The 144,179-nt window shown below is 39.9% G+C and overlaps 1 protein-coding gene across 2 annotated transcripts; it reads left to right on the top strand.

Annotated features, from left to right (window-relative positions):
- Positions 1-73,933: 73,933 nt before the first annotated feature.
- On the top strand, positions 73,934-127,681 carry BMP5 (bone morphogenetic protein 5; the record flags this gene model as incomplete). Of its 2 annotated transcripts, XM_081998088.1 has the most annotated exons (7): positions 73,934-74,730; positions 97,649-97,841; positions 103,632-103,780; positions 113,968-114,165; positions 121,864-121,940; positions 123,776-123,886; positions 127,532-127,681. In XM_081998088.1, the coding sequence occupies exons 1-7, from the start codon at positions 74,247-74,249 to the stop codon at positions 127,679-127,681; spliced, it is 1,362 nt and encodes a 453-aa protein (XP_081854214.1). In that variant the 5' UTR covers positions 73,934-74,246. The 2 variants fall into 2 exon arrangements, with proteins under 2 accessions (XP_081854214.1, XP_081854215.1); XM_081998089.1 differs by lacking the exon at positions 123,776-123,886.
- Between the last annotated feature and the right edge of the window lie 16,498 nt (positions 127,682-144,179).

The following is a 144,179-nucleotide window of genomic DNA, read 5'->3' as shown; positions in this document are numbered from 1 at the left end:
GGCCATTCTCCCCGGCTGCCGTGTAGAGCACATTTTTAACATCTTGTCCTGCCCGGCCTGGCCCGACGGCTACGGCATGAACTATCTCCTGTTTGATTTGTTCGAAGGCTTGTCGTTGCTCAGGGCCCCATTTAAAATTGTTCTTCTTCCGGGTCACTTGATAAAGAGGGCTTACAATCAGACTGTAATTTGGAATATGCATTCTCCAGAAACCCACAACACCCAGAAATGCTTGTGTTTCTTTTTTGCTAGTTGGTGGAGACATAGCTGTTATTTTGTTGATCACATCCGTTGGGATCTGTCGATGTCCATCTTGCCATTTTATTCCTAAAAACTGGATCTCTTGTGTAGGTCCCTTGACTTTACTTTGTTTTATAGCAAAACCAGCTTTCAGAAGGACTTGAATTATTTTCTTCCCTTTCTCAAAAACTTCTTCTGCTGTGTTGCCCCATACGATGATGTCATCAATGTATTGCAGATGCTCTGGAGCTTCACCCTGTTCCAGTGCAGTTTGTATCAGCCCATGGCAAATGGTAGGGCTGTGTTTCCACCCCTGGGGAAGTCGATTCCAGGTGTATTGGACACCCCTCCAAGTGAAAGCAAACTGTGGCCTGCACTCTGCCGCCAAAGGGATTGAGAAAAACGCGTTAGCAATATCAATGGTGGCGTACCACTTGGCTGCCTTTGACTCCAGTTCATATTGAAGTTCTAGCATGTCTGGCACGGCAGCGCTCAATGGCGGCGTGACTTCATTCAGGCCACGATAGTCTACTGTCAGTCTCCACTCTCCATTAGACTTTCGCACTGGCCATATGGGGCTGTTGAAGGGTGAGCGAGTCTTGCTGATCACTCCTTGGCTCTCCAGCCGACGAATCAGCTCATGGATGGGGATCAGGGAGTCTCTGTTGGTGCGATATTGCCGCCGGTGCACTGTTGTGGTAGCGATCGGCACCTGTTGTTCTTTGACCCTGAGCAACCCCACCACAGAAGGGTCCTCTGAGAGACCAGGCAAGGTGGACAGCTGTTTAATTTCTTCCGTCTCCAAGGCAGCTATAGCAAAAGCCCACCGGTACCCTTTTGGGTCCTTGAAATACCCTCTCCTGAGATAGTCTATGCCCAGGATGCACGGAGCCTCTGGGCCAGTCACAATGGGGTGCTTCTGCCACTCATTCCCAGTTAGGCTCACTTCGGCCTCCAGCACAGTCAGCTGTTGGGATCCCCCTGTCACTCCAGAAATACATATGGGTTCTGCCCCTATATGGCTTGATGGCATCAGGGTACATTGTGCACCAGTATCCACTAAAGCCTTATATTCCTGTGGGTCTGATGTGCCAGGCCATCTAATCCACACAGTCCAATAAACTCGGTTGTCCCTCTCCTCCGCCTGGCTGGAGGCAGGGCCCCTCTAACCCTGCTCATAGTACTCGTTACCCACTTCTTGTAAATAGGAATCAGAAGTCCCCTCAAGAGGATCAGAGGTGAGATCAGCTCTTCTATTCTTTCTGGGGAACTGCCCACTGGAAAGTGGAGCGACGATTTTTCTGGAGGAACATGAACGCCCTTTTGTAATTGTTTTCCCTTGCAGCTCACGTACTCGTGCCTCTAGGGTCGAGGTAGGTTTTCCATCCCACCTCCTCATGTCCTCTCCGTAGTCACGCAATTGAAACCACAGGGTGGCTCGCGGTGTGTATCCTCTATATCCTCTCTCTTGAACAGAAGAGCGCTTACTCCTAATGGCTGAGACACTGGTCCGTACGGGTGGAGGGTAGGGCATATCCTCTTTGAATTGCCGGAACTCCCGGGACAGATTCTCTACAGCAGAGACGCAGGCCCGTAGGGACGAAGAGAGACTTTCTTCGTATTGCCGGAGTTGGCCAGCCAATTCATCCACCGTTGGTCTCTCTCCGTCCTTCCAGGCCATTACTGCTAATGAGTTGGCATATGATGATGGTGCATTCCGTACAAACTTCCGCCACATAGGTCGCGTGCAATTGACTTCATCTGGATCTTTGGATGATTGTCCATTGTCCAAGTCACCATAAATCACTTCCAGCACCGCTAGCTCCCTCAGGTACTGGATACCTTTCTCCATGGTGGTCCACTTGCCTGGGTGACATAGAACATCTTCCTTGAAGGGGTACCTTTCCTTCACACCCGACAGGAGTCGTCTCCAGAGGCTGAGGACTCGTGCACCTTTTCCAATTGCTTTGTCAATGCCCCCTTCCCTAGAAAGGGATCCCAGCTGCTTGGCTTCCCTACCCTCTAATTCCTAATACTGGCCCCATTATCCCAGCATCGGAGCAGCCAGGTGACAATGTGCTCACCTGGACGACGGCTGAAATCCTTTCGCATATCTCGCAGTTCACTCAGTGATAGAGATCGGGTAGTTACCGTCTCTTTTATGAGTTCTTCCTCTTCCTCCTCTTCAAGCGATGACTCGCTCTCTTCCCTCTTCCGTGCTTGTGATGGCCCTGCTTCAGAGCACTCTGCCTCCTCACTCTCTTCCTCTGGCTCCTTCTTAGCAGAATCTTCCTCCTCCCTTACTAAACGAGCTGACTTCCGCTTCCAAGATTTCTTCTTTTGTACAGGGGCAACTGATACCGGGATGGGCTGGTTCTCTGGTTCAGCTGCAACAGTCTGAGTAGCTACAGTGCCTGTTGCAGGGGTTGGAGTAGTCACAGTGCCTGTTGCAGGGGTTGGAGTAGTCACAGTGCCTGCCACATTGCCATCAGACCCAGAGAGCCCCTCTCCCCTTTGCATAGTGTTAAATAGGGTTCGGTAGGCATGGGCCAGGCCCCAGCACATGGCAATGATTTGTGTCTCCTTGGAGCTGCCAGGCTGACAGCATACTTCTTCCAGATATTCTGCTAGTTTATCAGGATTCTGCACTTGTTCGGGAGAGAAGTTCCAAAACACCGGAGGTGCCCACCGCCCCAGGCATTTGCCCATGCTGTTCCACACACCCTGCCATTCATAACTATCCCGCCTTGGGGCAGATCTCCGGGTGATATTCTTAAATCGCTTGCCAACCTTAGACAAAACCGAAACAATGTTCCTCAGAAGTAGCAATAGAGGTATTATAACTACCCAAGGGTGTTCAAAATACGGAAAAATTACTGTGATGAAGGAGGAAACGTTATGATAGAGGGTAGCAAAGGTATCATTCTGCATTTCCTCCATAGAAAGCCTTTCAGAGGCAGAAGTATAATTGCTAATCGTCTCCACAAGACTGTAGCCAAAATACAGTAACGGCTTTAGTACAGAGCTCAGATGATACCACATTAAGCTCAAGGTCAGTGCTCTAAAAACAAAACTCGCAGGCGAGTACAGCAGCCCGCAGAGACCAACACCGATCCTTAACATGTACAGCAAAGACGAGAGCATGATGCAAATCAAATAAACTGATATTGTGACCTGCAACCGTTATTATCTCAAGCCTCGTGCCCCACGTTGGGCGCCAAAAAGGACTGTCGTGGTTTAGCCCCAGCCGGCAACTAAGCACCACGCAGCCGCTCGCTCACTCTCCCTCCCACAGTGGGGCGGGGGAGAGAATTAGGAAAAACCTTGTGGGTTGAGATAAACACAGTTTAATAGGACAGAAAGAAAGAAGGAAACAACAATGATAATACCAACAAAGGAATGTACAAGAACAAGTGATGCCCAATACAGCAATTGCTCACCACCCCGTGATCGACAGCCCGTCCCCGAGCAGCGATTTCCGCCCCCCCGGCCAACTCCAGTTTATGTACTGGGCATGACGTCGTATGGTAGGGAATATCTCTTTGGCCAGCCTGGGTCAGCTGTCCCGGCTGTGTCCCCTCCCAGCTCCCCGTGCATCCCCAGCCTGCTCGCTGGCAGGCCAGCACAAGAAGCTGGACTGTCCTTGACTGCTCAGCAACAACCCAAAACATCAGCACATTATCGACAGTTCCTCATCCCAAATCCAAAACACGGTCTCACACTAGCTGCTGTGAAGAAAACCAGCTCTATCCTGGCTGAAACCAGGACAGACAGATACAGCTGAGACATCACATTTTGCATGAAAAGATATTTTTCTTTCAAAATATCAGTTTAGACAGTACAGCTAAGTCCCAGGTCCTTTTCTAATGAAAAAAAATCCAACAAAAAAACCAAACCAAACCAAACAAACAAAAAACCACCACCCACAAAAAAACCCCGAACAAACTCACAAACAAACCCCAAACCTAAAATGCTGAACTTTTGGTCAATATAGGGATATTATCAATCAGTAACAGAGGAATAAATAATTCTGGAAATTAAAGAAATATTTCCAAATGCTTCCACCTTTTACAGGTACAATAACTGTAACCCAGAAGAGGAGGAGCTGATCTCATATAGTCATATGTTAACTGTTAGTGTAAACCTTTATTTTTTTAATTTTTTTTTCCCAGATTTAATTTTAAAACAACAGCTAGGACACAATTATTCAAACTTTTCTGAGGAAAGAGCAGTCACTGTCATATTCCTAGTGAATCAAATCACATGGATCTCAGCAACAGTATTTCAGTGGTGAAGAAAACAGCTACAAATTCATCAGACTTCAGTGAGGTCCAGACAAGGCTTCTGAAACAAGTATTGAAATTGAGGAACACAAAAGAAACAATTAATTTTAGGAATGACTTCACCTTCAGCCACCTTTTACTTCTTACCATATTTACATACCAATTTAAAAAAAAAAACCCTAACATTTGATGATTTGTATGATACAACTAAAAATCAAAAAGGTTAGAAACAGCAGGTTAGAAATACATTGTCTGCTTGGAAGCACTGTTTTTTGTGTTTTGTGAAGAATTTTGTTCATAAGTTACTGAAATCTGCCTTTGACAAGTTACTTGAAACTAAAGGAATGAATTTGCTTTACTACAACATTTCTAAAACAAAGGAAAACATCCCAATGCAGCTAAAAGTACAACATTTTGATGCTACCTTTTTTAATTTCTCATTCTGCCTTAGGCTTAATCTTACAGGCCAGTAGTCATAGCAAAAAAAAATGGGATGGATAAGAGAAAGTGTAATTAGTGATTTAGATCTCTGAAGGAGCTGCAAAGTTGTTTGATGACATTCCTAGATAAAGCTAGGAACAACTGTCTAGTGAGCAATTTTCCATGCAACAGAGAGGCCTTTCCTCTTCTCCCAGCAGTGGTCATGACCTAGCTGATTGTGAGAGAAATACCTTTATGATCTAAAACCATGAAATTCTGCTTAAAAATATGTTCAGTCAAGAGACTTTGGTACCATGAGAAGCACTTGTACACATTGCCTGAAACTGGTATTTGATGAGATGGACATCATCTTTGTCTCTTCTTTACTGTGCTCAAGGTAGTGAATGAATAGGTCAGCTTCAACTCTACTAAAAGTTCACCCTTTTGTGAATATTCAGTGAATTATGTACTTTACCATGAAATTCATTTCTCAAACTGTTTAAGATCGTTGAAGTTCAGTCCTGCACGGAAGTCAAAGGCAGTATCTTCTGTTTGTGCTTTGTCCGAGTGTTCATTTCATTCAGCAAACAGATGCAGCTCATTAAAGTGCAAACATTTCTGAGCAGTTCAGCAATTTTCATTCAGCTCTAAGGAGTATATATGCAGTGCTAGTATGCATGATAAGGTTCTCTTTGTAATATCTTTCTCATTTGAAAGCTCATTTAACACACGGTGGCATCCAAATCAATGTATGCAAAGTCATGTTGGCTGAAAGACAGTAGTTTACCATTCCATGTTTACCCATATTTTGTGCCCATTAAATAAAATTAGGGAGAAACTATAGGTTGTTTATCACTGAGTGTATTCTTTCATATTAACAGATAACCTAGAATTTGGAGAGGAAAAGGGTATGCTAATAGCTATTCAGAAAAAGCAGAGTTTCAAGTGTTCCCAGAGCTAAAGCTGAAGAAATACTGCAGCTGTAGTTCCCATTATTAGAAAATGTGTCTGTTCAGTAAGGAAAGGGTAAATTTCAGGTCTGAAGGGATTCTTGCCTTTCTGAATTATTTTGCTAGTTTTCTAACTGATTTTTCTTCAAGTTAGGGGGGGATGTAAATCTATAATCAAATATTTCCTAAATATTTGGAATAAGAATGAATCTTTCCATGCTATGAGTAAATGTGTAAGCCTCAGTCTTTAATGAATTAATTAATGAATCCAAGAAGTGAAAGTTATCTCGAGTCACTTACCACGCCACTCTGAAAGTGCATATAGTTGCTGAGGGAGCTGACATGAAGGGGCTTAAGGGGTGGAAGAGAATTGAGCCAGATCCAGTATAGCCAGTGGCCTCTAGAGTTGGCTTCAGGAGCCCTGGGTCAGGTACTTGGATTTCCTGAAGTAGTAAATAGCTGTTGAGAGTGAGCTGAGGGGGAAAGGTTTAAGGGAACAGCCATGAATTCTGCCCTGGAGGCACCTCTCAGTGCTGACGGGGGGACCGAAGCATCTGTCCTGTTAGCCACATCTGAAGTTAGGCACGTGAAGATTTTCTCTTGATACATACCAAGATGATAGTAATTTCCTTCCCCTACTAAGAAGACTAGTTTTGAAAGCACTCATCCAAAATATAGGTTACAATATTTGTTTCCTGCCCAAACCGAAGGGTTTGATTGGGCTGCAAGAAGGAGCAGGAGGGGGAGAATTATTGTACAGCCCAGGGTACGGGGCTCCTACCCAGAAGCTGTGTGTGGGAAAATGGAATCTTACTCCTGCTCCCAAAGAAGTTTACACGTTTGAATGCTTGTTGCCGACAGAAACAGGTTTTTAAAAGAGACCCGACTGCAGTACTTGCAGTTAAATGTCAGATCACTGTGTTGTGCTCCCACCCTGGTGCAGATGTTTAAAAGTGGCATGAGTTAAAGAAAGAGCAATAGAACTCCTGGGTAATCTTTAAGCTGGTGCTTTGGCTGGGAAGTCGAGTGACTTCAAGCCAAGAGCGTTGAAATTCCTTCCTAATTCCTAGATGTTTCCCCTAGTGCCTGGGCCACGACAGACGCTGCTGCAGACTTGCAGATGGCCGGCTGCACTTCGGAGGAGACTGTAAGTTGGCAGACCTAGCTGCACTCGGGGCAGGATTTCTGCAGAAGACACCCTAGCCCGGGAACCCTGCCTGGCTGAGAAATAAGCCTTGTGCTGAGTTTCTCCACCTTGCTGGTGTCAGTGCTCCCAGCACATCTTCTGCCACGACCGCCCTGCATCCTGCAGCCGGTCGAGTCCTTCCTGCTGAGCCCGCCACCTTCATGCCCCCTCCCACACAGCCAGAATTCGAACTGACGGCACATGCAGTCAAGGGGGGAAGTTTCTGCCCCACTTCTGGGGCAGAGTGGGGAGCTCTGAGAGTGTGGTACCCCCCCAGGGGCAGCTGAGATGTTTGGAGGTGGCTGGGCCAGGCACAGACCCCGTCGCGGGGCCAGTAAGGCCATTTTGTGCCAAAAACTTCTTCTTGATATGCCCACGGATGGACGGTGAATATCAGGGCTTGAATTCAGACCAACTTCACATTTGCTTTTCAGAAGTAGTATGACTGCTGCCTAAATGCTTTAGTAACTTCAACAGGGAAGGTGCAGCAGCGTTGAGGCTGAGCTGCTCGCGGCGTCAGAAGCAGGGAAGCGAGATTCCAGGATCACGGGTTTCAGCTGAAGCATTCAATTAGTTGTTTTGTGGGTTTGGACAGTTCTAAATTACACATAAAAGACAAAAACCTCTGCCCTGAGGTTTATAATTGTCCTCCTACAAAATTCCTCCTGACTATGATTCCATCCTGAAGGACTATTTTGTTATGTTTCCTTTGGTTCACAACCTGGTATGTTTTTTCATTCCTGAAAAATCAAACAAAGCTTTCGGAGAAAAAAGATACAAAAGAAAAGGAGGGAGGAGGGAACAAACAAGGCAGATAAATGCATTACAATCAAACAAATAAAATGCATATGTGTATACAAATGGGAGATACTAAAAAACGGCACCCAGAAGGCCCAAAGTCTTACTCTCTGCTTCAGCCAAAACTTTTGTTAAATAACATAGTGCAAAAAACTAGCTGAGAAGTTACATAGATAAATACTTTAAAATTTAATTATGAGACACAATCTACATGAAATGAAAAGCAGTTGGGTTTAGCAGTTGGAGGAGGTTGTTATTTGCTCCCCTCCTTTTTTTTTCTTCTTTTTTTGGCAAAAGGAGAGATGTATGACAATGAAACACATCGTTTCTGTGATGCAAACTGCAAAGAGTGTTGTACTTGTGTCCAATTTCTCACTCAGCTGTTTCATTCCCTCATCCAGCTTCCAAATTTTCTCCAAACCGGATATGGATTCTTCACTGAACTTACCTTTTCTAAAATCTGTGAGACAAACTGCTCAACTTTTCCATATCCTTCATTATTTTCTAGATCGTTACCACATCCTTCCTCAGATATCTCTTTTTCAGTTCCTAATCTACTTAGTGGTCTTTTGTAAGGTGTCTTTCCATATCATCCTCATTGGCTCCTTCCCTGAGCCTTTTCTAGTTGTATAATATCCTGAAAAGCATGATGTCATGGCATGATGCAGTGTTTTATGTTTTTTATATTATGCTTACTGTCTTCTGATATGTTTTCTTCTTTTATTTTAGTAATTCCAAATCTTTGGCTTTTGATTGTGGCTGAGCTTTGAGTTATGTTTTCATAAATATATTCAAAATAACTATAAGGTCTTTGAGAAGTATTAAGAAATTCAGACATATCTTCCTGTATCTGTGCTTTGGAATTTTTCCCCCTCTGCATACGTAGTTTTTCACTTACAGGATAATGGCTTTCGTCTTCAGGCAATTTAAGTGCCTGGTAACTCCTAGTGAAAATTTTTTATTGCTCTATTCAGCCAGGTTTAGATTTGATGATCCTAAGTACACCTGTGTCGGCTGTGAACTCGGCAACATTTGTGAACTCATTATTTATTCTCTTTTCCACATAACTTATGAAAATGTGGAGCAGCAAGAAACACCTGCGGGCAGATTCTTCCCACCTCATTGTATTTATTTATTTCTGCCTAGCTTTCTGTCTTTTAACCAATTATTAATCTCCTAGAAGACTCTTTCTCTCAGTGCATGATAATTTCTTCACCTTAGCAAGGGATGTTGCTGAGAGGCTTTGAAAAATCAGGCATGCTACATTCCAATGATCATTCTTATTTGCATTCTTAATAATGATTTTTGGTTATCTTGCTCTGGTTTTACATTTACAATTTTAGTATTTTTCCCTCTGGCTGGATCTTGATTTAGTTACTTAAACTGTTTTCTTACTTTAAATATTTTTAGTTTCTCCTTTTCTGCTATTTATCTATACTTATCTTTTTTCATTCTTATCTAAAATCCTAACTTGCTGTTTAAAATGTTTCCATCATGCCTGCAAATATTTTCGGCCATTTATTTTATTTTCTTAATGAGTCCTCCTGTTTAACTGTTCACCTCGATAAAGTTAAATTAGAAGGAGATCTGGGGGAAGAGGAGAAGGATTTTTCCATTCTACAAGGATGCTGAATATACGCTGTGCTTGTTACATTTTTCTGTAGCTGCATTTTGATTTTTGTCCTATTAATTACTCAGGAAATGCCATAGTTACTTGCTATGGATTTTCTGCCTAGATTTTGGCAGTCACGTAGTCATATCTTGTTTTGCTTGAAATTTAATATGTTTCCTATTTATTTCGTCCCAAAAACATGCTTTAAATTACATAAACTTGTTGAAAGCATGAAAATAGTAAAAAAGATTTTCTCCATGGAGTACTTTGAGACTTCTGTGTTACACAGTCCACACGTACTATAAACTATTAATGTTATCATCCAAGTCAAATGCATTGTGAATGTGTCAGAGAACATCTTTAAAAAATACACCCTTAATATTTCTTCTCTATTTCAATGGGGAGCATAAAATACCTTAAATGATATATTTAAGGCATGTCAATTTTATCTCTAAATATAAAAAGTTTTCTCTGTGCTTTGAAGATATGCCTAATAATATCCTGATGCAGAGGAAAAAGGGAAATATAGTAAGATACAAGAAATATAAAGTATTTTCAATGACTGGAAAATTGAAGAAATCCCACTGAAAGCAGGAACAGGCATGTTTCTATGCTCTAAAAAGGGGCATAAGTGTGAGGCATAAGTGTGCAGGTGTAAAATCAGAAAAGTGAAGATTCAAGCAGACAAAATTATCAAGAGACAAAAAAGAAAATTTAGATTAATAGAAGGTTTGGCTAAAACTAAACATTTTACTACAATTCTTATTATCATTAATATTTATAAGAACATGGGACACGAAAGGAGAAAAGTCACTTAGTGAATATTTAGATAAATTAAAATAACATGGTTTAAGAGTATAAAGTTTACTTAGAGAACAAGATGAAGCAATTTCTGAATAATTTTGTTTTTCTTGAGGAACTCATGGAGGGCTAGGGAGTCCTTGAGAACTGGCAAAAGGCAAAGAAATTACATTTAACATAGAAGGAAAAGTAGTTTTGAGTGGGGCCTATTTGCTGAGAAAATCATAAATTGATAAAAATGCAAATCATTGCTTGTGAATAAAATGTCTCCTCAAACAAATTTAATATCCTTCCTTGATAGAGCAGGTAGTCTAATGGACAAAGGAAAACAGTATTTATGATACAACTTGTCTTATGTAGACTTTTGGTCTGCCCTACATTGGACTGTCATGAACAAATTATTAGGAAGTATGGCTGACTCTGAGGTGGATACAAAACTGTATGGAGATCTATAGCCAAAAAAATGTTTCTGGTAGCTGGCTTTTAAGGTGACATATCAGTGAGGTGAAACCAGCCTTCCCTGGGGCTAGTGCCCTTCTAAATTTTCATTTGTGACCTGTACGTGGCACTGGAAGAGCCAGCCAGCTGGCAGAGGTTAAAGAAAACATGACTGTGATTCAAAATTACATTGCTAAATTACAGAAATAGTCTGAAATTAATACAATGAGTGATGACGTGGTAACTTCATGGTCACCCTAACAAGAATTGCTTTCTAGCTTCTCATCCTTCACTCACTTCTGCCTGTTTTAAGAATCCAATATGAAAACAGTCATTCTCTTCTGTATCCAAAAATTGCTCATTACACTTTGATTAATTTCTCCTCTGTGTGAAATTCATCTGACCATATCTAGACATAAACATTGCAGACATTTGTGTCTAAACTTCTAATCAATAGTCAGGAGCGATAAATAGGCTGTGATTTTTCTCATCTTAAAATAAATGTCCAAATTAGGCTAGATTAAATCCTTTCTAAAAGTGCCTGTTTTCATCCATTTGAATACTAAGGATTACTGTGTTGGAAGTAGCATCTACACTGGAGGTATATTAAAAATAGGCAAGATGAATCCTTCTCTCTGGCTGAATCTGTGCTAGAAAGCAAAGCACTGCCAGCGAATGTTTTTGTGTCAGTGAATTGCTGGAAAACTCCTTGGCATGGCAACTGATGTTCTCTGAAATAATTTCCAGGTACAGTTCAGAACTGAAAACACTCCAGAGGCATTTTTTACTAAGCTGTGTGCATGCAGACACCATGTTTTAGACGCTTAGAGTTCATCAGATTAGACATGACAAAATCCATACCAGTTAATCTCACTACCTGAGAAAGTCACTAACTCATTTGCCTGGGAAAGTTGATAACTTATCGATTTACTAGTACAGAAGTGTTCGTTTGTCCTTTCTACTTTAGAGCTTCCATTAGTACCAGCTCTCGTGCCGTGGATATTTACACTAGTTGTCCACACAAATACTTTTGTCCACTTGTTACTGTTTTGAGTATCTATAGACAACCACTCTTGTCCTTACCAGGAGTGTGGTTGCTATTTCCCTCTACCCTAAATCCTACATGAATATATAGCCGTGACTTCCAGGTAACACCTAAATCATCTTCCTACTGTATTTTAGTTCTGAACAAGTGAAATCTTTGTGAAACCTATATCTAATAAATCTCTGTTATTCTAATCAGGTAATAATTTTGATGATATAAAGGCTTCCAGATTTTGCTAGCATTCTGCTTTAGGATGAAGCCGTGTAAGGTATTCAGCAACTTGGCAAGTGACCTTTCTTTTTTTCATGGTTCCTGTATCACCTTAATCAATAGCCCTCAATGACTGTAATTTCTTCAAGAGTTTCAGATGATTGTATCTAAAAAGTCTCTTTCCTTTCTTTTTGGGTGTCACACCATCTCTATGCAGCAGTGTCTTTGCAGCATAGAGAAGGAAGCCAAAGTGCTGCCAGAATAGGTACGCACATAGGCAGGGTATATTTTCTCTTCCCTCTGCTGACTGCTTTTATTTTATCCTTCTATCCCTGAAAGCATGTGTATACATCATATTATCCAAAAGAGGTCAGTCATTGTCTAGCTTTTTCATACATATGAGGTCTGAGGAGAATATAATCTGAGCCTCTAGATGTAGTGATTTCTGATCTGCTCACTTTTAGTCCCAGAGGAATCATCAGTGCATATGTGGGTTAGTAATGTGGTAGAGTAGTCTGTGATTCAGATGAGCCCTGGCAGATTGAATGGCATTGAATCCGGCTCGTGGCTGGTTACAAACGGTGTTCCTCAGGGCTCGGTTCTGGGGCCGGTCTTGCTCAATATCTTTATTGATGATCTGGATGAGGGGATCGAGTGCTCCCTCAGTAAGTTTGCAGATGACACCAAGTTGGGTGGGAGTGTTGATCTGCTGGAGGGTAGGAGGGCTCTGCAGAGGGATCTGGACAGGCTGGTTCGATGGGCCAAGGTCAACTGTATGAGGTTTAATAAGGCCAAGTGCCGGGTCCTGCACTTGGGTCACAACAACCCCATGCAACGCTACAGGCTTGGGGAGGAGTGGCTAGAGAGCTGCCCAGTGGAAAGGTGCGGGAGAAGGATGGACTTCACAACTCTATGAGAGTTATATTCCGAAGCCCTTTATTGTCTTGTCTGACTCCAATATATATCATAATCTTTGTTTAGTCACTGCGCACACACTCATGATTGGTTACAGCTTGTTACACACACTATTGCAATTGACTATATACAAAATATCATGCGCTGTCCACGCGCCTGTCACACAGTCAGGATTCGCTGCTTGCAGGTGTTCCTGTTTTCCTTGCTTCTTCTTAGTTGTTTTCCACAGCTCCTTCTCCTCAAGGCCGAGCCATGCAGATATCCAGCTCTTTACCAGCTTGTCAATGCCACAGCTCCTTCTCCTTAAGGTCGAGCCGTGCAGATCAACACCACAGCTCCTTCTCCTTAAGGTCAAGCCGTGCAGGGTGATCCCAACATCTCCCCCTTTTTGTTTATCTATAAAAAAACCCTGATGGATCATTTGCAACCCAAGGACTGTGAGGAAGATGGACCCTCTGTACATTCTTGTATCGTCCTGTGCCATGAACTCAGCCCAGCAGTGAGTAGGTGCCAGCTTATGTGGGCGTCCCCACGGAGACAACGATGGCCTTGCCATACACCGATCCCCCTGCTCTTCGGGAAATCCCGGTATTTATACATTTGCCAAGGAACGAGTTTCGACACACGTGGCCAGCGAGTGTCGGAACACGCCTCGGTTGTCACCTTTCAACACAGGGAACCTATGGCGCATGGACCCCCTGGCCAGGCGTGCTGAACGCGCCACAGCCATCCTGTCTACTGGTTCGTAGGCTTTGTTCACACGGCATCTTACCATAATCCAGCAGTCACATATCAACTATGCTTAAATTAATAGCAGAATATTACAAGGCAAACAATTCTAGTTGTACTACTCCTAGCGATAGAAGCTATAAAGCTATGAAAATCAATATGATATCTTACCAAAGGATTTGTAGTTATAGAGCGGTTTGCCTTAAAAGCTTTCCATGTTCCTCTCATGATTTCAGTGTGATTTACCCAGACATTTTCTTTTGGCTGAGGCGGCATCCAGATTGCCATGACACCTGATAGTGTCAAGATGAGTCCGATGATGACGATGGTGACTGTTTCACCCATGGTTTTACCCATTTTGCGGGTACCCAACAAGTTCCAGAATCTGTAATGACACAAGCATAGCCTCATCCCCAGGTTAGCAGTTGAAAAGGTCCTTCCCACATATTCTTTTCCAAATTTTTAACTTTTACTTGCACATTTTGTGTTAACTCAAACAGACTTCCTGTCATTCCTTTTACATGTTTCTCCTTCTGCTAGATGCAAATAATTTAACACATATAAGGCTTTATTCAAACGTTCTTCAGGTGGTGTGGTAGCCTCTCCCCCTTTTTGTTTTTGCAATAAACACTTCAGGGAATGATTCATTCGTTCAACAATTGCTTATCCAGTTGGGGAATGCGGTATTCCAGTAACATGCGTCACTCCCCATTGAGCAAAAAAACTTTGGGTTGACTGGGCTACATAACAAGGACCATTATCGGTTTTAATTTGTAGGGGTATACCATGGGCTGCGAATGCAGCTCGCAAATGCTTTTGTGCATGCCTACTAGTTTCTCCTGTTTGTGCAGTGGCCCAAACTACTGCAGAATAGCAATCAATTGAAACATGAACATATTTAAATCTTCCAAAGTCAGCAACATGTGTCACATCCATCTGCCATAGTTGTAGCAAATGCAATCCTCGGGGACTAACTGTAATTGCGATTCCTGGGCCTATTTGTTGACAATCAGCACAAGTCTGTATAATAGCTCTAGCGTCACCTGCACTTAGATTAAATTGTCTCGCTAAAACTTTGGCAGATTGATGGAAAAAGGCATGAGAGGCTTGTGCTTGACCTAAACGGTCTGGGGCAGATCCAGCCCATACTGCGGCAGTCAGCCGATCAGCTCTTGCATTTCCTTCCACCAATTCCCCTGGAAGGTTGGTAAGGCTGCGTATATGCATAATGTAATAAGGATGTCGTCTTTTCTGCAATAAAAACCAAAGCGTTCTAAATTGTTGATATAGCTGTTCCTGCTGTACCTGTCTGAGGATTGAACCTTCCAATCTTTGGAGTACTCCAACTACATATAAAGAATCAGTAATTATATTCACAGGTTCTTCAGACCATAATTTAAAGGCTTCAATTACTGCCTGTAGTTCTACCTTTTGAACTGATCCTGGCACGACAAGTACCCGTTCTTTCCATTCTCCGTGCTCTCGCCATGCTATTGCTGCCTTGCCTGTTTTCCCACCACCATCCATAAATACTGTAGCACCTTGAACTGGATATTGACTACACTTTGATTTTTCTTCTACTTCATGGTTTTGTTTGTTTTGTTTTGTTTTGTTTTGTTTTTTCTTAAAGGTAAACATTTTGTGTGATGGATAATTAATCTGAATGTCACCTTCAAATCCTGCTAATGCAGTTTGGAAGGGAACGGAGTGCTGCAAAGCCCAAGTCAAATATTCTTATTGTAATGGTATTAAAATCGTTTTCGGGTCCTTTGCTGATATATCAATAATTCTGTTGCGCCCTTTCATAATCAAATTTGCAAAACACTCTACTTTCGTGGTGATGGTTTTTCTGTGCTGCTGAGGCAAAAAGACCCACTCTAAAATTCTCAATGGGTCCGCTTTTGATTCTAGCTTTGTTATCCACTGTATTATAAGCGCATAGGGATGTCGCTCATGATTGACTACTGCCAAAGTGATCCCTATCGAGGGGTCTATCCTAGAACTAAATGCTTGAGTTACCTTTTCAGAAATGTTTGCTACTGCTTCCTGGGCTTCCTTGGTCAATTGCCGAGAAGAGTTTAACCTGCTATCCCCTCGCAAGAGCTGAACCAAGGGCTCCATATCTTGGTTTGTGATCCCACAAATAGGTCGAATCCAGTTAACATCTCCTACCAATTTTTGTACATCATTTAATGTTTTAATCCAAATTCTTAATTCAACCTTCTGGGGGATTACCGATGTTTCGGTGATCATCCACCCCAAGTACCTCCAAGGCGCTTCAGCTTGTATTTTTTCTGGCACCACTTGCAGCCCACTTTGTCTTAAAAGATCAACAAGCTCCCCGATCATTTCTTCGGGATTTAATTGATCACCGGCCAACAATATGTCATCCATATAATGATAGATGAGATATTGAGGCCACCTTTTTCTGATTGGCTGTAAAGCCCAATTTACATAAATTTGACACATCGTGGGTGAATTTTTCATGCCTTGTGGCAATACTGTCCAATGATATCTTTGCATGGGTTGCGCCTTGTTTGTACTTGGGACTGAGAATGCAAAATGTTTGGCATCGTCTTTATGCAGAGGGATTGTAAAAAAGCAATCTTTGAGATCTATAATCAAAAGCTTCCAATACTTCGGTATCATACAGGGAGATGGTAGCCCTGGTTGCAAGGCTCCCATGTCCACTATACCTTATTGACTTCTCACAAGTCATGTAATAGTCTCCATTTTCCACTTTTCTTTGGAATCACAAAAACAGGTGTGTTCCAAGGACTAGTGGTTGGCACAATATGGCCTTTTTCATCAATGACTCCAGGGAGAACAAAAAGCCCCTGCTTTGTTGCTGAAGATCATCCTAATAACAAAGCACTCAATCCATATCCTAATGGTCCATTCACGTTAGTCGGGACATCATAAATCGCCATGTCCCATAAGGTAACTTCTACTGTTGTTTCCACGTCCATTCCGGCGCTCCCTCTGGTTCGGGCGCTAAGGCTTGCCAAGCAGCCTGGTGGTGCTTCCCCATTTGTGTCATCACGCGGGGTGCCTTCGTGCTCGGTCGCCCGTTTCCCAATTTCATACCATCCCGATGATACTTTGAACAGCATTCTGAGGCTTGATGACCAAATTTTTGACATCGACTACATGATGCTCCTGCTGGGCCTATTCCTTGCTGAAAGGGTCCTTGTTGGAAGGATTTATGACCTGTCTCAATCTGCCTAGGTCCTTTCCTTGTGGCCTTGCACTGAGCTCTAAAATGGCCTGTTTTTCCACAATTAAAACATTTTTTCTTCCCTTTTCCATTTATAAATGGCTTAATTGCTGCTGCAACGGCACTTGCGAGTGTTTCTGCCTGATGTGTGGCAGAGCCTACTCTGTTGCAGGCTTCTACCGTTTGTACTAATGTTGCTTCTTTTGGCAAAGTTAACAAAATTCTTTTACAATCTACATTGGCATTTTCTACCGCTACATTCAACAACACTGCTAGTTTTGCGTCTTCATTGGTATACACTTTATTCAAAGCGTCTCTCAGACTATCAACAAAAGACACATATGGTTCATCTCTCCCTTGTCTAATATGAGTGTAAGATGGTTGCCTCTTTCCCTCCTCAGGGACTGTTCGCAACGCATTCAACGCTAGTCGCCCAACTAATTGCAAGGCCTCTAAAGGCAGCCGAGCTTCCAATCTAACATCCACAAATGGTCCCTGGCCTGTCATTTGTTCCATAGTAATGTTCTGAAGTGGATCACCGTCTTGACGTTCCAGGTTTTTCAGGGCTTCTTGCATACAGAGTTTATACCATCTGTCCGCCCACAATAACCTTTGGGTTGGTGTCAACAACATATCTATCATCTGCCGACAGTCCCATGGTGTAAGAACCATTCCCGTGAATATGTTATCTAATAGAGCTTGCGTGAAAGGTGATTGCAAGCCATAATTTTGTACTGCCTTCCGCACTTTTTTAATCAAGTCCCAATGAAAGGGGTCCCAGCGATTGGGCCCGTGAGGCTGTACACTAACAGGAAATGCCATCAGTAACTCCACTTCCTCGTCTTTCATTGCTTCTAAAAAAACGTCTTTACACCGCTCCCTAGGGTTGCTTTTCATTCTAGGCTCTTGCCTCCCTATAGTCTCTACAACAGGCTCTTCTCCTTCGTCGCTGCTATCAGGCAACGGGGGCCCTAAAGGTGGCAGGGGCTCGGCTGAGGGCTTCAAAGCTATGGCTTTCGATCGGTTAAGTCTGCGTGGTTTCGGGGGTGGTGAAGCCCGCCCCATCAATCTTTCACACGGGCACACAGGGGAACATTGAGTACATTGTTCTGGGCAGCTTTGTCCCATCTTGCCCTCACATATATCATCGTAGATCTGTTTCTCTGACTTATCTAATGCAGCCAGTTCACCCAGTGCATCTGGCACCTCAGGCGGTGCAGTCGGAGTCGCTGAAGGTCCTGGACCCTCTGACTCGGTTAAGAAGGGATTGGTTGAAGGCAGTTTAACAGCCTCCTCCGTACCAGCTGCAGCTTTTCTCTCTGCTTTCAAGGTTTTTAATGTGATTAATATCAATTCCCATGCCGTCGCTAACTCTGCGGCGGTTTTATCTCCATTCTCAATATGCTCCCGTAACACTTTTCCTATCTCCTCCCACGTCTCTGCCTTAAACGCCACAGACGGATCATGGGGGTACCCTTTCTTTCGGCACCAAATTAGAAGCCTTTTAAGTGTATATTCATCATATTTCAGTCCTCTCTTAGCATGTGCAGCAGGAGTCTGACTATCGCCCCTTCTTCACGCGATGTGTTCTGCCCCATGCCGCCCCGGTTGCTCACCTCACCTCGCTGGGTGCTTCTCCGTTGCAACGTATTCCTTTTTCTTTTTCCTTGCGTCAGTCCCGCTGACTGCAATTCTTCCAACCGGGCTTCTCCCGCGGCATCCTCTGCGCTCGACCTGTGTTCAACGATGAGATCCCAGAGATCGTATCACGTCGGGGTCACCAGTTGCGGGAGAAGGATGGACTTCACAACTCTATGAGAGTTATATTCCGAAGCCGTTTATTGTCTTGTCTGACCCCAATATATATCATAATTTTCGCTTAGTCACTGCGCACACACTCATGATTGGTTACAGCTTGTTACACACACTATTGCAATTGGCTATATACAAAATATCATGCGCTGTCCACGCGCCTGTCACACAGTCCGGATTCGCTGCTTGCAGGTGTTCCTGTTTTCTTTGCTTCTTAGTTGTTTTCCACAGCTCCTTCTCCTCAAGGCCGAGCCATGCAGATATCCAGCTCTTTACCAGCTTGTCAATGCCACAGCTCCTTCTCCTTAAGGTCGAGCCGTGCAGATCAACACCACAGCTCCTTCTCCTTAAGGTCAAGCCGTGCAGGGTGATCCCAACAGTGGAAAGGGACCTGGGGGTGCTGGTTGACAGCCGGCTGAACATGAGCCGACAGTGTGCCCAGGTGGCCAAGAAGGCCAACAGTGTCCTGGCCTGTGTGGCTGGCAGGAGTAGGGCAGTGATTGTGCCCCTGTACTCGGCACTGGTGAGGCCGCACCTTGAATCCTGTGTTCAGTTTTGGGCCCCTCACTACAAGAAGGACATTGAGGTGCTGGAGCGTGTCCAGAGAAGGGCAATGAAGCTGGTGAGGGGTCTGGAGCACAAGTCTTCTGAGGAGCGGCTGAGGGAACTGGGGTTGTTCAATCTGGAGAAGAGGAGGCTGAGGGAAGACATTATTGCTCTCTACAGCTACCTGGAAAGGGGTTGTGGCGAGGTGGGTGTTGGTCTCTTCTCCCAAGTAGCTAGCGATAAGATGAGAGGAAATGGCCTCAAGTTGCACCAGGGGAGGATTAGACTAGATATTAGGAAAAATTTCTTCACTGAGAGGGTGGTCAAGCATTGGAACAGGCTGCCCAGGGAAGTGGTGGAGTCACCACCACTTGAAGTGTTTAAAAAATGTGTGGACATGGCACTTCAGGACATGTTTTAGTGGGCATGGTGTTGTTGGGTTAACGGTTGGACTTGATGATCTTGAACGTCTTTTCCAACCTTAATGATTCTGTGATTTTCTGTAGTGGATTTGGGGCCCTTTGCAGTGGCACTTTCTGGTACTTCAGAAGTCAGCAGAACCATTCTTCCAGCTTCCTCAGCACTGAGTTCCAGAAGCACTGCTCTTTGAAATGTATAAGCACCACTACAAAGAAGAAGCAGAGTCCTTAGGGCACTTTGTTTTTTTTTTTTAAATCAGTAGGGTAGATTCCTTCCTGGTCACCAAGAGAGCAATTGGTTATTGGCCTTGGCTGTTGCCTGCTGGGGCTAAGCAAGCAGCGGTTCCTGCATGAGGAGCAGCTGTATTGCATCTCTCCTGGTGGAGTTGCTTCAGATTCCCTAGATAACCTAGAGCCTTCCCACTTTCAGATCTTTTTCTGCTTCAACAAAAATATATTTCTCATGTTTTGGATTGCCCACATCCTTCTCAAGCTTTCCTGCTGTTCTTGAGAGGGTCTACTAACAGTGACTCTTCTAATGGACTTTTAAATTTTCTTTTCCTTCCTGACTTCCAGTGCATGTAAGACCCAGCCTTTAAAAAATCCTGATCAGTATGTGTTTATAATTATTGGAATCCATGTTTGCACAGAGCTTTCACAGAAGCAGTGGAAGACCAGCCAAGGAGATGCTTGCAATGAAACATTGAGGCTGCATCATTTGTGTCCTTGCATATTACTGTGATCTTTTTTCCTGTTCCGTAATTCTGACAGGAAACTCTGCTGGAGCTACCTCTTCACTTTTTTCTATGGTTTTCTTGAGGTGGTCACAGAGAGGGAGATGTTCACTGGAGCCTACAGTATGTTCCTACAAGATAGTGATTATGGAAATGCTTACAAATAAGTGGTTATAAATGGATGTCTCCTTGGGAGTTTTAGTAAATGTTAGTAGCCAGGATGTCTTTGCAGGGCAGAGGAACACAGAATAATTTAGATTAGAAAGGACCTCTGGAAGTCATCTGGTCTCTCTGCTCAAAGAAGGGCCAACTTTGAAGTTAAATCCAACTTTGAAGTTAGGTCAAGTTGCTGATCCATAAGATCAGCAGTTTTATTAGGCGCCCTTAGTTATGGACAATGGTTCCTATTTCATCTGATGACAGAAACTATTATTTTCTATTAATCTTCTGTACCCAAAAAGTATATTTTTATAGACATTTTATAGATTCCTGTCATTTGATGAAGAGGCTGCAATAGTGCATGATGTAGAATGAATCAGAAACCAAAGCAGAAAAGATGCCAAGGAGCAACAGGCAAGGGTAGGAACCGAAAAACTGAGTTATTGATGTAAAACTACTCATCACCAGTGTGCAAACCAAGGCAGAAGCAATCAAGATGACAGATTGGGAAAGCTTCCCTTTATTGACCTTTTGAATTGTTGCAGGGCACAGTTCCTTCACACGAATCTAATTTTCTAGCTGTGTATTCTTGAGGAAGGGGAGAGAAGAGGAAAACAGGAAGGGCTAGACTGAGCGTAGCCCTGGGCAAGTAATAAATAAACTAGAAGGGCTCCGTAAACACCACACATTCCTGTACAAAGTGTGCATCAAAACAGCCTTGGGGCTTGCTACAACATCTGTATTTTGTGGACTTGGACAAACTCATTTGCAGCATGCTTATGTTTGATGCTGGTTGAATCAGTTATGCTTTTTGTTGCATTGAATTCTGTACAGTTATTTCCCTTCTACTTTAGCTGTGCTATTGTCAGATCATAGAATCATAGAATCTTTGAGTTGGAAGAGACCTTTTAAAGGTCATCTAGTCCAACCCCCTGCAATGAGCAGGGACGTCTGCAACTAGATCAGGTTTCTCGGAGCCCCGTCCAACCTGACCTTGAACGTTTCCAGGTATAAAGCATCTACCACCTCTCTGGGCAACCTCTGCCAGTGTTTCACCACCCTCATTGTAAAACATTTCTTCCTTCTATCTAGGCTGAATCTACCCTCTTTTAGTTTAAAACCATTGACCCATGTCCTATTGCAACAGGCCCTGCTAAAAAGTCTGTCCCCATCTTTCTTATAGGCCCCCTTTAAGTACTGGCAGGTTGCAATAAGGTCTCCCTGGAGCCTTCTCTTCTCCAGGCTGAACAACCCCAACTCTCAGCCTTTCTTCATAGGAGTGATCAGGACATCAAATGAAAATATAGTGGGTACTCAGATCTATTTCTGAAACTAATAGCTGCTGTTGTCCAAAGCAATAGCTAATATCCTAATAGTAAAACAATTTACTGGTGACACGGCAGCAAAAAGCTTTGGTTTTCTTTTGTTATCTTTAATTATTAATTAAAGTAAATCTTAAATAATTTGCAAGAATTTATATCATAGTGTAGTTCCATCATAGAATATTCCAAATGAAGCAACATGACAATGTTGTAAGACTATCAAAATGAAAAGGTGATCTCAGAACACCATTACAGTCATCCAAGTCCTCAGAACTTGTATAGAACCTTACTCATCAGAACTGGTTATTAGCTATTTCACAGAAGATTGTTTTCTTGTAATGTATATTTATGAAATGTAGCAAATCTGTGCTACTTTTTTGCTTCCTTTTTTCTTCTTAATTGTTCTAATATGTTGAGGGTAAAACAAACTAGAAATTTTAGCATATGTTCTTCTAAGCACTTAAAATTGCCAGGAACCATCTAATTTCTAGCCAAATTATTTGCATGGTTTGCTGAGTTGGAAAAAAGTACATGTAGCTGACACAAAATTAAGCAGCTCCTGTGTGCAGCTGATCTTTGAGGATTCTTACTTGAAAACTCTGAGCTAATAGAACTACCACATGTCTTGGCTACCAAAATGCATCTTGTTACTTGTTACTTGGTCATTGCCTATGGAAACTTACTTTTCTGCCTAATGTTAAAACATGGCACTTCTTTCTGTAAACATGGTAAGGAGAACTGGAAATTTCCTTGCTAAGACACATTATTGTAGACTTGGGCCATTTTTTAACATGATGTGCTCTAAGTTCACGTATACTCTCTTTCTTAAACATGTAATTATAAATATACTGCTTTGCAGTTGAAACAATCCCTACAATAATAGCAATTTGCAGCAAAGTTTGTTCCTTCAATTTTTTGGTGGTCTCCAACAGGCTTCAGTATTTCATAAATGTCATCATGATCTTTGAGGAAAACTTGATTTTAAAGAAATGATGATATGATCCAGAATGATATAGAAAAACTCACCAAATCCTTACTGCTGGAATGAAAAATATGTATAATATTTTCCAAAGCTGATTATGTGGAATTAGGCAGAGAAATACACAGGTCATTCAAAATGTGCCTTACTCAGGCTGCTTTCAAGAAGCACAAAAGCTTTTTCGTCTTGAATTCTTAACCAATAGTAAAACTGTAACCAAGAGGAAAACTGGAACTCCACTCTTCTAGTCATGGTGCTCCAGGGAACATCTGATCATTACTGTGCACCTTGTATTGCCTTTTATACAATTCGATTTAAGATTCTACCAGGTCAAAATGACAATCACTCAGTATTTACTTTTCATTCATATAAACAACGAGGAGAAAAGAACATAAGTAATGCCATATTGAATCATCTCTCCACTGTGCCTATTATTTTATGCCTTGGAGTGACCAGTAGCAGACACTTAATATAAATTTGATAGAAATAGAGTATGCTTAACTGGCTCACTTCCCTCAAATGAGTTCTTCGTTCATGACAATCAGAGGTTGTAAGCATTCCCTGAACTGTGGGACTCATCTGGACTGTCATGCTATGTAGCCTCTGACAGATCTATTCTCCATGAGAAATTTTTTAATGCCTTTTGGAACCTTTTGGACTTTTGACCTCCACAACATCCTGTGATAATGAGTTCCACAATTTAATTTTGCATGAGATTTAATTATGTGTGAAAAATTACTTCCTTTGTTTCAAACTTTCTGCCTGGTAAATAAATTGGGTACTCCCTGATTATTATACTAAGAAAAACAGTGAATAGTGCTTCTCTATTCAATATCTCCACATATTTCATGTTTTTATAAACGTCTAGCATATCTCCCTTTTTTTATCTCTGTCCAAACTGAAAAGACTATGTCATCTCGTCTTGCATTAAAATGACTTCATATCTTTGCTCAGCTTTGTTCAAAGATGTGCAAATATACCTAATGATGGAAAAGTGAAGGTGATGATGCTGTTTATGATAATAACTCACACGAAAATGACTATGACTCCATTCCTTTTCCAAATTATTGGGACTTCTGATTACTGGCTATTTTAAAGTGAGTCTCTGCTTGTACATATACTTTTCTCAACATATCCCTAACCAGGCAATTTGCATGACTAGTGCATGACTTTAATTTCAAAGATTCTGGTTAAATTTCCACTATGGAATTACTCTGTCACCTCTAATTTCCTCTCTTCATCCTAAAATTGTTGTTACGATTTTTTTTTAATCTAAGAATTTAAAAATGCCATTTAATTGCTAGGTGTTCTAGACATTGCCTGACCGAGTCACTACTAAAGCCACACTATATCTTCATGACCTGCTTACGTATTAGTCGGTTAGTCATGCAAGTACCTGATTAATAGAAATCATGCCAACAGAAAATGAGATTTCTACATCCAGCCGCTTTGTGTCACACAACAAAGACGTCTGAGTCACCTGATTTGCAGCAGGCAGCTGCTTTGGGCATCGCTGTCAGTCACAGGCACGTGCAGAAGTTGTGCGAACTGGCGGAACCAGAACTTCTATTAAAAATGCTGTACACAGAGAAATAACTCAGATCCCAGATGTGCTGTGTTTTCTTGTTATTTCCAAACACGGCACTTTCATTTGTAACCAAAATAATCAAAAAAGCAATAAGCCCTACTTTTATCATATGAATGCTTTGGGTCTGTTTTGATTAATCATTATTTTTATTATAATATTCAACAATTCTTTTCCATTAACATTTTTCAAGTGTGTACAAGTTACAATCTGTGTAAGAAAGCAAGTGGGGGCGGGCAGTCACTGTCTCGGTGACATTAAAATGCACTGACACCTTGTCAATGTGAACCTCTCTGGGCTTTGGCTTTTGTTATATTTTCAGTCCAGGTTCCCTAGGTTTTGCCAATATTTTGGTGATTCTTGGTCATGTTCCATCAAGTTGGGGCCAAGTTTTAAGTACTCTGGAAACTGGACTTGGTTCAAACCTTAGAATAATTTGTAGTTTGGGGCAACTTTGATTCAGCCAGAATTTCATGGAGTTGTATGTGTTTTATTTCTGGTTTTAAATCCTGTATGAATGGATCTATGTAACTGGAATCTGAAGTTGATGAATACATATGCTTATAAAAAAAAAATGAAAAAAATGCTTAGCTTAACTAAAAGTACCAACTGTTTTTGCCTATTTCTGTGAAGCAGAGTGAGATGGGTAATTTTCTTCCATTCTACATCATAAAATTAACAAGGTTCAGGGATCCATTGCAATATAATAGTTTTCTTGCAAAGTGAGATCATGGTCTAATAGGATCTCACAGTGATCTAAAATTGTTCTGTGCCTATAGGGGCAAACATATGTATTGTACACCTACCCTGTCAGTACGAATGTCTCCATGATCCTCCTACATTATCTAGAAATAATGTAGCACACATGTTACAAAACATCTGAGATCTATTTTGGAGTGGAACATGTAGTTCTCTCACACACAACATTTGGAATGGTTTACCTCTTGCATGTTAAAACGTTTCTCCCTCAGAGGGAGGTTACATAGACCAGCAAAAGACAATTTGACTGAAGGCTTGCATGTGAGGGAGGGTGTGCAATTGCAGAAGTCCACAATATTGTCACCTATGGGTATGTTGCTGGGTGAGTTCTCACTGGAGGTTTCCAACTCAGCCTGCAAACAGCTCCCACCCAAACTGTACGTTAGATGACTTTGCCTCAACTGGACCCTCAGTAAATAACTGAAGATTTCTTGTGGGTTCATTTAAAACATATTGTAATTGTTGAAGGCGTTACCTGATCTGCTGTTTTATGTGAAAAAATAAGAGACTACAGGGGTAAAATTTAGTACTTGGCCAGGTAAGCTCAGCAATGAGAGAAATTATCTATTCTGTAGGACGTAGTTTACAAAATCACCCCCGCTGAAATTATCCTTCGGGTTCAGCACTAATATGCTGGAAAGTACAGGTGGCTGGTACTTTTCTCTGGCATGTGTCTCAGGAATGTCAGTATTAAATTAATGACACTTTTATTGAGATTACCTATTTATGATAATGTTACTTACTTAAACCTTACTCTGACATTTGTTTTTTGTAATTCAGCATTTGATTATCTTAAATGCATTATCTATTCCAAAATGAAGAATACTCCTCGCCTCTGCTTCCAAGACCATGCAATGACTTTTGCACATCCCAAATGGTACTAGATGCCTATGTGAGGACAAGTGAATCAAACCATTTGTATTACTGAAAAGAATGAAAATGTTTTCCTTTATTTCAGAGAAATGTCTTATTTGAGAAATAGGATCACATAAAACATGTTTACTTTTCGACTTCTATATTTTATTCACGTCTTCATCTATACTCTTAACATAAACCCCTGGAAAATAATTAAACTGCTATCCTTCAAATGCTTATCAAGAGGAAGCCTTCAACTCACAGTGTACGTGCAGTTGTCACAAACCTTATTGCCTTATCCAAAGTCAGTGGTGTATAGCTATTGCTATTTCCTAATCAGAGGGACATTTGGGAAGAAGAGCTGTGGGAAACTGATGGGAGCTCATCTGGAGTCCTAGGAAATCTGCCCTAGCGTTACTACCTAGTCAGTTCAGTTGATATATTTGGTCCCCAGACATATCAAAGCAGTTGGAAAGACTCCAGTAGACTCCAATGGGCTTACATCAGGCAATTATGTGATTGCTGGAGGACTGGAAATTGATGGGTTTTTACTTTAAGTAGAAGTTCTTTTGAAATCAATGTAAAATGATACAGGAGTATCTTAGCAGATATTCATCTTAGTGGCATATGTGTGGCTTCCCCTAAGTACTGCCATTGATGAATATTGAGTGAATGGACTCGAGGTTTAATCAAATACTTCCTTCTGAGTTGGGCAGGGATGTAAGCTTTGCAGTGCAGAAGTGCGAGGGAGCTGGTACCGGCACAAGACCACAGCTGTATGCCTTGTGCAGACACAGTGATACACTCACTGATCTTTCCAAGAGCTGGAATGGCTATTTTCCTAAAATAGTTTTGGTATTGCATCTCCATTAAAAGGGTTTCCTTTGTATTGATAAATTGATTGTCTGACATAGACAATTGCAGATGTAATTTTCATTACTTTGCAAAAAAAAAAAAAATTTAAAATTGACTATCTATCTCAAACAAGTCTTAGCATTCTGTATTCCCTGAATGCCAGGTTCGTGTCCAGATTCCTCACCTCTCTGTGTCTGAAGCTATGAATTCACAGAATCACAGAAAATGTTGGAAAGGACCTTCAAGATCATCAAGTCCAACCATTAACCCAACGCCACCATGTCCCCTAAACCATGTCCTGAAGTGCCACATCCACATGTTTTTGGACACTACAGGATGTGTACAGGCTTCCGTGTGGCCTGTTGGGAATAGCTCAAAACATGTAAATGATATGTTAGGAACAATTACCCACTCTTCATTTTCCCCAGAGTGTTCTGAGCTTTCACACTTAAACATTTGAACTGCCTTATTGAACTCAGTGAAGCTACAAGCAAAAGCTTTAGGATTGAGCCATTTGTAGTAAGTTTGGTCTTCAGGGTTTTCTCGTTGATTTATTTCTGTTTATAATGTACTGTAAGTTGGGCAGTATATAAAACACTTCTGATGTAATATTAAAAGATGAAATTGTGGTTTCAGACTATTACTGGCTAGAAATTTTCAGATTCAAAAATAAATATACCAAAGTCAGAGTCAATCCAAAAAGCAATCCCATAGGCATGTTTGTTTTCTGGCCAAGCATTGTAGTCTTCCCATACTGATGCTTTGTATTCAGGTTTAGAATTTCCCCAATGGGCAATAACTTCTAACAAAACAAATTTTTATTTCTATCTTTTATAGACTCTCTAGCTCTCTCAGGAATGCCATGAAGATGTTTTGCTGAATAAAAGGTTGTCATGCACCAGCAATGACTTTTTCAAATGGTTTTGTCTGTATTGTTGTGCCATATATACTGTCCAACACATAAAGAGTTAATACAATTTCGTATCATGTGTGCTGACTATAAGGAATCAGTGTTGACATTTATGGATGCTTATTTCTATAAGGAAGTACTTCAGTTATTGCCTTTGTCTCCTATTAGTTTCCTTTCCTTTTTGCCAAGAGGCATGTTTTTTTCAAATGAATCACTAATTTTTTTTCCAACACTATTATTTTGTTTAGCTGAATTTTGAGGCCCTCTTAATAATCTGGAAGGAAATCTTGGCAAGAAACAAAACAGATCTTGAATTAGTTATCTGAGTCCATTTTTACACTCCTTTAAAAAGACCAAGGAAACATTTCAAAGGAGTTCAAAGAGAGGGAGTAGAACATTTGGTGCAGATGTGACTTTATGGCATGAGACTGGAAATGAATGGTACATTTTGACTATCAAATGTAAACAACTTTGTTTCTTATTGTTTTTAAGAGTGGTTTTTCTCCTTGCTTTATTTCATGGCATGTATTGATTGCATTTCAGCAGCTGGACTGACCCTGGATTTCGGATTATTTAGCGGTTTTTATGTGACCTTAAAACTGCGTTGAGTGCTAAGTTTTCATTATATGCTTCACCACAGTTTTCATTCAGTTCAAATTGTTTAAATAGGTTATGCAGTATTTATAAATTATAATAGCACATAGCTCTGTGAACAGAGTTGCAAGCAGTTGGTTCTCATATATTTGTTTCTTGGGTAGGTATTTAATAAAACCGAGCTGATGCTGCAACTTTGAGGCATTAACAAAATCTGTCTGCTAATATGCTGATTTCCACGAACTTCATGAGCTCTTTGCCAAATTTGGTTAACTTTTGGTTACCTTGAGATCAAAAGTTTGTGGGTAGGACTGACAGTATACCATATAAGACTGATTTTATTTTCTTTTTTTATAAGTATCCACACAAAAGAATAACACACCAGTACTGAGCCTTATCTTGCTGTTATATGTCGCTTCCTCTCTCCTCAGCTTTTGGCAAACAATGGCTTAGGGATTTCCTGCGCTAGAGGCAGCATCTGGACCATCATATTTTAACAATCACTGGTGGACCCTTGCTCCATGAATTTGTCTAGTCTCTTCTTTAACTGTGTTTATGCTTTTGGCCTTAACAACATCCTGTGGCAATGAGTTCCAAAATGTAATTACGTGTTGTGTGAAAAAGTACTTCCTTTTGTTGGTTCTTAAATGCTTGTTATGGGCAAAGTGCATTCTCTGCTGAGTGATAACACTGATTTCTTTGCTGCACTGGGAAGCAATCACACCCTGGACAATAGGTGTTTCCAGCAGTAGGCCAATGCGATTATGTGTGGACATCAGTGAGAAGAGTGACAGGTGACAAAAGAAGTTTGTAGTGGCCCCAATTTTATTTGACTTTGATCTGTCATGAGACTGTATGTAAGAACATTATACCCTTAAATAGGAACTGCACTACTTGGTCGTTTATTGATGGTGTTTATCAAAGTGGACAAGTGTTTATTGTAGGCTCTTCCTCTTCCCTTACTTTGCAAATGAACTGAAATATAAACTATAATTTACCATACATGGTTAGATGCAAGTTTCCATTGCTCTGTGTTTAACAATGTACAGTTAATATATTCTGCACTAAACATGTTGTTGTCTGACCCACATGTTGTACTTAATGTGTCACAGACTTCAGGGTTATTTTTTTCTGGCCAAGAGCACAAAACTAGCAGCTGTGTCACGTGATGTCATTATCAAACTATGCCCCTGAGCATCAGGATCAATACTTTTGTTACTAAAGATGTTTTATTTAGTAATAAAATATTTACCAGATGTGCTGATTTAATTGGGATTGCTAATTGCTTAGAACTTAAGCTTTTTACTTATTTACTTATGCAGCAAAATAAGGATATACGGAACTGTAACCCAATATTAATAAACAAATCAGTGCCTGAAAAGGTAGGAAAAATTTTGATCAGCTAGATCCTCTTATTCGTATCAGCAATGTCCCAGAAGAAAACTGGAACAAATAGAGGGGTTGTGGGATTTGGGTTTTTTTCTGTACTACAGTGAGTTAATTTTGAATTATATAAAGTTGTTTGTTGTTTGAGCTTACATTTGGAGGGCAATCCTGCACATTTTTAAGAAGATTCAAGAACTAATGTGATTGTAGAAGTAGATGAAGGTCACTCTTTTCACCTGGGTTTTGAAGACTAGAATGAAATTGTTATAGAGACATACCTCACTGCAGTATAATGTGATCTTCTCTTTCACTTTTCATTAAATTGAACATTTATTTAACAATTAATAATGACAGAAGGTGACCTAGAGAGCACCTTATTCTACTTGTGAAGGAAAACGAAATACTGCCTTACGTGGTGGTGCCAAAGAACATCATAAAATCGCTAACTAGTTGTGGCGGATCAATACGTTTTTTCTGTCTTAAACATTTCACGGTTCCAAGGAACCCACACCTTTATTGGTACAACAGCTCGAACATGTCTTGTTATGGAGTGGACTCCAAAGAAGAACAAGATACTGGTTCCTGCAGAGCAGAGATACGGTGCTGGCGCAGCGAGAAGAGGCACTAAAGCCTGCAGATGTGCCATTGCCTGTTGCATATGCATGAAGTTTCTTGGAATCAGACAGAGATTGTGAGACTCGGACCGCATAAAAATGACACCATCAGAAGTGAAAAGGGGGACCTCCACCACCAAGGAACATCAAGAGGACCAACGAGATGCCGCTGGATCCACGGGTGGTAATATCTTCTTTGCTGCCTCTCTCTCCCTCTCTCCCCACCCCCCCTCTCTCTTTGTCGAAGTGTAAATGACATGTTGCACGGGACTTGTTTGTTTAGTTGAATTGTTTAGTTAGAGCAGTTGCTGTTGAGTCATTTATGTAACCTCATGCCTTGCATTTTGTATTATTAAATTGTTAAATTGGTTGGCTGGTGTCGTTCCGCCTTAATTCAGTCCAGGGGGATCACAAACTTGGTCGTTGGTCCCACAGGGAAGGAGGTCGTCCTGAATGACTCCTTTCGGGCCGTGACATTTTAATTGGTGTCATGGACAGGATCCTCTTGTGAAACTGAACCAACCAGAAGGGACCAGGGCCCTTAGCGCAGCCCCTTCCTTGGGAAGTGTCTGACAGTAGAGAAAGAGAACAGAGGATCTTGTTGTAAAGATCCACACTGGGTGTGTGAACCCACAGTGGGCCAAATACTTTGGAGTACTCCTTTTGCATTGTGTGACAGTTGTTGTCGGGATCGACTTGAGGATCTGACGATGGATAATTCCCTCCTTGAGAAACTGAAGGGCTATAAAGCCCTACCCTCCCTTCCTGGCATGGCGTGGGCTCAGAAGAATTGGCATGACTCGCAGGCAGTGGTTGACTGGATCACTCTTGGCAAAGGAAAGAAAACTGCGACTGGGGAAAGGAAAGGCAACAGTCTGTGCTGTGTCGGGGGCAGCACTAATTGCTGCTCAAGAGGAAAAGCCAGCAGACAAAGAGACAATTGAGTCCTTGCAAGAACAGATAAGAAACTTGCAAAGCCAGCTGACTGCTGAGCGTAGCAGTGCTCAGCGGCTTCACACCATTTTGTCAGATTTACTAGACAGAGAGAGAATCTTATGGACTGAATTGCAAGAAAATGGACAGGTGTTTGGCGACAGGAGAGAAACGGGCTAACGTTCTCCCACCGGACTTGAAGAACCAGACTGTTGGGATGCCACAGCTCCATGGTGGTAGCTATTGCAACTAATTCTTCCTCCCTCCCTCCCTCCCTCCCTCCCTCCCTCCCTCCCTCCCTCCCTCCCTTCCTCCCTCCCTCCCTCCCTCCCTTCCTTCCTTCCTTCCTTCCTTCCTTCCTTCCTTCCTTCCTTCCTTCCTTCCTTCCTTCCTTCCTTCCTTCCTTCCTTCCTTCCTTCCTTCCTTCCTTCCTTCCTTCCTTCCTTCCTTCCTTCCTTCCTTCCTTCCTTCCTTCCTTCCTTCCTTCCTTCCTTCCTTCCTTCCTTCCTTCCTTCCTTCCTTCCTTCCTTCCTTCCTTCCTTCCTTCCTTCCTTCCTTCCTTCCTTCCTTCCTTCCTTCCTTCCTTCCTTCCTTCCTTCCTTCCTTCCTTCCTTCCTTCCTTCCTTCCTTCCTTCCTTCTCTTCTTTTGCTTCAAAGGAGACTAATAGTTTTCTTGTTGGTAAAACACTCAGCAACAGTGTCAGTTGTTTACAGCCTGGCTTGCACCAGGGGCTCTAGAACTGTGCTTACACATCTTCTCCTTTAAAACACAGTGGTCACAGGAATCAGGATAGATGGACTACAACTCACAATGTCGTACACTATAGAATCACAGAATCATAGAATCTTTGGGTTGAAAGGGACCTTTCAAAAGTTATCTAGTCCAACCCCCCTGTAATGAGCTGGGACATCTTCCACTAGGTCAAGTTGCTCAGAGCCTCATGCAACCTGACCTGGAACGTCTACAGGCACGGGGCATCTACCACCCCTCTGGGCAACCTGTGCCAGTGTTTCACCCCCTCATTGTGAAAAATTGCTTCCTTGTATCTAGTGTAAATCTACCCTCTTTTAGTTTAAAACAAACTCTTTTTGGGAATACTACCAAAAAGTTTGTCCCCATCTTCCTTATAAGCCCTCTTTAAGGATTGAAAGGCTACAATAGGGTCTCCCCGGAGCCTTCTCTTCTCCAGGCTGAACAACCCCAACTCTCTCAGCCTGTCCTCACAGCAGAGATGTTCCAGTCATCTGATCATTTTGGTGGCCCTCCTCTGGACCCGCTCCAACAGCGCCACGTCTTTCCTGTGCTGGCAGCTCCAGAGCTGGATGCAGGACTCCAGGTGGGGTCTCACCAGAGCAGAGTAGAGGGGCAGAATCCCCTCCCTCGACCTGCTGAACGTGCTTCTTTGGATGCAGCCCTGGATGTGGTTGCCCTTCTGGGCCGCGAGTGCACATTGCCGGCTCATGTCCAGCTTTTCATCCACCAGTAGCCCCAAGTCCTTCTCGACAGGGCTGCTCTTGATACCTTCATCCCCCAGCCTATACTGTTACCAGGGGTTGCCCTGACCCAGGTGCAGGACCCTGTACTTGGCCCTGTTGAACCTCATGGGGTTCACATAGGCTCATTCCTTGAGCTTGTCCAGGTCCCTCTGGATGGCATCCTGTCCCTCAGGTATGTCAACCACACCACTCAGCTTGGTGTCATCTGCAAACTTGCTGAGGCTGCATTTGATCCCACTGTTTATGTCACTGATGAAGATATGAAAGAGTACTGGTCCCTGTAGGACACCACTCATCACTCTCCATCTGGACATAGACCCGTTGACCACCACCCTCTGGATGTGACCATCCAACCAATTCCTCATCCACCCAACATCCATCCATCAAATCCATATTTCTCCAATTTAGAGAGAAGGATGTTGTGGGGGATTGTGTCAAAGGCCTTACAGAAGTCCAGATAGACATTGGTAGCTCTTTCCTTGTCCACTGACGTGATCACTCCATCATAAAAGGTCTCTAGATTGGTCAGGCAGGACTCGCCCTTGGTGAAGCCATGCTGGCTGTCTTTACTTACCTCCCTGACCTCCATGTGCCCTAGCATAGCTTCTAGGAGCGTCTGTTCTATGATCTTCCCAGGCACAGAGGTGAGACTGACAGGTCAGTAGTTCCCAGGGTCCTCCTTGCTACCTTTTTTTAAAATGGGTGCAATGTTACCCATTTTCCAGTCTCCAGTGGAAGAGGAGACTCTCTCAGACTTCACCTGACTGCCAGGACTTTTCAAATATCATGGAGAGTGGCTTGGCAACTCCATCAGCCAATTCCCTCAGGACTCCAGGATGCACCTCATCAGGTCCCATAGACTTGTACATGTTCAGGTTCCTCAGGTGGTCTCAAACCTGATCTTCTCTTACAGTGGGAGGGACTTTACCAGTCTGCCAATCTTGCTCGTCAAGGGGGTTCATCTTCTTTGACCTTCCTTTTCTGGCTGACATACCTTTAGAAGTCATTATTCTTTTCATCCCTTGTCAAGTTTAGCTCCAGCTGCACCTTGGCCCTCCTGACTTCATCCCTACACAACTGGGCAGCATCCCTGTACTCATCTCAGGATACCTGCCCCTGCTTCCACTGCCTGTGCATTTCCTTCTTGTCCTTTAGTTTAACCAGCAGGTCTCCACTCAGCCATGCCGGCCTCTTGCCTTCCTTTCCTGATTTCTGACACCTGGGGATCGAGAGCTCTTGTGCTTTTTGGGAAGAATCCTTAAAGATCTGCCAGCTCTGTTCTGCTCCCTTGTCCCTGAGGGCAGTTTCCCAGGGTGCGGGAGAAGGATGGACTTCACAACTCTATGAGAGTTATATTCCGAAGCCGTTTATTGTCTTGTCTGACCCCAATATATATCATAATTTTCGCTTAGTCACTGCGCACACACTCATGATTGGTTACAGCTTGTTGCAATTGGCTATATACAAAATATCACGCGCTGTCCACGCGCCCCTCACACAGTCAGGATTGTTGCTTGCAGGTGTTCCTGTTTTCCTCGCTTCTTCTTAGTTGTTTATCACAGCTCCTTCTCCTCAAGGCTGAGCCGTGCAGATATCCAGCTGTTTACCAGCTTCTCAGTGCCATAGCTCCTTCTCCTTAAGGTCGAGCCATGCAGATCAACGCCACAGCTCCTTCTCCTTAAGGTCGAGCCGTGCAGGGTGATCCCAACATCTCCCCCTTTTTGTTTATCTAAAACCAAAACCTGATGGATCATTTGCAACCTAAGGACTGTGAGGAAGATGGACCATCTGTACATGCTTGTATTGTGCTGTGCCGTGAACTCAGCCCAGCAGTCGGTAGGTGCCAGCTTTACGTGGGCGTCCCCACGGAGGCAACGATGGCCTTGCCATACACCGATCCCCCTGCTCTTCGGGAAATCCCGGTATTTATACATTTGCCAAGGAACGAGTTTCGACACACGTGGCCAGCGAGTGTCGGAACACGCCTCGGTTGTCACCTTTCAACACAGGGAACCTATGGCGCATGGACCCCCTGGCCAGACGTGCTGCACGCGCCACAGCCATCCCGTCTATTGGTTCGTAGGTTTTGTTCACACGGCATCTTACTATAATCCAGCAGTCACATATCAACTATGCTTAAATTAATAGCAGAATGTTACAAGGCAAACAATTCTAGCTGTACTACTCCTAGCGATAGAAGCTACTTCTAGTGATGGAAAAAGTGCTTGTATAAAGCTATGAAAACCAGTATTATATCTTACCAAAGGATTTGTAGTTATAGAGCGGTTTGCCCTAAAAGCTTTCCATGTTCCTCTCATGATACTGCTAATTTCAGTGTGATTTACCCAGACATTTTCTTTTGGCTGAGGTGGCATCCAGATTGCCATGACACCTGATAGTGTCAAGATGTGTCCGATGATGACGATGGTGACTGTTTCACCCATGGTTTTACCCATTTTGCGGGTACCCAACGAGTTCCAGAATCTGCAATGACACAAGCATAACCTCGTCCCCAGGTTAGCAGTTGAAAAGGTCCTTCCCACATATTCTTTTCCAAATTTTTAACTTTTACTTGCACATTTTGTGTTAACTCAAACAGACTTCCTGTCATTCCTTTTACATGTTTCTCCTTCTGCTAGACGGAAATAATTTAACACATATAAGGCTTTATTCAAATGTTCTTGGGGTGGTATGGTAGCCTCTCCCCCTTTTTGTTTTTGCAATAAACACTTCAGGAAATGATTCATTCGTTCAACAATAGCTTGTCCAGTTGGGGAATGCGGTATTCCAGTAACATGCGTCACTCCCCATTGAGCAAAAAAACTTTGGGTTGACTGGGCTACATAACAAGGACCATTATCAGTTTTAATTTGTAGGGGTATACCATGGGCTGTGAATGCAGCTCGCAAATGCTTTTGTGCATGCCTACTAGTTTCTCCTGTTTGTGCAGTGGCCCAAACTACTGCAGAATAGCAATCAATTGAAACATGAACATATTTAAATCTTCCAAAGTCAGCAACATGTGTCACATCCATCTGCCATAGTTGTAGCAAATGCAGTCCTCGGGGACTAACTGTAATTGCGATTCCTGGGCCTATTTGTTGACAATCAGCACAAGTCTGTGTAATAGCTCTAGCGTCACCTGCACTTAGATTAAATTGTCTCGCTAAAACTTTGGCAGATTGATGGAAAAAGGCATGAGAGGCTTGTGCTTGACCTAAACGGTCCAGAGCAGGTTCAGCCCATACTGCGGCAGTCAGCCGATCAGCTCTTGCATTTCCTTCCACCAATTCCCCTGGAAGGTTGGTAAGGCTGCGTATATGCATAACGTAATAAGGATGTCGTCTTTTCTGCAATAAAACCCAAAGCGTTCTAAATTGTTGATATAGCTGTTCCTGCTGTACCTGTCTGAGGATTGAACCTTCCAATCTTTGGAGTACTCCAACTACATATAAAGAATCAGTAATTATATTCACAGGTTCTTCAGACCATAATTTAAAGGCTTCAATTACTGCCTGTAGTTCTACCTTTTGAACTGATCCTGGCACAAGTACCCGTTCTTTCCATTCTCCGTGCTCTCGCCATGCTATTGCTGCCTTGCCTGTTTTCCCACCACCATCCATAAATACTGTAGCACCTTGAACTGGATATTGACTACACTTTGATTTTTCTTCTACTTCATGTTTGGGTTGTTTTTTGGGGTTTTTTTTGGGAGTTTTTTTGTTTTTTTTAAAGGTAAACATTTTGTGTGATGGATAATTAATCTAAATGTCACCCTCAAATCCTGCTAATGCAGTTTGGAAGGGAACCGAGTGCTGCAAAGCCCAAGTCAAATATTCTTGTTGTAATGGTATTAAAATTGTTTTCAGGTCCTTTGCCGACATATCAATAATTCTGTTGCGCCCTTTCATAATCAAATTTGCAAAACACTCTACTTTCATGGTGATGGTTTTTCTGTGCTACTGAGGTAAAAAGACCCACTCTAAAATTCTCAATGGGTCCGCTTTTGATTCCAGCTTTGTTATCTACTGTATTATAAGCGCATAGGGATGTCGCTCATGATTGACTACTGCCAAAGTGATCCCTATCGAGGGGTCTATCCTAGAACTAAATGCTTGAGTTACCTTTTCAGAAATGTTTGCTACTGCTTCCTGGGCTTCCTTGGTCAATTGCTGAGGAGAGTTTAACCTGCTATCCCCTTGCAAGAGCTGAACCAAGGGCTCCATATCTTGGTTTGTGATCCCACAAATAGGTCGAATCCAGTTAACATCTCCTACCAATTTTTGTACATCATTTAATGTTTTAATCCAAATTCTTAATTCAACCTTCTGGGGGATTACCGACGTTTCAGTGATCATCCACCCCAAGTACCTCCAAGGCGCTTCAGCTTGTATCTTTTCTGGCGCCACTTGCAGCCCACTTTGTCTTAAAAGCTCAACGAGCTCCCTGATCATTTCTTCCGGATTTAATTGATCACCGGCCAACAATATGTCATCCATATAATGATAGATGAGATATTGAGGCCACCTTTTTCTGATTGGCTGTAAAGCCCAATTTACATAAATTTGACACATCGTGGGCGAATTTTTCATGCCTTGTGGCAATACTGTCCAATGATATCTTTGCATGGGTTGCGCCTTGTTTGTACTTGGGACTGAGAATGCAAAATGTTTGGCATCATCTTCATGCAGAGGGATTGTAAAAAAGCAATCTTTGAGATCTATGATCAAAAGCTTCCAATACTTCAGTATCATACAGGGAGATGGTAGCCCTGGTTGCAAGGCTCCCATGTCCACTATACCTTATTGACTTCTCACAAGTCATGTAATAGTCTCCATTTTCCACTTTTCTTTGGAATCACAAAAACAGGTGTTTTCCAAGGACTAGTGGTTGGCACAATATGGCCTTTTTGGTCAATGACTCCAGGGAGAACAAAAAGTCCCTACTTTGTTGCTGAAGATCGTCCTAATAACAAAGCACTCAATCCATATCCTAATGGTCTATTTGCGTTAGTCGGGACATCATAAACCGACATGTCCCATAAGGTAACTTTTACTGTTGTTTCCACGTCCATTCCGGCGCTCCCTCTGGTTTGGGCGCTAAGGCTTGCCAAGCAGCCTGGTGGTGCTTCCCCATTTGTGTCGTCGTGTGGGTTGCCTTCGTGCTCGGTCGCCCGTTTCCCAATTTCATACCATCCCGATGATACTTTGAACAACATTCTGAGGCTTGATGACCAAATTTTTGACATCGACCACATGGTGCTCCTGCTGGGCCTATTCCTTGCTGAAAGGGTCCTTGTTGGAAGGATTTATGACCTGTCTCAATCTGCCTAGGTCCTTTCCTTGTGGCCCTGCACTGAGCTCTAAAATGGCCTGTTTTTCCACAATTAAAACATTTTTTCTCCCCTTTTCCATTTATAAATGGCTTAATTGCTGCTGCAAAGGCACTTGCGAGTGTTTCTGCCTGATGTGTGGCAGAGCCTACTCTGTTGCAGGCTTCTACCATTTGTACTAACGTTGCTTCTTTTGGCAAAGTTAACAAAATTCTTTTACAATCTACATTGGCATTTTCTACTGCTAAATTCAACAACACTGCTAGTTTTGCCTCTTCATTGGTATACACTTTATTCAAAGTGTCTCTCAGACGATGAACAAAAGACACATATGGTTCATCTCTCCCTTGTCTAATTTGAGTGTAAGATGGTTGCCTCTTTCCCTCCTCAGGGACTGTTCGCAACGCATTCAATGCTAGTCGCCCAACTAATTGCAAGGCTTCTAAGGGCAGCTGAGCTTGCAATCTAACATCCACAAACAGTCCCTGGCCTGTCATTTGTTCCATAGTAATGTTCTGGAGTGGATCGCCGTCTTGACGCTCCAGGTTTCTCAGGGCTTCTTGCATACAGAGTTTATACCATCTGTCTGCCCACAATAACCTTTGGGTTGGTGTCAACAACATATCTATCATCTGCCGACAATCCCATGGTGTAAGAATCATTCCCGTGAATATGTTATCTAATAGAGCTTGTGTGAAAGGTGATTGCAAGCCATAATTTTGTACTGCCTTCCGCACTTTCTTAATCAAGTCCCAGTGAAATGGGTCCCAGTGATTGGGCCCGTGAGGCTGTACACTAACAGGAAATGCCATCGGTAACTCTGTTTCCTCGTCTTTCATCGCTCCTAAAAAAACGTCTTTCCACCGCTCTCTAGGGTCGCCTTTCATTCTAGGCTCTTGCCTCCCTATAGTCTCTACAACAGGCTCTTCTCCTTCGTCGCTGCTATCAGGCAACGGGGGCCCTAAAGGTGGCAGGGGCTCGGCTGAGGGCTTCAAAACTACGGCTTTCGATCGGTTAAGTCTGCGTGGTTTCGGGGGTGGTGAAGCCCGCCCCATCAATCTTTCACACGGGCACACAGAGGAACATTGAGTACATTGTTCTGGGCAGCTTTGTCCCATCTTGCCCTCACATATATCATCGTAGATCTGTTTCTCTGACTTATCTAATGCAGCCAGTTCACCCAGTGCATCTGGCACCTCAGGCGGTGCAGTCGGAGTCGCTGAAGGTCCCGGACCCTCTGACTCGGTTAAGAAGGGATTGGTTGAAAGCAGTTTAACAGCCTCCTCCACATCAGCTGCAGCTTTTCTCTCTGCCTTTAAGGCTTTTAATGTGGTTAATATCAACTTCCACGCCGTCACTAACTCTGCGGCAGTTTTCTCAATACGCTCCCATAACATTTTTCCTATCTCCTCCCACGTCTCTGCCCTAAACGCCACAGACGGATCGGGGGGGTACCCTTTCTTTCGGCTCCAAATTAGAAGCCTTCTAAGTGCATATTCATCATATTTCAGTCCTCTCTTAGAGAGCATATGCAGCAGGAGTCTGACTATCGCCCCTTCTTCACGCGATGTGTTCTGCCCCATGCCGCCCCGGTTGCTCACCTCACCTCGCTGGGTGCTTCTCCGTTGCAACGTATTCCTTTTTCTTTTTCCTTGCGTCAGTCCCGCTGACTGCAATTCTTCCAACCGGGCTTCTCCTGCGGCGTCCTCTGCGCTCGACCGGTGTTCAACGATGAGATCCCAGAGATCGTATCACGTCGGGGTCACCAGTTGCGGGAGAAGGATGGACTTCACAACTCTATGAGAGTTATATTCCAAAGCCGTTTATTGTCTTGTCTGACCCCAATATATATCATAATTTTCGCTTAGTCACTGCGCACACACTCATGATTGGTTACAGCTTGTTACACACACTATTGCAATTGGCTATATACAAAATATCACGCGCTGTCCACGCGCCCCTCACACAGTCAGGATTGTTGCTTGCAGGTGTTCCTGTTTTCCTCGCTTCTTCTTAGTTGTTTATCAAGCTCCTTCTCCTCAAGGCCGAGCCGTGCAGATATCCAGCTGTTTACCAGCTTCTCAGTGCCACAGCTCCTTCTCCTTAAGGTCGAGCCATGCAGGGTGATCCCAACACCAGGGGGTCCTATTGACAATCCTATCCCTGAAGAGCTGGAAGTTTGCTTTCCTAAAATTCAGGGTGCTGACTTTACTCTTTGCCTGCCCCATATCCCTCAGGACTGAGAACTCCACCAGTGCATGATCACTGCAGCCCAGGCTGCCTCCAGTCTTGACATCACCAATTAGCTCCCTTACTTTGGTGACCAATAGGTCCAGTATGGAAGGCCCTCTGGTAGGGCTGGGTATTACCTGGCATAGGAAGTTATCCTCCATGCACTCCAGGAGCCTCTGGCATTGCCTACAGCTCCCTGTGCTACTTTTCCAGCAGATGTCGGGGTGGTTGAAGTCCCCCACCTGAACAAGAGCCTGGGAGCATAATGCTCCCTCTAGCTGGAGTAAGAAGCCTTCATCAATAGACTCCCCTTGATCAGGTGGCCTGTAGTAGGTACCAACCACAATATTCCCTTTCTTACCTCAGTCCCTGATTCTTACCCATAAGCTTTTGGCCTGCTCATGGCTGTTCTTCAGAGACAGCTCTTCACACTCTATTTCTTGACATAGAGGGCAATGCCTCCTCTCTTCCTTCCTCGCCTGTCCCTACTGAACAGCCTGTAGCTGTTGATAGCCACCCTCCAGTCGTGGGATTTGTCCCACCAAGTTTCAGTAATGACAACCAGGTCATAGCTTTCTAGCAACACATTGACTTCCAACTCCAAAGTTGGAAGTCCTCAAATCCTCTTACAGTCCTCAAATAATTTCCTAAAACTTACTGGGAAAGTAACAGGTTTTTTTAGTGTTAAATATCTCACATCATCTTTCTTGAGTATCTGATTTCTGAAATAAATAAAACGTTGCTACTTAGTTAGGAAATGTTTGATCTAAATGGAAATTGCTGAGTACCATTTTCCAGAATTGGCACTGCACACATAGGTATATTCATTTACCTCGTGGTAAACAATTTTACCCTAGTATTAAAATAATGTATTTTAATAATACAATGTTTTTTCTTTTTGCAGATTGTATCTGATCAACATAAGCTGAAGTAAATTGCAGATGATGGTAATTTCTTTGGTAAAAACTAATTACCTAATTACCATCTAGTATAACATGAAGATATGGGCAGGTTTTAAAGGGGCAGGTTCTATCTCTTCTACAGAGTCTCCATTTGGGAGGAGAAGGGGTACAAAAGGTCCATATCCTCAAGAGTGACTAATAACTTTTCATAACCAATTTCAGATTCTTAAAAGGGTGGAACTTGCAGTGGAAGAGTGGGTAACTACACAAAAATTTTGAAAATCAGGTTACTTTATGATGCTCTGCATTGGTTATTCACCAATGGAGGTTACCTGAACCATGACCCATTTTAATAATGGGAGCCCACAAGTTTATTTACCAGAGTATTTTGCTATTTTTGTCAAAGCCTACTCACTGAGAAGAGCTAAATAGAGGAGGCCTGAGAATAAAGAGTGAAATTCAAAAAGGAGAAACACTACAGCAAGTATAAACTTGTCAACCTTAGCTTTCTGAATTTTATTCAGAAATTTCTTCAGTTATTCCCCAGTACTTTTAAAATAGATGGACAAACTATTAAAAAATCCTCATGCAATTAAAATGTGACCCTATCTCTGCAGGCACAACTCAGCTTGCTTAGAATTGGCTTGGGTACCAGTAATAGCCTTAGCCACAGCGGTGATGGCAGTATGGATCAGGTGCCAACATTTTTAAGCAGGTTCCCAGGTAAGTTTTGCTGTCTCATTTAGGCTCTCTCTCTTTATGGTTGGACTGTAATAAGGACCTGAGTGGGTTAGGGTAAGACTTGGGAATGTCCCACCTATAGCTGCAAAGGTCGGCATAATGAAAATATACTGTGTTATACAATATTTTTATCTCAATATACCTGTAGTGTTGACAATGCTTTTTAGGGCTATGTGAAAAAATTTATCAGGTCATAAGTGTTGCAAAATGGCAGAAAAATATCTTTGGTTTGGACTCTGGCTCTTTTATGTAAGTGGTTACATTTTATTTTGGACTGCTACAACTATGTAAGGATAGAGTTAGAGCTGGGTTAAAAATAGTCACAGCTTTTATTTCTTTGACCTAGACTCTTTGTATATCCTTCACAATCATTGGAATTGCACTGAATTTGCACACAATGTTTACTGCATGTACCTTATTTTTTCAATTTCTGTTAATAGATGTTTATTTCCCTGTTTGGAAAATAACCTAGATGAGGAGTGAATAGTACAATGCGTATTGTCCCATTAAAATAAAATCTATGAACAATTGAACTTGTTATTTTGTGAAAACAGAAACTGGACTCCCCTTGAGACTTGGTAGAGTTCTGATTGCACTTCTAAAGACAAAAATGTATCCAAAATCCCTTAAAAATATTGCAGCATAGAGGGAATAGTATGCATAACTGACACTTTAAAATATTTAACTTTTAAATAAAAATCAAGAAATTGCTGTATTAGGAAGAGCAGGGAGGGTGAATAACATGGAGATTTTATTGGAAAATATTTGTAACTGTTCAGGACAGGCTTAAAACTTCTAGCCATAATGGATAACATATGTATACATTAGCTGAAAACAATATGTAGTTTCCACTGTCCAGGCACATAGAATTAATTTCTTAAATGCATTTTTAGGCCAATAATTGTAAGACATAATTCCTCATACCAGTGAAACCCAAAGTTATTTGTTTATTGACTGAAATAAACAGGAAAAATCAGCACTTGTGTTAGAAAAACTGAGATGGCATCCCATATGACTAACTTTCTGAGCCCAATTTTTTAATAATTGAGAGTGATGTTTTGAGAGAGAAACAGTAAGAAAAGGATATTGTATTTGTTAATATATGCTAAAAATGGAGGAAAATGAACATGCTTTTGAAAACACAAGGTTTTCTTGGGGGTTGGGTTTGTGGGGTTTTTTTGTTTGTTTTTAAATAGTGCATGTCTGTGCATAGCTTTTCATTTTAAAGGTATGTGGTTTGGTTCTTTTGTAACCTGTTGCTCCTACAAATGTGTTGCGACTTGAACGAGGTGCATCGTGACTTTAGCAATAGCTACTGGATCTTAGTCCTGGAATGGACTAGTTCTGAAAGAAAGAGGAGTTTAAAGACATAATCAATCCTGACTTAGATTAGTCTCAAAATTATTACATTTGAAGGGTACCTGATATATTGTGCAAGGTACCTTGTCATAGCAGATTTTTTTGAGTACTATTTTATTTGTTGGAGGGTAGTTTCACATGACCTAGAACTATTTCACGCAGAGATAGAAAGAACTGCTGGGGTCCCACCCATGCAGTCTGTTGCATCATCCCTAGACTGAATGGTACTCTGTCAACACACGAAGTCACGTTAGGAGCAACATAGCTTGTAAACAGTGTGGACAGCCTGGAGAACAAAACCCCACCACAGAATGGGGAGTGACCCAAAACGGGCAGTGTACACTTCTCTCTATGTACATCTGCGGGGAGGTCAGCCACTGAATCAAAACCATCAGTTACTCATATAGCCTGTCCTTTATATATTTTAGATATTCTCAAACAAAGTGCTAATAGGCAAGCACGTCTGTTGCTGGTGAGATTTTAATTTTCTGAACTTTTCTGGGGGGTTGGTCATTGTATGATCTTCCAGGTGAGTTAAAGGTTCACAGTTCCCTGCAGTGGATTTAACTACAGGAAATTTGCCTCCCCACCCCTATAGTCATGACTATCTACTTTTGGGTTGTATGTGTTTCTCAGGAGTTTTGGAGAAGTCTACACTTTTGGATATAAGAACAAGCTGCAAATCCATGACAAACAGGGCTGTGGTCTAGCTGGGTGTAATTGGTAAAAGATGGTAAAAGACAGGAACCTAAAATGGCACTGAAACAGAGCTGTTCTGATAAGCAGGATTAATACTGGCTTCCAACTGGGTGACCACAATGAGGCCTTTGGAAGAGATGGTCAGGAACTTCCCCATCCATCGCTGTAGAAAGCTGAGATCTGACCAAGACCCTAGAAGAGAGCTTGGATCCACACTGGAGTATCTCATGGCACGTAAGTCCCTGCTACTGGGAGACAAAGATCACAGGAACTGAAAGGAATGTTTGTGTCTGGAGATGGTGAAACTTCAGTTGCTGGAATAAGCATTTATTTGGATTTCTCTCCATGGGGAATGGTGTAGTTCTCATTACTATGTTTGAAGACTCATTTCAGTTTTCTTCCCCATTAGAAGAACAAGGCTAGCAGCAATTCACTACATGGAGAGGAAGGCATTTCTGTGAGAAACAGTTTTAATTACTATAGTGTCATGTTAAATACTTATATGATTTTTAGGTTTAAGCCTTTATTTCTAGGATTGTAAAACGCACAATCACCCTGCAGAGCTTGTGCCAGTGTGGCTTACTTGTTAGGTTTTTCTTCTTAGCAGTGACATAGCTAAGAAATACATTCAAGATTATTTTCTTTATTTTTACATAAAAGGAGATTTTAGTGTTTCACATATGCCTTGACCTCTTCTTCTGTTGAACGTTGCCAGGCACCTTTGACAACATTTTAGGGATAACAAGGTTTAGTACAAGGTTGAATGTTGTCAGACGAACCCCTGCAGACTTGTTGAGCTGCAGCTGAACATGAGTGCTGTTTTATTACATCTTTTTGTTTTGAGCGTCCTTTTTCATTGCAGTGTTTTAGAAATTCTCAGATAAAAAAATGTCTACAATACAACTGCTCATATAAATCTGAAATTTCAACTTAAACAATTGGAGTATATAATACTAAAAATTGCCCTTTGAAAAAGGAAGTGGAAATTCTACCCTGTTAAAAAGAATATCTCTGCTGAGAGTTTTGGGTGGAGAGTCACATCTGCTCATCAGAGCAATTGGATCAATGTCTTCTGGGTTGGCCTCATTTCCAATGGCAGATTAATCAATACAGTCTTGTAGATAAACTACTTGGAAATAACCAGCAATGATCTAACGATCTCCATGAAACAGTTCATTCAGCAATTTTTAAGAATACATTGCCATCTGGTGTACAAAATTTTGAATTTCTTTGTCTTTACTATTTAAAATCTAACGTCCTTCAGCAGAAAATCTTCCATTATTTGAAACCAACTTCCTGGAATCAACCTATTGACCACAATGAACTAAAATCTATTGTACCTTTCAATGCAAGTGTGTTGTAGAAGTTTTCTGAACCTTTGTGAGTTCCTGCAATGGAAAGAATACATTTAAATTGTTATAGATATTAGTTACATTTAGTGGCTTTTGGTTCCCTGTGTGACTGAAATATCTCTCTTGTTTTATCTCTAAGCTAAGAAAGGAAAGTGAACATAATCCTACAAAAATAAATTGTGTTTATATAAGTAAGACAGCCACTGCACTGAGGTGTAGTATGCAAAGGGAATTTTAAAAATAGAGGAGCAGACCTTCATCCCAGATTTTATAAACTTTAGGGGATGTTTCACTGGTTTAAATTAAGTAAAAGTTTGATTCCTAATGTCTACTTTGATTAAATTGCATCAGTGTCCAAAAAAAGTGTGGTAGACAGCAGATTTTGAATAGTTACTTTCATTTGGTCTGATAATAAGCAACTCTGAGTTTGTATTAGTTCTTCAGAATATGTCTTCAGCTATTCCGTAAGTGTTGATCAATGGTGATCGTGGTATTTTAAAAGTTAGTAAAACTGGCACCTAATATTTCATTTGTCACAGGGTAGGCATCATATAATCGTTTTCCTGCAAAAAATACAGGCAATCTGGAAGGGGAAAAAAAAAAGATGGCTTGCATAAATGGATACATTTTTCTGAAGTGTAAATAAAAATCTGAAGTGTCTTAAAAACAAAGAAATAACTACACCCCCTCCAGCAACCCAGTCTACACCCCACCCCTAATTACATCTAGAGAAATGGAGCAGTCCTTATTTCAAACTTAATTATGGCGTTGCTTCTGAATTTCTATGTAAATAATTTTTTAAATTATTCCGATTCAGTTTTTAAAAGTTGCCTTTTTTCAAGAAATAATGTCTAGTTTGGGTAAATTTTAGGTAAACTAATCAAGTGACTTTCTGACCATGGCAGTATAGCTGCTGCTCTGTGCCTCTACAGTGTCTAGTACAATTGGGTCCAACCCTCCTCAGTCATGAAGGACTGCCATGCTAATGAACATGTTTAATACTAATCTTATCTTGGGTTTCTGAGGACCTCTTTTTCTCTTCTCATGGAATCTGAGGAACAAACACATGAGGTTACTGGGTCAGGCTCTAGTCCTTCTAACAATGAACTTTGATTTGTTTAATTCCTCTGTCAGGATTTGTTTGGCTTTACGTAATCACTTCCAGGCTTATCTGTGATAACTTAATGGCTTACTTTTGTTGCGACCTTTTGGTAAGGTTGTATATAAAAAAAAATGCACTGATTGCTTAAGAGGATGTGGGCAGTATTAGAAAAGACATTTGTTTGATTAAATGATAATTAGAAAGAGAATGTAATTAAAAATACAGTTACGACCAGCTCTTGCTCAGTATGACTCTTGTGGAGCTTAAAGGTCAGTGTATGCTATTGCTTAGAGTGGTTATTACTATTTATTACATGTATGCCAGAGCAAGCACTGCAGAAATAAAAAGCTACAAAATAGTTCTTGCGGACGCTTTACGAAAAATTATTGTCTAAAGTAAACTTCTAGTGAATTGTGTTTTAAAGCTCTTCCCATTTCTCATCCTGAAGTTGCTCGCTGCAGGCGGGTTGAAACTTGCAGTAGAAAGCTGAACCTTAACATGACAGTAATTTTCAACACAGGGAAATGTTTTGGCATATGCTACAGAAAGCTAGAGTTGCTTTCATTTTTCCACATTCTGTTTTGGGATAATTAATACCTCAAGGGAAGCTAGTCCCTGCTGTGTGTGAGGATATAAAGATATGGTTGCACAAGTATGGAATACAGTGAGTGCGTGCACCTCCTAACAAAAGAAGGAAGACGCCCGAGATCCCCATCTCACTATGACAGCTTTATCTTATTCCTATTAAACGATGCTTTGCTGGTGTGTCAGGAAAATAAGGAAAAAAACATGCTAGAAATTAGAGGTTGTTTAACTATAAGGGTAAGTAAGAAAAAGCTGAAGCTGTCTGTTTAGGCAAAAGAATCAAGAAAAAAAGTCACTCTTAAGATCAAGTATAGACCTTTATTTCGGCTTCCTCATCAGGATGACTTGCAACATTATCTCTAATTCTATGATCACATGATAATTCTTACATAGGACAGCAATCTGTGTTTTTCCAATATATCCATGCAATCAGAGCAAGATAATCAACCTGATTAATTTTGTTTTCTCACTGAACTGCCTTTTCATCTGGGACAGAGGCTAAGGCTGGAAGCCATGGAGTCTAGATTTCTCTTTCCACCCTTTTCTTGTTGGTCAATTTTAATAGGTTAAAAGTCTTATCTTAAGAATCTTTGCAACGTATCAGACATGGTTGCAACACCTACAACAATGGTCTCAGAGGCATAAAAAAATGAAATTATATGTCCATCTGGAATCTTGTTGCATAAATTGAAAAAAACCTTCCAGATCTTGGAATCAAGGAGTTGCGTTTATTCTTTTCAGTGTTATTCTTTTGTTGTTGCTGCTGTTGTTAATTTGTTTATATTTGTATATTTTCTTCCTACATAGTTTTCAGAGGAAAAATGTTTTTAATCTACTCTCTTCATTATGTTATCTGTGGGTAGTGCTTATTTGTGCTTCTCTGTCAACTACCTCTTGCAAGGTAGTTCAGTTCGGTTGTGTTTGGATTTTCAACCAAACAAAAGTCTTAACGAGTGTGATAATATTAAAAAGAAAAGAATAGTAATTTTTCTGCAGGCTTAATGCTAAACTTGGATTTCCTTTTGTGTTCTGCTAGTAGAGTAAGCTGTAAATTCATCTTGGTCTGTATTTTTAAAGAACTTTAATATTGCAGTGCTGTTCCTAATCTGCTGTGCTTGTGCCAGATCTAGATCTCTCCTCATCTATATTTCTTCTTCTGGAGTTAAAATCCTAATTCAGGCCAGCTGCTTAGGTAGCTAATGTCTAGTTTTTTTCAGCCAGTGGAAAATAGCAAATAGTAGTAAACATTCACTGTGGATGTGGAATATCGGCAGTTGAGTCTCTGCTCTAAATCAAGCATGAGCTGTACCAGCTGTAGCAGGTATTCACACACCAGATGAATCTCCCAAATATTTCTGTGCTGACCTTTAGCTGTAAGTATGCTCTGAACAAGCCTGTTTGAGCTCCACTAACAAATTGGGTGTTTTCTATAACGTTACATCTGTAAATGACAGTAACTGTAAATTGCTTGAGAAGCTCCTTAGTGGAAACTGTACCTTCCTGTGTGACTCAAGAGGACGGCAGCTTTGAGACCTAAGCTAATGCGGCTTTGCCTGTCTCTTCCTTTCTCTCCTGCTTGTTTTTTGTGAGGAGAAATATATGATGTGAAGTTCAGATATAAATATAGAACTACTTGTTTCATCTCTTCTTTCCATTTGGCATGCAGGACAGTTGGCTAATCCTCATCTGAACGTTAGCTTTCGTTGCTAACCAAAGCCATCTTCTGGTGTGCCTCCAGTGAACCTGCTTGTCCCCAGCCCTACCTGGCCACCTGAGACAGGAGGGAACAGCTGTCGTATATACAGGGACATAAAGATAAAAGTTCAGAAATGGGCGTTTCAGGTGTTTTTCTTACCTCTGTTTCAGAATTAGAGAGAGTTCAGAAGATGCCACAGAGGAGAGGGCTGGATACTGCTTTCATATCCAAGACAGGATATTTTATCACCCAGTAGAAATTAGTTCAGCGAGTGTATTTAATTTTGTTGTTGTTGGTTTTAGATTTGTTTTTCTAGATTTAGTGTAAATACTTAGACGGTTGTGTCACTTGGAAAAAAGGTGGGTTTGAGCCAGACAGGAACAGTAAATAAATATTTCCCTGATGCTTTTATTTATTAGGAAACCAAACAATGCAACAATAATGCATAGTTAACCTTACCCTAGTAATAATTTTGGTTTTCTGTAATAAATAATTTTCCAGTGTAGGATGTATGTTTTCCTTTATTGATACTTTCAATATCATAAAAAAAAAAAAACTAATTAAAACTTAGATTGATATTAATCAGTTCCTCTAGACCCCAAGCTACACTGTGTGTAGGTGAGGGGAGTGAGTGGGCTGTGAGGGGGCTGCAGGGTGGCATCTCTGAGGAGAAGCCGGGGCTGCCCTGTGCCAGATACAGGCAGCTCCAGCTGGCTCCAACTGACCCGCTGAAGTCAGTGACCTCTGTTTTAGGGAACCAAGGAAAGAACAGAGGAAACCGCAAGGTCAGAGGAGTAGGAGGTGCTCCATGGCAGAGCAGGCACGCCCCCACAGGGACTGCAGCTCATGGAGGATGCATCCTGGAGCACAGGAAAACTGAGGGAAGGAGCAGCAGAGAGGAACCACTATACTGTCCCCCACCCCCTGTGCCACCCATCACCTCACCAAAAGGATTGAGTGTGACCAGTGGCAACAACAAGGAGGGAGGAAAAGTGACTGGAGGGAAGGAGTGGAGACCAGATGTGGGGGAAGAGAGGTGCCTGAAGTGAAGTTGAGCCTGGAAAAGGAGGAGGGGTATTTTTCCCCCCCCAAAGTGCTTTGATGTTTGTCTTTTTTGCTTTCCAATACCTGGATCAGTAATTAAATGGTTATTTGAATAGACAATAAATTAAGTTCCCCAGGTTGAGCCTGTTTTGCCCATGACAGTGCTTGGTAATTGATCTCCCTGTCTTCATCTCAACCCCTGAGCTTTCTCACTCCTGTTCGTCCTATTTTCTCCCTGGTCCCACTTTTGGGGGCACAGAATGAGCGAGCAGCTGTGTGGGAGCTTAGCGGACAGCTGGGGCCAACCCACCACACAAACCCTTTCCTAATGGCTGCTACCATGACACCAGGGTCTCTTACACCTTGAACCTGAAGGTTAATCCCTGTGGCCAGAATTTGGCTCAGTTCTGAGGTCAGTGAGGGGTTTCAGAGGAATAACACCTTCCCAGTCAGTGGCATAATGAGGATAAAATGCCCAATTTGGATACGAATCATCATATTTGGATGTAGATCAGAATGAGCTCTTCACTGCTAAATTCAGGGCTCCTGGATCTAGCGCTGGCCCTTCTCTGTGCACAGTCTTTGTGGATTTAAGTTGCAATTTCCTTTATTGCTTGACTGTGGGAATGTGAAGGAACATTGCACAAACTCTCTTGGATTCCTGTCATTTTCCTCAACAGAAGCACCCAGCACAGCTTTCGAAGGTATACTTCAAGGACAGGATTGTGACTGTGTCTGTAAATACAATAAGATATTGCATCTTAGGACTGACAGTTCTGGGTTTTTTTGTGCACAGTATAAAATTCCTTTGAAGCCCAGCTAAGAGGAAAAATAATAATCAACTATGGTAATTTTATGGTGTAATTTGGTTTTATTTGGACTAAATGTGGTACGATTCTCATCTCATTGTATACTGAGGTAAATATTTTTTAAGTTGTCCATCCTAAATCTAATAACCTACAAGTAACTGGGAGGATATTTGAAAGCACTGCACCATTATTTGGAAGAGGTTTTAACCAGTATATAGGTACACTGTCTTTTAGCCCTTTGCATTTTGACAGCAAACCATCTCGGGCTTTTCCTTGAAACTGAAACTATTACTGTGGCTTCCTCCTTCATATCGCCTGATACTGTGGCACTTTGGTCTTTGATATGTACCTCATATGCTTTAACTATACCTTGAAATACTTCAAGAGATAAAGTTATGGTATTAAACACATCCAATGTTTAAAGCATTCATTCGTAGAATCCAATACAATGAAACATTTTCTGGAGAAATACTTACATTGAAGAAGATTTCAGAAATTAACCTGGTTTGTTGCTAGTTGCATAACAATTACAATTGCTTTTCCAATCAGTGCAAGCATTTTTTTTTCATCTTCAGCTTCTCAGAGCAGCGGGAAGAACCTTGCCTGAAGACAGCCATGAGGCACTTCGCCCACTAGATGGCAGAAGATACTTTGGACCAGGCTATTCAGCAGTTTATACCAAAATTACAATTCCCGGATTTAAATACTGGGGTTTGCCCACAACAGCAGAGATTATAGTTATTAAAAGTATATCTGGTCATACATCGTCTGGATTCCTTTGAGTAGATAGGCCTACTCTCTCTGCAAATAAATGTTACAATTAAATCACAAATTGTTTGGTTACAAAATTATCTTGTACTTATGCAGCATTGAAATCATACATGGGTTATAGAAATTTCTATATGGCATATAAATACACAGAAAAATCTACTTATCCAAACGACGCTGCAAAGGTGCAATGAAACTGATGCAAATGTTACCGTTATAAAGTTTCCATTATGTGTATCAAGTTTTGAGACTGTATATATAATATATGTATTTCAAGTGCTTTATATTATGTAGCATATTGAGTTGCTGTATGGTGAGCTTTTTACCCAATAGTAGTTTTTACTAAGGTTTTCACGGATGTTCAGTTTAACATGGTTTTGGCACTGTGACAAAGCAATAATCCTTGTTTTGCCAGCTCTTCCTAGAGCATCTGCAGTTCCTGCAGCTGGAATCTTCACTGAATAATGCAGCAAGTATGCACTGCACATATGCGTAGAAATCCCTCTCTCTAGCATACATGCATGTATGTAAATATGTATCTATACTTTGACTTATTCTTCCCTAAGTGCTTCTCTGAGCATCAGGCAAATGCTGCAGTTACTAATGCCACTGTTTACTGTGAATGAATTCCATATAAGTCTGGCTCCAATAATATCTGCAGCCTGGAAACTCTGAAAAACCCAGCTACCTCTCAGGTTGGGGGTGATAGAATATATTCTGAAACATTCAGTGGAAAGTAAAAGGATGTCAAAGAGCTTAACTCCAGCAAAACTTACCCTATTGTTTTATATTTGCATAAACATGAAATCCTGAGTATTTGTAGGAAGTTTACAAATAGAGGAACACTTGGACCTCAGTTAGTTTGCTTTAATTAGCTGATACTTAGTTAACTTGTCCTTGTGACTTAAAATATTTCCTAGATATTATGTAAACTGTATATTAATGAGACCAATAGAATCACCCATACTTTTAATATTGCCAGTTCTAACCCCCTTTTTTCAGGCCTTATGATTTTCTGAACTGTAACACTTCTTCAGGGTAGTATTTTATGTCCTGGCTGTGCCTCAGGCTGAACTTTTTGGAAATTTCTGGCCGAGAAGGTTCAGACATTTCCAAGAAAGCCTAGGGAAAATGAGTTAGTTATTCCATGTTAAAAAAAAAAAAAAAAAGGGGTAATTTGGTTTTATTTGGACTAAATGTGGTACGATTCTCATCTCATTGTATACTGAGGTAAATATTTTTTAAGTTGTCCATCCTAAATCTAATAACCTACAAGTAACTGGGAGGATATTTGAAAGCACTGCACCATTATTTGGAAGAGGTTTTAACCAGTATATAGGTACACTGTCTTTTAGCCCTTTGCATTTTGACAGCAAACCATCTCGGGCTTTTCCTTGAAACTGAAACTATTACTTCTAGACAAGAAACTGAAACTATTACTACTAGACAAGAGTCTTTGAATGACTCTTGCTGTCTGGTGCTCTGAACTTAGGATTTGAAGTTATGCTGAGGAGGGATGGGTGAGAAAAGGCAATTTAGAGTCAGAATATGACCTTTGCTACTCATGGGAAAATCTCTTACAGGCTTCTGCAAAGTCCCTCCTCGCACGTAGGCGAGACAATCCCCCTTGGTTTTCGTGGCGAACGTCCCCAGAGAGCATACGCGCGCATCGAGCGGGCACGCGGCATCCCCGCGGCGCGGATGAGAACCCTGCCCTCCGCCACCGCTCCCGCGTGCCCAGCTTGGCCTGCGTAACGTTTCGCAGGCGACCGAGCACAGGCCAGCGCGCGGGGCTGGGGCCGGAGGCAGGGAGAGGAGCGGGCTGGATTCATGGCTCCCCACGTCAGGTGTCTGTGTCAGCCGCTGTGCGCTGCTCCCTGCACAGGCTTCCTTAGGCACGGCACGTATCGCCTCTGTTACACGCTTAAGATGGGCTGCTGCCCATGCGTGGGGTCACCTGGCTCAGAGATACATATATATATAGAGAGAGAGATTTCTTATCTGGGTGAATCTGATGTAGCAGCTCCGGTGAGGGAATAGGATATGCGGTTCTGGCGAAGGAAAGGGGCTGGCTGGGCATGAAGGAGGTGCATGTTCTCAGCATAAATTGGTTTCAGGTACTTTGTTTTGCTTGACAGAGGAGGCTTTCTGGCAGTACCCGAAGGCACCTCTGTGCTCCTGGCATCAGGCGCTGTCCCCAGCGTAGCTCCCGCAGCTTGGTGAAAATCCTGTCCCCCAGCTCCTGAAAACAGCACTTCGCCTGGCACGCTTGGAGCGTGCCAGTCCACCTGGAATAAGAACGTGCTGCTCCTTAAGAACTCCTAAACTACCACAAATGTTTAAGAATGGAAGAAGTCCCTTTTGTTCTGTTAAGGTAAAGGATTAAAGATTCATTTGAATGAAAGGAAACAGTTACCGAAAGACAGGACAGTAATAATGCTGCTGGAATTTAACGAAGCTGGTTCCTCTCCAGCTTGTCGTGAGCCTTAGGAAGGAGAATGTGTTGTTGCAAGAATTGTCTCATGCAGAATGAAGCCTGAGAAAACTACCCTAACACTACCCCAAAAATTCTAAATTCTTACCTCACATAAAGGAGAACAAAACACAAATGATTTTTCAAAGAACACTCTTCTCTCTGTTGTGTAGTTTGAGGAAGTCCATTGTATTACTTTAGTGAAACGATGTGTTGATACAAGCAAATTACTTTTTAACTTATTAGAGCTCACCCTTTATTTTGGATATTTGGGGTTTTTTATGCTCACCTTTCTTCATCCTTTTATTTGGCAGAAATTATAAACATTGTCAAACTTGTTTCCTTTGTTTTAACTGTTGTATCTTCTCTTTTGTAGAAGCAATATGTTTTCTGTTAAATATTTCTTAAGTGAGCTCAACCTTGCCTTCTCAGCTAGCATTTTCAGATCTACTGTTTCACAAATCATGTATCTCAAGAAATCATTATTATATCAATATCTTAATAACACTGTAGAAATCAACTTGTCCTCAACAGTTCATAGAGACCAGTTAGTCTAAATAAACATATTTTCCTCCAAAATTGGAAGAAGATTCTCTGGACAGTATAGTGCTTCTCTCTACACTGTTTTTGGGAACTAAAGAGTAGTTCCTTAGAATAGTATCACAGTCTAGAAATAGCCTTTCTTGTATATGAAAAGTTGTTTTTATATATATATACACACATACATAAAAAAAAAAATTTCACTGAAATGATCAGAGATCTGATTTTTTTTCTACTTTTCTATTGCTAAACATAAACCAGAGGAAAAGTGTTAGACAAAGAGAAGTGTTAATAGTTCCTTCTGTGAAATAGCTTCTTCTGATGACATTTCCAACTGATCTGAGACCTGTTGGAATTCTGGGCAGGTTAGGGTAGCTGGTAATGTTGCTTTGTGGTTGTGGTTCTAAGCAGGTTTTAATGCTCTCGCTGATATCATATAAATATTCCAAGAAGACTTACCCTTGAAACCAGTTACAAAATCAACTATGTCATTTGAGGGTATATTTGGGTCTATATTCCCTTTGTTGTTGCTATAAAAGATAACACAGCACTCCTTTAAATATACGTTTCCTGTCTCCCATAAAAATTTTGGCTCTTGGTTTGCTTTCATGTTAACAGAAGATATTAGTTCCAAATGACATGAAGAAACAAAGAAGCTCAGCAAATTAAGGTGCCTTGAAAAATATGTCAAATAAATCCATATAAAGGATTGTTTGGTCTTGATAGCAAAACAAAACAAACAAAAACAACATCCCATGTCTGTTAAAATTTCAGTATGGTGCTGGGATGGAGGTCAGAGCTTCCTCGATATGAAAAGGAATCCTGTTACGAGGATAAGTAATCAACCACCTGGGAGAATATAAAACTAAAATGAGAGGTGTCCACGGAGACGCAGCAGTGCTGCCAAGTTAAAGATTTAAATCCAAATAAAATATTACAGTAGTCTCAGGTGATAGCATCCATAGAACTTTGGACCTCATTAGGGGAATTGAAAAGCTTAGAGCTGTTTCCAGTAATAACACTCAATTTAGTTGGTTAAATTAAAGCCAAACTAATCTCCTTTCCATGAAGTGTTTGAGCAAGTTGTAGAAAACTCCCCCATCAGTTTTCTTGTAAGAGAGAGAGAAGTCTCATATAAACAGCACTGCAAGACTGAACTCAAACTCTTTGTGCCAACCTGGCACTTCCCATTTACCCTTTGGTGTGGTCATATCTCTTCACCTATTAAACAAATCTAAGACCTCACTGTTTCATCCTTCATAAGATCTTATAAAATCAAACTTCTGGAGAGTATTTGGGTTCAAAAGTGTCAGTTTTACTCTCGTAAAGAAAGTGGTGAGTTCATGATTTCAACAGAAGCTGATGGAATTTGGTTTGAAGGAGCTGGAGTAGAGTTTTCCTTTTCATGTGGCATCCTTGGTGTTTTCTCATGTAGTCCTCAACCACCTATAAAGATTCTTAGGAAACATTTAACTAGCCAGCATTAAAATGAAGAGATGACTTTAAAGGAACTATGGAAGTAAGAAACAAAACATGTTCCATACATTAGAAATCACTATTAAACTGAAAATGAACCAAACTAAGCAAAAGCTATACTACTCCTGTGATTCTGTGATTCTTCATACTTCAAGGAATACTGAATAAGAAAATGACTCTGTACAGTATATGTAAATATCCTTCACCAAAGTCTTTTCTATGAACCATGCTTACAACTTGTCAGTCAAATTATAAAATTATAAAATTTATTAAAATTATAAATTCCAGTGTTTATTGGTGATTAAACATAATCAGTGTCCATCTCAGTCTTGGTCTAGCTGGCCGTAAACAGTACTATTTCCTCTTACCCTTCGTAGTTTTCCATGATACTTCTGAAACAAATGTCAGTTGTACAGCAAATTTGTTTTCCAATTTTCCCTGGCATTTTTGAATACCTGTATAGCCAGACTGAATAAATAGTCTGTTTAGAGAATTTTACCAAGAATTTTAATCTAACTAAAATTAGAGTGCTACAGCAAATGTGAGCTTGATATCATAATAAAGTTGTGGACATCATGAAGGCAAAATTACCTTGTTTTGTATACAGAGTTTTAGTAAATGCATGGAAATAAATCTTGAAAAATACGACATGTCTGTTGGCCTTTTTTGTTATTTACTGTGTCCTGCAACTTATCCTAGATCCAATGAAGTACTTAAGAGGAATTGGCCTCAGTGAATTTCAGCATGTGTTTAAAAGTTAGCATATGCTGGAGGCTTTGTGGAACTGGACATCTTGCTTGTGTCTTGTGATTTATCATGCTTTTATTATGCTTTCTAAGTTTCTCATACTTGTCACCTTTGTTTTCACAACTTAGATAATTTCTTACTTGAAAAATTCTCTTCGCTCTTGATAAGTAGTGTAAAATTTAACTTTTCAAAGCAAAAAATGTCCCCTTGAAGCTGTGTACAGCAGGAACAAGAAACACAGGATGAGAAGATCAATCAGAAGTGTTGATTCAACAGGACCAAACTCAAGAAACTGCTTTCTTATCTTCTGAGATAAGGAGGCATTTTACTATAAACCATCTTGTTCCTTCAGTGTGCTGCCACCATCATGTAGAAAAACTTCCAGTATGGCCCATTCAAAGCTTATTTGGAAATGTGCTAAATGTGCTCAGGGATGAGGACAGAGTTCCACAGTCAGAAATGAAGACATTGCACCATTAGGGATCCAGACCCCCACAGGACTATTCTTGGGCAAGTTATGGCTGCTTTCCATAGGAGGGATGGAAGACGACATGCACATAGCATGGGTGCTTCAGACTGATCTGTCCAACTTTTTGTTGCTCTGCAGGTGGCCACAGGATCCACAGGCCATGAAGTTTAGCTGGGCTATGTTGTTAGTGAGGGAAAAACTGTTGTCTTTAGGTTGCGAAACTTCAGCTTGATATCTCAATCTTGCAGGTGTGGTCATGTAGTCACTGAACGGACTGCGGTGATTTCTAAAAAAAAAAATATTTCTGTCTCTGCCTGTGCTCATAAGTGGGCAACTGAACTGTGGGATTGCGCTGTGTGGGTTGGACTTAGCAGCCTGGGGTGTGAGCGGAGCAGAAAGGTTCACTCCCATGCCATGGGTGTTTCCTTGCTGACCTACCCAGGCAGAGCATGATCGAGACATTGCCATTAATACCCAAAGTCTTGAATAATCTACATGTGTTTCTAAAACATATTATTATAAATGCCTTAATAGCTTGAAAAGGTGTAGAGAAAAAAAATAAACACCCTTATTTAAAAATAAAATAACAAAAAACGATGCTAAAAAGTTCAAAGGTTAAGCTGATATTCCATGTCAGATACACCCTATTATGTGCAATAGTTGAGGCCATTTAAAGTACCTTGTGTTAAAGTAATCTACATTAGATAATACAGCCTTAAAGACATATCGATGCTCACTTCACACTGATTTCTTGATTTAGTGGCATGCTGTTTAGCCAGCATTCTCTTCCTTTCCATGCCTTTTCTGTTCTCTGTATTAAACCTTCTTTTTGTTTTTTACAAAGTCCACCGATACACAAAGTGAAGTATCATGAGGTAACTGAATCAATTAATTTTTCTAAAATGCCATTGATCAAAGTCTTCTTCAACACTCATTCTAGATAATAAACATTACAACTAAGCTGTATTAATTCAAAAATTTCCTTACAGAGAGCTCAAGCTAGTAATTCTTGTTCAGAAAAAGTCCAGTGGAAGCTGTGTTGTTGAAAGGAATGCACACGTGGACCCTAAATAATCACATTATAATATGATTTCATTTTATTCAGTGCTCCTGAAATTGCTAATTGAAGAAATTGGATTATAGGAACAAATCATGTACTTACTGAATACAACACATTTGTGAAACTATTTTCTCATTTATGCTTTATTCCTATTGTATAGAGAGTCTAGAGAGTTTTGTTGGTTTTTTTGTTTGTTTTTTTTTAATAACCATGTATAGCTCTCTTAAACTGTAAGAGTCTCTTTGGAATATAAGCCTGTTTATTTTATTGTGCTCTGTTTAGTTATTCTAAAAAAAAGTTACAGACACATAATTGTAGCCATCTGTTGTGTTTTAAGTCCAATCTAGCCCAAAAGTCAAAAAAGTCATGGCAACAACTTATAAAAACAATGGCAATAATATGAACTCACTATGGTTACTGGTGAACCTTTATTTCTCCCCTCAAATGAAGTAAGTTTCCTCAGAGAATTATTTTGTTTGATTTATTTCTTTATTAAATTTGCCCACAGTATGACCAGCTTCTCTATCAAGATTGTCATATAGCTGTCTCCTTGATAGTAAATCTGTGTTTCTCAAAAAAAGTGAGTTCTGTTATTATACAAAACCAAGCTCTAAGGGAAACCCGAGTGCTTGCCATATATTACTCTAGCATAAACCAGCAAGCAGGATTAAGATTGTTTAAGAAAATTTATTAGTGGGCCTGAATAATATTTATCATATAATATATTTAACCCGTGCTCTGACAGATTTAAAATTCATTATTTATAGATTTTAGATATTTGATGTATGTGGTTTAATAATTCACTGAGATATTTAGTTAAGTAGTTTCTTCAACGAATTTCACCAAAATGTCAGTGGCTTTTATGAGAGATTGTTAATTTTCAGTATTATCCTGTCTTCTAGACATATCCAGTTTGTATGTGTACCACAATTATTTTAACTGAGAACGATGCATTGCATATACATAGATACTTAGACTGTGAGCAATAAATGGCACATGTGTTGAAAATGACCTCTAGATGTATTGGATAAAGTCAGACAGATGGATGCTTTCTGCTACTGCAGGTTGTTGGCATGGTATATTAGATTAGTTCCCTTTTCTCTGTATTTATGGAAAAACCATGATAGAAATCCGTGCACAACTGTTTCTACGTGGTCATTCACGCACCTACCTCCTGTTAAACAGAAAAGCTGAAGAGTGTTTGGGGAGCAGTGCCGTCCTTCTAGGAGCATTACGAGCACAATGTCCTAGTGACTTGTAACTCCTTGAGAAAGGTGAGGGTGCCCAAGGCATGAAATGTACCCTGGCTAGACACATTTCTCTCTTCTGACTATGAAAATCCTAGCCTTTCAATGATCATTATTGGGAGCCTGGTGCAGTGCTTGCCATTAGGCAGGATGGGTATGACCCCAGGCCACGTCCAGAGAGATGGTGATCCAATGACAGAAGCCACGTTTCCTCCAGGTGATCGAGCAGTGGCCATTGCCGTCTGTCCCACAAAGTTTCCTCATAATCCCCAACAGGGAACCGGGTTGTTTCTGTCGAACCAAATCGGGTGCTGCAACCGTGAAGTGAAGAGGAAATCGGAGAAGAGATCAGTTTCCAGTCATTTAAGCCACATCTCTGGGAAATAAGAGGAGATGTAAGCCATGGGCAATGTTTGTAGATTGTTTTATTTGGCTAGTAGTAATAGAAATAAAACGTCAGGTATTTCACATGGCTGTAAATGGGAGGTGAAATAAGAAATGTAAATGATGGTGTATGTGCAAACTTCATTCACAGGTATAAACATCATGTAAAAGGCAACTGCTATTTTTTCTCTTCTCATTTAATGAGTTAATTAAGACTCTGTGTGGGTGTCTTTGCTTTTAGTCTTGATTCTTTTGATAAATGTGTCTACTGAGCATGAGAGTGAATGCACTCTCATTAGCATCTGCCTCATACTACCATTAAAAGCGGTGGTGGGGACTTGCTTTTACAAGTTATTGCTAACTTTCTTTTTTTCATGGGTGTACAAAAAATGTCAGTTTGTAACCTAAAGGTGACGTATTTACAGAGTGATAGTAACTGCAAAGCTTTGTGCCAAAGGATCAACTCTGATTTTTTTTTTTCCTGAGAAACGTACACTGCACAGTTATTTACACCGTCAGACTTTCCCCGTGTTTTCTTGAGTTACAATGAAACACTTTCTGTACAATGTCATCTTCTCATTCAGGAGTCCTTGAAGTCCCTCCCCTTTTTCACTCCTACTTTTGCTTTTATCAGACTTCTGATTTGAAGTAATTCTATTTATCATTATTTCTTGTTTCTGGATGCAGTTGTGCAACTGGACCTGTCTGTAGCCATTGTATTTTAAGTCTTAATGCCTGAAGTTATCTGGTTTGATACATTCCTTTCATTACCTTTCATCAAACAACGCAGTAACTAAATCAACTTATTTTATATCACCCATAAAAAACACTCATTTCTTTACTACTTTATTGTACAAATCCTTTTCAGGCTTTTTGTATTATTTCATGAGAAGCAGGTCAATGTGTAAAAGTGGGGTATGCCCGTGGTTCAGAAGGCGTGTGGCTGCAAAAAAGAAGCTGTGCCAAACTGGAGTCTGATCAGTAGCGCTGTTGGTAACCTCACGTGGTCATCACCCACACGCAGCTGGGACCGCGTTACGCAACTGCAAGAGTTTCTGATTTTTTGAATGCTGTGTCATTCCGCAGCAAGTAAGACAAATAGCTTTAGAAAAAGGAAAGACCTCAGGACATTCTCATTACACAGCTCAGGAAGCTGAAATACTGATGAGAACAATTTAAATGCAAGTGGGATTGTTTGGGATGACTTAAAAACAAGGTTATTTTAAAAAAAAAATTAGTACTCCTGAAGATCAGAGACTTAAGTTTCTAATCAGTGATCTCATTAGTTAAGCAGGTGCTTGTACAAACCATTTGAAAAGCATTAGCAGGATGGAAATATGACAGTTGTGTGTTGCAGTGTTTGCAATTTTGGTTCGCTCTAAACCTCTCTCCCCCATTTAATCTCTTGCTCTGGTTAATATTCATCTGGGCTAATGGTGCAAACATTCTGGGTGTGATGCAACAAGGCTTAAAGGGTGTTCATAATTTGAAGTATTTGAGTCATCCTTTTAACTGATAAGCACATGATTAAGTGCTCTGCTGGAATGAGGCCAGAGTACACTTTTCTGCTGGCTAGAATGAGTTTGCTCGCGCGCTGTGACACACACCTCTAAATCTGACTCCATCCCTGCGCATGATGGAGTTGGTACATCGTGGACTGGATGCTTACCACATTAAACAGCCAGATAGTGTTCAAATCATCCTCCAGTGCTGCACAAAAAAAGCGATAGGAATCGTGATCTGCGAGTGAATAGAGAAACCAGGCCAATTTCCACAGTTTGCATGAAGGGAAAATCTCCCACTGACTTAATTAGGTGCACTGCCTGACTAAAGCCTGCATGATTTGGCCAACATTTCCTATCATTCCAGTGTTATGACAGAAGTCACCAGAACAATTCCAGCTGAGAAGCAGTCATGCTCCACACTTCATTCGGAGAACAAATGGAGGATGACTGCAGAACCTGCGCACGGATTGACAATAGCTAATGATACTACATAATCCTGTTGCTCAGCTCCTGTTGAGCTCTCAGATTTAATGACCCTTGTATTTACACAATGACGTGAGACAGAGTAGGTTTTCTGTCAGGTAAACAAAATGAGGGTTTTGCTCACAGCTGCTGTACATTTTGTATAGGAAGTTCTGTTTTGATAAATGCTCTAAAAATAGTATCTTACTTCTAATAGAAACCCTTAATCTTTTATTCCACTTGTTTGGGTTTTTTCTGTCATTGATATCTGATGGCAGCGATTTAGTTTCATTGGTTTCCTATTTCTGTATCATTCTTGCGAGACTGATACCTAATTTTTGTTTCTAGCAATCACTCTCTTTTCTTCTTGAATAGCCTAAATCTTGACAATAACTCCAGTTCACATTACCAGATATTTCAAGAGGAAACGCTCTTGGTTTTTAAGGACTTTTGTGTCCGTAGCTGTCCTCATGACTGAAGAAGACAGAATTATCCTCTTATTTGCTTTTTCTGCCACACCTTCTCTTTTGTAATTTTTATTTCTGAAATACATCTTCCTTTTCACATTTTTTGCTGTTTTTAAAAGGCCTTATTAAATTCCCTTCTATAGTACAAAATAACAAAAGTACTACTGTCAAATAGATATTCCTAGGAGATGGACTCTAATTGTTTCTTCTATCACCTTTGTAGCATCCCTTTCTGGGAATTAGAAAGTGCCTCAAACCCCCAAAAACATGTGGACTTGATAAACATGATGTCAAGGCAATCAGTCTAGTCAGTTTGGGTAAAGGAGTCAGATGATGGGGCTGGTGTTTTCTTTCTTTTTCATTGTCACACACAGTCTGTTTATTGGTCCCTCTCATTTCCTACATGACAAAATACTGCTTGAGCCATATTTGGAGGATCAGATAAAGAGACTTTTTAGCATATAGCCAGGCAGAGAAAAAATCGTGGAACTGAAACTACAGTAGCACTTACTGCCATAATTCTTGGTTATCAATCCTTCAAATCTACTGTTTTTTTTAAATTCCCACAGTCACACCCCACCCTGCTTCTTTGCTCTCACCTCCACCCCATGCTTGGGTGGTGCTGGGTGCCTCTCCCCATGGACGAATCGGCCGAGGGTGCTCCCTCCCTTGCATAGCATCTGCTGATTGGAACTTGCTTGAAACCTCACCTTAAAATCTTCCCCTTTCTCATCATTAAAAGCAGAGTGCAACCACATCCTGGACTGCATCCAAAGCAGCGTGGCCAGCAGGGCGAGGGAGGGGATTCTGCTTCTCTACTCCGCTCTGCTGAGACCCCGCCTGGAGTCCGACATCCAGCTCTGGAGCCCTCAGCACAGGGAAGACATGGAGCTGTTGGAGTGGGTCCAGAGGAGGCCACAAAAATGATCCGAGGGATGGAACACCTCTGCTGTGAGGATGCGAGAGTTGGGGTTGTTCAGCCCAGAGAAGAGAAGGCTCCAGGGAGACCTTATTGCAGCCTTCCAGTACTTAAAATGGGCTTATAAGACAAATGTTTTGGCAGGGCCTGTAGTGATAGGACAAGGGGTAATGGTTTTAGACTAAAAGAGGGTAGATTTACACTAGACATAAGGAAGAAATTTTTCACGAGAGTGGCGAAACACTGGCCCAGGTTGCCCAGAGAGGTGGTAGATGCCCCATCCCTGGCAACATTCCAGGTCGGGTTGGATGGAGCTCTGAGCAACCTGATCTAGTTGAAGATGTCCCTGCTCATTCCAGGGGCCTTGGACTAGATGACGTTTAAAGGAGCCTTCCAACTGTTCTATGATTCTATGATTCTATGATTCTATGATTCAAGTCAGCATCCATAAAACCATCCACCACCACATCAGTTAGATTTTTCTGGTTTTGGGGACCTCACTGGACCTTGGCTAGATGTGGGTATCCTAGGCTCAGACTCCAGCCTTTCCAGTCAACCCATAGATTATTGCTTGTTCACCAGTTTTTCTGCCTGAGCATTATCACTGAAGCATATTTTCCAGCCTGTTTTCCTCACACAGTTTAAATCAATTCCACCTAATAAATAGTTGGTGAGGAGTGATATTTGAGATATTTGAAAACTCAAATATAGATATTTGAGAGAGGCCTGTGGTGTAATTTCTGTGCACTTTCTATCAACTTTCCTGCTGTGTATTTCTCCATTAAATTTCTCTTCACTTTGCAGTCGTTCTCCAAGGACACAAAATAATAACAAATACTGTATTTCCATTTTCATTCAGCTGTTTGGCCATAATTATAACTCTTCGGTAATGTAATACCGATAGCTGTTTCAGGACCCAAAAGAAAATCACAGGACAATGCCATTTTTTTCCCAAACCATGTAGTGGTAGATTATCTCCTATACTCTTTTCCCTGTGGTCCACTTGGAAGATCCAAAGGCCGCAGAGACATTTTGAAGGTCCCCTTGGCAGGAGGAAAACTTCTGTAGGAGGAAGCAGGGAGAGATCGTCTGGTAAGGCCGACTCCTTTATCTCTTTTCTTAGCCTGGGTGTGTGCTGGAGAAAAGAAAGGAAGTGACATAATTAACTTTGATAATGTCTCTAGTTGGTAGATAGTCCTGGGGGAAAATGACTGAACAGCGTTTGTTAGAACAGCATCGTTCCGAGGCCAAACAGAAAGAAAGAAAGTGTCTGCGAGCAATGCTTTCGGCTGAGTCTTTGCTGTACCCAGTGCCAGTGTGACATTTAAAAAAAAACAATAATTTGAGAAACATGTTCTTTTAGTCCTGGACTGCTTCAATTCATATGTTGTTTTTCAGTTAAAAATGTTAAACACTTCTATCAGTCTCATTTGTGTATGTGCCTGTGTGGTACTACTATTACAGCACGTTAAATTACCCATGTGCTTGTGTTACCTACTTAATTTTGTGCATATCAAGGTCCTTCTCTGAATGCCTACTTACCACCATGATTTTCCCATCAAAATTAGACATGCAACGCCTGTGGACCCTACACGTAAAGAGTTGATGCTCTTTGTCGCGGTTGGGAGGACATACGCTCCAGCAACATGAAGAACGTCTGAAAAGAAATCAAGAGAGAAAGGCAAAGTCTGAAAGCTGCTGGAGGATGTTTGGTAACAGCAACTGCTGCGGAGGGACAGGGCAAGGGCGAGGGGAGCGTGGCTTGCAGTGGCTGCTGAGGGCCAGCTGAGGGTGGCAACACCCCGAGCAGCATCGCCCTGCCGCCTGCCCGACCCTCATCCCCACCGCTGGCAAACAGCTGATGTTTCTCGGGCTACTGCATGCCCTGGGCTTAATTCCAGTGACATGTAACCAAAGGAGCTTGTATGCAAGTAGCAAATACGGCTCGGTGTCCAAGAGCTGAGGTTCTCTCTAGAGTCTCATCAGAGATGCCACTCAGTGGGAGCTGCAGTGATGCCCTTGTCAGGGCAGCGCAGAGAAGATCTAAGTGTTTCGGTGTCACTGTGTAACAGAGTCTGTAGTACCTGTATAGAGCATTAAAAGAGCATAGCAAAAGAACATGCTTTATTATGGAAGGCCTCTGTGGCACAAATTAAAACAGATAAGACAGATACTATAGAATTATACTTTGTAGAGGTCTAAACTATAAACCCTTCCTGGTCACAGATGAGAAGAACAAAAATCTCCATTAAAAAATACAGAACAACTGAAGTCACCAAAAGACAGTTAATAATGACCTATAAAATGCATGTAATCTTCCAGTCAAGAATATAAAATTTATTTAAAATATTTAACAAAGGAATACTACTAGAGGCAAGAGTCTCTTTTACAAGGGTGTCCTGGCAAGAAGGGCGGCATAACAGTCAATTATTACAAACAAAATCCAGGTTTCTTAATTAAAATACAAAATACTGGCTCTGCTGTGTAGCCTGTAATAAGTTATGTCTTGAGAAGACTATAATTATGCTGGCGCCTGCTAATGCCGCCATAGTTAAGTCTGTCACCATTTCCATTATAAACCCCATTTTTAAGCAATTTATAACGTAGCCATAAAAAAAAAAAATTGAAACTTGGCAAAGAAATTCTTAGACCAAAAAGTTGTTTGGGTTTTTTTTGTTGCCCTTTTTTTTTTTTTTTTTAATACAAATAATCTGTTTGGTCATCTTTATGCTTTTTAGGAGAGCATTAAGTAAGCCAGAAGTTTTATGGTTTTGAAGCTTTCTGGCTATCCTGTAGTATAAACATATTTTCTTTTTTCATCTGCATCAAAAGGATCCTTCATTGCTTGGAAGCAGAGAATTTAAGTTCTTCGAAGGTCCATAAATACAGGAAAACAAACTTCATGATTCTTTACAACAATAGCAAAGAGTGATTAAGTTTAAAATACAATGAAGAAATGAGAACAAATAGAAATTAGTTAACCTTGGGCTTCAGAATAAAGCATTGCAAAATGTTTCTGCCATGAGAATGACCTTGGCTGTCCAGTCCCCTTCTCATGCCAGAGGAAGATGTGGCTGGGGCTGAAGGCAACAGCATCTCAAAGGTCTTGGGTGGACAAGGCTGAGGCCAAATCTTTCCCTGCAGACCATTGCATGTGCTGCTTCTAGCGATGTTCACAGGAGGATAAGGAAAATATCTGTCTGAAAGTCATAGAGAATTCTCATGACTTTGTCCCAGTGCACATTTTATCACCACAGTGTGATAAAGAGGAGAAAATGAGCACAGAAAATATTTGGCATCTGTGCTGAGAAATCGCCATGAGAAGGTACAGCTCTGTGCTTGGCCTATGCAGAAGTAAGCTCTACCTGTTGAGCACAGTTGATGTAACGCCTGAGTAAACTATAGAAGTTCCCCATGTATCACCTAATCGAAGCTATGAATGAACAAAATCCAGTTTATTTTTATGATCTAATGCTGAGCTTTTAGAAAGGCAGATACATTTTTTGATGAGTAGCACTGAACAACAAATAGTAAAACCTATGAAAATATCATTGTGAATCCTCTTCCCAAAGGAAAGGACTGCTCTGCAGTCCCAGTCTGCATCTGTAACTGTCTTATAATTTACATGGCTTAACTAGAATTCCTCCAGGAAATACCATTTGTTCCAAATTAAAGGTCTGAATGCTAGAGAAGGAGCACTGAAGGTACTAAAGCTAAAAAAGCAGAAATGAAGGACTGCTCGTGTGCCTCTACCATGTTTAGATTACAGTGCAGTTTTGGATGCAGAGGTTGCAATGTAAATCACGGTCCTCTTGCCTGATTCATGAGGGACAGGGATTACTCTATTTAACATCATGTAGATCCTGTTTTCAGACCTCTGGCTACATAAAGGAAAGTTTAGCAGCTAAAGTGATCTTTCAACTTCAATGTACAGACTTTAGCACAAAGTAGGCATATAACTTCTCCAGTATTTCAGTCTCTCTCAACCACTGTAACAAAGGTCGAAGGGAAACAAATGGGTTTTCTAGGCCAGCAACACAAACTGCCTTTTCACTTTAGCCCTTTGCTTTGCCAGCTTAACAAATTCTGGCTTGAACAGACTGTTGTAGTAAATTTTGGCAACGATTACCCACTGTTGATTAAATAAATTTCATCAGCTATGGCCGATTGTAATTATTTTGCAAGATAAAGGCATTACATGCTAGAATGGAGTATGGTCTAATGAGAGAAGTTCAGGAAACCAGTATTGTCTTTTAAAGACTTTTCTTGACTTATGTTATGGCCATTGCCACCACACTGCTACTGCATGTTGGCTAATTAAATACACCCAACCCTGGAGAGTTTAAATGGTTTCTGTGATGTGTTCACACACTTGTCTGTCCCAATGCAGCTTGGTTGCTACCTTGTTCTGGTTTCTTATGATGACAATTTAGTACAAGCACACAGGGTACAAGTAATGTCCTTTCTGACTGAGCTACTATGGAGACAGTGCCAGCAGAATACCATTTGCTAATATTACTGGACAATTCACAAAATCCCTGGTATTGTTCTGCTGATTCTTAGCCAACTCTGATGATGTCTGTTTTTCTGAAAATGCTGTTGTGGTGAAGACCTTACAGCATTCTGTAGTTGGGTTGCTGCAAGTTCCTCGGCTGGCTCTGAGCTTCCTCCCTGATGGATCACCACGCCTGAAAAAGTCCATGTAGAAAGATCAATCAGCATGCACCAAAGATTTTAGGGTGCGCATAGTCTAGCAATGGCCCCAAGCTCATCTTTTTCTTTTGCAATCCTCCTCCAACAGCACGAGATGACTGGTCTCTCAAGGACCGTGTGATTCATGGTAGTGCTCACTTAATTGAAAGTACTGGAGCAGCAGCTCCTCTTTATTGCCTGAGAGGCCAGCTGATCTCTTAGAAAAGGGGAAACATTGCTAAACAAAGGAAGTAATTTTAAAAGAAGAAAATAACATCTGTCTACAGATATGTGGGGAGGGAAAGAAGTAATGTGAAAATGGAGATGATGCGGGAAAAAGGTTTAAAGTTTAAAAAGCTGAAAAATAGAGACCATCCAAATGGTAGACCAAGTGTAGAGAGATGTAATGGGAGGAAGTATTGGAAAAAGAGGGACAGTGCATATAAAACAAAGCACAGGAAAAAGGTGTAAAACCCCCAAAACGAATTTACAGATTGAGAGACTGCTGCATCGTCCAATTGCCAGTAGAGGTGCTAAAGCCACGGCTATAGAATTTAGTAGCAAAATGCTCAAGGGAAGAAATAAATCCTATATTTAGATAGGTAGAGTATTTCACGACATGAACAATAGTGCAATGCAACTGCCTAGAAGGTATCCATTTAGGAATGAATTTCTATACGTATCTGTAGTTGAAAACAGAAAGACAGCCAGCAAGAGGCAGAAGGGGTTCCCTGAAAAAGCGCTGGGGCCAGCCCGGGAACACCACGAAGTGCTTATGGCCGTGCTGCAGCCAGAGAACAATGAGACTAGCAGGTACCAGTCTGCAGCTGGGGCACAATAAAACCCTTCTACAAGCTGAGCCAAGAATAATCTTCTTTAAAAGTGCTATGCTTTGCGACTTACAAATGTTGCTCTTGTCCAAGTGTTTTGTATTTTCCTCAGTGCAGTTCCTTTATTTCCTTTTTTTTTAAAAAAAAAACTAATTAGAGGCTTTTTGTAAACCGAAGGGGATTTCTGGGAGCTCTTTGGGTTTGTAAATTATGTAAATGACAGAACTCTGATGTTGGATCATATTAATTATATATTTTCTGGTTCACGTATTCTGAAGAATATGTGTGAAACAAGTTTTTCTTTTTTTTCCAGTCCGTGAACATAGTAAGTTAAAAAAAACCTTCAGGCTCATTACAAAAATTATTTGTCTTCATTTTCTTAATGTTAAAGAAGAGTATATTTTTAATGTATTCTGTGCTGATAGCTTTACAACATTGTGCATATACTATGAATAGAACAAACTTCACAGATGATTATACTTAAAGCTGGAGGTCTTTCTGTAAATTTTAAACAAAGTGTTCTATTAAATGCCATCTATAAAATGCTTAATGACTTACCTCCTAGGCTGATTTGTGATTTTGCCTGAGCTTTTGAAATCCTGAATAAAAAACTCTTTTTGTACAGGAACCTGACTGGTAACTGAATAAATCACACTATAATCTAAGTATTGAACACTTTTACATAGCAAGTATTATTTTGCAATGCATTCCTGTGCCTGCAGCATGAAATAGAAGTACTCTCTCTACATAATGCTTAATGGTCACCAGAAATACATGTAAAGAGTATAGATGTGGGATAAAACTCCAGTGATTATCTTAAAATTCCCCTGTGGTTGAGGAGCACAGCTACCTTTGTGGTTCAGGACAACTGTCTTTCTGTCCTGACATGAAGTTAAGTAAAGTAATAACATTGAACAAATTTTCTCTTCCAAAAATGGTACTGTTTCTGCATCTGAAATGATTCTTGTCTATCAATTAGCAAACGCTGTAAGATTATCCAGAATAAAAGGGGTTGATATAGATATGCAATATTTACAAATACCACAAATATCATACTCAATTTATGTCGCAGTTGACGATTTCTGCAGCTAATTCTACCATTTTTCACAGTGTCCATTACAAATAGAATACCCTTTGCATTAGGAGATGTATCTTTTACTGATACAGAAAAATGCATTTGTGTTTTTTTAATAAGTTTGCAGGGTAAGAATACAACTTTCATACAACATCCAACTCAATAAAATAAAATTAAAAAAAAACCTAAGTGAAAGACATATGTGTTTTGTTGATTTGACATTCGGAACATATGAACGTGTGCATACTTATGTGCAAAGGCTCATAGGTACACATCATGCAGTCCATACCCTTGTAAATCCAATTTAAACACAGGTAGCACTGATATGCTAAGCCTAACTATGGTGTCTGCGTAATGTTTCTGTCCCAGGAAGAGTCCAGAAGACTTGCTTTTTTTTTCTGGGGGAATCTGTAATTTTAACCTCAAATGAATTTCCTGCTTTCATGAAAACTTTTCATAAAAGTCTTTCCCTATGTACCTTTTGCAGCAATAGCCCTGCAGAGAGATAGATAGCAAGGACCAGGCTTACACATTTTTAATGCTGGATCATCTGTTTATGCACACTATTGATCTGAATGCCAAATTTAGCTGGTCGTTAGGAGGGAAAGAGCAGCAGAATCATTCAGCGTGCATGCACAGGTCTCAGATTTAGACTGCAAATATCGTTTTAGGCTATTTTGTCAGTCACAGGGAAATACTGCTGTGGGAAATCACACTCAGTTGATGTGATATTGAGACCCCAGAGGGATTCTGCATTCAGTAGCCATCCACTGATTTTATATATTTTTGAGTAGCGGTCATTTCCCATAAAAACAATTGCACCCTGAATGATTGCAGTGACCTGCTGGATATAAATATATGGTTATAAATTTTTTCACCGGCACAGTGTTATGGTCCATTGGAATACGAGATTGGCGAGAGCTGGATTCCCGGGTTTCATTACTTCCCTTTTGATATTTGCTCTAACATTGTTTAGGTTAGTACGACCGTAACAAGCTCTGAATTCACTCATCATGTACATATACGCCACATTGTTTAGGAAATTCATGCAACTGCTCCCTACCTCGCGCTGCCAGCGCAGTGCCCTGCTGCTCCCCTGCCTCTGAGACCCTGCTCTCCTGTGCTCCGCTGGTTACAGCCATCTCTGTCACATACCTGTCCCTAATGAGAGCTCGCTTCTGGAGTAATTTTAGTTTTCCTTTTTTTTTTAAGGACTGGATAAGGGCTGGTCAGGTGATTTTTTTATGTTGCTTCCAGGTTGAGCATCTGGGGAAGAAAGAAGCTCTATCTGCGTGTAGGTTTTATATTTCAAAATTTCAGTTTTAGACGCAGGGTAAAACTGGAATCTCTGGGGCATCGTGTTCAAATCCTTGGTTTTGATTTTGGGTTAATACTTTACACTGACCTCAACTGTTATTTAGATTTGAGTGCATCTAAAAATGGCGTGAACATGGCATTTTTTTTAAGTTTTAATATTATGCAAACAGCTCAGAATATTTTTTTGTTGTAAAACTTGAAACCTAGATCTAAGGTGACTTTGAAACTGAACCCTAACCTAATCTACATCCACATACCTGTGCCAATCTATTTTCATATATTATCAAATAAAATGTCTTGACATGCTTAAATTGTATGTGGTATTTTTTCTTTAGAAGTAAATTGATTTATATTGGAAATATGAAATGGGACTTATCAGCTATTACAGATCCTTTTCATTTCTTTAGCAAAGGTTTTCATTTTTAGAGCTGGCTGTATCTCCTATGTATGAGATATCCATGTTAACAATGGTTGTTTATGGGACACAGGTTAATCATAAAATGACATTGTGCTTATACTAATAAAAAATATTTTTATTTTTATTTTCATGTTCTAGTCAAGCACATTTGGTGCCTCAGTGTAGGCTAGGTTAATGTAAAATAGCTCCTTTGTATTTATGTTACATGTTTGGTTGTGGCTCTGAAAATAACAGGAGCCGTTTTCATCAAATATATGATTACTAGTTTATATGTTTTCTTACTCAGTTTCTGTCTGGAAAAATGGTCACAACATAAAAGCATCCTCAAACTTGAGGATATTTTTGGCTTTTTAAGTGGGAAAAGACTCCAGACACTCTAGTGGGATAATACAGGAACTTTCTATTGCTGGACATACTGATAGGCTGAAGACTTAAATCCTCTGAGCAATCAATCCACTGGCTTTTATGAATGCTTAGGGAAAAAAAGGAAATATATTGCTGGAAAAGAGAAATAAACCGTGTTGCACGATACGTGATGGCCTAATTCAAAAAAGACGTCTGTATGGTAAAGTCTTATTTATCATTACAACTGTCTGAGAGGGACAAGCGAAAGCAAAGCAAAACCAGGAAATAATATTTTTCCTATAACAAATGGATTTTGAAGGACAATCTCAATGAGGAAAGAAAGCATATTCGGATTTTGACTGCTCTTCTGCTGGGAACAGGACTTTTGCTAAATAGCTTCATAATTAATTTTAGTGTTAATTCAGCAGGTCTAGTATGGGATAAATCCTTCCTTGGTAGAAGCATTTTCTATGATGTGTACTGATTTATGAGAAAGAATCAGCTGTATTTTAATGATAGCTGGACTAGACTGTAAATATAGACTAGGACTCACAATATATGAGAAAAGCTCATTTGTGCTTAATATACTAGATAAATTGTTCCTGGCTTCTTAGGGTGTGACTATACTTGCTGTCACACTCCCAAGTTTACTCAAGAACTCTGTGATTTGCTGAGTAGGTGCTAGTCATGTAAGGGAAAACCCGACAGGATGTATTTTATATACCTTTTTTTCCTTACTGTCATGTATTAACCTTTTTTATCCTTTTTTTTTCCCCTTCATCAAAGGAAAGTCTCCTCAAGACTGAAGGAAAATTATAGGAGTGGGAAAAATGACCACCAATAATCTGAGCAATATGAAATTTAACACTGCGATTTTGTTTTAGTGAGAGGAAAACACCAGTTGCTGGCTGTCAAAAAATTCTAAGCTGAACCTTAACTTCAGAGGCAGCAGCTTTAAAGTCTATTTAACACTCCTTATTTCTTCAGTTAAGCTGTGTATTTCTCCAGTTAATAGTAGGCTGTGGGATTAAATCTTAGCTTTTGATATTTACTGGGAAATGTGGTATAACGATTTATGAGTCAAAATGTACTTTGAATAAATTATCATTGCAAATTACAGTTTATGAAAGTTGTGACTATAGCCATAATTACACCATTGGCTCTGCACAACTTGAAATCTCGCTTGCTGAATAAATTTGTTTTCATTCAGATTGCATTCCCGACATTTTTAGAAAAGAGTGAATCAAGCCTCACCAACAAAATTTCCTACAGAGTTTATTAAAAAGGTCACCTTTTTTTGCTAAACTTACCCAAAATATAAACATTTCTTGAATTAATGAGTTGCTATTTTAGTCTGTTATGAGAGTTCCCTATTCAAGTTTACTAAACTATAGACTCATAGGGAGACTCACAAGAGCTTCCACATTACGCCATGCCTTTAGCTATCTATATACCCTAAAATTGTTAAAGTTAAAATTGATTCTGCAAGCTGTTAGGAGAAAAACATCTGATAGCCAAAATTAGGTATATTACTGTAAATTGGAGGGGGGGGAGAGGTTTAGAGCTCTGTCTGGCAAGAGAAGGGTTAAGGACTTTTTTGCTATACCCGTTTCAAATTACAATGAGAAGCCTCTTCTTTCCCAGCAGGGTTGTGCTTACATTAGTCTTTAGATCTCTCTTGAAGAGAGCTGTTATATTTGTGCCTGCTAGAGTTGGAAATAACAGTTCAGAAGCTGAAAAGGGTTGAATGGATTTACAGAAGGTTTTTTTTTGCGAGTAAATTCATGGCAACACATTAATTTGATTAGTACATGCTTTAGAATTACTTTACACTCCAGCGATTCAAAAGATGTTAAAGGTATCACCAGGCTGCTGGACAAATATGTGTTACACCACCAAGGTACAGATCAAGACAAATCTGTGACTCAGGATTTTATCTTGGGAAGAGCGCAAGGTGCACGAAGAACTCAGAATAACAAGGGAAGATAACTCTGGGAACTACAATGTGTCAGAAGAACACCTCTTGCTAATACAGCTCCCCACCAAAGACCTGGTTATCTAAGGTTTATATAGGAATGCCTAGGTCAGCTGACAAAATACTGGTCTTCTGCTCCATAAATGCAGAAAAATCGATAACAACAGTGGAAAATTGGAAGTCTGAATTTCAGCTTTCTTAGAAATAACTGCAACCTGACACATTCCATAATATTTAAACTGGGTGGGGGGAGAGAAATCACCAAAGATGTTACGTTTAGAGATGACATTGACATGAAGAATAGGTAAATTTTGTTTTTCAGCCACTGGGAAAGCAGACCTCATAGGAACTCAGAACAAGTAGGAGAAAAGATTTTTTTGTTGTTGTTGTTTTTTTTTCCTTGTTCTTTTTCTTTTCAAAGATGAACCTAACTGCGCTCAAAGCTTTCGTGGGCTTGCTCTGGAATTGCTGGGTTCTGGTGGGTCACGCACAGGGAGGTTTAGGAGACAATCATGTCCATTCAAGTTTTATTTACAGGAGGCTGCGGAACCATGAGAGAAGGGAGATTCAGAGAGAGATTCTCTCTATCCTGGGTTTACCTCACAGACCCAGACCATTTTCACCAGGAAAGCAGGCTTCTTCTGCACCCCTCTTCATGCTGGACCTGTATAATGCCATGACAAATGAAGAGGATACTGAGGAGCTGGAGTATTCACTAAAGGGATCAATGGCAGGGGAGAGCAGAGGGATACGGAAAGGATACCCTGCCTCTCCAAACGGATATTCGCGGAGAATACAATTATCTCGCATGACCCCCCTGACCACACAGAATCCTCCCTTAGCCAGCCTGCACGACACCAACTTTCTGAATGATGCTGACATGGTCATGAGCTTTGTCAATTTAGGTATGTGGAAAAATTTTTTGTTTCTGCTCTCTTTGACAAACTGTTAGCCTGATCTTGTGAAGGGCAAGCCTCTCGGACGGACGGTAACCTGTTCTAAAACAGCAGGATTGGGCCCGGGCTGCTGTGCCACTGGTAAAAGAAAAGTCGTACTTGATGGTAAAGTAGCTACGTTGTAGGTGGCCATGGAAAAAGATTTTTCTCACTGTTTATATAAAGTCAGTTTCTATAACTCCCCTCTGCTGGCTTCTGTTTTCTTTCTTTCATTGATGTAATGAAAATTCTAGCCTTAGGCCAACTAACTCCTTTTTTTTGAATCTCAAAAAATCAAACACTTATGCCTATTGCTCGGTTATTTCCCTCACTGTTTTGCTTAAAGCTCAGACGTGAACAAACAACAGTTGTTAATATTTTAAAGCCTAGAATGTTATGAAAAGGGAAAAGTTAAGCCATTTCTGAAAAAAAAAGAAAAAAGAAAGATTTCTCACGTTATTTGGGGTTTTTTTTCCTGTTGGTAAGAGTCAGAGTTTTACTATATTTTCAGCTGGATGGCTGGATTTTAAATAATCTGTTGCTGTTTCTTTGTTATTTCTATTTAATAACCACAGACTGTGTTTTATTATACTGCCATGGGTGCTCAGAGTCTGCAATGGTTCTTATTTTCTGTGTCATAAATGAATTAAATAACAAGTAGAGTATTAAACACCAGAAACATACAAGCAAAGAATGCTTTTGAAAATGATAGCAATTCAGACACAAAAACTGATAAAACTAAGTTATATTGGTTTCTGAGTATAATAAACATACTTACCAGTTATTTTTTGGCATAAAAAACACTTACAGATTTCTTTAATAGAAGGCAACTTAAATCTCATTAAGAAAGTCACAAAGAATTCATGAAACGTATTTACTATTTTTATAAGTATTTCAAAAGCTGCAGGACTCATAAAGTTAGCTAAAACCACCCCTCCTCGTTTGATCTGAATAGCAAGAGATTTAATCGAAAACCTGAAGTTTCTCAATAAGCTGGTACAAAATCTGATGAACTCTTTCTTTCCAGGATAATATTTTCTACAGAAATTTTTTAAACAATGGCTCATGTTCCAATATACCTTCAGATTATCACACACATTCTGTACCTTTTAGGTCTACCAGTTCTTTAATCTTTGCTGCAAGATTAAAAATATTTCCAAACACTAAAATCCCTAACAACTCAGATTTCTAGGAAAATTACACCCTAGAGTTTAGTTGTCGTAATAATAAAATTAATTTTCATTAATTATTTGGCAGATAAGGAGGTGTTCAATTCTGAGGTCTTTTTTCTTAAGAGTAACATATGTCCACAACTCTAAACACATTTGCTTGTTGCTCTTGCTCCTGAAATAGCAGACTAGAAAAAAATGACATCTCTGTTTTCTGAAAATATGTCCCTCATCCTTAAGAAAGAGTTACATATTATCCTGTATTTCTTTTAAATTATCATTGTATGCCTTGATTTACCCAGAATATCTGGAGTCAGCTGAATTTAAAATGGCAATATTATAAGGAAAATAGGAAATGCTCTGATCTCCTAAGCATTAGTCAAGGCCCTGATCCTGCAAAAATTTTCCTCATGTGTCCTGAGAAATACCCTCAGTAAATATGTCACAGACCATTTAATCAGTGGCCCTGAGGACTATTTACACACCACCCAGCCTTTGATTTCATGAAACGTTTTTGATTGCAAGAGGACTTCTTGCAGTGCATGAGTAGAAACCTTTGAAGGCTCAGTGTCATACATGTCCTAGCCCGATCCTGCGGCGCTTCCCCAGACAAAACCACTCTCTGGAAGAACGCAAGTTTCCACTGAGTGTCTTTCCTTGACTGGGAAGTTTCTAATATTTGTCTCATTTTGCTGGGAAACCAGTGTTGCCTTAAGAAAGTCATTTTGAGAAGCTAAAGTGCATCTTACATTACTAAGCTGTGAAAACTGGGGGTGAGGTGCTTTATTTTTGTAGTGATTATGATTAATAGACACCATTAACTTATTAAAAAATACTGTGTAAATACCAGGTTCTGTCTGGCCTCTGTAAAATTAAAATATGCCTCATGTCTAAGTGAGTCTAAATCCTAATTCATGTTAAATGCCCTTCCATACATGTTGGATACTGTGGTTTATCACACATTCCACCACATAACATGCATAAGAAATATTGATGACCAATATAGATTAACTTCAACATTTTTATTAAACAATCCTATGTTTCAGTATAATTAACATAAAAATGAAATAAATCATGGAAACAGGTAAATGTTTTATATGATTTATGCGGTATGAGATTGTGACAGATGAGGGCACGCTCTTTTAATGTACTATGGGGAAAAATATGCAGTGATAAGTGAATGCTAACACTGGACCTTAAAATCAATAAATGCTGATGCAGCACAGTAATAACTCAACTGGGTTTAGATCTGAAGCCTCAGTCAACTTGCATCAAATTAATCTGCTCTGGAAATAGTATTCACCGTGTTCATACTTGCACACCATTAATTACATAAGGTGTAATTATAAAGCTTTATTAATCATCATGATATTTTTAAACTGAAACTTCTGTATATAGTTGTAACCAGTTATAATAATTTAAGATATATATATTAAAACAAGAAATATGTAACTGAGAAGTTGGATAGGAATTATTAAGCATAAGATTGAAAAGGCTGAATAAGATGAAAAAGTAAAGTAAAAAATAGACAAGAACAAATAATTTTAAATAAAAAATAAAAATTGAAATAAAATAAATGAAATAAAAGTTGAAACATAAACTAATTTTGATAAAAGTCAACCTGTCAGAGTTATAAATACCTCACTTTCAATAACAAATTTAAAAAATAATCATCAAGAGAACTGCAATTATAATTCTGTCAAGCACCCAGAGAGAAAAACAAGACTCCATTTATTTCTCCTGAAGTTAAAATTGTAAACACCTGCTCTTTATACGGGAATTTTTACCAGAATTTCCATCTCTTTCTTTCCTGAAAAATACAATAAGAGAGAGCCTATATCTTGTCCTGTATTTTGTATAAGACTGTGTGCGTTGGCAGCTCTCCATAAATATTGATGAGCGTAACAGAAGAGTTAACTGGGGTTGGTCCAGCAGTCAAAGAATAAATCCTCCACTAAATACACTAGGGTTTTCAAAGATCTGATTATATCACCTACAAGTTCAGGACTTTGTTTTCCTCACTGGGTGTTTTTTTTATCCTGTTGTTATATTTTATTATATTGTTGCAAAGCTCTGACTGTTTAGAGTTCTGGCATTTTCTTTTTGGCCAGTCTCCCAAAATGACATATATAGGATACCCTGTTCCTCAGAGAACAGACAAATAATACTCATGTAGTCCTACTCACTTTTCTGCTCACTCAAAATTTAGTTAGGGAAGGACTGTGTTAAGATAAATGTTAGTGTTCCCACTCTTCACCTCTCACCAAAAGAGCGGGTTTGAATAAAAAAATATGTACATGACTGAGGCTTGGAGAAACAGCAGCACTTTTATAAACTACGTTTAAACATTTCAAGGACTGAATTTTCCATTAGCATCAAAGTGATCATTAAATCCACTGTGCTTAGATGTTCCTTCTCATGCAATTCAAATGGTCTGTATTTCTATTTGTTTACAACACATCTGTATATTTTTCTCTGAACAGATTGCTGCATTCACTAAGCAACTCTGTTTTTACGTATTTTCCTATGAATTGATACGAACTTTCTATAAGATAGAGGATAAATATCTACAAGTTTTGTGGTTTTCTGTTATGTTTTCTTTCTTTGCATATAAAATTAATTTCAAAATCTCAAATATGAAGATCACTGTAAAATTTGTGTCCTTGACCTAATCGTTAATTTAAGGAAGGATGTAACTTTATGGAGATTTTTAAAGTAACCGGTATAGCCCAGAAAGACATCTTTTCTTCTTCACACACAATGTGATTCCACAATCTTAATTATAATAATCTTCAAACCACATGTGCTGTGATCAGTTCTTAAATCAGATGCTGAAATCAAAGGAAATTTTTCCTGTTTGAGGCACAGAGGACTGTTCATATTTCTCCAGCTTCTCTACCCCAAGTTTGTACACTGTCTTGAAGAGTATGTTCTTTAAAACCTGAATCACTAAGCAAATACATAAATTCACAAGATTTACAGCCCATTGTGTTCATTGGAGAATGCTAACATGGCAGAGAACAACTTTTATACAACTACTTTGAGAAACCTACAGTACATCAATCCACAGCGAATACCTGTATAAATATATTTTTGTTACCCACGGAAAAGAAAAGATTCCTAACTGCAATGAGACCTTGAGTGTATATAGTAGCTAGTTTCTTAAATTAAACTAATTCAGTTTCTACAACCTTCCACTCACAGCTAACATATCATCAGCGAGGGATATGGAGTGCTAAGCTATAAAATGCCAGGAGCTGTGGAAGGGCAGCTGGGTTTGAAGGATACACGCAAAAAGGCCTCAGGATCATTAACTTCTCTCCTCAAAGCTTAGGAATAAGCACGCTTTCTTTCTTTCTTTTCCACTGGATTTCAGATGTTGCTGTCTTAATTTTAACCTTAAGTGAATTTCCTTGGCTGTGGTACAGTTTTAGTCCGTAAGATATAGGCTTCTAATGAAAATATTGACACAGCCTTACTGAAGTGACGGAAATAGTGCTATTATCTTGCCTTGGACAGAGGGATGCTATTTCAGAGATAAAACTTGTTAAATAACAAACAGAACCCATGTCTTTAATTGTGGAATTGGATCAATACTAAGAAAAAATGAGAAAATACTTTTTTTTTTCAATGGCAGCCCGTAGTCAATAAGATGGCATTTTTCACTCTTTTATGTAAAATTAAAAACAAATTAGATCAAGTGGGTGTCATTTAATCTTCACACAAAATAGACCTCACTTGGCATATGGAAATCCTAAGATTTTTTTCACTTAACAGAATTTCTGTCACCCAATCAGTGAGCTGAATTAATTTATTGTGACCTAGGTATTCAATCAGGCATTAAAAATAAATATAATAATGAAATATTTTTCTATGACCAAATTAAATATTAAGACAGTTCTTTGCAAAATAGGTTGGTTTATTTCTAGCACAAAAAACATTTACCTACAGGATGACATTCCCTAAAAATGCTTACCCAATCCTTACAATTCATTAGAGAGTTTTAATCAATATTTGTGCGATGAGAGAGCAGGTTGTTTGGGATGTTTTTTGACGGAGTTTGGGATTGGTTTTGATTTTGAGCACGAAACATTCTCCATATTCCTTTGTGGAATTAGACTACATTTGTTGTTTTATATTGAAATATTTTAGATTTCCTTTGAAATCTCTCATGTTACATGAACCTTATGAACTATACAGATCTACCTCAAAATAGGTTTGTGTGTGATCCATAAATATCATCTAACAAAATAATGTTTTTATAACTGTCAATTAATTTTTTTGCCAAAGTTAACACTTTAAATCCAAGTAAATTATTGTACCCACCCAGCCAAAAAAATGTCAAGCTCTCCATTAACGGGTATAAAACTGTCTGACTTTCCTTGCCGACAGATTTGAAAGAAATTGCAGATAACTGAAGAGAAACTGATTTAGCAGATGGTTAGACGTGCATGGTGAAAAGCTACATATATGTATGGATATATAAAAATATGTATTATTATTAATATTTTTCCCGTTGGGAACAACGGCTGACCCAGTTCCGCTTCGTCTTTAGAAAGTGCTCCTTTCCAGACTAAACACAGACTTTGGGTGGGGTTGTGGGGATTGTATGTATTGTACAGTACATATTTTCCCAGGAAAACACAATCTTGGAGTGACTCTGGCTAGCCATGAAAGAGGGAGGCTTGCCGAGACGCCTCTGTGTGGAGGGTATTAGGGGAAGAATCCGCCTGCCACGGAGTGGATGGAGAGCTTCTTGGTTCTCTTCCTAAACCCCGGGTTGTTTGCTTAGATAACAGGACAACTTTGGCACATGCATGATCTCCCACACTTATTGCTCCTGTTATTATTTTCTCTGAATGTTAAATTATGCAAAGAATTTTACCATGGCTACCTGCCTACTTACTGCCTGAGTTATGGAGGTAATTACGACATGGGCAGTTCCTTTTTCTCCTCAGCCATGGTGGTTCCTCTCAGCTTGCTTTCATAGGCCCACAAACTAATAGAGTTTTGCGAAAAATTGATTGATTACGGTCTGATCATTCTAGGTGTCGTCTGGTGTTTCCACATAGCTGAGAATGAACAGTTTATGAAGTGCCAATTGCAGCCTCCAGCTAAAGAAAGGCTCCCCAGGGCTTCGGGAGAGCCCTGGCCGCTACCAGACTTTATAATTATTTCCCACACTTTTCCCCATCCTCTCCTACTTGTCCTTTCCCTTGTCTCTAACCCCCGCCGTCTAGGCAGGGTCACTGAACTTTAATTTTATGTCAGTGGCATTTGGCTGGAGAAGGGATTAAAGGCCAAGAAGTGGTGAGACTAGGCAACAGCACGGGAGATGGGGAGAGAAAGAATGAGAACAGGCATGAGAGAAAAATGGCAAAGCACAGGCCAAGCTTTACAGGGAGGACAGCCCTCTTCTCAGTAGGCAACGGCCAATGTGCAGGGCAGACACAGACCTGCTGGGCATGGGAAAGGTTCTCAGCAGAGAAACAGCCTCTGCAGGAACTGGTATTACTGGGAGAGTTAGTTCTGCTCCTCTGGGTCGCACATGGAGTGTGATGTTGTAGCACTGAGAGCATTTCCCACGCCAATAGAGTTACAAAAGCGGAGGGGAGTTCATCATGGTAGAGAGCTGAAGGTGCATGCAGGCAGAGAAGGAGCAAATAACACGATGAAGATAGATAATGTGCAAATGAAAGAGAAAGTTAGTCCAGGCATGGGTTTCTTTTGCTAGCGGAACAGTTTTCTTCTCAATCCCTCATGGCAGAGCAACTACCTCAACCTCACCAGCCATTTGGCTCCCTGGGCAAAACTTTTTGTCCTTGCAAAATAAAACACAGCTCCCCCCCCCGCTTCAGTATGTGTGTGCAGGGAGTACACAGACAGGCTACTAACATTTGCAGCCATAAATAACGTAGAAGCTAGCTTTTAAAAACCGCAGGTTAAAGGATGAGGGCTGCCATGACGCACACAGAGAGGTTGAGATCAGAGGAGCAGCTAAAAGGGGTCGGGAGAAACAATGAATCCCCTTGTTCTGAGTCATATTTATGAGTGCTTCATTGCACCTAAAGTTCATATTTTATTGGCTAGGCCATGGGGTTTCCCCATTTGCTCATCTCTTAAAATAACACCCCTGGTCAAAATTTCCTATAAAACACAGAAATGCTACAGCAGGCAGAACTTGTCAACCCTGACAACTACATTATTTAAGTTTGTGGGTGGGGTACACCAAGCAGGAGCTGGTTTGTGCTTTGTACCGAATTATTAATTGTTTCTATACAAAAAATGACTGTAAAACAAGTAGCAAAGGAGAGATTTTACAGCTCAGCTCTCCACAGAAACTTCCCACTATTATTGAGAGATGCTCCAAAAGGTGAATCTAAATGTTTAGTTCCCAACTATTTTTGAGCAACTGCTCCAGTGCAATAGATCAAGAACTTGGCTTTGTCAACTGTTATTATACAACTCAGTGGCATGTGTGGTACCTTGCCAGAACACGGCTTTACTTTTTTTCCCACTGTAATTCAGGGAAAACTGAGACAACAGTTATTAATATGTCAGAGCCTAGAAAACTAATCAGGACAGCTAATGATGGTACATGATATATATCTATAGCTGACAACCAGTGGCTTTGCGGAAGAAAATTCCACTTGACTCTCTTTTTGGAAGAAAATAAGGAGGAGATAGGAATTTGAATAGCTGAAATTTTTGTTAGGTTTATCTTTATCTGACTTAGCAATATTACCAGTTCAGACCCCATGAGAACCTAAGGATCTTTTCCAACCTCAACGATTCTGTGATTCTATCATTTTGCAGACTGTGTCTATCAAATGAAACTATTGTTGTTCTAATTTTAATGTACTTGACTGTAGTCAAATTAATGAAGCTATATTCATATTATCCGGAAAAGATGTACCCATAACCCAGAGTAATTATTATAAACTAAGAACAATTTGTCTAGGCATATCCACTTAAAACATCCCTTTTTTAAAAGTGAGGGGGAAATACAGGGGCGGTATTCAATCATAAGGTACTGCAAAATAATTTCAAAAAGATGCTATGTTGGACTCTTATGATATAGATAACATCAGTTTTGGAGGTAGAGGTGTTAAATTCTGTCCTGGCAAACCTAGACTACAGAAGAGGAAAGAACAGGGACACGGAATGATTTATGAATCTGATTTTGGAGCAGTGAGTGGATGGCACCTGATGGCACCTGGTACCTGGAGCCATGGGATTCTAGTCGTATGGTTTGCAAAAATGCTAGCTGAGAAATCCAAAGAGTGGGTGAACAGTAGTGCGGTTGATAAAGCCATTGGAGCAAGAGAAATCCCAGCATACAACTCCATGACAGCTGTAGTCTTTGTGGTGATTTATGACGGCTGAGATTCAGCAGGAACGTAGCTTTGGGAAGGTTGTTCCCAAGGTTACCTCAGCTGAACTATCTGTCAATAACTACAAGCCATAACATGCTAGTGATCCAGAAGGTTAAGGTGACACTCCTGACGAGGTTACTTTGCTGCCTCACACATGAAATGTGTGCAAATATTTTGCAGTGAGTCTGTCCTGGCCCCAGCCTAGCCTAAACCTGAAAGCCAGAGAGTGAGATGTCTGAGCAGCCAAATAGGAAAAACCTGAAGAGACACAGATAGACAATGAAAACAGCGTACCTCTGTTTTCCAATCCATAAAATGAGGCTGGGCAAATACTTCTGTGTTAATTTTCTATTCTGTGCACTCTGATTCTTTGACTTTGCAGAGTAGTAGAATAGCTTTCTTCTTGTGAAGCCTCTTTTTACTCTGGCTATGTGCTCTATAAAATATCCCACGGAGAGTCTTGCAACACCTTGAGTTTTCTCCTGGTGACCTCAAGCATTAGTTTAGACAGGGCTAAAAAAAGCCCTTCTGTAAGGTCAACAAGTCTATTTACTGTTCAGGCAGTTTTACAAAACAATGAAAAAGAAAAAGAAACACTAGGATTAAAGCACCAAAATGGAGATTTGAGATCTGATGTGACGGAGAGAAGACATGTGGCTAGTTTAGCTCTTGTTCTCAGAACACAGGTTTCTGCCTCTCTGAAGCATGTGTGCTTGGATTAGTGTATGGTAATATAGAAAGCATGTTAATCTCTTCAGTTTTAGTCATTGGGATTTTTTCCCCCTTAAATCATAATATTCTTTCCCATCAATACTACGTGGCTTTAGCAGCCCTGACCTTTCAAGATGCCTGTTTGGGCCAGTGTTTATCAGATGACCGTTTGACCTCCTTGTTAATTGTACTTAATTACATCCTGTTGTAACATTTTGAAATAAGGAGGAGAGTTTATGCATCTGCTCCAAAAAGCTGAAGACTAAAACGGCAGCAGAATTCAGTGGTATGAGGTGCTGACTAATCTCGTGGTTAGGTCAATAAGAGCTGTGCCTTGTCCAGTTGATTGCAAAACTGGATCCTTAAGCCATTCCTTTTCCATTTAGGATCCTTCGTACTTCTGAGAATAAAATCACACAATTTTCTTTGTTTGAGAAGGGCTTCTCCCCTTTGATTCTCAGCTTGCGACTTTCTCCAAAGAGATCAAGGAAGGAGTGAGAGACCTATCAACAGTACTGCAAGGGCTGAAGTTCACATAGGATGATATAAAAGAGACAAGCCTCTGTTGCCACAAGTAATCTCTCTGCAGTTTTCCAAAATTTTAGACTTCTTTATGTTTCCTTGGAATTACCAGTTCTCATGAGCTTTTTGAGAGCTGTATGATATTTGCTATGAGATTTTCTGTGTGTTGAAGATTTATGGGCACATCTAAGATTTCATTAAAGAGCAGCAATTATCCCCTGTAGTTGCAGAAAAACAGAAATGAAAACAAATCAACATCCAGAAACAGATGCAGTTCTTGAAAATGGGCACTCTAAAGGCTCAGAAAACAACTTCAAACAAACACTTCTTATTTTATAATGCTTTTCATATAGATGATGGCTTTTGAAACACATATGGTTGACCATATTGCTTCTCTTCTCACTAAAGATGAGAGATAGATATATATATGCTTCCTCTACTGTTGTTGTTCCATAGCTCACTTTCCACAAACTTGATTTATAATATTACAGGAAACTTGATTTCCTAAAATGAACGAAGACAAAAAGGAACAGAAGCTACAAAAGTGAAAATCTAGTCCCAAGACTTTAAGGAACACAAGGCAAAAGAATACACCTTCAATTTTATTTTATTAAAACACTGATAATTTGACTTAGTGGAGAATGAAAGGCCATGAGGAATTAGTTGTCCATAGTAGTAAACTACACATAATTATGGCGTTACTGTAAATGGTTTATCATCCAGCATGAGTCATATTCTAGATAAAAAAGACAAGTTAGTGCTGTGCTGTGAGACTCTAGGCTGATGCAGTACTGCCCATGATTATCACCATGAAGTGAACAATATTATTGTGAAAGCTAAAAATCTGTACTAAGTCTATAAGGTAACAGAGGTTAAACCTACAGTTCAGCTATACACAAATGCGTTTACATAGTTAAATGTTTTTTACATGTTGATTTAAGTTACAAGTTTATATGATTAAAAATAAAACACAAAATTTGCTGAATATCATAGTAAGGTATTGAAAAAATCATAATGTGTAAATCCTCTCCGGTATTAAGCAATAGTAGCTCTAACTGAAATCATACAATTAAATACGATGACTTTCAGGGAGGTCTGGTTTATTTTTCAGAATTTCAAGAGGTACGTGTAATGTGACACAATATAGTATTTTTTATCAATGCAGTTTAAAATTAGACATAATTTCAGAACAATGTTCATTCTTTTCTTTGATTCCTTGGTGTACTCCTTTATTAATGTCATCTTATATCTGTCAGATGCGTGTCTATTTTAACCACATGGGTCTTCAAAAAGTAATATTTCTTTCATCACTTCTTAAACTATTGAATTAATAGTCATGTTTACTGAGGATGTATGTCATAATGATATCACATTTACAAGGAGATGAATTTTATATATATATAATTTTTAATTTAAGTAAGTATATTTTAATAATAATGATAATAATTTATAAAATGTGTATACATATATGTTTATATCTAGAGAGAGAGAGTAATGGAAAATCCAGAGACAGTTTATGCTATAGATTGAATACAAAGTTCATGTTGCAATTCACTGGGCCAAAATGGAGGGAGTATGTCATTAAGATTAACAGTATATTGTCCCCATTTTGGTTTCCCAGCAGTTGTGTTTTATTTATACGTATTCCTTAGAAATGGAAAAATACAAAGGATATGCTCTTACTAGCGTGTGTGTGTTTACAGGAGAGACCTAATATAAAATGGGCTTATCACAGGACTCAAATCAATGACACAGGCACACACTTGAGCTAAAAACTTGACTGATGAATAAGTTATGACCTGTTCATCCTGCCTTTACATTGCCATCTGCTGCTGTGTGGGGATGAAGCTTCTTTTATTAACATCATATCACCTTGGGTCAATGAGGTTCATGGTGGACTCCATTAAACCATGCTGCTTCACCTTGTCCTCAGTCAGGGAGTGTTCTCTCATCAAAATGGGAATGAAAGCAAGCCCCCAAGAAGACACTGTGATGCTTCCAGTTTTGAGGATGGGCAACACATGGTTCTAAATTACTTGAGATAGAAAACTGGGCCTATCACCGGAGATTAGGGCAGTAGCCTGTTCTAGCACTAGTAGAAACAAAGGTTTAGCGCAAACATCTGCAAAGGCAAAGGCTGGTCAGATGCTGTAAAATGCATGCCAAATGTTCTTAATGGTGTTGTACCAAAAAGATTGCATTTGAAACAAAAGCACTACGTTAGTGGTCAGGTTCCCACTCCCTACTCATTCTTACCCTCTGCTCAGAAAGACACCCAAATCTTGTCTGATACATATCAGCTCCAGTATTAGGAGTGGAGTGGAGTGAAGCCAGTACTATAACATATAATACGAGCTTCAGGAGATCATCTTTGCTGTTCCAGAGTTGTGTTACACCTATAGATACCCCTACAATCAGCCTGGGTATTGTGTTTTTAAGTAACTCAGTGAGGAGTATGAGAAATGCAGCCCAAGGTGGAATAACAGTGAAAATGCAGGAATGATACAAGCATGTCCACAGTCCTGAGCAACCAGTTCTAGGTGGCCCTGCCTGAGAAGGGGATTGGAGCAGATGACCTCCTGAGGTCCCTTCCAACCTCAGCCATTCTGTGACTCTGTGATAGAGTGGTTAGAGAGAAGGAAGGTCTTACTCTTGTCTTATATACTGACATCAATCATTCCTACTTTTTTTGTTGGAGTGCTGATCTTGCTCAAGCAATTGTTGGATGAACAGTTCTGTGTGCTCAAAGTGTCATGCTTTTTCTTTCTACTTCGGAAGTTATTTTCTTGCTTTTTATGTCATTTTGAGGCTCCTGTGCCTCTCTCCCATGTCTGTCCAAAGTAACCTACTGTAAGGGATCACCGCCTATTGTCACGTTACCTGGAGTTAATCTGAGCTCTTTCAAGGCATGAATATTTTTCGTGATGACTGCCTTTCCTTTCCTCTGGCAGTGCAGGTGTAATGCTGAATGGCCAACCCAGAGATTTTTAATTCACTGTCAGTGAATTTCTGCCCTGAAAGAGGGTCAAAATGTTCATTAACTTTGGTAACATTTAAGTTTCTTTCAGGAAAAAAAAAGTCCAGGTGTTTTTTCCTTCTGGCTGAGGGGACTTATTCTGTGTGGGGGGTTATATGTGGGTGAAATAATCTCTCTTTACGAGAATAAATCGCAATCAGATTAGACTACCAGAACTGCAGAGGAAAGGGTGTGGTTTGAATCAGTGTAACAAGCTGTTAAAATCACAGCCAGCTCCCAAACTGGCTGTTAAAACCCGCTGTCTGAAAGTGCCACTCCTCACCACCGCTGCCCAGTTTCCTGGCTGCTCTTCCTCCTCATCTTCCCCTTGTTTGCCCCCGGTGTAAGGTCTGGAAGGGCCCATCCCTGCTGTGCTTCTGGCCCCGTTTCTCAGCATCAGTGCTTCGGCTCTCCTAGGTGGGTCCTTGGTGTTGGCCAATAGCGAGCATGCACAGGGCAAACCTTCAGAATGAGGGCTAACAATTTATATAAGATGAAATTCCAACTTCTTTACATTTTTAATTTTTAAGGTGATGTCAGTTAGTACAGCGACTAGCCCCGTATACGCTTGTGCACACAAAGCATAAATCTGAGGAACTCTGAATTCATTTGAGTGATGCTGACATACTAGCTAAGCACATGGTCTGTGATCAGCTATTTTTTGGCAAATGTATTTAATATCTTATCTATAGTATGGCATATCAAAATAATTTTTAATCATTATATCTAAAGCAGCTTTCTACTCTCTGAATGAGATGTTCTTGAGGGCTTCCTTCCTCATCGTTGTTACAACTAGACTTTTTATGGAATGTTTGGTCAGTGTTAATGGGTATAGGTAATATTAAAATACTCTGATGTGAGCAGAGTGTAAGCAGAAAACAGTGCCTGCCTGGTAGTATCCAGTTTGACACGTAGACACAACTTCCATGGAAGCTTTTCTGACAAATTCCACAGCGAGAAGTGGATGGGCTTTATTAGATGACATGTGCGAACGGTAAATGGTGGAGTGACTTGCCACCTCTGGGTGGAAGCGAGCAGAGGGTTAACGTGAGCAGGAACTAAGGAGATGTGGGAAGATAGAATGGGCTTTAATGTTTAGCTTTTACTCCCCTGCCAGTTTCCCTATGATGATATATGCCCTTTCACCCTCCTCAGAAGTTATGTTCCATCTGTATACTTTTACAGTGTCAAAACAGTTATAACTTACACCTATTTTCTGACCATTGGATCCCAGAAGTATAACTTTTGTTCCTATTCAGTTGCAGCTGAACCCAAGAGGGATCTTTTTTTCTGTCATTTGTTAACCTTGAGGTTGTGTTGATCTGACATCCTGACTTTCACACACAGTCAGAAACCTGGGAATAATTGTTAGTTTTCTTTGTGACGATCTGTGATTAGAGAAAAACAAAATTAAATATGAGAAAAAATGGAAGTCTGTTGACAGATGGTATCAAAATGTACTGGCTTTGCCAAAGCCCAGGCAAAAAGGACATAATTGAATATGCAGACAAAATTAACAACCTCAAGCTCTGATGGTGTAAGGATTAGATAATTTATCTATGCATTAGCTCAGAGCTACATAATGCCGTGATCTTCTCTCTGATCTGCTCTATTCTTTTAAGTAAAGATATATTTGTCAGTCATGAAAATGAATACAACCAAAAATCTAGTAGGTATGTAATTTTAACATACGTATTTGTGATTGGAGTGCCTTTGTAATACAGTGTGACTTAAAACAATGAAGAAATCACAAGGTCCTTACTTAATCACATTCAAAATAGCAGACTGCATGTGATTTTTTCTTCGTTGCCTCCTCCCAGTCCCTTGGTTGCGATGTTTCCTTCTTTTGGCACACGTTACTACTGACAGCACAAAATAGGTGCAAATATGACCCGTTACTGTTAATCCTAGAAGATGTGCCAAGCTGGACTTTAAAATTCATGCAAGAAGATTCAGCTTAGATTCATTCTACCACTATTAACAGAATTAAAAAGCACATATATGCAGTGTTTCTTTTGTTCTGCTTCATGCTACAGCTGAACAACTGGAGTGAAATTTTTGCATTTGGGAGGTTGAAGGATTATACTGTCAAAACCAGAAGAAAAATTAGATTTTGAGGAATCACTTGTCAACTATCTTTTATATTAGGATGGTGATAATACCCAGACTTAGACTCTCATAATTCTGTTCACTTCCAAAACTCAAGTCTCTTCATTCTGGTTACTTACTCCTACTCTCTCATTGGCCAGGATCAAACCAGCATAAGAAAACAGGGTGTTGCTTTTCCACTTATTCTGTATAAACAACTGAAAGCCTTCCAGCATTTAATTATTATTGGAGCAGCTGCAGAATAGCACTTGTTTTGACTTGCTGAGCAAGTGCATTTGACTTGGGAGTAAATTGAATTAATAACACATGTTTACCAATGAAATTTTCAACAAAACATTGGCTATTGAATGAAGACCAGCAATTTTATTAAAATTTCTATTTTATCCCATATTTTAGTGTGAAGTAACAAGGTAATCTCATGGTGTACAGAACACCTGGGAGATTACCTGTGAGAAAGCCAAGCACAGCTATACCTCTTTGGTCGAGGCATTTCTTTTGGTCTGTGCTTATAAAAGTTGCTGGCAGGATGAAATGTTGAAAGCTTTTAATTACTAACTGAGCTCTAATTGTTAAAATAATTCATGAAAAAAAAAAAGAAATTCATCCTTTTACATATTCACTTATATTCTACCGTGTTTTTGTAACTTCCATTATTTGCCTAGTTGCTGCCTATCGCTTTCTAAAGTTGAAAACATTGCCTGTACGTTTTGAGGGGATTAGAAAGTAGCAAGCACATAATTTCAAAGTCCACCTTAATGCTAATTTAGTGTTTCAAACTGTTTTGACTTTTTCAAATGGATGTTTGTTAATTGTTAAGAATCTATCAGATCTTATTGACTACAACAACAAAATTAAGAACTTAAAATTGTGATAATAGAACAGTGCTTTCCTTGTTGTTCTCAAAAGATCTAGTACTAACTGCTTGGGTAAGATATACAAACATTCTAATGCATTTTTTATAAAGTATGGGATATTGAAATGAACTTCTTCTGTGAGGGATAAAGAAAATAAAACCCAATATGTGCCTGAAAAAAGTCCAGGCAATGTATTTTTTGTTTTTTAATTATGGTTTCCCTTCTTCATTCTTGCTCTAGATTCTGTTGCAGTCATTAAAGGTTTTTTTCATGGACTTTATCTCGACTTGAATTACTTTGCAATTCATATAGTTCAGTAATTCTGTGCAATTATGGAAGGGATGTTTTACCATTAAAAGTCTGGATTCAATAAACAATAGATGATTTTTCATTTATTGAAACTGCCACTAACTGCACAGTATTTCTTCAAACAATTTTCAAACCGTCCCTAATTTAGTTAAGCAAAATAGCCAAACGTTGCTCATTGATGTCAGCAGCTGACCTGAAAATAAAGAATTTGGTGAAATGACTCTAAATTTACAGCAGTGTAACTTGCTTCAGAATATGACCTATCAAGCTTTCTGCTTTGTGTTTTAATAAGAAAGTATATTTTATGTAAAAGCAATTTACATAATTCTTTCAAAACCACATCTGTAAAGCTATAATTACTTTAAATACAACCAGTCTAATAATAATAAATATAGAGAAACTCAAATATACAGTACTGCAATAAAGCAGTTCTTAAGAAACAGAACTGTTGCAATGAAAAAAAAAGTAAGGTTTCTGCAGACTTACCTCCATAATTAAGCAAAATTCTCACTGATTACGGAAGTAATTTTCCCTTAGTTGGAAGGGGATCAGAATTTGGATTAAGTTTCTGACAATGAGTTTTGTGTTTAAGGTAGGATATGTGTGGAATGTAATTTTGGGGACACCTCTTTTCAACCTCTACCTACATTTTTGACTTAAGGGATCCTTATATGCCTGCTCTTGGGCTTTGAGTACGGGCTGATCCATTTTGATCGGAGACAAGTTCCTGAAAGATCTCAGTTCAGAAAGTAAATTCTGAGCATCCCCAAGACACATGGACAGGCATGACCAAAGACTGTGCAATGTATTTTCCCACCAAAGCCTGGGGAGGGAGATGGGAGGGAAATGAAGGGTTCTTAAGTCTAAATCACTCACTTTCCCTTGCTACTGGCTACAGAATATGCATGGGGATGCCAGCACTCCCTCACTCTGCTGATGAAAATAGGTAAAAAGAAATACAGAAGACTTGGTACTAAAAGGAGAACAAGCAAGTGGGCGCATGACTCTCCAGCTTTGTAGTTAAAACACCCAGCTGAATGATTATCTGGTAAATGCCTGATGTCAAATGAATAAAAAAATCCGATATGGGAATAAAAGCTTATTTCATTCTCATTTTGACTCACAACCCCTGCATTTCTTCTGTGCAGTGGCCCAGGATGTCCCACGGCCAGCCTACTCGGCACGCTGGCGGAGAGGATACGGTCACTGAAAGCAGCTGATAGGGACTGAAATGTCCTTTGACTGAGCGAGGGCTATCTCTTTAGTCCTGTTCTCTGGAGCTGCAGATGACTAAAGGGGAAATGTAGATAAACTCCTCTGTTCTTCTTACTGGCTGGTGCAAGACAGTTGACCCTTAACAAACAGAAGTGTCTCTCCAATGACTGTATCAGGCAGCCGTCTCCGGTGTCCGAAACAATCCTTTAAGCACAGGTGGCTATTTTTATCAATCTCAACGTCTAACTCAAAATAGATTGCCTGAGTTCAGATCAGGATTCTTACCATTCTCTAAAACAGGTTACATCTATTAAAGCAGTAGTGCTTAGACAAGTATTTACATTACCTCTTTTTTTTTTTTTTTTTTAATAAACACTTTGGGAAAGTATTTTTCATCACACTTGGACTTTAAAGATTCACTGGATTTATAACCTTTTTTAGAAGATTGTAGTCCTCATTCAAAGGCCAATGGGCAGAACGATAAGGCTGCCATTTATTTGAACAAACTTTGAATAAGAATTTGCATTTTTAGGACTTCCAGAGTAAAGATGAAAGATACACTTGCTGAGATAAGTTTAATCTGAGTTTCTAAAGTTAGTGTTCACTTTCTACAGTGTAAAAGCCTAAACAAAGCTACAAAGCTTTAAAGCATATTTTAATGTAATCTGGTCTCCTCAACTGAGAATAATGTTCTGATGAATGTGCTGCTTAACTTCCCTCTGGTGCACTTCATTAAAATATTTACACCTACCATAGCTGAGGGGTTTTTTTTAGATTCTTCATTCTGCTCTAGGATCACATCTTTTCTCCTATCCACATGCCCTACGAAACATTTGTCTCATTTTGTAAAAAGTGAGTCACTTCACATAGTCTAATCGTGGAAGAGAGAACACGTTTGTAGAATTTGAACGTTGGAGAGAAGAGCAAGAATGAGGTAAACAGTTATTTGATGTCTGTCTTTTCACAGTAGCACAATAGCTAATTCCTAGGGCCTCTGACCTTTTAGTGTCCTGTAGCAGAGTCCTTGCATTAATCTGTTGCTTATCTGTCACCTACCACATTTGATATTTCCAGCCTCTGCTTTCAATTATCAGTCATTTGAGGCAGCACTGAGTAATTTCAGGAGAAAACGCCTGGAACCTTTGACCTGTTTTTGTCAGATAACCACAAGTGTTCACTGTAGATAAACTATCATTTCATTATATTCAAGATGTAAACGAGTGTCGTTTGTAGTGTATCAGCTTACTGTAACCTTTATCACCTTGAAGTGATTAAAACTGACTGGTTTACTTAGTGCTTATACAAAGAATTCAGAGTCAAACAGTGAAATTCAGTGAGATTAGTGTAAATGGCCCCTTAGAGTTCCATGGTCTGTAAGACCCTCCGTTTTGCCTTGGCATGTATATATAGCAGTTAAACAGTGACATTAAGTTGATTGGTGAGGCTTCACTATTTGTGAATCCAGTTGGGATCCTGGGATCTTACATTGTAAAACCAGTTTATTACAACATAACTTTGGTTTGTTCCCTGGTTTGCCAAAGAAGCTTTCACTTTCCCTACATGTCACCACATACCAACCTCTTCAGGAAAAGCAAAGCACATGTCAGTGGGGAGCTAATCACTAATGAAAGAGCACGTCTATTAGAATATATATAATGAAAGAGCACGTCTATTAGTCCCTCATGTGCTGTGACCTAAACCCATTGCTAGCACTTTTTGCTGATTATTGTCCGTCCATGTATGTGCTTTTTTTTTTTTCCCCCAGAAGACAAATACTTTTGTTACTGAAAATTAGAGTATATTTTCTCTTGGTGTAAAGGATGACTCTGTTTCCAAAATATCTTTTTGATGTAAATTTGTCTTCATTCATCTTGGAGTTGGGCTTAGTGTTAATACAGTATGAATATTTCATCAGTTTGCCACATGGGTGGAAAATATCATTCTTTCCCATCTTACACACAGGTGTTTGTGATATTCCCCTGAGCCATGATTTGTCTGATGTAACCATAGGGCTGAATATATTAGTTTCAGGTGGTATAAAAATAACTTTTTTAAAAGTTGATGCTAAGAATTCTGATCAATGAGAACAAATGAAGAATTTTGTTGTAATCAGCATTGACTGTAATATTCCAGTTATTTTTACTTAGAAAAATGATATTCCTCCAATGGTTAAAAAAGGACTTCCTGATTTTCTGGTCAACCGGTTTTTAGATGCTGTGATCGGTCCCGCAGAGATGCATTTTGGCAAATGAACTGAGCAGGGCTGGAATGACATGAGAATGCTCTGGAAGAACTGAACACTTAAAAATCTCAACCTGTATTTTTTGGGCTGCCAGTGTTGAAAAGCTCTCGCATGTGAAATAAAAATATTTGAGACATGGTGCCTCCCCTGCACTTCATGCCATTTCAGCAGGATAAAGGACCTGAGAGATACCCTACTGAGCATTCACAGTCTTCCCCGACAAGACATTTATTAGATGCAGAACAGAACAAAACTTCAGTATTATTTTTGGTATTAAAATACTCCATATCATTAAACAACATTTTACTTTTATAACTTGGCTATTGTTCTAGTCATTAGTCAATATTGCAACATCACAGTCACTGCTTTTTTTCATTCTACTGTGTAATGCAAGATCTCAACTTGTCTAAACTTGTAAAAATTGTTTTTATGTTTTGTACATTGGCTGATGGAAATTTGCAGTTTGAGATTCTGGCTTCATTGTGGAGAGTGGGACCTTCCTGGACTCAGGGTTTTCCACAGTGTTCAGTGCCTGTTTCCTACAGCCCTTCATTTCTGCAGGCTGTTGCTACTACCAAGTCCTGGCCTGCCTGTAAGTGCTGTCTTGACCCAAGGAAATTTTGAACTTGTGTCCTTTGCAGATGGCAGTGCTGTCTCTTCCTTAGGTATACATGGAAACACAGATAAGTGCTATCTGTGTGAGCTGTAATAATTAATTTTGGGCTTGTCAGGAAGCGGGTATTAGCATTCTTTCAGCAGTTGTGAGTGGTCCTGAGAGAACCCCACCAATGCTATTGCAGGGTATTGTACAGGTTTCTGTCCAAATTATAACATATAGGGAGAGAACTGCTGTTTCCAAACTAATATCACTAATTAGAAGGTACTTTTAAGAAACTAGACAAAAGGAAACCTCAAACCCAAATAAAAATGAAACAGGCCAGGCGTACTGGCATTTAAACCTTTTATTCAGTGTCTAATTCTCCGATGCTTACTCATAGTGAGTAGTGCTTAGTTACCCACACATGCTGGTAAATACTTGTTGAAAAAATACTAACCAGAGATATCAGAAAGGGTTGTTATATTAAGTCTACCTTTCATATAATTTTCATTTAAAGTTTACTGACATATCTGTTTGTCGTTAGTGTCAAAATGCTCAGATACAACCTTAGAAAATTGCAGCAGAATTTTTGCACTAAAAAAAATCCTCCCCGGTTCTGTGCATTTGCATATGCTAATCTCTGCCAAGTTGTCTCAAAAATGAAAGGCTTTACATGGACATTAAAAAACAAAAAACAAAAACCAAACCCCAAACCTCAAGTCAGGTCTCTGTATATACCTCTCAGTTTAGAACTGGGCAGTGGAGCTGCTAAATAGCCTGTATCCTGTTTCTCTTCAGTAGCAGCCCATTCATCTCCAGGTACAGAGCAGCCAGTTTACATGCTTCTGCCTCTTTTCTGCTTTACTTTTTCTACATAGTGTACGATGGCAAACCCATGTAAGCTAAATATGCACTTGAGCCAAGGAAACCTCACAGTTAGCAGACAATTTTCCTTTTGTCAGCCAGGAGAAAGTTCATTTTCACCAAAGATAAAGTGTACTTATAGCCTATATATTTTATTTTTGGTCGTTCTTAAGGCAACATAGATTTGCACGTTTAAAAAAAATGTTAATAAATACAAGGATAGTTTACATTTTTGAAAAGCTGAAAGGGAAGCGTACTCTAAAGGACTAGCTACATGGCCACAGGTGACTTAACTTGTAACTGTTGCTCCAAAAATAATGTAAATGCTTTTCCTTCAATAGCTCTCACTTTCATATGTCTGTAACTGTACCCTTATATGGAAAGCCCAAAACATATTTTGGAGACAACATATATATATATTATAATAATACACATATGCAGGTTTATATATAAATATATATATGTATATTTATACACACATACAAACATCTGCATTGTGTATGTAGACAAAATTGCACGGGTGTACACATGTACATGAACATATAAGTATAAATATACATATATATTGTAATAATATACACATTTTATCATTTATACATGTAACATTTAGGAATCTAAATATGTGCCTTTTCAGAACTGACATTGTTCCTTCCTCAGATCGGAGGACTGTTAATATTAAAATGCAGTAAAAGAGCAGGGGTTATAGGAGGGAACATTTAGTGGAGCTGGGTGCAGTCATAAATGTTTAGCTGGTTATCCAAACTGAATCCCAGCTCTGAGCGTTTTAGGTTTCGTCCACCATCAGTAAAGCAAAGCATCTATCTCACAAGGCAGGTGGTCCTTATCCAGAAGTGAGAAGTTCTCTCTTCTCACAGAGCACGGCTGCTTCACAGGGCAATGGCAACATTGCACGCTGTGGCAGTGAAAACCATGGATCCTTTTCCTTTCCACATCCGTAAAATCTGAAGTATTGATCCCATAAGATGGTCATCAGCCAGTACTGTGTCCTGTAGGTTCCCTTGCCACATCAAAGCATGTATTTCATTGCAAAACTCAGGGTCAGAATTGCAGCAGACAGTGGAAATAGATCCAAATCAGTCCCAAACTCAAATAAGCTAAAATCCTCTGTTTACTCCCCCTTAAAATTCTGCGCAATGCTGAATTAAGCAATGATAAGGTTAACTTTTTTATTTTAAATTGTGGCAGCCTCGGAAGCAGTGGGAGCTGTACCTGCCCACCTATAGCACGTCAAGGGGACTTCTCGTGCCAGGAGTGGTGCTCCCCTTGCCGTGGGGTGCCAGAGCCACTCAGCCCTGATTCATGGCTCCTTCTTCTGACCACTGGCAAGGTGACGCTTATGCCATTAGGGTAAACATGTGTTAATTTGTATGATGTAACTGCTTCTTAAATATGTAGTTGTCGCAGTGCACTTTAGTACCACTTCAGGATTTATTACGTTAAGTGGAAATGAGCAGCATTCCTCTCATCTGCCTGGTTATTAGCAGCAATTAGTGTTTTCCAAAGTCATCTATGGCTCGGACGTTACCACTGCTGTGCTTACGACTACACTGAAGTCCTAAATCCTTTCACAGTTTTCAGTTTGTCCGTATTTCTAGTTACTTTACAACATGCCCTCTTTCAGCTTTTTTTGATATTCTTTCCACTCCGGCTTCTGGAATTTGTATAAAAACCACTGAGGTTTTTTTTTTCTTTTGAACTGAAGACACTGGGCTGGTGGAATTTCCTTTAACTGGAAGTTATGTCTGGGCTTGTGGTTTTATTATTTGCACAGTTTTATATTGTCCTGTTTGTTTACTCCCAAGCACAGGGAACGCTCCATTAATCATGGGAAGTGGGCATTCGTTTCACCTCTTTAATTTACATTCAACTCTCTTTCTCACAGTTGAAAGGGACAAGGACTTCTCCCACCAGCGAAGGCACTACAAAGAGTTTCGCTTTGACCTTACTCAAATCCCGCACGGAGAGGCAGTGACAGCAGCCGAATTCCGGATATACAAAGACCGAAGCAACAGCCGCTTTGAGAATGAAACAATTCAGATTAGCATATATCAGATCGTCAAGGAGTACCCAAACAGGTACCCTGCCGGCATGCACGTATCACATGTTGAATAATGTCTCGTGTTTCTATCTTAAGTAGGGACACAACAGCTGATCACAAGCGCACCCTCGGCAAGGCATCATTGCCATCACTGTGGCTTGTGCAGTATTAATCCCTAGGCAACGACAGCAAATACTAAGCAAGAATAAAACTTACCTTCAATGTAATTTATTCCAGGTTTATGGAGAGTTACATGTCCAATCTCACCAAATAATCTGCACAGAGGGGGTGAGGGTTCGTGTTCTCAGTGAGCAAATGGTGGAGTCGTATGCACAGTCTACGTGTCTGGATTTGGGAAATGCACCATTTGCTGACGCTGAGGTACTACCAGCCAAGATTTATTTAGCTTCTTAAAGGCAGATAGAGTGTTCAACTTTGTTTACATCTGAAGGAGCATGGGTTTTTCTGCATGTGTTTTAATATTCTGCCGAATGTAATTAAAAGATAAAGTCGTGCACTGACTTTAGAATGACATACGCACACTTAACACATGCAGCTGAACTGAAAATTAAAACAAATATGATGTTGCACATAAGCAAATCTCTGAATCTGAGTTTGCAGAGCTCTGCGTGTGACATACTTTCAAGGCTCTGCAAGACCTGAGCAAATGACCGGATTTCACCAGGCAAAGTAGATAAATACCTGAAAATTCCCATTAAAAACTAGTAGCAATTCCAAGATGCTTCTGAAAAAAGCTACATACATCCAAAATTTGACATTTGAAATTAAATTGGTATATGTCTTTTCTCAGAAAGGTAAGAAAAAAAAAAGGTTTGTTTTGAGTTAAACAAAAACTCACCATCATCTTGGAACAGATAAAATATTTCTTTCCTGGGCATGTTTAGCAAAAGCAAAGAAAATGTCAGCATAAACTTGCAGAGTGTTCTGGAGGAAAAAAATGCCCCATCACCAGTTAGCTCAAAGGCTGGGCCAGAGTTCAAATCTCTTTTCTGCTCACCGAAGCTTGAGCTTGTACCTTCCAGGTGAGATCTCTGAACAACAAGTTATAAAATTTGGTTATGGTTATAAACAGGGAGTCATTTTATATCAATGGAGCAGAACCAATGGGAGGGAAAGCATTCATCTTTCCAGAATACCTTTTGCTTTCTTAGTAAATTTGTGCAGGAACAAAACAGTGCAAGATTTTTTTTACCTCCATCTTCAGCTTGCAAAAATCCTTTTGACGCTGACTCTAAAAGAAACTTCTTGGAGGAAAGAATGAAATGAGAAAGAACAAAACATATCTTCTTAAAGAGCAAAGGTCAAGGCTAGGATTATGAAAGCTCTTCACTTGCAAACTCAACAGATTTTTTTTAAGAACTAACGGGAAAAGTTAGTTTTTCTAATCCATTTGATTTTTTTTTTAGGGTTTTTATTTGTTTTTTTTAATGTTTTCCCAGTAAGTGGTTTATGTTCTATTTTAGAGAAAGCAAAACTGCTTACTACTCTGAAGCAAGATCACTAATATTTTCTGACCTGTTGAAATGACAAGTGTCTCTGTGAAACCATTAAAGAATGCTCTTGATTTCTTTCAACATACACACACACAAATTTATGAATGTTTTATATTTCCGTTTATAAACATAAAAGCCCCATCCTCTAATGGAAACATGATGCTGGAAAAGGAGACATGCAGCGATATACCACCCAATTGATTTCACCAGTATCACTGCAGCAACTTCAGATGTAGACTAAGTGTTTCCCTCCTATTGTTGATTTTGCCAGTGTCTACTCATATATGGAGTGTACAGAGACACATAACTCATTGGGACAGGATGGGAGAAGACCAGAAGCTCTCCATTGTTCAAGTTAGAAACAAGGAACTTTTTCCACCTGTTTCTTGGTACCTCCAAACCGAAGAGCTCCCAATAATATTTTATCTTTTTGTTTGGTTGGGGTTTTTGGGGGTTTTGGGGGTTTTTTTTTCATTAAAGCCACAGCTTTTTCTTTGGGGCTCAAGCCTTCATTAGTGCTATTCTTGACTTTGTCACCTCAGGTTTGTCCTACATACATACATCAGGTTTTAGGTGCAAAATTTTCAGAAGCTGCAGATGCAGAATGTGGGGGTGAGAGAACTCTGAGGGTGGTGAGACACTGCAACAGGTAGCCCAGAGAAGTTGTGGGTGCCCACTCCCTGGAAGCATTCAAGGCCAGGCTGGATGAGGCTTTGAGCAACCTGATCTAGTGGAAGGTGTCCCTGCTGATGGCATGGTCTATAAGATCCTTTCCAACCCAAACCATTCTATGATTCTATAATGTCCCACACTCCTTACTAGTGCCATACCAGAGCAAAACTGCTGGGTTTGACCCTGCTCCTCCACCCTTCTTTGCTCTGCACAGGAAATGTGGGTGTCTGATAGGGCTCTACTATCCCTAATGAAGTCCTGTCATGCTTTCAGGCAAGGACCGCTCAGGGTTTAGTATTTCTGAGTTACAGACTAAGGATTACATTGTAGTTTTGAATATTTTTCTGTCTCTGTGGCAGCATGGCTGCTGAAGTGTGTGTGCGTTGAATTCACTCTGAGTTTGCTGAAATGACAGTCTTTGGGATTGAAGCTTTCTATTTGTTCTAAGTGAGCGTGTAAAGCACAGCCCATGGCAAGGCAAACTTTCCTACGCAGCCCTGCCAATGTACTTCTACTCGGATCTTTTCTCATGACAAAAGTAATATAGTCCAACAGGCCAAATCCTTGTTCACGATCTGGTGGCAGCTAGCCACTAATTTAACTAAACCCCAAGGATTCTTCCCGCATTAGGGAATCCTCAAGTGGCATTAAGATACTAAAGCAGCTCTCTGGAATGAGGCGAGAGGTGAAGCAGCATTATGGGGATGGCCTATTACACAGTAATCATGATTTGATCTGGTCAAAAACGTTGCTGGGTTTCAAGGAACGTATATATGGTTTATTCCACCTTTATTCCTTAAGTGACCCACAATATCTGGAGCTTCTTAGGCGTTCTGCCTGTAGCCTCTTTGCTGAAATTCTTGACTGTGGTAGCATTCTGCTGTAGACAACTGGCCTTCTGAGACCAGACTGAGATCACTAAACTTAAACAGCCTCCATAAAGGTAAAGCCAATCAACTGTATTCTGCCTAAATGTGTTCACTGTTGCATTTCAGGCCATTTACGACATAAGGCCTTACTTTTTTATTATGTGTTGTGGGCTATTTTTTAAATAGAAATATTTTTTAAAATTAGAGCCAAAGTTTCCAGCTGTTTTTCATTTTAAGTGTGATCTTTTTTTTCTTTCAACAGAATAAAGGAGATTTTTAAAATTAAAAATGTCACAAAATGTGATAAGAAGTGAATGACACCAGCTTATGGGGGAAATTCTCATCCCAGAGCTCTCATTGCCTTCTCAGGGGTCAGGTTTTCACCTTATGTTTATATCAATTGTAAAAAAAAGTTTGTTTTTTTTTTTCCCCTGACAAATAATTTGAATTTCTGTAGTAAATTGCTGTTATGTGAGCTAAATCATTAACACTGGTCCAGAGACATTTTCTCTGTTCTACTATGTGTTCTCGAGAATCATTTCTAGTTTTCTCTAGGTGCACACAACTACTTTTGGTTCATTTGCTGAGTTAATAGGTAAAGAATTATCTGCCCCTTTGAGTCTATTACCTTAGCCAGATTGCTATGCTCATAGGAAAGTAGACAAGAAGATTGACATATCAATGCCAAAGAGACTTTGGTGCAAGTTTCTGCTGCAGTACAAAGTAATAAAGTCACATTGAGGAGAGATCCACAGGGGAAATTTGTCCCTTACAGGCATTTCTGGACTGTATTATTAGTAGTGCCCTATTGTACATTGGCATACGAGACATTGTGCATTCTGACTTTTGAGAATATTTCGTATCAGTCTCAGCAAAGTTTGGAGCTGAAAGAATCTATATGGGAAAACAATTATGTGTTCTTGGAGGAGAGAAGACAAATGTGAAATTATAGCACTGTAATATTGTCATATTTTATATTACAAACAATTTTACAATTTTCTATTAAACCCACTGCATGATACAAGAAATATTTATAAATAAACATCTTAAAGACTGTCACATTCAGAATTAAACCTTTCAGCTTTAAAGTTCCGATAAAACTGCTTATTAGAGAAAAAAGTTGGCATTTAAGACTCCAGAGAGTACTATTTATGAGCTTGTGGTACGTTGTTAATTTGTTCAGCGCTAGCATAGCCGGTCAGGCTCTTTCGAATTGTAAGACTGTTTTCATGTTAGCTCCAGAGGGAGAACGTATGTTTTCTCCTTGTGTGGTCATTAGCACAGTTCTACTGGAATAGAAGTGATAAGAACACAGCAAAAGATTATCCTTTAACAGAAGAAAAAATAGGTGACTTGAAAGAAAACCCTTCCGATTTTCTTTTTAAAAAACCCAAAACTCCTTTATAATTTCTGAGCTCTATAACCTCATTCTGCAGATATTTCTCACATATAAGTAAATATATGCTTGTCATAGATCATTTGGTCTTATTTTGCTGAGTGTTGAACAACCACAGTTTCAAGAGCTACCTGAGATGTTTTTATCAGCATCAGACTTTCTAGCTGCATTTACAGTGTTTAGTCTAGATAAGACAACAACTTCCTATGATGTCATTGTGATTAAGCAACATAAGAATACAGTGACAGGACCATCATAATTTTAAATCCACTTCTTATACACAAATCCTATTATTTCTGTCTGTCTTACCTCTTTAAGTGCATATTTGTGCCGTCTGTAAGGTAACAATACGATTCGAAGGTCTGTGTGAGCCAAGTCTGTATTTAGTTGACTTGGACAGTCAAAGTTTAGAATAAAATATTTTCTCTTGTATATTATTATTTTGCTTACTATTTATGGCAGAAAAGAAATAGGTTTCTATAACTATAGATTTAGGTTTAAAAGGCTAAATGGTGAAAACGGTTTTTAATAATGCATGCTGCTTTGTAGAAGCATGTAAACCAAAACTGATGAGAGTTAAATAACTTGGGTTTAGTGTGGTCATTGTAGTAAACTATTTGTAATATAGATGTGGTTCTGGAACCAATTGTGTGAGGAGATATGTGAAAACAGAACAAATAAATGATCCATGCTAAACATTTAGTAACACGATTATACTAAGTCCCCTGAGCAGCCCTTCTGTATTACTGGAAGATTTCATGGGAACAAATTTGAGAGTATACCAGGGAACTGAGGGTTAAAATGTAAAAATTACATTATTGAATAGATATATAATTTTTACTTTGATATAGAGACTTATTTTCTAAACATCTGTACTAATATGAAACTGTCTGAACTGTCATCTATTCATGTTTTGTCATATGATATAGCTGCTGTCATATGTTATTAATAACAGATTTTTTTATGCTTTTGAATTTTAGTTGAAATTGGAACGTGATTTTGACATTTTTTGTCTTTTACACAAAATGGTTTATAAAAGTTAATCTTCCCGAGATATTCTAGTGCTGAAAGATGAATCCTTTATACATAACCTCAATTATATCTTTTGTGTATTTGTATCAGGAAGCTGGATTTTTCAGTTTTTCCAGAGCTGTAGTTTTTACATGCTGAGACTCATTTCAGAAAGGCCTCTCAGGGGAAATACCTGTATTATACTTAACAATTACATGTTAGCTACAGCACATGCTGTACTGTGTCATGGTGAGGGTATGTCAAAGGATTATTCATTTGGACTCCAGGAAGTTATTGTCAGCAAGGAAATTAAGGACAAAAAATAATAATATTTGAACGTCTTAACTCTATTTTCTTTAACTTAGGGATGCAGACTTGTTCCTGTTAGACACAAGAAAGGCTCAAGCTTCTGATGTGGGCTGGTTTGTGTTTGACATTACTGTGACCAGCAATCACTGGGTGATTAATCCACAGAACAATCTGGGCTTGCAACTCTGCGCTGAAACCGGGGATGGTAAGATCGTAACTGTCGATCATAATGCTGTATATGCTCTTGTCATCTCTTGCTAAGAATCTCTTCTGGATGGGTGTTTTTAAACTTGACTGGGTGACAATTCATTGAGAGTTTATAAGAAAAGGATACAAGTCCTATCCTGCCGTAGCTATAGTCTGCAAACTTTCTATTATTCTTAATTCTATAGAATATCGCAATTATAAAGCTAACTGAATAAAGTTAAATTAAATTAAGTTTGGGATAGAAGCTCCTACATACAAAAGGAAGTTCCATTTTAATGTTCTTCCACTGTTGATTAAATTCAGGAAACTCAAGCAGATTTGCGGAATTTTTGTTTTAGAAAGTTTCTAAAGAACTTTCAGGGCTGAAGAATGGAGAAAGGTATTAAAAAACCTCAGGAAAGTTCAGAATGTAACTCGTAGCAACCGGTACTGATGTTGGAGAAAGATTAACAATAGGGTAATGTGGGAACTGGTGTTCTATCATTTGGAAAAAAAAATTCAAAACTTTTTTATCTTGAAATGGATTAAAATTTTGAAATGTTAGAAATTTTAATTAGCTGAAAATTAGAAAGAACACTATCAAAACTGAAGTCAGAGCTGTGAGGTTTTTAGTATAAATTTACCGGGCTACTACATTATTCACAATTAAGCTCTTCATTAAAAAGTGAAAATGCATCTCAATGCAAAATAATATTTTTAGAAGAAATGTTCTTTACTTAGACTTCTTTAGAAACTAATAAAAAGAGACTTATATAATGTTTTTTCTGTGATGGTTCACTTAATCCATACTACTTTACAAGCAAACTTTCAGATTTAGCTCTTTCTTGTCAAAAAGCTTTTTAAGTCAGAGGTCAAGGGATCTATGATGCCAGTTAACCTAAGCCTTAGCTGACATAATGTTAATGAGTAGCAGAAGAAACCCTGGTGTAAGGATTAATATTTTTTTCTTTCTTTGTTCTGGCTACATTTTCTCATTGTTTTTGATCTGAATTCTCCCTCAGGCTCAGCTGGGCTGTGAACAAAGCCTCTCATACTTTTTCAGCAAGTGCTCTGGCTGCTGGAGAGTTATGCAAAAACTGTCCTCCTTTAGGCGTGCTGCTTAAAAAGGGAGTTGGCAGGCTTGAACCAGAGCAAATGACCATTACATCTAGTATTGTCTATACAGTTGGAGTACAGTCAGTGGAAAAGGGAGGCAGCAATACAAAGTAGACCATGTTGTTGCTTCCTCCAACCAGCCTTCAAAGGCACTACACCTGAGCTCGGGCTATATGGGGAGCGGCTCTGTTTGGCAGCCTGGTTTTGTGAGGCCATTTTTAAGCCCTTAATATTCTGGAGAGGTGACACCTCCATCAGGCATCCAAATTAGGTGGACTGGCTTCTGGCCAGCTTTCCTGCTCCAGAATAAACTCCATCCTTGACTTTTTTTCCAGGAGATTCAAATAGAGAAATTCTTGAAAATTAAGTATCTATGAAAGGCATTCATTAAGAAACCCTGGAACCAGCAATTTGTTGGTTCTAGCATCAAAATTATATCCATTCAGTAAACAGCAGGAAAGTTTGTATGGGTAAAAGGAAACCTTTAGGTTAATACACTGAAGAAATTGTAAAAGAATAGTTTAGGTAAATATTTCCCCTGTCCTACTCCCAAGATCAGAAAGGTGATAGATAATTTTCTATTTTAAATTCCAAAGCCACAAGCAGCTTTACCTTCTGCACCTCACTTATTTGAATTTCTCAACACAGCTGCTTGAGCGAGGAGGGAATTCCCCTCTTCCCTCACTTTCTTCTCCCCTCTCAGTTTATTCATCCAAGAAGAGTGCCCTTCTAGGGACTAAAGTTTTCAAAACTATAGGGAAGACCTGTGCTATACCACTTCAGCTTAGCATAAGGAAAATCATCTTTTCATGCTCTAACAATTTTGCTCTTAAGGCTTTGATTATTTTTATTGGGTTGCTGTTACTTCTGGAAGCTATTAGAAACACCAGCAGTTGAATGACACATCTGTGTACAGATGGAACATGAATTTTTATACATGACTCAGTATGTAGTGGACTCAGTTGGTAACCCAGAGAACCCCACCCACCTTCCCTCCAACCAGTTTTCTGTGAAAGCTCAGAGACTGATTCAAACCAACAGAAAAACCTTCCCTTAGCTCAAGTGAACTTCAGGCCATGCAGGTCTGAAGCACATTTCCTCATGCCTCCAGCTGTCCATTGAGTTTACAGGAGGTAGAGGAGTTCTGCCCCCATAACAGGAGGGACATTTATGATAAGACCAAATCCATTAACCTTTCTATTGTAACAGACCATTAAAATAAATGGAATTCTGTTAAGTCAGAGGATCCCTGTTTGAGGTATTCAGGTGCTGCACTGGGACCCTGGAAAATCAAGTCTGTAAATGCATAATAATTTTTAAATTTATTCATATAACACCTTTAAAATGGGGTGCCAATAATTACTGAGACTCTGGGGTGCTACTATATTGTTATCATTAACAATAATCTTTGTCACAGTTATCTTGCAGTGACTTTTTAGGCAATTGCTTGTGTAGAGATATTTCTTTAGTGATCCCTGAAGATGGTGCATAAGTAATAATAACAATAACGTCTACATGAGGAATAAAAAAATTTGTAACCATTTAATATAACGGTGAGATACAAACAACTTTGGAAGAATGTGTGGTTGTTGTAATTCATATTTTTCCCCCTTTAAAAATGTTGAAAAAGTACAAAAAGCCACATGACATTGGAATGTGTTTTCTTTTTTCTTTAAGACAGTATTTGGTATCATACGTCTCATTTTAGCATGAAATGTAGACTTTTTCTCTTAATGGGACGTTTTATTTTGAACAGTAAGAATAAAGGTTTGCATGACACATATGGAAGCTGTCAACATATAATACACTGTTTCCCTGGGGCTGTGGTAAATTAAGGATCAGGTTTTTTTGATTCTCTTTTTTAATGTCTCCTCAACATTCTGCAGCATCCCCTTTTGGCCGACTCCCTCCTTTTGACACCAAAACTCTCTGTGGTGTTTAAAATGAGAGGTGATCATTTTCACACTGATGGAAGTGTGGGTGTTAGATGAATTGCAGCATAAAATCAATGCAGATGCAGAAACAATTCAAAAAGCTCCATGCGACACTTTTCCTGTATATGTACCATATGTCTCCTAAGACTTAAAACATGCTCCAGTGAATCAGCATCTTTGTATTAACATTTAACGTGTTTATAATTGGAAGTTAGCAACAGTTTGAACATCACTTTTACTGGAGGAGTATAAATAGCTGCTAGAGTATTCCTTTTGCTGTGTATGTCATTGCTGAAGAGAACCTAGTGTTGTCTACAGAAAGTGGGAGAGGGAGATAACGTGTAATGGTAACTATTGATGATCCACAGAACGAAACAGGTTCCAAATACACGGCGCTCAATACAACAACCTGCGTAGCCCCCACAGCCGTGTAGTTCTGTGCCTTTTCTTACATTACTGCAGCTCACTTATTTTTCTGCACATCGGAGGGGAAGAAACTGGTGGTAACTTTGAAAAGCCCAAGGTGATGAAGGTGATTTCTTTTACCACATAGCCCCATGGAAGGTTTCTTTGGGCTTTCCTGCTGTTTGAAGTGGGCAGGCGGCAGGCATCCTCATCTCCCTGACTCTGACTCTTACTTCAGGTATTTTTTTTTCCTCAGAGCAAATGGAAAATTGAAAGAAATAGGTTCCTTGATCCGAGTGAAGTCTGGGGAAGGCAAATTCTCTCTCCAGCACGTATTTGGGTACACTCCGACATATGTCCCCTGGAAGGGGCTTTGGCTCCTAATCCTACAGGCTGCAGGAAGGATTGCGGAGGTCATTCTTCAGTGATGATGGGGGAGACATTAAGAGACACCCTCTCTCTTTTTTAGCCTCTCCTCCTCTCAGCCTGGGCCTTCCAAGGTCTCTTTCTCCTATGAAGCCTTCAGAGAGGCAATATGGCCACATTCTCTTTGTCTCAGAGGGTGGCTGTCTTGCTTTCAACCCATAGCAACACATGGTAGCACCCTGGCTTCTTCAGGTAGTTGGCTGCATACTTTACATTGGCCTTGGCCTCACCTTTACAACACTAAATGTTATCAGTCTCATCCCAAGCTTGCCCCCAGTCAAACTTCGCGCCCAACTTACATGAGCACAGTAGCCATCAGGTACTCTGGAAGATGTTGCTGGGCTGTTGCGTTTAAGTCTCTTGGTGGATCTGGTATTTACAAGACAAAGTATCAGGAGTAAGTTCACCTTCATTAGTGTCCTTAAAGTGGGAGAATTTAGGATATATACATTTATATTGATATATATACGGACTTTGGCAGGCAATAGCTCTGCCTAAATTCTGAGCCATCTGGAAGCCATATAGCCATGTTAGCACAGCACTGAACCCAAGCTAATATATCCTGCCCCTCAGCAGGTTTTATTAGCTTGGGCTCAAGCACTGCCTAAGTGCAGCTACGTGAGTTCTGGTTCAGAGCTGACTTTGGCCAAAGTTACACTAGTAAATTAAACATGCTCGGGAATACTGTGGCGTGAAACCAGCCAGAGAGGTGACTCTGTCTCCAAAACAGGGTGACCCCATGGCAGCTGTCCCCCATGGGAGAGATCCCTGCAGCACTGCCTTGGGGTGCTGGGGACTCTGTGGTAGAGCTGGCATAGGACCCAAGTGCCAGGAGCATCCTCCCACCCTGAGCAGAGCAGATGATCCAGCTCCAGCACCTGGGCACTCTTTAATTTACTCAGATAGGTGTAACCCTTGTTTCCAGCTGGGTCAGAAATACAGTCAGCATTTTCTTGTGTCTGCTTGTAACAGGCGATGTGAACACATCCTTTGTTAATAAGGGCACAGGAGGGTCAGGGAGGGGAGATGGACCCCTTCTCCTGCCAGTACTGCATACTGGTGCATACTGGTCCTGGCTGTACAACTGTGCAACTCCCCCTCCACCCTGCTCCCCAGACAGATGAAGGAGTAACAGTATTTTAGAGATAATGGCATTTTTGTTTCACTTCATTCAGAAGGCTTTTATCCATTTTATTCTTTGGTGGATGACCAATTAATCTAATCTCTCCTTGTTTTATTGTCTTCCTGAACACATTTTTAACTGTGCAGAAAAGCCCTAGGACTCCCACAAACCATTCACGGTTTAAGTACATTAAATTGAAAGGATAAATCAAGTACTTAGCAAGCATATTTGTGTACGATTACATCTGATTTTTTGTGTAAGCATACATGGTATTGCCACATTATACAGCATACCATGGTTCTTAACATGTTCCCAAGTGTTTTCTTCAAGAGCTTTATGAATACCAAAATCAGCACAAAAAGATACACAAAATTCCTTCAACTGAACTGAATAAAAACAACAACATGCAAGATTTTAAAAACAAATGTTGAATCTTCAGTTTTGACTGAAGCTGTGAAGGCTAGGAAATGCGAAGTAGACCATCCAAGACCATCCATTTTTGAGAGTTCCTGAAAGCCTCCAGGGAGCAGAAGAGTTAATAAAACACATGAAGCTTGTCTCAAAAGCATATTTTATGTTGATATACATAAATGTGTCCACCAAAGGAAAGGTTTGCATAACAGTTTATGTAGATGATACAATAGAGACAATATAAAATACTTTGGAGCTGGAGTGTTGAGTATGTCTTATATATGGACCATCACATTTGTGGTGTTAGGTTTTCTCTTCTTTTTTTTAATAAGCTTTCATTTAAGCTTAGGTAGCCAAACTCTACCTCGATTCTTTTGTTTCTGTGAAGTCCCGTTTCTCTCAAAAGCACTGTTCAGGCATGAGAAACCACACAAGTTTCTATCTAATTTTGAAAACTACTTTGCGACCTTTCAGACTCAAAGACCCTCAGGACAGTTTTTGCTCAAATATTAGATGTTATTGGACCTTGTATGATCAGGGTCTTTCTCCAAACGGCTTTCTCAATCCTCATTTCAGGAGGAAGAAACCATAGGTGTGGCATCAGAAATTTTTTTTTTTTCACACACCAGAAATGTATTCTCAGCATCACTAAAGTTTTCATTTCTATCTACAGGTATATAAATTTATTACCAAAATAACTACTGTGACCTAGCTGTAGTAGTTAATCTGTAAAATGTGTTTTGTGGCTTGCTGAACACTTTTGAAAGTAAATAAGTGCTTGTTTTTCATAACAAAATGAGTGGTTTGCTGCAGTTCGATGACTCAGGACAAAATAATGGATCTTGGAATCACTCATTGTCCTGTGTTGCCAGTGTAAATCTGGCCAAGACGCATAATGGCTGAAAGCTCTTGCAAAATTAGTGTCTGCTCAACGCCTTACATAAAATACATACTGCCTGAGGAAAGACAGCTAAGACACAAATCTTACCACTGTCATTGGCATCCACACTGGCTATCTCAGAAAAAGGCAGCTTTCTGAATGTCATGAAAAACAAGGCGATGTCTCCAGGTCAGGACTGTGAGACAGATTATTATTATTGAAAGCTTGAAGGGCTCCTTCATTTCCATTTGGAGCAGCTGGGGGGGTGGAAATGAACTTTTAAGATGGAACTTGATCAGTTCCTGAAAAGAATTGTATGATATGGTTCCATATGACAGCAGAAAAGCAGATGCAGTGACACAATAGCTCTGCAGTTATCATCCTGAGTGCTATTCCTATTTTGTGGGTAAAAAAAAAAGAACAAAATCATCAGGATTGTCGATGTAGGGACTTTCTATAAGCTGAACTTCACAGTTATTTTTGCAACAGCGATTCCTTTATTATAAGGGGACAGAATGTGAAAAGGCAAATAATATCGATTCAGTTCAGTCAGTCAAACCGGCACTTCCGTACAAGCTTTCATGCAAAATGTTAAGGGCACTTTACTATCAAATAGAAGAAAAGCCAAAAGAAAATTTTAAATGCCAAGTCAAACAAATACATCTTGCCAAAGACTCAAAATCATATGAATAAGGACTAAGGAGTTCAGCAGATTTGGAACATAACGCTTTAAATAAGTCTTAGTCTCCAAATATACCTGTCAATATGAAGAAGAGATAAAAAATTATCATAGCTGGATTGAGAAGCGCATGCCAGGATGTGAGGAACACAAAGGCTCCGGACTGTCCCTGCACAGAGTAAGTCCATCTTTTATGCTTGTTTGTTTTTTCTAGGAGTAGGGGCAACTGCAGTAGCTAGGTTCAGTGGAGCAGGCACTAGCGGACTGCTGGTTTCTTGCAGTTTCTTTTTCTTTTCTTCTAAAATCTGAAGAAAAGTCTTTGAAATCCTCGGAATTAAAGACACGATAGAAGGATAAAACCAAACCCATTCTTCAGAATGCTTGACCACGTACAATTTCTGTTCAGAGATGCTCAAGAGAAGCAGAGAGACACACCTTGCTCTTTTGGTTTTACCAGTTTAATGTGGGTGAAGCTCCAAGGGAAGGTGTAGTTAAGCAGGTCAGCCCGAGTCATTCAGCTGATTTTAGAAAATATTGCTCTAATACGACAGTATGGAGCAACTGTGTGCTGGAGAGACCTGGATTTTCAGTTGTCATTGAAGCTGCTTACAAGAAATGATAGGACTAAAACTGCGTACTGAAAATAAAGCCCATGAATACTTCTTGCTACAAAGGCCAATCCAGGTTAGGGTAAGATTTTTCTTACTGTATTCTGAAATCCACACTACAGCCAAAGGTGAGGACTACCGAACACGACCATGGCACACAGACGGAGCTGCCGCTGTGGCAGAAAGCTTGATGCATTTCAGAGGCAGGATACTTTGAAATACCTCCCGTTCAGGAAGGGGCAAAGCTTTATGTTCTTAGACTGAAAGAAATCTGCCCACAAGCATGCTTTTTTTTTTTTTTTTTTAAATAAAGGATAATAGAAGTTCTGTAAATGCAAACTTTCTTTTGCACAGAAGCAACCTAAAATGGAGACAACATATGTGGTTTGAATTTCCAAACCAAACAGTTCAGAGATCCTCCTCAGAAGAAATATAGCGTCTCAAGGGCAGTGTATATTCTGATTGCTTCGTCTTCTGGAAGTTGCAGTTAAGCTAAGGTATATGATAAACCGAGAGAGAAAAGTTTAGTGATGAACCCACAGAAGTCAATAAAAGTTTTCCTGTTGACCGTACTAGAAGCAGTGCATATAGCATTCATGAGTTGAACAAACGGGTCCTAAAAACTCCGGTTGGCTCCTTAAAAGATAAAGCAAATAAAGGAATAAAGTCACATAAGCTCTTTCTGTGTGTGAAAAGGCTGTGGGTTACAGGATTAATTTTTTATAGTATATCTCTATACCCTGAATAACCAAGTAAGCCTTAACTTGTGGAATCTTAATAGCCATCTCATTGCTGAAGTCTAAAGGAAACCCAGAGGAAACTTAATAATATTAAAAGTTATTTTAAAGGGAGTTCACATTGGTTTGAAGGATATTTTGCTTTGCACACAATATCCACCATTGTAAATTCAGAGAACCTAGATTTAAATTCAGAAAACCTCCACACATCTTTACAGCCCTCAGTATATAAATCTAATAGTATTCTTAAAATGTCCACTGGTAAGGTATTAATCTTTTACAGATAAAATTAAAATTCTGAAAGTCATTGGAACAAAAAATAAAGAAAAATAGTAAAAATATTCCCTCTAGAAATGAGGGGAAACTTGGAACTTTGTGGTAAGAGGCTAGTTTGTCCATGTTGCAATGAATAGAGAATAGCCTGTACAGTTTTTCATATCTGACTTGCAACAGAAGATTGGAACATATAGAAATTAATGTTGCTGAATTATTTAATAGTAACTCAAACACATGAAAAGAGGAATTAAAGAAACACAAGACTAAAAAGCCATTTAAAATGAAATCAGAAGCTTCAACAAATATATTTTTCCCTTGCAGTCAAAAAAGTAATTATCAAAATTGTTCAGAATATGTTGCCAATTACTCTGCTCCACAACTGCTAACTTTCTCAGTTCTTCTCCTGCCTTTGCTGGGCTCTCTGTCACTGGAAACATCTTAAACCAATTTAAAGTGCTACACCTGAATAAACATGTTGTAAAAGTGTTTATGTATTGAAGTGGGTCAGTTCAAGGTATGGTATTTGGCTGGAACTTCTAATTTCTCTTTTTACTGCAAAAGGGCTGCCAGAAGGAGGAAGTCTGAGCTGAATTAATACATTTGTTACAGTGGAAGTAGAATGGAAACTACTTTAACCACAAATCAAACTGCCTCTTTCATTTACGCCAGTGATAGAGTTTTTCTAAGAAATATAGACTCTGGCATGCAGCCACTGTAAGTTTGTGTTTGAAAAGGAAGCCTATATGCTTATTTCTATAAGGTTTACTCCTATGCTTATTTGCAAGCTCTGTTCCAGGATGATTGAGTTAACGGTATTACACGTTCGTGAGGCAGATGCTCCTCCGTCGCCTGCGTAGCAAACTTTTCCAGTCGGTTTAGAAGAATCCCCAGGCGCCTCGTTGCGGTGCCTGTGCCCGTACCTTCCCGTTTAAAGGACCTCTGTGTCCCCCACCCAGCACAGCTGCACAGCTTCACATGACACTGTCTCATTTTCTGACGGTTGAAGGGCTCTGCATAATACACGTACGCACAAAAGTGTTTATGCTGCCAAAATAAATTCTGTTAAGAGCAAGGGTTTATTTGCTAAAATGTCACTGATGCAGTTTCAGCGACTTGTTTTGCTTTCTTTTCTTTTAGTGAGGTTTAGATCCCATAATATAGTGAGGTTACCACACAGTCCTGACTGAACAAATATTTTAAAGAAATATGCACATCCCCTGGGAACATAACCAGAGTCAATAATATACATATTTCAACTCTGTTCTCTTGAACGACTGAATGCCTTCCTACCTTTGCTAGTGAATGAACATCAGTTTGAGTAACGCTGCATAGTATTTATTTTTAAAGGAGAAGTAATGAATAAGATATATAGCCTACAAACATCACAATTTTATGCAATGACAAACTAACTGCAAAGCTGTTGAAACTTTTGTATATTTTTTGTCTTTAATATTTCATTCAACAAAATGCAGTAAGGATTTTTAGTCACGTAACTTCAGGATTATGGGCAAAATCCTTGTCGTGCTTCAGGCACGTGCTTCAGGAACTCCCACTGTGGCTTCAGGAGGGCAGAAGTTCACCTTCTAACTTACAATTTCCATTACTTTATAGGTCGAAGTATCAATGTTAAATCTGCTGGCTTGATTGGAAGACATGGGCCTCAGTCAAAGCAACCGTTCATGGTTGCGTTCTTCAAGGCAAGTGAAGTCCTTTTCCGTTCTGTCCGAGCAGCGAACAATAAAAGGAAAAATCAGAACCGCAACAAATCCAGTAGTCAACAGGAGTCTTCTAGGATGCCAAGTGTTGGCGGTAAGATGAAGCTACGATTTACTAGTTTGTTTAGAGGAGTTATGGGCACCTGCTCACACGCAGCGGCATCACAGCAGCTTAACAAGATACTGCTTATTGGCTGAACTGTCAGAAACTGTGCTCCTGCTCCTTTTCTACCTGTGGGATCTGCCCTCATATAGAGGGTAGAAGTCACTAGTAGTGACTGGTAGTTCAAAGGCAATCTGTAATTCTACAATATGCCAGGCATCTGATCCCAATATATCTTTCTAAAGGTATTTAAAATTTACCTGGTAACCTGCTGGAATAACAGTCCACTTTAAGGTTAAAAAAGAGTAGTAAAGTAGTAAAACATACTTGAAAAAAAAGTTTTTAATCCACAGCAATAATTATCACTGCTTCAGTAGTGAGCTGAATGTTACTTGTGTAGATGTATAGGTAGAAAAAATACTGTGCTATTTCTCTAGTTTCCACTGAGGACCTGGAGCATAGTTCTTTCCGAGGTAGATTACTTAGAGAGATGTACATGTTCCCTCTGAGGACACTAGCTTTTGAAAAGACCCCGACATTGTTAAGACACCAGGGATATCTACTTACAACTGGTTTTTGTTTGGGGTTTTTTTCTGAGTATTGTAAAATCTTCTGATATTCTGTATGACTATACAATAAAGGCTTATCTGCACAATTAACTGCTAACCCCTTATTAGTCAATATTGTAGGGTAGCAGTTATAAATAATTAAAAAAAGAAGTACCAAACTGGTTAATTTTACCTTTTTATTAGTAAAAAAACAAATTACATCTCAATAGAAGAATGGCATTTTTTAAATTATTCATTATTTATGAAGTTATACTGACTAAACATTCTCTCTTAATTGACTGCTTAATGTTCTTCAGATTTTTCTGAAACAATGCAAGTTAAAAATTGTCTTAGCATCTTGTAATTCAGATATGGTTTAAGCATGCACATCAGTTAATCTTTTTAGCTGATGCTTACTCTAAATTCATTCACTTCAGTAGATGAATAGAATTTGCAAATTGTGTAATTCTAGTACGATCAGCTTTTTTTCTGCAGAAACTCTTCTATTTTACTGGTACCATGTGATGCACTTCCCTATTTTCATAAAAGGACTTTGGACTGGGTGCCTGAACTGTTTTTTTGTTGTTGTTGTGTTTAGTTTTATTTTTTTTTAAATACAGTCAAACGTGATCTGTGCAACTACATTAACTCCAAAATACAATCTCTTACCTCAAGGATAAGCAATGTTTGTAATATTTGAAAAATGTCTAGTAATTTTGAGAACCACATGATTTTGGTGGAAAGGAAACTCATCTAAGTACATGGTACACACAAGATACCTAAATATAAATATTATACTTTCAGATTGAATCCCATGTCTCTAGTCCATGAGGAAATAAGAACTGAACAGATTTGTTAAGCCTCCTTGATTATAACAGGAAAGCTGAACGCAAGCTCCCTGCTGGTTTGACCTGGGAAAAATTCAACCTTAACATACACCAGCAAGTTGCATTGGCATGAGAATTACCTCAGGAAGAGCTGTCTGTATGTCTCAAAACACCGGTCAGCCTCATCTGTGCATCCACTTGTGTTCCAGAGCTGTTGTAAAACAAGAAAAATGGGAACATCTAGTGAAATGTGCATTATGAAACAAATTTTCTCCTAACCTCTTTAGGCCCTCAGTCTGCATAAGCATAGAGGTGCATCACTATATATGTTGATCCATGCCAGATGGCTGTCAAAAAAGATTGCAGTTCAAGAAAACCATACCGGCAAAACAGAATTAGGTTAAGAAAAAATTGCATGTGCAGTTGCATCAAAGGCAGGGGCAGCATCCGCTGACTGGAGACGGAGGCAGCAAAATACGGACAGGCTGGAATAGGAGGCAAAGCTGAAGGTGGATAAGGAATCACAACCTCACACACACCCCTCTATTCACCAGCCCCAGGAACTGGGCGATATCCTGCATCCCTGCAGGCTTCTGGGAGAAGGCTGATTCTCCTAGTTCATATAAATAGTTATATTTAAAAGTATAATTAATCTCCTCATATTAAAAACACAGAAAAACCCAAAGAATTCTGCCCATCATCTTCCTCATGGCAGACTGTCAATAGACCATAATCAGTTCTTATTCGCTCCCTGTTGCAAGACACTGTTGACGTAAATGACACGGTGATGGGCAATTGTTACTGTGTGATGTAGGTCCTTGTTTCTAAGCTTGTTCCATAATCTTGTATGTACAGCACCTAAGTCAGACAGTAACAATGAAAAATGCTCATCTGCATGGCCAGAGGTTATGTAGTCAGACCCAGATAGGTATGCTGTCATTTATTTGTCACAGGTGTTGGTTATCACAGAATCACAGAATCACTAAGGTTGGAAAGGACCTTCAAGATCATCAAGTCCAACCATTAATCCAGTGCCACCATATCCCCTAAACCATGTCCTGAAGTGCCACATCCACACGTTTTTTGAACACTTCCAGTGATGGAGACTCCACCACCTCCCTGGGCAGCCTGTTCCAATGCTTGAGATACTTCTCTCTGTACATCAAGCCCAACTTCACTACAGTCATGCCTTCCTTTTCTCCTTGCTTTTTTTCGTCTTCCTTTTCTGTTTCTTTTTTCCCCGTTTTTTCCTTTTTCTCTTTCTCCTTCCTTTCCCCTTGTCTTTTGCCACCTTCTTTTCTAAGTTCTTAGACCTCAGCAATCAGCTTTACTGTATTCTCAGCACAGAAAAAAGGGAAAGCCCCACTGGGCAACTCAGTTCTTCCCTTCCAGTGGACAACACATTTTCTGAATTATTCGTGAAGATATACACAAACACATGAAGAAAACAAAATCTATACGTGTAAGTTATTATAACAGCTGGGCAATTGTTGACAGATTTGGGCTCAGCATCCCTGTGTTGCTAAGAACTTCAAGAGGAGATGACCTCAGTGCAGTGTAAAGACAGAATTAAACTTAGCATTCAGACTCCACCTGCCTGCAATACACAGAGTGAACTGTTTATTACTTACCCAGTTGTATTTTTATCAAATTGTAGATGAAAGGAAAAATAATTACAACAAATCAAAACGTGACAACTTGTTCATGAAGTACATCAGATAACTCTTCCTTAAAACAAAAGCTGTCTTAATTTTATTTTTTTAGCATCATTTCAAAATAATTGCAGTGTAATTGGGCACTACAGAATATCCACATTTAAATACTGAATAGTGACTTATGTCAGGAAACTAAAAAACAAAGCTACATAATTTTTGTTTATAATGCAGTGACATAAACCCAGAAAACAATACTTAACTGCATTTCCTGTCTTTTATTGGTTGGTGTCACACTAATTCACTAAAAACACAGTGCTTTGTGATAGTATATATAGGCATGTCTGTATGTCTTTATTTCCCTTGAAAAAAAATTCCTCATTAAATTTCTTATAAATATATTTTCTTTCCCTCCTTCCACGGCTTCTTCTGCTACGTAGAGGTTTGGACCCCAACTGAAGTCCCTGAATAGCTGAGGAACAATGTTTTCTTAGTCACAATAGCCTATGGTTTTGATTCTTGACAGGATAAGCATATGGGCGTTGAAGCTACAGTATGTGAAACTGAATCCTTGGCACCAGATCTTATTATAAATGTCACATTTGATACTTATATGTAATGTTATGTTACACACAACATTTGTCTTATATGAAAGATAGAATTCAAGGAAGGAATACAGACTTACCCGAGTCTCACTTTCTTCGTAGATGTATGGGTTAGATGGTTTGCAAATATATGTCTGCGTATGAAATACAGACCATCTTATCAGGTGTTCTGGTATGACTGCGCATCCACCACTGGTTAACCTACATTCAAATAATTCAGAGTATCAAGAGGGTGAAGACATCTATGCAATGACTTACATATTTATTATTCAGCCTTTCTCCTTTAACTGTAGGGACTTCTGCTACATTCTGTTGCTAAAACTTCTGTACATATGCTTAAATATGAAAATGTCCTGACTGAGAGAAAACTAGCAAAACACAATCTTCAGCTTTCATTTGTTTGCCTGCTTGGGTGCTATCTAAAACCAGATTGTGACTCTCCTGACTTTTTCATATGCGTATCTTTCCTACATTTTTCAGTCATTGTTTTTTTGCAAAAAGTCACTTGCATTCTATATGACTGAATTTTAAATTCCCACTAATAGCTGAAACAGAAAAGTTCAATATTTACCTATATATTTTCCTATGAGCACTGATATTAGTCAAATCAGTATATAGATCTTTGTGAAGAGCGATCAATGAAAGACAGTTCAATTTTTTTAAAGTTAAAGTTCTTTTACTTTCCACTACCTTCACCTTGCTTCTAACGTGTGTGTATATACTAGATTATTAATTACAGGCAACTCAGCACAAAGTATGACTAAGCAGTTTTGGTTATATTAAACGCATATAGATTTTTGAAAACTCGTGTCCTAGAGCATCCTGCCTTGCTTCCAGTGGCTACTTTAGAAAGACACAGGACTCCCATAGAATGTGGGTGTATATTTTGACCCTACATGCCCTGGGGAACTGAGAGTATCTGAGATGGCAGCAGGTAACTACCTGTGGAGAACCTTTAATGACTGTCATTGAGAATCAGCCCATGAAGGGTTAGGAAAATACCATAGGAAAGAAGGTAGTATTCATCTTTAAAAAGGAATGAGGATTTGAGGTATTATAGCTTAGAAAGCCTAACTTATCATCCCTGGTGGTACTAGAACAAGTTATTTAGCACTGCAAAAGGGTGTATCCTGACTTGTGCACAGCTTTTGACAGTTTCAGGAGACATATTGGGGCCCAGGTATATTTGACAGAAAGTAGGTACATAGCCTGTTAAAAAAAAAAAGAAAAAACATATTCAAAGAGCAGGTTACCAATAAAGGTAAAATTTGGGCAGGTATCTCATTGAGTTTCTTCTGGATCTGATTCAGTCCAACATTTTATTTGTAATTTGGATGATTGATCACTCCTCTCAGATCTGGTGTCCTCTGTGAACTTGCAGAGAGCACACACTGTTCTGTTGTCCAGGTTACTAAAAAAGACATTAATCAGTATTGGCACCAGTACTGATCCTTTAGGGACATCCCTAGCAACCAGCTGCCAGATGGACTTTGTACCACTGATCACAACCCTTTGAGCCCAGCAACTCAGCCAAGTTTCCACCCATTATACTCTACCTATCCAAACCATATCTGACAATTGTGCTCTTCAAAAGCCCACAAAGCTAGTCATCACAGAAAACAATCAGGTTGGTCAGGCACAGCTTGAACTAATAAATCCATGCTGACTGTTCCCAAACACCTTTTTGTTCTTCATGTGGCTGGACACAGCTTCCAAGCTTTTGCTCCACAGACTTCCCAGAAACTGAGGTTAAGCTGATTGCCCTTCTTGAAAATGGATGTGACATTTTCCATTTTTGAATCGTCAGAAATATCCTCCAGTTACAATGAACACTCAAAAATGGCAGGAAGTGACTTTGCAATGTTGTTGCTCATCTCAATCCCCACCCTGAAATTCACCCCTTCTGCTCACATAGACTCATGTATCTTCAGTTTGCTTAAGTGGTTCCTAAGCCTATTTCTTTTACTGCGGGTAGAGTTTCAGTTACTAGGCTCAGGGACTTGGGACTCCTGAGGGTAAATCTTGCCACTAAAAAACAAGACAAAGTCATTGAGTACCTTAAGCTGTTGTGAGTCCTTGTGATTAGGTCCTCTGCCCTACTGAACAATGAATGTATATTTTTCTTAGTTTTAGTTTTTGCTATAAATGTACCTATAGAAGCCCTTCTTGTTGACCTTCACATCCCTCACAAGTTTCAACTCCAGCTAAGCTTTTGCTTTCCTAATGTCCACGTCTGCATGGTCAGGCAACGTGTTTATATTATTTCTGTGTAGCTCATCCCAATTCCACATTACTTTTACTTTCTATTGAATTTGTTGAATTTGAGTTTGTCAAGAGTTTCCTATTCAGCCACAGGGGCTTTGTGCCATACTTGCTGGACCTGCACATGAGAATGGACTTATCTTGTGCTTCTCTCAGAGGTTGTCCTGGAAGCCACTCTCCTGGTCTCCTTTGCCCTCCAGGACAGTCTGCAATGGTATCATGTGAAGAAGATCTCTGAACAAGCTGAAATATGTCCCCCTGAAGTCCAGGTTGCAATGCTGTTGTTGATCTTGGTCATCTCCACTGTATCATGGTTGCTGCAGTTCTCATCAACATCCTCAACGCCAACGTGTTCTTTATTCATTGATTTGCATAAATACAACATAATCCTAAAGTGACTAGGCAGGAGTACATAAAAAAGGGATCTGAAGCTGATCATTTGACAGAGTGGTTTTGCTGCAAAACTCCTGTTCTGGGATATACTGCTAAAAAATAATCTGGAAATCATAGGAAATAATTTTTTTGCTTTATTTGGCACTGTGTTCAGTTTTGGCCATCACATCTTCAGAAAGACGCAGAGAAACTGAAGAGAATCCAGAGAAGCCATGATAACACATATCAGGACAGCTGACAATAAGCAGTTGGTAGATTTGCAGAAAAGGTCCTTTAGGCCATCTATTTGGAAGAGTTTTCTGTAAGGATAGTAAAGCACTACAACAGGTTGTCTCACAGAATGTAGAACTCCCTTTTCACTTTATGTGAAAAATTTTCCAGGAATTTTTCAACGAACACCCTCCCATCCCATCCTCAAGTCTTCTAATGTTAAAAAAAAATTCTAAAAAAAAGTTTATGCCTGAAAATGAAGACTTTGTTTCTTTTTCAGTGTCTTCCTTGTTTGTTTGGGGTTTTTTTGTTGTTGCGAATTTTAACCAACTTTATTTTTTCTGCCACAGTGGTTATTTTGGTCCAAAAAAACCCACTTTAAGCATTCTTGAAATGGAACCAGAGGAGACAGCCCATATGCCTCACTGGTGGCATCACTAGAATAGCACTATAAACCAACTATGGGTGCTAACGTGGTGAAGGCATGACCCTATTCCTTTCCTTTCTTGTTACTCAGGGGCAGTAAGGAACAAGTACTAGATTTTCTCTGGAATTAAGATTGTCCTGGAGAAGCATGTATGGAAGGTTCTGTGTGTCCTTCTATCCTGACACATCTCTGACAGTGCAGAAACATTCAGGCCTTTAAAAATCATCTGTTAGTCTACTTGTTTACATTAGTAGTACCAATTAAAGATCATCAAGTGGTGAATATTTGCAGAAAATATGGCAAAAAAAAAAAAGTACAAAATGTGCTAATGTTTAAATAACAGACTTTTGGAAATTCTGTTGTTTTGGGACAATTTTTATCACTGTTACTTTATCTTTTGAATCGGGCTACTTTTTTTACCTGGCAGTTAAACCTGTTCCATCATACAGATGACTTCCCCATATCTTGTCTTCCTTTTATTAGCTGTGTGCATATTACCAGCTAGCTGGCAAACAGACATCTTATAAAACTGTTTCCCCTGATGCTGTATGCATCATTTAGTCTGTCCACACAAATTGTATCAGGCTGACACTGCTGATTCTGCCTGTCCAAGTTTACACTGCCTTTGAAACCAAGCCTGGGAATATAAATGACAGTATGCTTGTTCCTTTCCGTTGTACAGTTTGGTCAGGAGCTCAAAAACAGCTGAATCTTGTTTGTTCTAGCAATGCTTCTAATGAATTTATTATTATTTTCTTCCTGTAGATTATAACACAAGCGAGCAAAAGCAAGCATGTAAGAAACATGAACTTTATGTGAGTTTCCGAGACTTAGGATGGCAGGTATGATTAAAAATGCTGTTTTCTATCAGTTCAAATTGGGACAATCTATTTTACAGTCCTCCGTTTTTTACAGTCTGTTTTTTTCATGGTAATTGGAATTTCACTGATGAAAGACAAATTCTTTAAATGCATTTTGTAACAAATCCCTACCACTATTGCTTTACCTCGTTTGGCTTCTGTCCTCTCAAAGATTTTGCATACATTAATGGCTTTGTGATCTGGATTCATTCACATAAAGATAAATCTGAACTATCATTCAAGATATGAATAGATCTGCAGTAAATAAAACCAAAATCCCCACAGTGAGCAATGCAACTTCCAAAATTTGCATTGGAATTCTCCGTGGTTCGGTGTTGTCCGCTGCAGGTCAGAGGGATTTCACTGGTGTAGGGTCCATAGGGCACTAGAGCTTGGATCACTGCTCAGTGGTCTCTATAACACCATAGCTAAGTTTAAATAATTTTTGGGAAAAACTCATCCTGCCATACAGTAACAAAAAAAAGAAGGTACTTGTGGTGAAAGGTCATAAAGACAGAGGCAGGGCATTATGAGAAAAGAAAATAGAGTTTGATCTGGGTTTTTTTTTCCAGAAAACAAAGAGCTCTCTATAAAGAAATAACCAGAAGGCCAACAGCAACCGATAACCTAGACATGGTGCACATGTAGTTAAGAACTCAGAGATGGCTGGCTGTGCATTTCACATTTCTCTGAATTATTTTAAAACAATTTTCCATGGGCAGAACAAGTCTGCAAGGAGAAAAAGTGTGCTATCTCTTTAGTGACAGCTTATCCTTTACATATCTATCTCAGATTCTCATGTGCCCTCATTACTCTGCCTGATATTTTATAGTATATTTATCCTCACAGCAGCCTGAAGAAGTAGGAAGAGACTGTTTTCCCCAGTCTGCAGAGCATAATCACCCTGTCCACAGCCACAGAGCAAGCTTGTGATATTGACTTGAACTCAGGCTAATGAAAAAGTGAGACGTTGTCTCTCTGTAGATCACAGATTTTTCCAGGCATAACAGTTTTTTCATTTTTTGAAATAGTAAATTCTGATATGCCCCAAGATGTGCAAGGCTCTCAGATCAGTCATTCAAGGTGGCCATAGAGAAAAGAGAATCCATTTTTTTCACAAAAATACTTGAAGAATTAAAAGTTTCAGTTGGAAAGCCAAAGCTACAATGTACAAGATTTGATCAGTGAAACTCAGGGTGAAATGAGATAAAAACAAACAAAACCCAAAAAGTAGGTACTTGATCATCCCTGCCCTTCCTGCAGCACCTCCATTACCTTTGTCTGGCAAAGGAGGAATCCAGCAAACTAAACACATAGTTTTCATTAATATTTTAAAATATATTCCCTCTTGTGGTCTTTTCCCCATGCTGTGTCACTAGAAATACTCAAAATGTGTGATTCAGTGACATTCCAATGGGTGATCTCTAGCAAACCTGTCTCACAGTATAATTCAATTAATGATGTTGAGTATGCTGAAGAAAGGATGCCTTTTAATTACTTTTGCTGCACCAAAAAGTGTTCAAGATTTTTGATCTGGGAAGAAAAGTATTCTGACAAACCTATTTGAACCTTTAATTGCCCTTATAGACTCCCTGGTTGGTATTCAGTACAGATTTCTAAGTTAACTTTAATTTTCATCTGAGTCTTGCATGAACAAAGCAAATATGGTGGGGTTTTTTTGGCCACAAAAGTAATTTAACATGCCACATTTTGAAGTTCCTTTTGTTGTTGGACAAGTCTTAGCTAGTTCGATATAGTTTTAAATTCTCTGAAAGAGGAAAAAAAAAATTAAGTGGGTTTATTTGTTCTTGTTTTAGGATTGGATTATTGCACCGGAGGGCTACGCTGCATTTTACTGTGATGGAGAGTGTTCTTTCCCCCTCAATGCCCACATGAATGCAACAAACCACGCCATTGTTCAGACTCTGGTATGCTTCTGCCTGTGTTGTAGTTGCCTATTTTGCAGTTGTAAATGTCTTGGCACAGGGGCTGTCTCTTCCTCTCTGTTTGCTACTATTGGATTTTTATTATTTCTGTGTAAATGACAACCCATTTCAAAGTTGTTCTTTGATGATTACGCTGGAGAGAGGATGAACTGTCCAGAGTGGCCCATGTGGTAGGTTTCCCTTCTAATTCAAATGCAATAACACGAGAAGACTGTGTCATATTACTGGAGAAACGTGTAGACAGGAACCAAAGGGGCCCCCTGGTCCCACTTCCAAGAGTTTTTTGCAGTTATTGAAGCTCCATGTTAACATCTACATGCTGTATCTTCCAGAAACGTTGACACTTGGCCACTCTGTGGACCTCTGTTGTCAACTGTTGGCAGAGATACTTAAACTGTAATTTAATGTGAAGCTTTGCAAGCAGATGCATTTGCATGTAAGAAATTGTGTTCAGTCATGCCTGGCTAACAAGTTGAATTTATAACTAAGTGTGTTTGGATCTGTTGCTCTGCCTGGTACATGTAAAAGGGGATTTGCAGCCAGCTTTCTGCCTCTGCTAGTTCTTATGTTAGCCCTGTGCATCAACTGGAGCAGCCAAAAAGATGATCTTAGTTGAAGCAGCTGGCTAGGCCTCCTCTAGCCCAGCAGCATTCAGCTATAGTTTGGAAAACACAGCACCTACAGAAATCAAGACCTTTAGGCTATGCCTAAATATAATGCTGTGAGTCTGATGTCTGGTCTTGATTTTTCACCTGTGTCAGCTAAAGAACTAGCTCTGGACAGCAACAGTATTAGCAGAATGATTAAGAAACAGAGAAATGAGAGATAATACACAAGGAGGGACTGGGAATACAAAATCAGAATAGGAAAATCTCTGATTAGTTTCTGGGAAGGTCAAGGCACTAGACTGCAGTTAGGGACATATGGGTTTAAGGCTCCTTCCGATTTAAACTGATGATAGGAAAGTATCCTGACCATCAGACTGTGCTGATGAGACTATCCATGGATGGTGATCTTCTTTGATTTTGACATAAAAAATCTGGGGCTGAAAACCTTTCACCTTTCAGAAATGCAGAAATGAGTGCAGCTACTAACCTCCTGGGGACATCCCCCCCACCTCCGAACAAAACCACACACATAAAAAAACCAGAAACAAAAAAACAAACAAAGTTTTTTTTCTTTCTGATAGAAAACAAATTCTTCTTGTGAAAATTGCCAAATACTTCTACGTGAGGACATTTTTAAAACCTCAGCATGTGCTGAGACCTTTTTCTTTCCATTCAACTTTTCATTTATGTACCTTCTCCAAGTCCAGCCACCAATGCAACATTATTCCTCTATACCAGAATTTGAGTCAGCGAGATTTAAGAAAAGAAGGGTAAATGTCAAGAGGCTGGAAATAAATGGAAGTGTGGTAAGGAGTTCAGGTGAAAGGGAACAGCAAATTCCAGTTGGCAAGGAATGATGTGCCTAGGAGATGATGAAGAACAGCATATATGCAGTCCTGAGCTGAAATAGGTCAGCACAGTAATAGTTTAGCATTACGCAAACATTGTCCAGAGAAGTTGCCAATATTAGTGAGAACCCCAGGTTAGACTTCTCTCCCACAATTATGGACTGTGAAGTAAGAAGTGGCCCAGTGCTACTTTCTCCTGGGTGTCTATCCTTTCCAAAAATGGTTAATTTCCCATTGTTAAGAAATTTGTATTGTTCGTCCTATTTTTTAAATTGGATACTTAAATTTTCCCTCCTTTTTATGGCCTTTTTGGAATTGTGTGTCTCCCTCTGCATGCACTGTACATGCATTCTGTTGTGCAGCCAAAAAATCATGAGGCTAATTAAATCTTAACTGCACATAAATTAGATGAGATAACAGTAGTTGAATGCTTTCTGGTTTAAATTATACAAAATTCAGATTTACACAAGGTGTGCACATGGGGATGGCTTGGGAAACAATTATTCATACACCCCACCCTAATCCAAATGCAATCATCTCCCAGCCATACTGATTACACCATTCTAAAAAAGCCCACTCTTTGGGTTGGGAAGTGATTGTTCCTTGGTACCCCTCCAAACTTTACTGACTCATTTTTTTTCTTTTGTAACAAGAATAGGATAAATGCTGGGCCAGTACCTCTCTCTCTTCTCTTTCTGAGACTGAACTTAGGCAGACAGATGATACAGATGCATATAAATTCAAGACAGACTGCATTTAAGGAATTAGATAAGCTTTCTTCTCTTCTCTCACTTCCCACCGCCATCTGAACAGGAGTTGGAGTAGAATTGACCTCATGGGCATGCAAGTCAGTGGATTAACAGGTAGACCAGCCCTGACTTCCAGGCTCGCTCTTGAAAAGGCTGTGAGCATCACTGTTGTGTGGGGCTAGCAGGGCCGTGGAGCTGGGGTGGCAGGGGCTGGTAGGACCAGGAGTTATGGCGGGGTAAACATCTGCCTAGACGCGGCACAATCGTTCTTTTCTCCAGTGCTTTGCTATTCATTTGTTAAACTGTTTTTAAATGTGTGTGTAAACCCTTACTAAACTGCTACTTCAGGATTTATTATTGCTCATTTCAAAAGACCTTCTCATGGTAACAGTTATGTAAAAATCGTTTCCTGATAGACTGTTCTCTGTTGTCTGGCAAAGGCTCTGGGCTTATATCACTGCAAGACAGATGGCTCTAACAGATTTACAAAGATTTAACATACAAATGAAACCTATTACTGCTGAAGTCTTCATCCGTGCCTTAATAATCTCTTGCCTGCTCTATTACAACTCCCTCTTTTCTGGCCTCCCCAGTTTCCAAGTCTTCAGCATGTGTAGAATATTACATCCAACCTTCTTTCAAGTACAAAGAACATGTATTTCCCCCATTTTCAGATATTTCCACTAGATCTTGTTTGTTCTGGGATGCTGTTCAAAACTCTTTTCCTTCTCTTTAACCTTTCATTGATATATTTCAGCCTAGTGTACATAAAGCCTTCTCTGCCCCAGCCCTTTCCCCAAACCTTCTGTCCAGCTGGCGCCCACCTTATGAATTGATTTTGACTTCAGTGGAAGAAGAACTGGATCCACGGGTACCTAGATAAGACCTTAAAGTACACTCATGCTGTCTGAGAACCCACATCTTACCATTCCATAGGCTGAAAACAGTTTCAGTATGAGCCTTTGCCTGCAGAGCCTTTGCTGTCTGCCGCAGACTTTCCTCCATGTCGAGACCCTGACACAGGAAAGTGTTTTAGCACATGCTGAAGTCCTGGTGAGACCCGGGGTTTAAGTGTGTGCTTCATGTCAAGCACTGTCCTCAGTAGAGATGACGCTGACAAAATGTTTAAGTGTTTTCCTGAGCAGCCACGTAACTCCAATCCTTTTCTAAATTTCATCTGAAAACCTACTTTCTGTCTTGGCCGCTCCTCCTCATCTACCTGTCCATCTGCTATTATTGTCCATCTGCTATTACTCTGCCCACACGACTGCAACGTTCTGGAGGTAAGCTGTGCTTGTAGTTACTAACCGAGGAAAATCTGCGACCACAGCACTCTCTGAATTGCAAAGACATGTTTTGCACTGACGCTGTCCTTGTACCTCTCTGTTTGATATATGAGCTATGTATTTATCTGTCTTGCAGGTTCACTTGATGTTCCCTGATCATGTACCAAAGCCATGCTGTGCACCAACAAAACTGAATGCAATCTCCGTGCTCTACTTTGATGACAGTTCCAATGTTATTTTAAAAAAATACAGGAATATGGTGGTGCGTTCATGTGGCTGCCACTAGAATAAAAAAAATAATCTAAAGCAGAGGGTTTTATTCAGAATTGTAATAAAGTCAAGATATGAGCCTTGCTGATGAAAAGGCAGTCCTAAATTTATTCCATTTCATGTCATCTCTCATTTAAATGTACAGTATAATGTATATAGTAGCTTTTATTTATTTAAAAGTATATAGTTTCTTTTGTATGAGCAAAATTTCAGAACCATTTATTTTGTGGGTCACATCACTATGCAGTAGAACTTCACAAACTAATTTTCCAGTTGACCATACTGGAATCTATTTCATTTCATTTCAGTATTTTAAAGTAAAGCTTTTGTATAGATTTTTGTAAAGCTAGGAACTCCAGAACTTCTGTAACTGCTTCATATTGTTAAAGAAACTAAAATACATTTGGTCATATTGTGCCAATGAAAACTGTGGCGGGGTATTTATTTAGAAAAAGGCGCAGAAAAAAAAACCTAAACAAAACTGCTTGGCTAAACATATTTTTTCTTTTAGAAGTTCTGCTCCATTAGAAAAAGTGAAATGTTGAACAGTGCTTAAGTAAATAAATAGCAGATAGAAAATAAAAGTGAAAAAATTGCACCTAATTGTTATAACTATTTTATTCAACAAGATGAGTGTAACTGGGGGAGTATGTTACTTCTTGGCTTGTGGGCTGCAGTGTTTGCAAAAGGCTCAAAGCTTCGGGGATTCTGTGGAGACAGATTCTTGCCTCTATCTATGACTTTCCAAGTTAACACTAAAAATTGAACTACAACGTTCTTACCTCAAATCGTATCAGTCTATTATCTGTTACACTGCTCTGTCAAATATTTTTATAGTAACAGCACAAGGTAAAATCAAACAAAAAACCCACACAAACCTTTCCATTATATACACGAGTTACTATATACACAAAATATACAGAAGGTGGGGTATGGAAGGGCTTTGCTTTATTTAGCTCCCACTTTTGAATGTGCTTTCTGAGTGTGCGCGGGAAGGCACAAGGGATGCAGCAGTTGTCACCTGTTTAATCAAAAATCTTGTCCCTGATTGTGGCTGTTTTCAGGCAAAGATGAAAAACACATTTCATAACGTGCCATTCATTAAGTTGCAGCCTACTTTAGGTCCCATCTGCTTTTCTATCAGGTGGAGATTGGTTTAAATCATGAGACAGAAGACAGGTTACCTTTCCTTTGTTTTTTAGCATTAACTATTGTAACTTTGAATATTCCTAAATCCAGATAAATAATTTTTAATCTCCCTAGCTTTTTGTCCTCAAATGAAATTCTGTGGTTGTGAATTGCACACCTAATTACGGATTATCATCCCCACTACCCAAATGCTTACTTTGAATTAAACGTATTTAATACCTTTGGACATCCCTTTCTTTTAGTGTTATGAAAATGGGAAAATAGAAACTCTATTTTCTCTTTATACATGGTAGTTGCAATATGTGCATTTATCATGAATTGCCTTGATTAAAAATGTTTCATTTAAACAGTTCTCAAAGACTTGTTAAAAAATGAATAGGACATACCAGTTTCTCTTTATGCAGTCTATTCATGTAAACTCTGACTTCTCTGGTTATTTAAACCATATTTCAGAAAACTCATATTATTGCAGACTGATAAAATCAACGTGTGCGTGTGACTGTGTGTATGCATGTGAACATGCAACTGTCTTTTTTGCAGAAACTAATTTATTTTATCTTGCTATAAATCCTTTTTATGCATACACTTTTTTTTTAAATTAACAATTCTGATTTTAGTCTTGGGAGCTCTTTCCCCTTAATGCAATAATTCCATTTTACACTTCCATCTCTATTTTATACTGACATTACCTACATATCTTCATTTAGTTGCAGTACATGCACAAAGGTGTATAGCAAAATATAATACCTCCAACTGAATTACCATTTTGGGACAGTTAGATTCCTGGATTGTCTTAAAGAAAATGTACTCGTTTCTGTATAAATTGGGCAGGTGGATATGCTTTTTTGAACTCAATTTATTCTAAATGGCATTTGTTGGAAACTAAATTTTGGGTACATTAAGTAATATATTTTTAAATAATGGTGTACCATTTTGAGAATAAGAAACTGAAGATTATTGTTATATTATTCTTTAAAATATGCTGTTGGAATATATTTCTATATTTGAGACATAATAAACCTGTAATACTATTTTCTTCTGCTGTTATTTTGCTTCTAAGACACATGAGAAAATGGCACTGACTTCATATATACTTTTAAAGTTAAAAGCAAGAGATCACCAATAATTGTAGATCGATTTTGTTGCAGTTCATTTTTTAGCACAGACATTCTTCAAAATTACTTTTATTTTGTTACTTCTTAAGCTGCAGCTGGTGAACCATCTACACTATTAATAAAAATCGTGTCTTCAAATCATACATCCAAATGCTAATAATGTACTCAAAATATATTAGAAAGAAGAAATAGTTTTTAAAATTCTCCATAAACCCCTAACTGGTTATTCCTCTGTTTAAAAGGAAGGATAGCGACCTCACACCTTCTGCATGCTCTGGATAAGTGTATATATGTGTGTTTTCATGTAAACTTGTTCAGGTAAGCCCTTCTCTAGTAGTACCTAATAAAAGCTTTTTTGTTATTTTGCTTGGTCCTATCAAAGATCTGTTATTTTATATATATTTACACATAATACACACACACATATATACTATATTGTCTATGTAATTATATTAAATTATATTAAATATATATGCATATCTATAGCTATATCTATTTCTATAGTTATGAAGATGATTCCATTATCATTTAAGACACAAGAGCTTTGTTCTTTGTAGAGTTATTTAAGCTTTCTGCATCTTTAACAACTGGAAAGAGTCTAAAGGGCTGAAAACCAGAAAAAGCAGAAGAAACTCTGTACAGAATTAATCATAGAATCATAGAATAACAGAATCTTTGGGTTGGAAGTGACCTTTAAAGGACATCTAGTCCAACCCCCCTGCAGTGAGCAGGGACATCTTCAACTAGATCAACTTGCTCAGAGCCCCGTCCAACCTGACCTGGAATGTTTCCAGGGATGGGCCATCTACCACTGCTCTGGGCAACCTGGGCTGGTGTTTCACCACCCTTACTGTGAAAAATTTCTTCCTTATATCTAGTCGAAATCTATTCTCTTTTAGTTTAAAACCATTACCCCTTGTCCTGTTGCAATAGGTCCTGCTAAAAATTCTGTGAAGCTTATCTTTCTTAGAAGCCCCCTTTAAGTACTGAAAGGCTGTTATGAGTCAGAGCTTCTTAGTCTTTAACTTATAATGTTAATATCATTGCTACACACTCTGGGCCAAAACCAAATGTTTACAGGATGTTACTAGTGACCACTTTTATGATTTGGGAGTATTCACCCCGTGGAAGTCAGAGTTGAGAGGTGAATAGTCTTGCAGCAGTGGTTTCATTTCCTTTTAGAAGCATGTTGTTCTCCGAGTGTAATTTTGATGTCCAAGACAAGGTGAGCTCTGACTGACTGAAATGTGGAGCATTTATAAGTTCTCTGATGTGGTAAGCTGTGAAACCACGTAACAGTCTTCCTTCAGTTAGACCACTTGATGGGCCTCTCCATTATCTGGATGCCTATTTCCACAAAGTATTTATAGGGTCAAGTATTTCTGATTTTGGCTTTTCAAAGGTTTCAAATTCATTAATTAGGGAGCAGGGGTGGGAGATGCTTGCTGATAGTCAAAAACATCCTTCTTTGGATTGTATTAGTGCTTTTTTTGATACAAGGTCAAGCTAAAAATTAAATTCATATAAAGCTGTCTGATAGCAGACAACATAGCAGTACAACTGATCAGTACAAAATTCAGCTAGAGGATATCTTGGACAGACACTGGTGTGGATGTCTTCAGAAAAAGGATGATCATTCCTTGTTCTGTTGTGTATCTGTCTGAAGGGCTGCCCTGACATGTCCTTTACAACCCCATGATTGGCCTGTTTATGCTTTTAGCTAAATAAGCACTTGTGTTGAGTAATTAAGTAGGTAATGTAAATGGAGCTGTATGAGGAGCTCAGGTATCTTCAGGAATAAGAAATCAGTCCTTTATTGCTGCACAGGAGAGCACAGCGGTTTATTTTGCATACTGGCACCTATAGGTCTATAGAACAGTAGTTAGTCTTTATATTATGATAGGAGTCAATTGTCAGACAATTTGGGGCCTCATTTTCTTAAATGGTGTATGCATGAGTAGTGTGAGTTACATCTATACTGTAGATACCCAAACTGAGACTTTCTTTAGGGACAACATAGAGAAATTGCTCTTTTGGATTGCAATGCACCTATTTCTCTCCAAAGACTACAAAGCGGGTTTAGGACAATGGCTCTGCTATAGACCTTATCTGAGCAACTGTAGTCAATGACAATCCCTGACACCTTTAAAATAATGTTATGTTGTTGAAAAAACTTTATTGAGATATTTAATTGGGTTGTGAAACTTTGAGAAATCTTTTGTTATCATGATGGGATGTCAGACACTTCCATTTTGGAACATAACTTTCTCTACTATTTACTTGGGAAATGTTGCATTGCTGACTGCATATTTCTTCAGGGTTTTTTTTGGTCAGCTCCTCTTTTGAAACGGATTCATGGTAAATTGACTTTGACTCAAAGATGGTTTAAAAAATGGTTTAGGCTTGTACTCATAAGATTCTGAATTGTTTCATCAATAACCAAAGGATTCTAATAACCAGGACTTTAAAATTATGTTCTTTGCAATCTCTACCAACTTTTCTGCTCACACATTCAGCTGTGCATAGGGAGAATCTGACATGTGGTGCCTGAATGACGAACAAGCCACATGTGAATTATACAGCATTATCTTTTACTATCACATCTGCAGTCACAGAACTTGCAAACTGTGATTTACAATGTGTTACTGAATTCTTACTCACATGGTTTGAGCAAGATCTTGATTAAAAACAAAAGAAGACTAAACTAAAAATTCAACAAAAAACAACGAGAGGAGTTTTGTTTTTTTTTTTTCATGGTAATTCAAATAAATCAGCACCAAACATGGTACATGAGAGACTGGGAATCTCATGTGAATTAAATGGGCTTTTTCTATTCTGTTTTCCATATTTACAACACATGACACAGACACTTCTTCTGACTGCTGTATTTCCAGTTAAATAGTTTTTGTTCTGTTCCTGCACTTTTTTCCTTCCAGATGGGTGCCATCAATTATTATTATTAATATGAATGAAGATACTTTCATTGCTTTAGCAGATGTTAATGCTTTACAAAAGAAGTATGTGTTACTAGTATTGCTACTTTACAGGTACAGAAAAGTGGAGAGACTTGCCTAAGAGAAGGGCAGAGAGGCAGTATAGGGGAGACAACCAGATCTTCAGTGTCCCAGTGCTCTAACTCCTATCCCACAGTCTTGGTGGAGTGATGCACACACTTGACACTCCTGTCCCTGCAGCTCATAACTTTAATGGATGATAGGCAATCTTAGGGGTTCCCTGGATGGATACTTCGCATTTACTAAGTACTTTTCTAGCTTCATGACTGTGGAAATCTGGGCAGTGACTGATAAAACTGGGGCATGTGCAGGGAGCAGACCACACCTTTCCTATGTGGGGGTAGTTATATTTTAAAGGTCCTTCTAGGGAACCAACCAAGATCTCCTTGAAGCAGATCTTGGAGCACCTTTTCAACAGCATCATAAATCTGCACCAGTGATGTATCCCTCCCTTTTCTTCCTTACATTTTGCTCCTGCTCAGTGGGCAGTTCAGCAATGTGTTAAGACTGTGTTAATATTTGTGTAGCAGGGGATCTCAGGGCAGATGTTGGCTGGAGATATTAGAGCAACATATTTTCTAGGGAATAGCTCTCTCTGAGAATAATATTGAAGCAGAGATGTGGGAGCAGGATCTTCTCCGTATAACTTGTCCTGGTCTCTTCTGGGTCTCCAACTGACTTGTGAGCAGAAACATTTGTAAAAATGAAAAAGATCTTTAATTATATTGTGAGGAAGAAAACTTGGAGGGGTATCCTTCTGGCATCTCTGCCCCTCATAAGTCCTTCCACAAAGGAGAAATCCAGGCTCAAACCCAGAGCTACTCAACTACACAGAGACCAAAAGTTGGACAAGATGTGGTAGAGAAACATGGGACGTATATCAAACTCACTAAACTGATCTAATTGGAAAACAAAGCTTTTCATGCCTGATTCTTTTCTTGGTTGCTGAGCTGTCTCATATTAACTTGCCACAAGAAAGTGTGTTCCCTTTTATTCGGGCCAATTCCTTTTCAAAATTAGTGTTTCTCCCTTAACCTCTGCAATGGCTCTTTTCAGGCTTCTCTGCATGTTATCTGTTTTATTATTCAAGGCTAACAGCTCCCACAGGGAATGCTCTTTCCTAGACTGTGTTGCAGGGGTGGAACGAAGGCAAGACCTGCCAAGTCAGTTACTTGTTTAATTGGGATGTGAATCTTTGAGAAATATTTTTGCTCACTTTTTCTTTCTTTTTGCAAGCATTTGAGTTTTTTCTTGGTTTGCTATCAATTCTGGTGGATAGAGATATGTAGGTAAGTGCATAGAGTTCCACAAAACCTTCCTGTTAAAAGTATTTGCCCATTTAGCAAGAAACCAAACATCATACTTGGTTTCTTCTTTAAAAATGAAATTGATATAGCTAGTAAAAAACTTGGATTCCCATTAAGGAAACAATTTTTAGCAAAATACTGATCCCGGTTACATTTCATGTTTTGAAATCTATTAATTCAGTCAAAATTAAAGAGTTGTTAATTGAGTACCTCAGAACATACTTCCAAGGACCAGATTTTTATTCTCAGATACATTGGTGTAAATACAAAATGTATAAAATTAACAGTGCCCTTGAAACACTTGTAAACATATTTCTGATTCTTTCTGTTTAACTGTATTGGACAGTGAGGTAATGAGAATGATATTCATGCCGGAATATAATTAACTGCTTAATTCTCAAATTTCTTCTCCTTATAACCAAGCCCTTATGATTTTATTCTTTCCTCTCACCCTTCTACAACAAAAAAATGGCTGAAGGTCATGACAAAATTCTGGGGAAAGAATTTCATGATTCAGAATTGAACTGGATGTGGAAATTCCCAAACTTTAATTAGCAGTTTTAAAAAAGATCATGAAAACAGTTCTTTTAAAGTTTGCAAAAGGACCGTTGCTGATCTGCAGAGCCCACATCAGTGCTGTGGAAGTGGCCACTGGGGCAGGGGGGCCTGTGCTGTGTCTGTGCCTTGCAGAAGCCCCATCAGCTTGGCAGGGGCTGCAGCCACAGGGCGCTGACATACCCTGACGAGGAGCCAGAAGCCCTGGGGACTGTGAGTTCCCACATTTGTGGAAAGGAGCCTGGAAGCTGCAGGGTTCCCTTCTCTGACATAGTCTAAACATGAGGGCTGTCCGGGAGCTCTGCATAAGGCAGGCAAACAGCAGAGGTATCTCGCAGAATGGTGCATGGCAGAGCCTGCTGAAAATACTTGCATTTGATCAGAAAAGTGCTTAAAGATATGGCTCTATTTCAATGACAGAAAAGTATTAATTGTGAAATTCCCACACTGGCTAAAATTTCTCCTGACATTTCTGAGTGAAGCTTCACTGACATTTTCACAGAGGTTTGCTCATTTTTGCCAGGAAAGAATTTGACCCCTCTCTTCAATCATGTTACACCCCATTTCCACTGGCTGTCTCTAAGTCTTTTACCATTCTATTAGTTTTTCCCATGATATACATACACACTGCAGCAGTAATGTTTCTCAGGATTTACTCTATAATAAGAGTACAAGCAGTGAAAGCAGCGATAGGTATCCTGGGAAGAGTACAGGGATGCTGCCCGGTTGTATAGGGATGGGGTCAGCAAGGCCAAGGTGTGACTGGAGCTAAACTTGAGCATGCGAAGAATAATACGAAGGACTTCTTGCACAAGTCTATGGGACCTGATGAGATGTGTCCCAGAGTCCTGAAGGAACTGGCTGGTGGAGTTGCCAAGCCACTCTCTGTGATATTTGAAAAGTCCTGGCAGTCAGGTCAAGTACCTGGAGACTGGAAAAAAGGAAACATTGCACCCATTTTTAAAAAAGGTAACAAGGAGGACCCTGGGAACTACTAACTCATCAGCCTCACATCTGTGCCTGAGAAGATCATGGAGCAGATCTTTCTAGAAAATATGCTAAGGCACATGGAGGGCAGGGAGATGACTCAATACAGCCAGCATGGCTTCACCAAGGACATGTCCTGCCTGACCAATGTAGTGGGTTCTATGATGGAGTGACCACATCAGTGGACAAGGTAAGAGCTGCTGATGTCGTCTATCTGGACTTCTGTAAGGCTTTTGACACAATCCCCCACAACATCCTTCTCTCTAAATTGGAGAGAGATGCATTTGATGGGTAGACTGTTAGGTAGGTGAAGAATTGCTTGGATGGTCGCATCCAGAGGGTAATGGTCAATGGTGCAATGTCCAGATGGACGTCGATGACAACCAGTGTCTCTCAGGTGTCTTAGTGGACCAGTACTCTTTAATATTTTCATCAATGACATAGTAGGATTGAATGCAGCCTCAGCAAGTTTGCATATGACACCAAGCTGAGGGGTGCGGTTGACATGCCTGAGGTGTGGGATGCCATCCAGAGGGACCTGGGCAAGCTCAAGGAATGGGCCTGTGTGAACCTCATGAGGTTCAACAAGGACAAGTGCAGGGTCCTGCACCTGGGTCAGGTCAACCCCTGGTATCAGTACAGGCTGGGGGATGAAGGGATCGAGAGCAGCCCTGCCAAGAAGGACCTGGGGGTACTGGTGGATGAAAAGCTGGACATGAGCTGTGTGCTCACAGTCCAGAAGGCCAACCACACCCTGGGCTGCATACAAAGGGCGAGGTAGGTGATTCAGCCCTTCTACTCCATTCTGGTGAGACCTTACCTGGAGTACTGCATCCAGCTCTGGAGCCCTCAGCACAGGAAAGACATGGAGCTGTTGGAGCCGGTCCAGGGGAGGGCCACAAAAATGATCAGAGGAATGCAACACCTCTCCTCTGAGGACAAGGTGAGAGAGTTGGGGTTGATCAGCTTGGAAAAGAGAAGGCTCCAGGAAGATCTTATTGCAGCCTTCTAGTACTTAAAAGGGGCTTACAAGAAAGGTGGGGACAAACTTTTTAGCAGGGCCTGTTGCGACAGAATCATAGAATAGTTTGGATTGGAAGGAGCCTTTAAAGGATAGGACAAGGGGTAATGGTTTTAAACTAAAAGAAGGTAGGTTTAGATTAGATATAAAGAAGGAATATTTCACAATGACGATGGTGAAACACAACCACAGGTTGTCCAGAGAGGTGGTAGACGCCTCATCCCTGGAAACATTCAAGGTCAGGCTGGGAGGGGCTCTGAGCACCTTGATCTAATTAAAGATGTCCCTGCTCATTTCAGAGGGGTTGGACTAGATGACCTTTAAAGGTCCCTTCCAACCCAAACTATACTATGATTCTATGGTAAGTAGCATTGCAAAATCCTTCCTACAATGTTTTCCTCTCACTCCTCTGAATCTTTCCCCTTAACTCTTCTCTGCTGTTGAAAAAGCTGTAAGAAATGAGCCAGATAATAATTGTCAAGGCAGGAATCAGGTGACATGCATGTATTTACATCTTTTTAATTAGGTAGCTAAATATAATGCACAACTGTTTTATACCTCTCCTTACAGTCATTAGTTACAAGGCTCTGCCCTGACTCCAAGCACTATGGCCCATCAGCCTTCCAGGACAGTGGTCTGCTTCAGTGTTCAAGCAATGTCAGGCTAATCAAGCTGTTTCAGCTCACAAATACTATTTTTGTAATTTTTTAAGCAAATTGCTCCACTAAAAGTTTACTCAATACAGTAATGTCCTTCAGAAGGGTACTGAAGTGCAGCCAGGAATGGTAATCTCTTCCATTAGGATACCAGGATCATGATGAAGACACCTGTCCCCAGTTGGATTTTCATTATGTAAATGTACATTCTTTACGTTCTGGATATTAAAAACAACAGTTTTTTGTTTTATAGCAAGGTGGAGAACTCTGTCAGACAGTAAAACCCATCTATGGTATTTTCTGCTTAATATTTCTGCCTTTTTCTCTATAATCCAGTTTGCACGATTGCCCAAAATCTGCAGAATCCATCTTACTCATCATATCAGTTACTGCAATTAGCTTTCCTGTGGACTACTCTAATTTCATGCATTTCTAATCACTCATTTGCTATGTGGGTAATTATCATGCTCATTTACATGCAACCAGATGTTTTGGTAATTATATTCTTGTTTGTTCATTTTCCCACCAACATCAGCTTTTTCTCCTTCATAGTCACACTTTAATCTTTCTACATTGCACAAAACAGTATTCTGGTTATGAAATTTGGGCAGTCTCCATTTTTTCCCTTAGAAAGAGAAAAGGAAGTGTTCCTACATCTACTTCTATGTAACACAGAACAGCAGTTCTATGTAGATAGCTAATCCTGCTCCAGAGGCAGTGCAACGGTATTACTGCATGTTTCTAGGCTCTTTGCAATACCAGCAGCAGTACAGTCAGAACCTACATCTTGATGTGGAAGTACACTATATGGTGTCTTTGGGAGACAGTCCTGAAAGACAAAGGGGTCCAGGAAGGCTGGACAGCCTTCAAGAAGGAAATCTTAAAGGAGCAGGAGCAGGCGGTCCCCATGTGCCGTAAGAAGAGCTGGTGGGGAAGGCGACCAGCCTGGCTGAACAGGGAGATTTTGCTGGGACTCAGGGAAAAGAGGAGAGTTTATCACCTCTGGAAGAAGAGGCAGGCAACTCACAAAGAGTACAAGGATCTTGTTAGGTCAAGCAGGGACAAAATTAGAAAGGCAAAAGCCCAGCTAGAGCTCAGTCTGGCCACAGTTGTAAAGGATAACAAAAGGTGCTTCTACAAATATATTACCAACAAAAAGAGAGGCAAGGAGAATCTCCATCCCTTATTGGATATGGCAGGGAACTTGTCTCCAAGGACGAGGACAAGGCTGAGGTACTTAATGCCTACTTTGCCTCAGTCTTTAATAGCCAGTCCAGGTATCCACAGGATATTCAGCCCCCTGAGCTGGAAGACGGGGATGGAGAGCACAATGTACTCCTCACAATCCAGGAGGAAGCAGTCAAGGACATGCTAAGCCACCTGGACACCCACAAGTCTATGGGGCCTGATGGGATCCACCCGAGAGTACTGAGAGAGCTGGCGGAGGAGCTTGCCAAGACACCCTCTATCATTTATCAGCAGTCCTGGTTAACAGGGGAGGTCCCAGAAGACTGGAGGCTTGCCAATGTGACTCCCGTCTACAAGAAAGGCCGGGAGGAGGATCCTGGGAACTGCAGGCCTGTCAGCCTCACCTCTGTACAGGGGAAGATTATGGAGCGGTTGTCTTGAGAGTGCTCACAGGGCACCTGCAGGACAACCAAGGGATCAGGCCCAGCCAGCATGGGTTCATGAAAGGCAGGTCCTGCTTGACCAACCTGATCTCCTTCTATGACCAGGTGACCCGCCTAGTGGATGAGGGAAAGGCTGTGGACGTTGTCTACCTGGACTTTAGTAAAGCCTTTGACAGAGTCTCCCACAGCATTCTCCTGGAGAAACTGGCGGCTCGTCGCTTAGACAGGTTTACTCTTTGCTAGGTGAGGAACTGGCTGGATGGCCGAGCTCAGCGAGTTGTGGTGAACGGCATTAAATCCAGCTGGCGGCCGGTCACAAACAGTGTTCCCCAGGGCTCGGTTCTGGGGCCGGTCTTCAATATCTTTATCGATGATCTGGATGAGGGAATCGAGTGCTCCCTCAGTAAGTTTGCAGATGACACCAAGTTGGGTGGGAGTGTTGATCTGCTGGAGGGTAGGAGGGCTCTGCAGAGGGATCTGGACAGGCTGGATCGATGGGCAGATGTCAACTGTATGAGGTTTAATAAGGCCAAGTGCCACAACAACCCCATGCAACGCTACTGGCTTGGGGAGGAGTGGCTGGAGAGCTGCCCAGCAGAAAGGGACCTGGGGGTGCTGCTTGACAGCAGGCTGAATATGAGCTGGCAGTGTGCCCAGGTGGCCAAGAAGGCCAACAGCGTCCTGGCCTGTATCAGAACTAGTGTGGCCAGCAGGAGTAGGGAAGCAATCGTGACCCTGTACTTGGCACTGGTGAGGCCGCAGCTTGAATCCTGTGTTCAGTTTTGGGCCCCTCATTACAAGAAGGATGTTGAGGTGCTGGAGCGTGTCCAGAGAAGGGCAACGAAGCTGGTGAGGGGTCTGGAGCACAAGTTTTATGAGGAGCGCCTGAGGGAACTGGAGTTGTTTAGTCTGGAGAAGAGGAGGCTGAGGGGAGACCTTATCGCTCTCTACAACTACCTGAAAGGGGGTTGTGGCGACGAGGGTGTTGGCCTCTTCTCCCAAGTAACTAGTGATAGGACAAGAGGAAATGGCGTCAAGTTGCACCAGGGGAGGTTTAGATTGGATATTAGGAAAAATTTCTTCACTGAGAGAGTGGTCAGACATTGGAACAGGCTGCCCAGGGAGGTGGTGGAGTCGCCATCTCTGGAAGTGTTCAAAAAACGTGTGAATGTGGCGCTTCAGGACATGGTTTAGGGAACATGATGGTGCTGGATTAATGGTTGGACTTGATGATCTTGAAGGTCCTTTCCAACCTAGTGATTCTGTGATTCTGTGATTCTGTGAAAATACATAAAATTGTTGTTGATCATTCGAGCGTCTCTCAAATGAGCTGGTAAGATCCAAATGAGTTTGCAAAAGTTTATGAATGCCAATTTAAAGTGTGTGTTTTCCTGTGCATTTTCCCTTTGATGTGAACAGTGCAAGCAAGCCAAGGCGCAGAATCAAAAGGTCTTTCAGTGAGTACATTTCTGTAAGGTGTATTCAGTGAGATGCTAAGCATAAGCTTGTGTTGATAGCAACTTTCAATTCACACTTGGTGTTCGCTTTCTCTTGAGACTGATTTTGGTTTCCTGTAGAGCCCCAGCTGCCTTAGAAGTTCTGTTATAATAGCACCATCTTCTGACTAATGTCCTGTCAGGAGTACTTCTGAGTATTTTTATCTTTGGGTCATTGCATCTCTGAGGGTCCTACTTTTGCGAAGAGGTGACTGCTCCCCTGCTTCATGCAGTGCTCCAAAGATGCAGTGAATTGGTTAACTGTACTAACCTAGCAGTTAACTAAGCAGCACAATCATCTGTGCAGAGCTGAGGATTCCTCAACTTTGGCCTGAGATTGAAATGTACACACATTTCCAATAAAAAGTCCGAGAGAATGAAATGAAAATACAAAAGGTTCCACTGACATTTTTGATGCTGGCTTAGTTTTGTAAGAGTAAGAGCCACTGACAGCGCTTGTCTTCTCAACTTCTTCCAAGGTCAGGATTGTATGCTAGATATTTTGAAGAGTCTACTGTAGTATAAATACAGTCCAGCTAGTGAAGTTTTAACCTTATCTAACCTTTACTTTTTTATGCACAAAGATGTAGATCTTCAAATTAATAAATGCAGATCTTTGGTAAGAAACCAATATCATGCATAAGCCTGTAGTATGAAAATTTTGATTTTGCCTTGGTAATTTTGATTGCATGTTGAATTGATGATAATGAAACATTCATATATAATCCATTAGACAAAACCATTGACCAAGTCTGGGACTAAGTCTGGATCCAGCCACACCTGGACTGAAGGACTCCGAGAAGGAGTTTAGAAAGCAAGGGAGTCCATTCTGAACCTTGCAGCTCAATGGGAGGATCCTCCTTACCCTTTTATCTCTAGTTTCTCTGCCAATAATTCCAACTCACTCACATTCTAGTCGAGTGTAACTCAATTTTCCTTTGTATATTCTCCCATGCAGTAATTAATAGAGTGAACCTTCCCACTGAACTTTCTAAGTCGTATTTTTACAACATTACATTAAAACCACCTTTGCTAACACCTTTGACAGTAGTTCTTTAAGCGGTCTAAATTACTTATTCATGACAATGGGTCTTCCCATATTTGTCTGGAGAGTAAAGAAAAAATAGTAGTGACTAACAGCTGACTATCACAATTATTTAGTCAATTAATTTTGGAAAGGTTGTGGATTGATATTTAAAGTCACATATTCAGTTCATTTCATATAAATTATTAAAATTTAAGGTACAGTTTCAAGGGCATAAAACTAGTGTGCTTCATTTGTCCAAGAGAAAGAGAAGGGCTCAGAAGTTCTGTATTGTTTCCCTGTTTCTGTCACTGATTCAATATGAAACAAATATTTGATATCTACCTGTATTTGTCATGCATTTACAAAGGACAAGTGAAATGAATTAGGTTTTATGGGACATTTTGACGTTCAAATTTGTTGAGCAGAGCAGAAATATTGTTATTTTTTGCATTAGATGTTACTGGTTCGTTTCCGAATTCTACTCTACTGTGGTGGGTTGACCCTGGCTACACGCCAGGTGCCCACCGAAGCTGGTCTATCGCTCTCCTCCTCAGCTGGACAGGAGAGAGGAAATATAGTGAAAGGCTCATGGGTTGAGATAAGGACAGGGAGAGATCACTCACCAGTTACCGTCACAGGCAAAACTGGCTCAACCTGGGGAAAATTGATTTAATTTATTACAAATCAAATCAGGGTAAGATAAAATAAAATCAAATCTTAAAACACTTTCCCCACACCCCTCCCTTTTTTCCAGGCTCAACTTTGCTCCTGATTTCTCTGAGTGGCACAGGGGGACGGGGAATGGGGGTTGTGATCAGTTCATCACATGTGGTTTCTGCTGCTCCTTCCTCCTCAAGGGGAGGACTCACACTCTGCCCCTGCTCCAGCGTGGGGTCCCTCCCACAGGAGACTGTTCTCCATGAACTTCTCCAACGTGAGTCCTTCCCATAGTCTACAGTTCTTCATGAACTGCTCCAGCCTGGGTCTCTCCACGGGTGCCGTCCTTCAGGAACAGACTGCTCCAGTGTGAGTCCCCCACAGAGTCACAAGTCCTGCCAGCAAACCTGCTCCAGCCTGGGCTCCTCTCTCCACGGGTCTACAGGTCCTTCCAGGAGCTTGCTCCAGCATGGGCTTCCCACGGGGTCACAGCCTCCTTCGGGCATGCCCCTGTTCCAGTGTGGGGTCCTCCACAGGCTGCAGGTGGAGATCTGCTCCAGCGTGGAGCTCCATGGGCTGCAGGGGCACAGCCGGCCTCACTGTGGTCTTCACCACAGGCTGCAGGGGAACCTCTGCTCTGGTGCCTGGAGCATCTCCTCCCTTTCCTTCTTCATTGACCTTGGTGTCTGCAGAGCTGTTTTCACATATTCTCACTTCTCTCTCCAGCTACAAAGGCACGTGCCCTTTTTTTTCCCTTTTTAACTATGTTATCGCAGAGGTGCTACCACCATCACTAATTGGCTTGGCCTTGGCCAGCAGCGGATCCATCTTGGGGCTGGCTGGCACTGGTTCTATCAGACATAAGGGAAACTTCTAGTAGCTTCTCACAGAAGCCATCCCAGCAGCCCCCACCACTACCAAGACTTTGCCACGCAAACCCAATACAGCCTGTTTGTACAGTTGTTTGTCTGACCATGCTCTTCTTGTTTCTTAGCACAACTCTCCTCATGCTAGCTGTTAAGAAGCAAACTTGGCAGGCAACTTTGTTCAACTGCCTGCTTTTCATATGAATACCTCTGTACCTTTTCTAATCACAGTTCTTTGTGACCTGACCCACAAATCCACCTCCCATTTCCTTCAAATTGCCCTTCAAGTTAAGCTTTCTAGAGAGAAAAGGTAAGGCAAAACTGGTGGGTTTGGGGCAGTACAAAGTTCAAGAGAGGATGAAATTGAGGAAATGCAACATCAACTCTTATATGCAGAGTGGCAAAGCAGATGTCCATTTAGTTGCAGTACCATCTGTTCTTTTAGATCAGTGTGTTATAAAACACCCCAGAATATTTACAAAAACCTATTTCTGCATTTATGTTACTTTAAGACATGAGATTTGGTACAAGGTCTAAGTCATGATAATTCTCCCTTTATTGATTTTACCCTTCCCAGAATCATCATTTGCTCTGCCATCTTTCATTTTACTCTTCACACACTATTGAGGCAAAATAGTTTTAGGTATCTGTTAGCATATGTTCTTAGTATTTGTATATCTGTGTGTGTTTCCATGTGATGTTTATTGTTCTTGTGTTTCACTTGCACGTATAAATAAAGAAAAAGTCTCCTGTTGGGATACAGATTGGCCTTTGAAAAATACATTAGCCTTTTCTTCACTCAATCAATTTCAAATGAGCAATATGATGTTAAGTGCAGTGAATTGGTTTACCGACTCAGCATACTGCTGGAAAGGCCAAAACACAATATGATGGTCCCAAGCTCTACGTTTTGCTTTCAGCTTTCTGAATTCCCTGGAAGACAGGTAAAAGGCAGATGGAAAAAGCCATGTGTCTCTGGATGATGGATCAGTGCTTGGTTGAGTTGTGGTTTTTCCCAGACAGTGCATGCAGC

This window comes from Phaethon aethereus (genome assembly GCF_964289735.1).
Source record: "Phaethon aethereus genome assembly, chromosome: 3".
Lineage (NCBI taxonomy): Eukaryota > Metazoa > Chordata > Aves > Phaethontiformes > Phaethontidae > Phaethon > Phaethon aethereus.
Note: the sequence above shows the minus strand (reverse complement) of the source record. Positions and strands in the feature narration are given on the sequence as shown.